Source organism: Rhinichthys klamathensis, unplaced genomic scaffold (genome assembly GCF_029890125.1).
Source record: "Rhinichthys klamathensis goyatoka isolate OS25496 unplaced genomic scaffold, OSU_Roscu_1.1 h1tg000256l_1, whole genome shotgun sequence".
In the NCBI taxonomy this organism is placed as follows: domain Eukaryota; kingdom Metazoa; phylum Chordata; class Actinopteri; order Cypriniformes; family Leuciscidae; genus Rhinichthys; species Rhinichthys klamathensis.
In genome coordinates, this window is record NW_026606778.1 from 1,215,373 (window position 1) to 1,356,381 (window position 141,009).

Consider the following 141,009-nt stretch of genomic DNA (forward strand, 5'->3'; position numbering starts at 1 on the left):
GCTGCGCTTTCCGGCGTCTATATCCTTTACTCTGCTGAGAGTGTTTGTTCGCCACTGCAACTCACACTTCTCCCAAACTCTAAAAGAGCTAGCGTCTTTTTCAAGATACCTTCCTGTGGCTCGTGCCAAGCCCAACTCAGCGACGGGGACCGCCATGTCATCTGCGTTTCCTGCCTGGGTGAAGATCACGCGGCTCTCGCGCTCGCCGACGGCGGATGCCCTCACTGCGAGCCTGCCCATGGTGACTCTGAGGACTCGCCTGGCATCCTTCTCAGAGCCTGCACTTCTGCCCGCTGTGGTACCGCGCCGCAAGAAGCACTGTGCTCAGCGCGCACCCGAGCTCTCTCCTGCCCGCCAAAGCTCGCTGGTTTGCCCGCCAGCTTCGCCGGCATCGCTCGAGTCGCTCACGGATGGACAACGGCCGCCGTCTGCCGCCGCGTCCGCCCTTGAGCTCGACGAACCTACCGAGGCATGTCCTCTCCTGGCATCGGATAGTGAGGATTGGGCGAGCTATGTGGACCTCCCCCCCGCTACCCGCCAGCCCTCTGGGAGACGAGTCGGCATTGAAGCTGAGCTGATGCGTCTGCTCTCTCAAGCCGTGGATACCATCGGCCTCGACTGGGAGCCGCCCGCGCCACCACCGCGCAACAGACTTGACGGTCGCTTTCTCAGAAAGGACCAAGCCCCGTCACAGCCGAGATCCGCGCCCTTCCTCCCTGAACTTTACGAGGAAGTCGCGAAATCGTGGAACGCCCCCTTCTCCGCCAGGCTGCGTACCTCTATCTCTGCTGCATTCTCCACTGTGGACGGTGCGAAAGATAGAGGATACCTTTCCATTCCTCCTGTGGAAGCAGCTGTAGCGTCTCATCTTTGCCCGCCCTCCGCTGGACGGCGCACTCAGACTGCGCGCTCAGACGGCGCTACCATCCAAAGCCTGCCGAGCGACGTCAGCCATGCACGGACGTGCTTACACTGCCGCCGGGCAAGCAGTTTCAGCGCTGCACACAATGGCTGTCCTGCAGATCTTCCAAACCGACCTTCTCCAAAAATTGGACGAGGAAGGACCGGGAGCGATCTGCGTGGCGGACTTAAGAAGCGCTACAGACCTCGCTCTACGCGCTGCAAAAGCCGCCGCACAGGCCGTTGGGCGGAATATGGCCTCTCTCACCGTGGCTGAGAGACATTTGTGGCTGACGCTGTCCGAGATGACGGAAGCTGAGCGCTCCGTGTTCCTCGACGCACCCATTTCGCCAGCGGGCCTTTTCGGATCTGCCGTCAAAGATTTCGCGGACAGATTCGTCGAGGTGCAGAAAACATCGCAGGCTATGAAGCACTTCCTGCCGAAGCGCTCGAGCTCCGCTACGGGCCGCCCGAAACAACCGTCTGCCCGAAGCTCTCAGCCGCAGCCTGCACCACCCGCCGCCGCCGCTTCATAGCGCCGCCAGGCCCGAGACCAAAGACCGCGCTCGAGCTCTGCTAGACGCCGCCCCCCTTAGCGCGGGCCCCGGCCGAGGATTGAGATCAAGACCGAGGTCTCAAAGCCTTCCTAGCCTCTCTAGGAAAGCGACGGTGTTCAAATCCCGCTGCGGCCGGTTTTCCATCAAAACTTCTCGCTCGTTCAGTTCCAAGCAATGTGACTGTTCCAGTGTATTTTGCAGTGAGCAAGCCAGCTCCAGAGCCCGCTTGCCTGCACACAAAGGCCGTTTTTACGGCTACCCACATAAATCCAATAAAGAGTGCATTTTCTGGTGTTCCGCCACGGCCGATGGTGTTATGAGTGTTGTAAGAATGCCCACGTCCCAGTGCCCATTCCCACACCCAGACACAGCCCATCAGGGTGCAGGGCTAGCACAAATACAATCGACTCATGTCGATTGAGCAAACAATGTAGTGAACACGCCCATATCACAGTGCCCGCTTACACTACACGACGCGTGTCCCTGGGTTTCTGTAAAAACGAAACTAACACACATTCAGTCGGCGCGAGCCAACAGTGTTCTCAGTGCAGTAAATGTGCCCGCCATCCCGCGCCCACATTCTCTCACAGACACGCCGAATCCCACGGGGTTCGCCCCGCTCGCTTTCTCTGCACTACCAGTCATAGAGAAGCTGAGCGCGGCCAGGCTGCCCGCTGTGATCAGTGCGCCCCCCGCCTCGCACGCTGTAAACACAGCGTTGAGTTCTCAGCACACCGAGGCTCTCGAGCCGCCGTCATGCCGCGGCCAGAGCCCAGATTTCATTCTACCTCTAGCTATTCACGCAGATGCGTGGTCAAAGCTCCCCGGGGTATCAGAATGGGTGCTGAACACTATAAAGAGAGGCTATTCGCTACAATTAGCTCGACGTCCCCGCCGTTATACGGTGCGTGTCGAAACGACGGTGAAAAACAAAGTATCTCATCTACTTCGAGCCGAGATAGCGAAACTACTGAGCAAAGGTGCTATAGAACCTTTATCTCAGGCTCAGAGCGAAGGGGGCCTATACAGCAGATATTTTCTGGTACCGAAAAAAGATGGGGGTCTCAGACCCATTTTAGATCTGCGACAGCTGAACAGAGCGCTTGTGAAGCGCCAGTTCAAAATGCTCCCAACCAGGAAAATCCTCGCGCAAGTTTGCCAAGAGGACTGGTTTATGTCAATAGATCTGAAAGACGCCTATTTCCAGATACAAATAGCATCCCATCACAGGCGATTCTTGAGATTCGCCTTCGAGGGCCAGGCACATCAATACACAGTCCTGCCGCTCGGCCTGTCCCTAGCACCCCGTACATTCACGAAGTGCATGGATGCGGCTCTCGCACCCCTAAGACTCCGGGGCATGCGAGTTTTGAACTACTTGGACGATTGGCTGATTCTAGCTCGATCTCACTCAGAGCTCATAGAACACAGGGCCACATTACTCGAGCACCTCGAGAATCTGGGCCTCACAGTCAATTGGGCGAAGAGCTCACTGTCCCCCAGTCAGAAAATTTATTTTCTGGGAACAGTGCTGGACTCGCTATCCATGACAGCACGCCTGTCACCGGAGCGCGGACTAGACATTCAGCGCATCGCGAAATCCTTCCGCCACGGCTCTATAGTCCCGCTCAAAAGGTTTCAGAAAATGCTGGGCCTGATGGCCTCAGCAGCCTCTGTACTCCAGCTGGGCCTGCTTCGCATGCGCCCACTGCAGATGTGGTTGAAAGCGCGAGTTCCGCCCCGGGCATGGACCGCTGGTCTGTTTCGCCTCAGGGTCGATCTAAAGTGCGTTTCAGCTCTGGAACCTTGGAAAGTAACCGACTGGTATCAGTCAGGTGTGAGTCTGGGGATCTCCTCGAGGGTACAGGTGGTGTCTAGGGACGCCTCCACCTCGGGATGGGGAGCGCTGCTCAAGGGCAGACCGTTCGCTGGCCTGTGGTCAGAACGGGAAAAGCTCCTTCACATAAACTGCTTGGAAATGATAGCAGTCGACAAAGCGCTACGGTGCTTCTGGCCCCAGATAAAAGGTCACCACGTCCTGGTCCGGTCGGACAACATGTCAGTGGTGGCATACATAAATCGCCAGGGCATCATCAGGTCCCGAAACATTTACAGGTTGACGGAACGCCTTCTGGTCTGGGCTCAGCACAACCTCGCTGAGAGCAGCGCATGTGCCTGGTCACCTGAATGTGGGACCAGACAGACTGTCCAGAAACAATGTCCCAGCAGGGGAATGGTCGCTGCACCCGCAGACGATCCAACTGCTGTGGAAAACGTTCGGCAGAGCGCAGGTGGACCTGTTCGCATCCCACGAAAACTCTCATTGTCCGAACTTTTTCTCGAAGAGCAAGGACGCACTGGCCCACGTCTAGCCCCGCGTTCCCTTATATGCTTTTCCCCCTGTCTCGCTCCTGCCTCAAGTGTTGGAACGAATCAGGGAAAACGGATGCCCAGTGCTGCTCGTGGCTCCGCTCTGGACAAACCAGACCTGGTTCCCAGTCCTGATGCAGCTGGCCAGCACTGCCCCGTGGCCTGTACCACTGAGGAGAGACTTCCTCTCTCAGGCAGGGGGCTCGATTTGGCATCCTCGCCCGGATCTGTGGTCCCTGCACGCATGGGCCATCAACGGGTACTCGCAACGGTGTTTCTTATGGCTCTCGCTTCAATGAAGCGCGTAGGGGACTTACAAGCGCTTTCGGTAAGCGCGTCATGTATGGAGTTTGGGCCTAATGACTCAAAGGTCATACTCAAACCTAGGCACGGGTACGTGCCGAAATCCCTCAACACACCGTTTAGGGCCCAGGTGATTTCCCTGTCCGCCCTTCCGGTTCTCAATGGGGAGAAGGACGCGAGTCTCCTTTGCCCTGTCAGGGCACTAAGAGCTTATGTGTCCCGCTCGTCTGGTTTTAGACAGACTGAGCAGCTTTTCGTTTTGTTTGGCGGACGTGCTAAGGGACTTGCCGCATCAAAACAGAGCCTATCCAGATGGATAGTCGATGCCATAGCGCTGGCTTACACCTCTAAGGGCCTGCGGTGTCCCTTGGGTGTCAGAGCGCACTCCACGAGAGGCGTGGCCTCTTCGTGGGCATGGTCTAGCGGGATTACCCTGCAAGATATTTGTACGGCCGCGGGCTGGGCCTTGCCGTCTACATTTATAAAATACTATAACCTGGAGGTCCCCGCCTTACAAGCTACGCTTTTGGCGGTCTAGAATTCACTGCTATCTGCCCCGCTGTGCCGGCCCAGATGCTGAGTTTGGCCTGCGTATCGCTCACTGACCGATACAGCAGCTCCACGAGTGTTGACACATGTATGGCTCTGGATCCAGAGTGGGGCTGGCGATGTCCTTCTCAGCGGGGTAGATACTTTGATGCTTTGTTCACCAGCACCCACTTCACAAAAGCAGCGAAATTTCCCTGAAGACCATCACCGGGCAGACGTGCCTTGGATCTGGGTAGTGGGTGAATCACGGTATGTCTAAAAATTTCCTTGTGTGGCCATCAAGGGTTTGCTCTTCCTGCTCCAAGCAGAAACTCAGGAGATTAAAACTACGTTCAACATAGACAAGACTGAACAAGTAACTGAGAGGAACTAAGGGCTTAAGTACACAGAGTGAGGTAATTAACGAGATGGTCCTCACTGCAGAACACGGAATCCAGGGGGAGGAGTTGGATCCAGATTGGATCCAGGTTATACCAACCTACCCCCTGAACCCCATCTCCACCCCCTGATCCCTAACCCCACCCCTAATCCTACCAATCTCCACCCCTGATCCCTAACCCCACCCCTAATCCTACCAATCTCCACCCCCTGATCCCTAACCCCACCCCTAATCCTACCCATCTCCACCCCTTAGATCTGGATCCAACTCCGCCCCCTGGATCTCGTGTACTGCAATGAGGTGCTACTGTAATTAACTGGAACAGAAACAGGTGCTTGAACGGACTCAGGAACTTCTTTCACTGGAACGGACTCAGGAACATTACTCACTGGAGCGGACTCAGGAAGATCACTAACTGGAAGCATTGTGACCATTGGAATTGGCAATGCTGTAATCCTTGGAGTGAGAATTTCTCTCACTAGAACAGACTCCGGAACATTACTCACTGGAACGGACTCAGGAAGAATACTCACTGGAGCAGATTCTGGGATTTCACTCGCTGGAGCGGATTCAAGGTTTGCTGGAGTGTCCAGACGTATTCAGGATGGTCCTGGATGATCCTGGGAGAAATCCTCATTCACTTCAACAATGAAGTCAGAACCGTATAGCCAGAGGACATAGTTGGTATAAACACTGCATTTAACGGGAGACAGGAATCTATATAATTCATCATCCAGTCCCATCTGAAAACAGGCCTTGAGTGTATGTGTGCTCCAGCTCACCAGGTGGTAACATTGTAAAATTCTTCTACATACTGCTCGAGTGGCCAACAGTCTTGCAGAGTGTGAGTAGGAGATGATTTTCTGCCCGTTTTCTTCCCCAAGCCAGATCCACCTTTCTCCTTCTTTTTTTGGTCCTATATTCTGTCACGGTAGGTAAACAGGCAAACAAAGGAGCAAACAAGATAATTAACGAGGTGATTAACAGGTCAAAGGTGAATGGGATGAATGAAAGAAACTCATGGGGAAAACTGGGTCAAAAAGGAAAACTAATGTTGGGGCCACACCTAAAGATATTTAAAAAGATTTTCAAAATGTGAGATAACACAAACATGAGGACAAAAAATCCTAGTTCTCTTACGAGAGTATCTCTCATACTGCGTAATATCTTACGCTATGGGGAAAACCTCTTTTCCACGAGATATTGAAGCCAAAAATTATACTTAATTTTTAATCAATGTAAAACGCTTTGCGGCAGCATGCAGACATAGGCGAGGCAGCTCGCGCGCCTATTGGCTGCCCTGCGGCAAAAGCAGCAGCCTATCGAGAGCGGCTCTGCGTGACGTCATGACCAATGGGGGCACTTTGCGCCTACTTCGTCACGTCCCGCCAGAAAAGGCGTGGTCTCGCCCTATAAAAGCAGGTCGATAGGCTGATACAAACTGATTTTCATCTCTTCAGCGAAGCTTACGCATCGCTGGATCCAGAGTGAGAAGCCACGCTGTCGACGCAAGCCTTCAGCGGGACGAGCCCTCGAGTCTGAAGTCGCTTGCCTTCACCTCGCCGCCTTCAGCCGCCGTACCTGCTGCGCTTTCCGGCGTCTATATCCTTTACTCTGCTGAGAGTGTTTGTTCGCCACTGCAACTCACACTTCTCCCAAACTCTAAAAGAGCTAGCGTCTTTTTCAAGATACCTTCCTGTGGCTCGTGCCAAGCCCAACTCAGCGACGGGGACCGCCATGTCATCTGCGTTTCCTGCCTGGGTGAAGATCACGCGGCTCTCGCGCTCGCCGACGGCGGATGCCCTCACTGCGAGCCTGCCCATGGTGACTCTGAGGACTCGCCTGGCATCCTTCTCAGAGCCTGCACTTCTGCCCGCTGTGGTACCGCGCCGCAAGAAGCACTGTGCTCAGCGCGCACCCGAGCTCTCTCCTGCCCGCCAAAGCTCGCTGGTTCGCCCGCCAGCTTCGCCGGCATCGCTCGAGTCGCTCACGGATGGACAACGGCCGCCGTCTGCCGCCGCGTCCGCCCTTGAGCTCGACGAACCTACCGAGGCATGTCCTCTCCTGGCATCGGATAGTGAGGATTGGGCGAGCTATGTGGACCTCCCCCCCGCTACCCGCCAGCCCTCTGGGAGACGAGTCGGCATTGAAGCTGAGCTGATGCGTCTGCTCTCTCAAGCCGTGGATACCATCGGCCTCGACTGGGAGCCGCCCGCGCCACCACCGCGCAACAGACTTGACGGTCGCTTTCTCAGAAAGGACGAAGCCCCGTCACAGCCGAGATCCGCGCCCTTCCTCCCTGAACTTCACGAGGAAGTCGCGAAATCGTGGAACGCCCCCTTCTCCGCCAGGCTGCGTACCTCTATCTCTGCTGCATTCTCCACTGTGGACGGTGCGAAAGATAGAGGATACCTTTCCATTCCTCCTGTGGAAGCAGCTGTAGCGTCTCATCTTTGCCCGCCCTCCGCTGGACGGCGCACTCAGACTGCGCGCTCAGACGGCGCTACCATCCAAAGCCTGCCGAGCGACGTCAGCCATGCACGGACGTGCTTACACTGCCGCCGGGCAAGCAGTTTCAGCGCTGCACACAATGGCTGTCCTGCAGATCTTCCAAACCGACCTTCTCCAAAAATTGGACGAGGAAGGACCGGGAGCGATCTGCGTGGCGGACTTAAGAAGCGCTACAGACCTCGCTCTACGCGCTGCAAAAGCCGCCGCACAGGCCGTTGGGCGGAATATGGCCTCTCTCACCGTGGCTGAGAGACATTTGTGGCTGACGCTGTCCGAGATGACGGAAGCTGAGCGCTCCGTGTTCCTCGACGCACCCATTTCGCCAGCGGGCCTTTTCGGATCTGCCGTCAAAGATTTCGCGGACAGATTCGTCGAGGTGCAGAAAACATCGCAGGCTATGAAGCACTTCCTGCCGAAGCGCTCGAGCTCCGCTACGGGCCGCCCGAAACAACCGTCTGCCCGAAGCTCTCAGCCGCAGCCTGCACCACCCGCCGCCGCCGCTTCATAGCGCCGCCAGGCCCGAGACCAAAGACCGCGCTCGAGCTCTGCTAGACGCCGCCCCCCTTAGCGCGGGCCCCGGCCGAGGATTGAGATCAAGACCGAGGTCTCAAAGCCTTCCTAGCCTCTCTAGGAAAGCGACGGTGTTCAAATCCCGCTGCGGCCGGTTTTCCATCAAAACTTCTCGCTCGTTCAGTTCCAAGCAATGTGACTGTTCCAGTGTATTTTGCAGTGAGCAAGCCAGCTCCAGAGCCCGCTTGCCTGCACACAAAGGCCGTTTTTACGGCTACCCACATAAATCCAATAAAGAGTGCATTTTCTGGTGTTCCGCCACGGCCGATGGTGTTATGAGTGTTGTAAGAATGCCCACGTCCCAGTGCCCATTCCCACACCCAGACACAGCCCATCAGGGTGCAGGGCTAGCACAAATACAATCGACTCATGTCGATTGAGCAAACAATGTAGTGAACACGCCCATATCACAGTGCCCGCTTACACTACACGACGCGTGTCCCTGGGTTTCTGTAAAAACGAAACTAACACACATTCAGTCGGCGCGAGCCAACAGTGTTCTCAGTGCAGTAAATGTGCCCGCCATCCCGCGCCCACATTCTCTCACAGACACGCCGAATCCCACGGGGTTCGCCCCGCTCGCTTTCTCTGCACTACCAGTCATAGAGAAGCTGAGCGCGGCCAGGCTGCCCGCTGTGATCAGTGCGCCCCCCGCCTCGCACGCTGTAAACACAGCGTTGAGTTCTCAGCACACCGAGGCTCTCGAGCCGCCGTCATGCCGCGGCCAGAGCCCAGATTTCATTCTACCTCTAGCTATTCACGCAGATGCGTGGTCAAAGCTCCCCGGGGTATCAGAATGGGTGCTGAACACTATAAAGAGAGGCTATTCGCTACAATTAGCTCGACGTCCCCGCCGTTATACGGTGCGTGTCGAAACGACGGTGAAAAACAAAGTATCTCATCTACTTCGAGCCGAGATAGCGAAACTACTGAGCAAAGGTGCTATAGAACCTTTATCTCAGGCTCAGAGCGAAGGGGGCCTATACAGCAGATATTTTCTGGTACCGAAAAAAGATGGGGGTCTCAGACCCATTTTAGATCTGCGACAGCTGAACAGAGCGCTTGTGAAGCGCCAGTTCAAAATGCTCCCAACCAGGAAAATCCTCGCGCAAGTTTGCCAAGAGGACTGGTTTATGTCAATAGATCTGAAAGACGCCTATTTCCAGATACAAATAGCATCCCATCACAGGCGATTCTTGAGATTCGCCTTCGAGGGCCAGGCACATCAATACACAGTCCTGCCGCTCGGCCTGTCCCTAGCACCCCGTACATTCACGAAGTGCATGGATGCGGCTCTCGCACCCCTAAGACTCCGGGGCATGCGAGTTTTGAACTACTTGGACGATTGGCTGATTCTAGCTCGATCTCACTCAGAGCTCATAGAACACAGGGCCACATTACTCGAGCACCTCGAGAATCTGGGCCTCACAGTCAATTGGGCGAAGAGCTCACTGTCCCCCAGTCAGAAAATTTATTTTCTGGGAACAGTGCTGGACTCGCTATCCATGACAGCACGCCTGTCACCGGAGCGCGGACTAGACATTCAGCGCATCGCGAAATCCTTCCGCCACGGCTCTATAGTCCCGCTCAAAAGGTTTCAGAAAATGCTGGGCCTGATGGCCTCAGCAGCCTCTGTACTCCAGCTGGGCCTGCTTCGCATGCGCCCACTGCAGATGTGGTTGAAAGCGCGAGTTCCGCCCCGGGCATGGACCGCTGGTCTGTTTCGCCTCAGGGTCGATCTAAAGTGCGTTTCAGCTCTGGAACCTTGGAAAGTAACCGACTGGTATCAGTCAGGTGTGAGTCTGGGGATCTCCTCGAGGGTACAGGTGGTGTCTAGGGACGCCTCCACCTCGGGATGGGGAGCGCTGCTCAAGGGCAGACCGTTCGCTGGCCTGTGGTCAGAACGGGAAAAGCTCCTTCACATAAACTGCTTGGAAATGATAGCAGTCGACAAAGCGCTACGGTGCTTCTGGCCCCAGATAAAAGGTCACCACGTCCTGGTCCGGTCGGACAACATGTCAGTGGTGGCATACATAAATCGCCAGGGCATCATCAGGTCCCGAAACATTTACAGGTTGACGGAACGCCTTCTGGTCTGGGCTCAGCACAACCTCGCTGAGAGCAGCGCATGTGCCTGGTCACCTGAATGTGGGACCAGACAGACTGTCCAGAAACAATGTCCCAGCAGGGGAATGGTCGCTGCACCCGCAGACGATCCAACTGCTGTGGGAAACGTTCGGCAGAGCGCAGGTGGGCCTGTTCGCATCCCACGAAAACTCTCATTGTCCGAACTTTTTCTCGAAGAGCAAGGACGCACTGGCCCACGTCTAGCCCCGCGTTCCCTTATATGCTTTTCCCCCTGTCTCGCTCCTGCCTCAAGTGTTGGAACGAATCAGGGAAAACGGATGCCCAGTGCTGCTCGTGGCTCCGCTCTGGACAAACCAGACCTGGTTCCCAGTCCTGATGCAGCTGGCCAGCACTGCCCCGTGGCCTGTACCACTGAGGAGAGACTTCCTCTCTCAGGCAGGGGGCTCGATTTGGCATCCTCGCCCGGATCTGTGGTCCCTGCACGCATGGGCCATCAACGGGTACTCGCTAACCTCCCGGAGGGAGTGTTAAACACGATCACGCAGGCTAGAGCTCCGTCTACTACGGCTCTACTCCTCGAAATGGTCTGTGTTCTCTACTTGGTGTCAAGCTCAGGGCTTTTCACCCGTAGACTGCGGGGTTACGGAAGTGCTTTCCTTCCTTCAAGAACTGCTGGATAAGGGCAGAACCCCATCCACGCTCAAAGTGTACGTGGCGGCCATAGCAACATTTGCAAAACCGGTGTCTGGCCAGTCACTGGGGAAGAACGACTTAGTCGTGCGTTTCCTCAGGGGAGCTCGGAGATTGAACCCTCCCAGGCCTCCTTCAGTCCCGATGTGGGACCTTTCCACGGTTTTGGAAGCCATGAAAGGTGCCCCATTCGAGCCAATCCATTTGTCAGACATGAAACATCTGTCTTTCAAAACGGTGTTTCTTATGGCTCTCGCTTCAATGAAGCGCGTAGGGGACTTACAAGCGCTTTCGGTAAGCGCGTCATGTATGGAGTTTGGGCCTAATGACTCAAAGGTCATACTCAAACCTAGGCACGGGTACGTGCCGAAATCCCTCAACACACCGTTTAGGGCCCAGGTGATTTCCCTGTCCGCCCTTCCGGTTCTCAATGGGGAGAAGGACGCGAGTCTCCTTTGCCCTGTCAGGGCACTAAGAGCTTATGTGTCCCGCTCGTCTGGTTTTAGACAGACTGAGCAGCTTTTCGTTTTGTTTGGCGGACGTGCTAAGGGACTTGCCGCATCAAAACAGAGCCTATCCAGATGGATAGTCGATGCCATAGCGCTGGCTTACACCTCTAAGGGCCTGCGGTGTCCCTTGGGTGTCAGAGCGCACTCCACGAGAGGCGTGGCCTCTTCGTGGGCATGGTCTAGCGGGATTACCCTGCAAGATATTTGTACGGCCGCGGGCTGGGCCTTGCCGTCTACATTTATAAAATACTATAACCTGGAGGTCCCCGCCTTACAAGCTACGCTTTTGGCGGTCTAGAATTCACTGCTATCTGCCCCGCTGTGCCGGCCCAGATGCTGAGTTTGGCCTGCGTATCGCTCACTGACCGATACAGCAGCTCCACGAGTGTTGACACATGTATGGCCACCCAGTTTAGGCTGAAAGCTTTCACCCTGGCTGTGTGGTATAATGTTTATGTGATTAGCTCCTCTGGATGCTACTTTATAAGGAATTACGCTTCTAGCCCCTCTTCCTTCACTCTCTGTGAGTCTATGGTGATTATGCACTACATGCGCCCTGGGTTTCTGCCCTTGGGACTTTGGTGTTGGATCCCTGTATGCACGGTGTGTTACACTGTGTTCCCCATAGCGTAAGATATTACGCAGTACGAGAGATACTCTCATAAGAGAACGTACCCGGTTACTAACGTAACCTCTGTTCTCTCTAGAGAGGGAACGAGTACTCCGTATCTTGCCGTGCTTATAATACGCTCTGGTTCGCTTCGGCGAAGAAAACCAGTTTGTATCAGCCTATCGACCTGCTTTTATAGGGCGAGACCACGCCTTTTCTGGCGGGACGTGACGAAGTGGGCGCGAAGTGCCCCCATTGGTCATGACGTCACGCAGAGCCGCTCTCAATAGGCTGCTGCTTTTGCCGCAGGGCAGCCAATAGGGGCGCGAGCTGCCTCGCCTATGTCTGCATGCTGCCGCAAAGCGTTTTACATTGATTAAAAATTAAGGATAATTTTTGGCTTCAATATCTCATGGAAAAGAGGTTTTCCCCATAGCGTAAGATATTACGCAGTACTCATTCCCTCTCTAGAGAGAACAGAGGTTACGTTAGTAACCGAGTACGATTTAACAGTTTTGCTACTTATAGTGTGTGGTGTGTCTTCTCCACATCACGACACACCACACACTGTAGTATACAGAGTCCCTGTTCGTGTGATTTTCACACACGAACAGAGTCCCGACTGTGAACATGGGAAATCTTGCAAAATCTCTCGATACTTCAGAATAAACATGGCTGACGATAGGCAGGAAGAAATTGCTTGGAAATTGTGAACTCTCTTGTGGTATGTTTTACAGGATATGTTATAAACACTAGACAAGTGACAAAATCGACAAGCTGATGGATAGCTTATGGATAGCTGATGGATAGCTGAATTTTGTGTTATTTAATCATGTAACTGACCAAATATTGTAGTGTACTTTTGGAGAAGCCTGAAGCAATCATCTAGCTAAAGCAAACATTTATTTTGTTTATGAATTCATAATAAATATGCCTTCTCATGATTCTCCAGAAATAATTACTGGGCCTTAAATTTCATGGGTAGTTTTCATTGAATTGTGGCAACAATGCTTCAGATGGTATTGTGTAAAATCTGCTTGGTGATCTACATTATTTATCTGTTTGTGGATTTTGTTGATCAGATCTTTAAATATCACAGTGCAGAATAGAATTTAATGCCTAAGCTCAGTCCTATATGGATTTACACTCTGATTATATTCTTGTCCTCTGCATGCATGCGCACGCACACACACACACACACACACACGCACACACACACACACACAACATGCAAAGAAACATACACATTCCTTCAAAGTAATACAGAAATATGTAGTAACTGGATTAACTTTGCCATTTCATCTGGCATACAGCCTGAACAACTGCGTGACCTATTGTTTTGAATGCCAGAGTATAAACACAGAGAGGTCACAACAACAGCGAGGGATTTGATGGCCAGCACACCAAACTGCGCCTGTGGTGTCATCATTCAGTGTAAAGTGGATTTGGTGGGCTATTTTTACCAGTCTGAGATATGTTTCTGAAAAAGCATGTTGCTGTTTGACTAATGCGGGTGGTGAAATTCTGTAGGCTTGCAGCTGTTTTTTCAATGCAGTCGCTTAAAGAAACAGTTCACAATTTTTTGTCATATCATTTTTTCAGTTTACTATATCAGTTTGCTATAATTTTATTTCAGTGGAATCCTAAACATAGTATTTTTGTAGAATCTTTTTGTAGAATGACTGTTTATAGTGAACATGTCAGTCAATGTTCTAAAGTGGCGGAGACTCGCCAAATCTTAATATTGAATAACAAATAGTTTTAAAGGCTCGTTCACACCAAAAACAAAAACTATAAAGATCACTATAACAATAACTATATCAGCATCCAACGCACAATATCATTCGGGAGTGTGTTTCCCAAAGCCAACTATGGTTGCAAGTTCAATGGAAATTGCAATCATAGTTGTCCAACGATGCTTTTGGGAAACTCACCCCTGGTTATTATAAGCACAGTGCACTGCAGTTATGTCGTCTGCCGCTTTAAATGCTTGATCTCTTTTAAGCAGGATGGATTCTGATTGGCTGTTAATGATGTTATCATTCATCCACTATCATTCAAAAAATAATTCTGAAAGTGATTCCAATGATATTGTTCCTCTGTGTCATTATCGCTACAGTTATGATGTAGACGAACTATATCTTTATCATAATCATCCTATCATCAATAGGTCATAATTTGATATTTTTTATTATTAATTATAAAATGTATGATTAATTATAAATTATTTATTATATGTATTTAGTATGAATAAAACCTAGAATATAATGTTTAATTGTTCCCTTTTTGAATAGTTGAAATCAGTGAAGTTGAAATAAGTTAAACATAATTTCGGGAGGAGAGAACCCATCTAATCTTTCAGTCAACTGCCGGGGCATATAAGCAGCCACTCAACTTGCTCAGCATCAGCTGTTTTGGCATCTGGATGTTCCATCACCAAAACCTGTCAGATCTCCTGGAAATCCAGCTATTCCCGCTCAACGACAAATTCTCCAGCGTCCCAGAGACGCCTGCCATCTTACCTCAACCAAGACCAGATCATTCCACCTTGAAATGTAATTCACTGCCAGAGCGCCCAGGTCATCAGCTCCAGCACTTGTACAAGCCACGTTTAAGAAGACTGCTCTCTCCTCCTCCATCAAGACTGATAGCTTCCTCCATCTACCTTTCTCCTTCTCCTCAGACTTCGCCTCTACCTACTTACCTAGACTCTTCATCAATCCCCCCTATTTCAAAATGGTTCGTAAACAGCCTCCGTCAAGCACTCTTTACATCTGGAATCCATTTTTCTCTCAGATCCTCAAAAACCCAATATATGATCTTCTGGTAGTTCTCAAAACACTCTCACTCCCCCAAAAAATCCCTATAAGCACAATTTAACACCCCTCAGCTCCTTGATCTTCCCTGCTGCAGCAGAATAGTTGCTACTACTCTAAGTGTGCTGATCTCAAAGCAGCCAATCGTGCTTCCTCGACTGCTCCCATCTAGTCTTGGCCAGCGACTGTAACCACCTTCCATAGCCGATCCCACTCTCAATAACCCACATGCTCCTCTTCCAGGCATGAGACAGAAATCCCATCTCACTCAACTTTTTTCCTTCTGTTTGTACTTTTCATCTTTATTCTTACAAAGGGGCATATTTCAGAGTGAGGCTGCCTCCATTGAACCCCCTCAAACTTTTCCCTCTTCTTCTGGTGAAGATTAAAGCGTGAGAATGAATCCCACCTTTTTCTTTTCTTCCTATTTCCCACTCTCTTCTTTCTGCAAACTGTATTGGTCAGGAAGCAGATACTTCAGCAAGGACACCTCCATTCCAGCCACCCTCTCACCCAACCCAGCAAGCAATTTTGCGTTTAAAAGACGTCTATTAGCCGTCCAAAAACATCCCAGACGTCTAAAACAAGGCAAAATGTGGGCTGTCAGTGAAAATTCTCCCTGCATTACCATGACATAAACCAAGCATTCAATCTCATTAAAAATGCCGGCGACGGAGCCTGGCTCGCAAAGGTTGACATCAGTTGGCAGTTGTTCAGCTTTTGCTGGCACGAACTATTTTACTTTGTAGTCCGTTTAGCGTTCCAATGCAAAAGCAGTCCGAAAATATCCGACGCCCTATCAGAAGCACTCTGCTGAATCCTGCAAAACAATTATGCCATCCCTTACCTCATTCTTCTTATCGAAGATTTTCTCATAATTTCCCCCAGCCATTTCCCCCCAGCAGATATCCATCGGCAAAAAGGTCTTCTCACTGTTAGGAGTCCCCCACTTCTCAGAGAAAGGGCCGGAAAATCTCTGGAATTTCTTGGAATCAATCTTGATTCTGTTAAATTCCAGGCCTCTCTCCCCAAGGAAATAATAGACAGAATAATCGCCATCTCTTCAAACTTGCCAGAAGTCCCCCATTGTAGTAAGCATGATTTGCTCTTTCTACTATGCCATACGCATAATTCCTCAAGGCCCGCCTTTCATTTTGCACCTGACTCTTGCTACTGCAGCTCTTCTAGGTCTAGATGATCTTGTTAAACTGAACCACCCCTGCCGATCAGATCTCAATCTTTGTACCACATTCTTAAAACAATGAAATGGGCCCACCTTCTTTTACCACAATATTTTGTACCAAGTGAACGACTTTACCCTATTCACTGGTGCCGCCCCCTGTATAGGTTTCGTAGAATACCAAAGGTCATTGGTTTGCCTCAACTTGACCACCCAAGCTCCCTTTTTCCACTCATTCTGACGAATCAATTGCCTTGTTCCAGCTATATCCCATCATAGTAGCAACCAATTTACGGGACTCGGACTGGTAAACAAAAAACCCTTTCCTTCTCTTGTGATAACCAAACAACAGTCCGTTGCATCAAAAAAGGCCGTTCTCATTTTCCAAAAATCATGCCCCTGCTGATTGGCCTGTAGCCAATTCATTGTGAAAGCCAAACATATTCCGGGCCATAAAAACCAAATCGTTTGCGCTCGTTCTCGCTTTCTTTTTCAGATATTCAGAACATTGGCTCCAGAAGCAGACTCCAACCTGACCCCAGTTCCTCCCTATTCAGATCTATTAATCCAGTAGACCACCCACTGTTAGTCATCTTCACGCCGTATCCATGAAATCAATATTGCAAGCTGTTTCTCCCATAACCCTACATCCAGATGCAGCCCAGGCTCTCTTGTTCGAATCACAGTGTGGGCCCTACGTTCAACTGAAGTGAGTTTTCTTTTCTAATATATATATCATGGGCTCCCCCATTCAAAATGCAGTGTGGGTTCTACCGTTCAAATCGCAGCGTGAGCCCTTTGTTTGGGTACAGTGAGAGCTCTCACTTTCCATTTCTACCAGAAAGACTCGGGAGATAAAATTATGTAACGAAGCATTCATTTATTGGCAGCCCAGCAAGCAATTATTTGTAAAATTCTTTGGCGTAGGCCCCGTCCATAGATCGTAATCCGAGGGTAGCGGATCAGCATCTCCTGCCTGAAGACGAAGGCAGGGGCGCAGCCGACCCCCCAGGAAAGAATAGACGGGACCATCCTGGTGGTGGTGGGGAGGGTGGAGGGTGTTGTCGCATCGGCATCTGCGAACTCAAACATGTGTAAGTACCAATCTTTTATACGATAAGAGTAAGGGCGTGATTGGATAAACTTGAAGGTAACAAGTGACGCAGTAATTAAGTCTTCCTGGCAGAACTTATGCTAAAGCTTTCATATCTCAGTTGGATCCTTTATCTCCTAGTCCAGGGGTTCCCAATTCCAGTCCTCGCGCCTTCCCGCTCTACACAGATTGTATGTCTCTCTTATCAGCTCATTAGAGGAGAAATCAGGTTTGTCCCGATTGACAGGGTCCCTATGCAGTGTTCACTGCTCCCTACTCCCTGAGCACGGCATATCTGTTGAAGTTCACTTCACTTAACAAAATTAGTTCATTTGCAAACACCCTGATATGTCTTCAAACACAGACAAAACTCAAGTTGTGCATATGAAACAAAACTGGAAATTTTTGGCCCTGTAGATCAGCGGTATGTCTGGAGGAAGAAGAATGAAGCATATGCTGAAAAGAACACTCTGCCTACAGTTAAGCATGGTGCCTCTGTGATGCTCTGGGGCTGCTTTGCATCCTCTGGCACTGGAAACCTGCAGCGTGTGGAAGGCAAGATGGATTCATTGAAGTATCAGGAAATCCTAGGAAAAACGAAATGCCTTCAGCGAGAAAGCTAAAGCTTGAGCTTCATTGGACTTTCCAACAGGACAATGATCCCAAGAATACCTTCTGCTTGGTTGCAGAAGAAGTCCTGGAAGATTCTACAGTGGCCATCACAGTCACCTGACTTGAACCCCATAGAAAATCTCTGGTGGGTTTTGAAGAAGGCGGTTGCATCAAGCAAACCCAAGAATATTACTGAATTGGAGGCCATTGCTCATGAGGAATGGGCTAAGATTCATCAGAAACGCTGCCAGAAGCTGGTGTCTGGTTATACATCTTGTTTACAGCAGGTCATAACAGCAAAAGGTGTTCTACTAAATACTAAAGATGCTTGCCATTAAGGCGTTGAATAATTTTAAGCCTGCAGAAGTCATTAAAAGTTGCATTTTCAGTTGAATTTGGGAAAACCATTTGAAACATTTTTGTTGAGCTATTTCAATTAATTTTGTTTGATTTGTTCATTGCAAACAGCTGAAAGTCTGTCAATTTTGCCAATAAACCTGATTTGCAATGGGGGTTGAATAATTTTGATTACAACTATGGGCAAATCAACTCGTGACTTAATTTTCAGTTTTATACACAGATTTTAGAGCTTCAGCTAAAAGATTATCAAAAAATAACAACTTCATTTTGGTCTGTTCCTTGCCCAAATTTATCATAAGACTATATGTCACTTTATAAGCCATCAGATCAGACTACCTTTATGGTATTTTATTGTTTGTTAGCTTGACAGATGTGGTCACAATTAACCTTTTGGAAAAATATAAGGCATACAACAATTGTTTTCAACAATATATGGGTGAGTAAATAATTTTTGGTTGAACTATTTGTATAATTTTTTTCACGCTTGAAATCAGAATGGGAAGCTAAATGTTCTGTGAACTTAATTTTATTTCGGTCTCTTTATTTTACTAACAGACATCTACAGTAAATCATTTGGCAAATAACAATGTTTTGGCAATTAACGTTGCAAAGAACAGTTCTATACACCCTCGAGTTCCTCAGCACAATAGGAATGTGGGTCATTTCGCATTCGAGTCCATAATGCATAGAGGAGATATCATACTCCATGCCGGCGTCAGTGAGACCAGCCTACATGTGTGAGTCAGCCGGAGCTCTGAGTCAGACACCGCTAACACACTCATAATGCAAAGGCTGTTTTAAAGGGTACCAAGAGCTCACAGCCAGCACTTGTGCACGGGAGATAAAGATAGAGAGAGAGAGAGAGAGAGAGAGAGAGAGAGAGAGAGAGAGAGAGAGAGAGAGAGAGAGAGAGAGAGAGAGAGAGAGAGAGAGAGAGAGAGAGAGAGAGAGAGAGAGAGAGAGAGAGACCACAAATCAATACAAGTCAGTAACTATGGTCAGTAAGTAAATAAAATAAGCAATCTCTGATTCACTTTGTACACCATGATGAAACCATAAACATGTCTTTCTTATTTCACATTTCACATTTTTAGTCACAATACATCTTTGTACTATCATCGTTTCAATAAATCACACACTTGAGAATGAGAGAAACTTTTAGCTAAAGTTTTCCAGTCCAACAGTGTTCAAAGGACTAGTTCCCAATCCCAAAAAAACGATATGGATGTTCAATGTGAAAACCGCTTTAGAGACAGAAAATGGCCTCTCCATAACACTGTCATCTTTGTCTTCAGCAGGAGACTTTTCTTCCTTGGTGCAAAGGCTCAGAAAGAGCTTACTTTGTCTGTCTCATTTCAGCGCTTCATCCTCAGGCATTCGCTACAGGTTTGAGATCGTCCAACAATCCGGCTATTTACAATGCATAAAGAGCATTCACGGCAAACCAATTATCTTCGACAAACGTTGATCTGAGATGTGTAATATTGTCTTGGTTACTACACATCGTCTCAGTTTTCCTCAGAGTTCATATAAAAAAAAAGTCTGGCGCATTAAAGTGTGCACATTTGAGTAATATACAGATGGACATTGTTAATAGCACACTTTTTAAAAAACAAACAAAAACTGATGGTACTTCATGAATACAAAAGTAAAAAAAACAGGCATGGAATATTTGATGATGCTGTTACTGTTCATGTTCAATTGGACACAAACTGCAACACAACAGCAACCATAACCCACAACCATGTGTGCTTCAGACATAAAAAAAAACAAGAATGTAAGTGATTCAAAATGTGTGAGTAATCGGGCATCCTTTTATATCTATTAAAGTGTGCTTTTTCATATAAGCAGTTCAAAAATCAATTTCCTAACCACTTTTTTGTCTTATTTCCCAGTAAAAATCCTTAAAAACATTCTGTTTTCACAGAATATATAGTTTATTATCTGCCAAATGCATTCCAGAAGCTCAAACAGTGAAGCATGGCACTTGCAACACCAAGGCCAGAGGTTCGATACCTTGGATAAAACTTATACCTTGCTTTCGATAAAAGCATCTGGCAAATGTGTATATGAAAATAAATGTACCTTTTTTGCTTTAAGAATCTAGCAAAATTGACAGAAGTTTATGGTTAAAATGAGAAGAAAAAAAATATGTTGGCACATTGTTTCTTGTTTTAAGTGGATATAAAAAAAAAAAAAAAAAAAGGTGAATAAATCAAACATTATTTTGTGAGGATTATGTTTTAAGGGATAGTTCATTGAAAAATTCATAATTTCATGTCAGAATTATTCGATGAACTATCCCTTCAAACATAAAAACAGTAAATTAAATATTTCTCTCAGAGAAAAATATTTAGTTTTAAGCAGTTTAGATTTTATTTTACTAGAAATAAGACAAAATAGCATTTGAGTACATGATTTTTTTTTGCAGTGACAGTATAAGCAGCACAGTCTGTGATCCACAGTTGAAAATGTTCTCATTGATCAATAATAGAGTTCGTTTACCCTCATCTAATATTAGACTGACTACATGCATGTAAGCACATCAAAAACAGTCCTTCACCATGAAATGAAAGCCGATCTGAGAAATGCGATGACTTAAATCCCAGAGATAAAAGATCAGAAGCATCTCTGAAAGAAAACTTTGGCAACAAACAAATCCTCTAAGCATACAACTAAAGCAACTTCAGAATTAGAAAAGTGAGTCATTATGCTTCTCACATTATGATTTCGTTTGTCTCGTACATCAAGTGCGTCTACTCATTTGGCAACACTTGGAAAAAGGTCTTCTCATTTCTGTGAATATGGCACCACCCACACATGACTTTATGTATATTAGCCTCCTGCTCTCAATTCAGCACTTCACTTTAAACAAAAGTAACATTGAAATATTTTAAAACCAAAACTTTACAGTACACATTGATACATAACAGTATCACATATCGAAGCCATGTAAGCTACTTAACAGTGATATTATCAGCAGTTATTCAGTACAGTAAGACATTATCAGCAATAACGCACTCCTGGCATGTTTGTTTTTCAGTAGCAAGTGCATGATGGTCACTATGGTGTCCAACATAGCATGTAAAATATGAGTGCGCAAAACAACGTCCAAAACCATGGAAATAAAAGGCAGGTTGTCTTAAAACACATACTATAGCCTACACATTACATTTACAGTACATAGACATTTTGCACAACATAAGTTCTGTAAACACTGCATAGATGTCTCTAGCACTAACATTTACACAATAACCAATGATATAAAAGAAGCATAAAAATCTCAGTTTCAGAAAGTGCTCCGCTCTCATTAAATAAACAGATTTCCTATTTGATGTCATGTATGAAAACAGCAAAAATTTAAAGGGATAGTTCACTTAAAAATTAAAATTCCCTCATCAACACGAAAGAAGATACTTTGGAAAAATAACTTTAGTGTGTGTTGTTTTGGACCCCACTGACTTTCAATGTATAGGCAAAAACACTCAACAAGATATCTCCTTATGTGTTCCACATTAAAAAGAAAGTCATACAGGTTTGGAACAACAATAGGTTGATTAAATGATGGCATTTAAATGGATTTTGTACATTTTGGTCAACATAAATGTTCCTTTTCATATAAATCAGTAATTATTCAACTCTAAAATGCATGATTTGCATCATGATTGAGTGAACTATCCCTTTAAGTGCAATTTGGTCAAAATTAGCTTTCTAAATAAACGTATTTATTCAACTCTAAAATGCATGATTTGCATACAAATATCACTTAGGTAATATCTTCTTTTGTGAAGAGAGAAAGTCATACAAGCTTGGAACGACAAGTAGGTGACATTTAAATGGATTTTGTGCATTTGTTCAAAATAAATATGTTTCTTTTCAAATAAATACTAACTTAGTCAACTGCACGATTTCCATCATTTTTGGGCGAACTATCCATTCAAATGTATTTTGTGAATTTTGGTCAAAATCTGCTTTCCTAATAAATATGTACTCATTAAACTCTAAAATGCATGATTTGCATCCAGGTTAATAAACGCATGAAACTGAACACGAAGTAAATGTACAACTACTTTGGGACAGTTTACAAAAATAAAAGTCTGTAATTGCTCACAACAGACCCTCATTTGAATTAAGTTACACGAAGCTCTTATTGTCAAGCAACTTTCATTAAGCTGGTCCAGTGGTTTAGGTGCAGATTAACCCCAATACCATTTGTCAAGATTGTTAATTGCCTTGTACTCATTGTGCCTTCTGACGTAATCGCAGGCCAGACACGTGTGCTCGGCCCAGAAGTATGCCTTTTTCACCTTAAAGTGTTTACGCCAGTCAAAGTACTTCAGGTAAAGCTCCTCGTTTTTGTCAAGAAACAGGAGGTAATCAGCCAGCTCCTTCGGAGACGGAAAGTCGTCGACGTGGATGAAAGCGTTTCCCTGCACGAAGTTCTGATAGTTCTCCCTTGGTGGCCCGAGCACCACAGGTACGGTGCCGACGGAAAGTGGGTTGTACAATTTCTCAGTGATGTAGTCTTTGTGAATCGAGTTCTCGAATGCCAAATAAAATTTACAGCTGGCAATTGTGGGGAAATAGTCCTGGTCGGAAATGTACTCACCAAAAGCCTGTCCGTATGCATGAACCTCGATGTGCTTGTACAATTCATTGTAGTATTTCACTCTGACGTGATCTGGGTTCCAATTGCTGACGATCCAGCAAATGAGCTTGTTCTTGCTTGGCGGCACAAAGTCCTCCTCTCCTTGGGCTGCGACAATCGATCCATAAGGCACTTCTATATCGGCATCCTGCCGATAGTTTAGAGTTATATTAAACAAGTTTTCAATTCCAGGTAACTGAGATGAATGTGACGGTGACTCGAAGTTCATCCAAATCCATCTCTGCAACGTGGGCCGATACGCCGGCGGCATGTTGGAGAGGTCGCTGGTGATGTCCCTGTGATGTATGACGACCGCGTCGGATTTGTTGTAAAGGTTTCGGTCGGCGGTGATGAAGCATCCATCGATACTGAACAAAGAGCTGCAGACGTTCAGGTCGTAGGTTTCTCCAAAAGGCCAAAGCCAGACCAGGATGGTGGTCTGGTTCTGATCACTTCTGCTGGAAAGGAGGCTTTTGACTCGGGCTGTGGATGTTTCCGACTCGACGGGGCCTGACAACCAGCTCGTAGATGGTTTGATGTACATTAAAAACAGAGTCACAAAGCATCCCAATAAAAAGATACCAAGCAGGAGGGGTCGTAGGATTCTGTAAGTTGGTGTAGATGGCATACTCTGGCCTTTAAACAGGAAACGGGTAATGGTGGGAAGGCAAAAAAAAAAGAAAAGAAAAGGTTATGGGTCATTATATGAGACAGCAGTCTAGTTTGATTTTAAAGTCATTTCTTTTAGATTCAGCACATTCTATCAGACAAATAAAGCGTTAATGAACTGCATTGTGCCGTCTCGAGCTAAATTAATACATTTGAATATCCTGAGACTGCTGTTAAATATTTTCTAACTCTAAAACTGTCAGCAACCGGTAGTGTTCCAGCAACCTATTAGTATTCCCGTCCACCACTGGCAGACGATTCTTTGACCTAAAGTGACCCCGCGTGCAAAGCATTAGTCCCACAGGATATATTTCTGTAAATTAATTATTACTTTGCACGATTGGTTTGACAACTGCACCCTGCCAAAACAGGTGATTGGTAACAAAAAATATATATCCTATTCCTGTATGTGAATAATAATGTAGAATATATAAATATTAATATATTGCATTATAATTCAAGGTCCTATACCATGCATTATCTTGCTCGGAGCAACAGTATAAATGCTTGGAAACAGCCAGTGTTATTTCTCTGAATAATGTGAAGCTATTATTAGTATTATATTATATTATATATACTAAATTGTCTGGCTTTTTTTTTACTACTAACTAAGCCAGTTTGCATAGGAATTAAGTGTTTTTAGACATATTGACTTCCAATTTTCCCAGCATTTAAGTTGTTATATTAACTGCTTTCAATACATGCTGCATGTTAACTCTTTACAAAATGGAAAAATATCATGTACAGTAAGTTACTGTAGCCTACTAATAAAAATATGATCTAACACATAACAATTACATAACTACACTGAATGACTGTACAAGGTGAATTAATTTGCGCATACTTTAAAAAAGCATTTAAATCTATTCATATTTCAGAACGAGAACTTTGACATTTGCAATACATATGTTGTGCCTTGTCTGTCAGCTGATCATATGTATGCTACTGTAATGAAGACATAATTCATAAGCAAGAAACATCCTCTACTAAATAAGCACTTAAATGTCTAGGACGTTTGCGTTGTAAAACTGTACAAGGACACTTCAGATATTAAAATACTGTCTGGTTTACTCACTAGAATGTGTGGGGATCCACTTTAAGACTTACGGAACAGTTCCATAATAGTTCATGAAATAGTCAATTACGTTGGAAAGAAAATACATGATTAATATATATTTATCATCATGACAAAGTCAGCTAATTACAAGCACTGAAAAATATATATTCAAAGTAAATAATCTTAAAAATTCACCTGACAGATTCGCTGATATCCAGTAGGTAAAATGATTATGTTGTTATATTATGTTCCAGGCTCTTCTTTTTACTACCAGAAGAATGTCAGTCTTAAAACCATAGGTCTTCTCATGAGGGAAAAAGACAGAAAATGGATTACATCACTATACAATCAAAACACTTGGTATAGAAGTGGTGTAACCAAACATTGTATATTAGGGGAACCAAATGTGAAAGTTTAAGAATAGGAAACTCTATATTTATTGACCACTGTTCAAAATGCAGGTGGTACTGTGGCCCTGTACCAATCCAATCCTCAAAAATAATTCTGGATTATTACAAAGAACATCCAGACAATACGTTTTACACATGGGAACACTGCCATCTTCAGGATGTCAAGAGATAATAGAACCAAAAGGCCTATTTACACAAAATATTGACAGTAGCAGGATGTTAAAATAAGCTAACAGTTTTAGGATCTGGAAACACTAGATTTTGTTTACAGAAATCATAATTATTCTTTTTTTTATTTTTTTTCCAATGTCCTACATTCCCATACTGCTAAAGGTGTTCCTTAAAACTGCCCAGTACATTTTACATTGCACATTCTTCAAAAATGAACCAACGTCTTCAACTCAAGGGTATTTAAAACCAGTAGTATCAGAATACACAATTAAAAGCGAATTAACATTCAATTAACTTAAGTCAGTAAACTTCAATGAACAGAATAAACAACTCAATTAGCTGTAATTTCACAAGGGCTGTGAAATCTGCCAATAAACAAATCTTCACGCTTCCACTAATAGCATCCTGTTCTATTTAACTTGTGTCAGATCTTTTTAAAATCTCTAACATAATTAAAGAAATCAATGAACGAACTGATGAGTCACATATCTGACTATTAACTTAGACTATTAACAATGAAAATGACATTTTATAATAAAATGATTTAGGATTCTTATATATGTCAGTGTCCAGTTCGTGAGACATTTCCTATATCTAACACATATTTCTACTCAATGCATTTCAGCTGTGGGGTTTTACACTAGACTATATACTGCGGTTGAGAAATGAGCTTCGATTCATCTCTGCAGTGTCCATTTACCATAAATCCACATGTGGACATAACAGCTGTTTAAAAGGTTTATCAGTGCATTTGTGACTCAATCATATTATATCACAGCAAAAGCAAAAGGCTGCAGGGAGATTATACACGTGTCACATCCAGTTCATAACAGAATGTAATTATTGCTAATGCATGATATATTTCTAAAGGTTAAAAAAAACATTGGGCAATAATCAGCTGTTTAAAGACCCTTGGGGGGGGGGGGGGGGGGGGGGGGGGGTTAATTAACAAAGTGTTTGGCATATTTCCTAACTGCTAACTATTACACATTTACATATTTTTGGCCAACAATACACATATGCTGCATGATCCTGTTAAAGTAAACATAGAGCAACGAGGTTGCATGTTTGTGTTTCTCTGGGAGTCTTTGAAAAAGAAAGGCATTCGTTTTAAATGTATTGTGATGTATTTGGGACACAGAGTTGCACGCTGGTATAGGCTTGAGTGTTCACGTCTAATAAATAGAAAATGTGGATGAAGGACATGAAGATGCGAAACCATTAAATATAAACCGTTAGTGTATAGTTTATTTAGTAGGATTTGGGAATTCGTGTCTATCCCATCAGTGACATGATGTTATACAGGCTATTTAATGAACACTCATCTAAAATCGTGCTTCTGCTGTTCATAACAACATAAATGAATGTGTTACCGTGCAAGGTGATGTGCTTTATTCACCAGTGATGCTGAAGGTCATCTTAAAGCAGACTGTCACATCTGACATATTACTACACGAAATATGGCTATTCTTTAAATGTGACACGCGCTCTCTCTCTCTCTCTCTCTCTCTCTCTAGCATCTCGAGTTCTTTGTCTATTTTAAGCAAACCCGCATCCAAAAAGGACGTATGAAGCATCCCATGAGCATGAATGTCCCTGCGCTCGTGCCTTGTTTAATTATTATAATTCAAAATCCCCAAAGAGATGAATGAAAAAATGATGGTGCACGCAGTGCGTGATATTTAAAGCATCTACTCGTGTCGTGCAATATATGCAAAGCAAACAGGTAACCTTCATATCGGCAAAATCGTTTGTCTCACCTCTCCATCAGCAATCATCCTCGAGGGAAAGCCACATCATGCGCTTCTTTTATTTACATCCCACGCGCTTCGCATATCGGAATGGTGCTGAAAAATCTCCGATGAAGGCAATATTTGGATACGATGCACCTGAACCCATAGCCTTCGCGTCAGTGCATCACTGCATATTGCAATGTGTCCGCAATGATGACAGACTCTAATCAGCGCGTGCGAGACAAAACACGTTCGATCCTATGGGTCACAAACGGAGAGTGCGAGCAAGTGCGTCGCTGGAAAAGACGCCATGTAACGCCGTGTGATGTGATGTAGAATAATGTCGCCCTCCCCACATGCACATACCTTTCCAGTGTCCGTGCTGTTCATATGCATGCATGCAATTATAGATTTAGAGTGTGTGCATGTGCACGCGCGTGCATGCGCGTGCATGTGGAGTTAATACATGCTAATGCAGGAATGCAAAGAAATTAGATGGGAAATGAAATATGCAACAGTGGCGTTAGACTGGATGATTTATGTAGTCAAGAATTATTCCTTTGTTCATCATTGCCGTATTCCAATCAGCAGTGTTTTAGCCAATAAATAAATGCATTTGCATTTAATCATTTAAAAACTTTTAAAAACACGTGGATCGACTTAATTTAATATTGTATTGTCTTAAAAACAGGTTCATTTGATTAATAGCATTGATAGATAGATAAAGCAATTACACGATCAATTAATTGAGCAAAGGATGTCCACAGGCAATTCATTTATTTAAAGCTTTCAGTCAGATTATCTCTAAATGGAATTTGATGAGTTTAATAAATCAGGTTTTCATAAAGGAGTAAAAAGGCATGTGTTACACCCAGAGACGTTGAGGGTGAGTTATCCACTTTTTTACAAGTTTGTTTTATTGTTGTCAAAGAACTGTGATAACTGGGGTCCATTCCTCTCAGATGTGGTAAGAGGAATGGACCCCATCACAGTTCTTTGACAACAATAATACAAACTTGTAAAAAAGTCGATAACTCACCCGCAACGTCTCTGGATGTAACAATCGTGTCTTCTAATCATTTGCGTCTTCTAATCGTGATAACTGATCTCTAGCTAATTTGGTTCTTCAAACGAATTTGCGGATTTGATTAAAATATCTGGATTAAGTTGTCTGAAGCTGCATCCCAATTCAGAGGCTGCATCCTTCGATGGCCGCATTCAAAGGTCGATTGCGTCACCGCGGCACGATGAAGGCTGTCCCAATTCGAAGGCTGCTTTAAATGCGGCCTCCCTATACGTTCTTCGTTGCCCGTAAAATGAAGGGTACAACAGGTAGATCCATCGCGGCCTTGCCTATACCCCAGAATTCATTGTGCGCCAGTGTCAACAGGATTTCTTTGATAGAAATTGCCGAATTACACTTTTAAATGCAAGTATTGGGTTTCAACTTACTCAAATTTCTAATAAAAAAAAACTTAAAGTGGTTCAAATGTTGACAGATCTTACTAAGATGCGATTATATATAGTTTATACTCTTTATTATACAGAAATGGACCATGGTGAACATATTTAGACAGTTTGTGAACCAGCTGTTTTGTTTTCAGACAGTTAAATATAACTTTTAATTAAATAAGTCAAAGACAAACGTTACTGTCCCTCAGTAGCTGGGTTTCCATCCAAACGTGAAGAGAATCTTTTTAAAGTTCGCAAAAAAAAAAAAAAAAACGAATTAGGTGCGTTTCCATTTGTTCGAGCAGTGGTATTGGTAACCTAGTTACCAACAGTAAATAAAATATCATCAGCGGAAAATGCATGGAGTGTGTGTGGTCGAGCAGTGTGGCGAAAAGATCATCCTTAATATCTGGTCAGAAAACAAAGCCTTATTAGCCTACTGAGCTGAGCCAAATGATCCGGTTCGGCTCCCTAAAGAGAGCCGGAATTCCTATCGTGAGGAAACAGCCGATCAGTCAAGTGGGTTTAATGTTCACTATACGTCAGAATTTATTTGGCAAATGTGTTTCCATCTCCCATTATTCGCATTTACTGTGTCAAAAACCACTTCAAGTGAGCTTGAAAACTTTTTTTATTTTATTTTATTTCTTTACTTTTTTGCAGAATTTTTTTTTTACAAAATGTGCCGTTTCCATCACTCGTTTCTGATGTGCTACTTCAAAATGCGCAAAAAAAACAGCTGTCACAGTTGGCGACAAGAAAAGTTTATTTATTTTAAGGTGTGGCCTTCGAAGGATGCAGCCTCTGAATTGTATCAGTCAGACCTTCGCAGCCTGAGATTACAGCGCTTTCTTGTGTTCATTGGAAAGGGCAGATATATCGATATTCGAGATCAGCAATGCTGCAACATAATGACATATTAAAAAAGAACATCACACTCCAGACAAAAAACATTTCTAGGCTTTTATAAGTCGCCAAGCAACGAAAAAAACATAAAAGTTATAATAGATTGATAAAATGTTTGCTACATGATTCCCGATTATTTCTATTATTTCACGATTATTTGTACAGGATTTACACTTTTTATTTCAGTGTTGTAATTAGCAATTCATTTAATTTTACCCGTGAAGCAGATTTGTTACTTGACAGCGTTAATTAAAGTTACTTATGGGTCATTTTTCTATATGGCACAGCAGACAGGATGCTTTTATTAAGTTCTCTGCATCTCCTGCGCTGCGTCAAGCCACTAGTAGTTGTCACTGTTTAAATTAATGCACGGCTTAGACTAACTGTACATCATGTGTGTAAGACTCCAATACAATTATTAGGTATTTATTCCCTCAAAAATTAATTTCTCAGTGAATAAAACTGTGTCTATATTATGATAGACTACACAACATTATAAAATTATTTTAAAATTAGTTTTAAAATGATTATCATTATTATTATTTTAAATAATTTTTGTTCCTGGTTCAATAAGGTACTTTTGTAAGAAAGTAGCAGTGGCTGCGACAGACTTTAAGTATCACCTCCACTTAAAAAGATGCAATCTGATCCTGCTTACATGAATTAAGCCAGCTCAAGAACCGGGTTGAGCTTAAAGACCTGTTGCTATGACAGCAACTCCGGGATGAGCTTTGAAGAACCTAACAATCCTGGATCATGTCAAATCGTCAACAGTAAAATCTGTAAAATAACAATTAAGTTTGTGTATATTTTACACGTAGTAAAATACTATATGTGCTGCTTATAAACACCAGACAGATAATGATTTATGAAACAGATGCTCTTTACTCATCTCACTTGCACAAAATAAATGCAGTAATAGAAAGCATAGAAACGCACAGGTGAAATACACTGAAAATGATATGCATTTAAATTACATACTAAAATACAAACAGTTAGCAATAATAATGTTACCAAATAAAGTTACTAAAGGATACACCCATAGTCCAAATAATATTATTCCCATGCTTATTTATGTCTCTGATGAGGATTGATACTTCGTTTGACAATAGTAAACAGATCTTGATGAGGGTCGAGTGTTGTTCCGAGAAGGCAGTTTTTAACCACCAATTAGTCCACCAGCAATCGGAAACAAAATTGTAAAGCAAATTAAAAAGAAAATAGCACAAGATTAAAATAGTACAACTCTGTACCGTTGAAGTGGAGGCTCTGAGAGACATTAAGCTGAAAATGCTTGAGTTTGAAGCTAAGTCTCTTTGCACAGAAAGCCTCCAGAACTACCATGTTCTAGAGCTCCCTCTTTACCTATGTTTGGTGACACACAGTCACAATCTAGCACTGTTAACTTTGAACCGTAAGTGATAACCAGCCTATCTTTGTTACAAAATATATAAAACTTGTTCCGCCCTTTAGAGAGGCTGAGACAGACTCACACTTTGAACGCATCGCTGCTAAATTAGGGTGGCCGAAGGACATGTGGGCGCTGCTCCTACAATGTCATTTTCATGGTAAGGCGCAAGAGGTGTGTTCTGCACTTCCAACTGAAGAGTCTCTTGATTATGAGATCTTCAAAGCGGCAGTGTTGAGAGCTTACGAATCATTGCCTGAAGCTTATCACCAATGCTTTCGAATGCTTTAATGAATGCTTTAATGAAAGCAGCCAATCAAACGTACGTAGTTTGCTCAAGAGGAGAAAACATGTTTTGAGAAGTGGTGTCTCTCTATGGGGTCACAAGCCTTGAGCAGTTGCAAGAGCTCATCTTACTAGAAAAGTTTGAAAATGTGCACCTGAGAACATACAGTAGCTGTTCATTTGAATGAGCAAAAGGTAAACATACTCTCTGAAGCTGCAGTGATGGCAGATGAGTTTGTACTTACCCACAAAACAGTTTTCGCATCTTCATGTGAGTCTAAACATCAGTCTGCAGGCATAGAAAGTCAGAAAGGGAAGTTTGCTCCTTTTGAAAAGAACAGATAGTAAGTCTGTTGCCAGAGTTTGTTTCTATACTGCTTGGATTCAGGTCACCCAATTTCAGACTGTAAAGCTTGGAAACGAATTATGGCTGCAAAGTAGGCCTAAATGGCTTTTCCTCAGGTTGTCTCTTTCCCTGAAATTTCATCCATTCTAAGAGTTCTGGGTATGAACCATTTATCTTCAATTTATATTTTGCCCCTGTCGTACATCTTAGCAGGGTTGTTTACTGTGCGTGTTCTTTTGAAGCACAAATCGGTTGTAAGTAAAGACCAAGTGTCCAAAGTGCATTTCAAGAACCCTGCTGTGAGTCGTTATGGTACTACTATGCTCATTTGTCTATACATTGGTCTTTGGTTACCTGAGTTGGCCTACAGCCTTGACAGCCAGCATACCAAGGGAAGGGTACTCCAAAATGTGTTAAAAGTGAGTATACTGTAGTAAGTGGTTTAAGTTTGTTGTTAACCCATGTTGTTGAAATCTAATTTGTGACTTAACAAACATTTTTAGGGGTCATGTTTGTAACTTATGGGAGGGGGTGTTACTTCCAGAGACGTTTTTTTGTTGTTGTTATTGTTGTTATTGTTGCAGGTGAGTTATTTACTTAGTTCTTTGACAACAATACAAACTTGTGACAGTGTTAACTGAATGGTGTACTGTGGTATGTTTTCTTCCATTTGTTGTTGTTTTGTGTCTCCTGCTTTTCCAGGAACCCTGATTGCTGCCCCAGCTTCACCTGCTTGCCAACCACGAGGGAAGCAACATAAAAACAGGGCAGAACTCTGTCAAAGAGAAACCTTTTCTTGAGTATGATCTGTGCTCTGCACAGCCCAGTTTGTTTAAGCTATTGTGCACTCCTGTGGTTGTGTATGACTGTTTGCATTACTCTATTATCTAAAAGCACTATTGCTTTACTGTTTGCATTTTGGTAATGCTTTCGCCTTTTAAGCAGTTGCCCTCTTGATTGTTTGTTTCATTTTCCTTCGTTTTGGAAGCTTTGAAATGGGGGCCATTTTTGTTGCATCTCTCTGTTTTCTTCTGGTTTGTGGCTAGGGAGTAAGAGTACATGTCTGTTGTTGATTTGTTTTTCTTTGAGATGCTTAGTTATGGTTTACTTCCAAGGCAGAACCATTTTTGTTTATTTTGGCATTATCCCCTCCTGAAGCCATTGCCTAGTTGTTGTGTGTAAACTTTCATTTGTCACAAGCTGAAATAAAACTCTTAAAAGTGAACTGGTTGTTTGTGATGCTGTGGCAGGGCTCAGACTAGCTCTTTAAATGGGTCTGCTCAAGTCCCCTAGATTTGTGTAGGACGTAACACAATAAGTCAAACAAATGCTTAAACTAAACTAATTGTGGCCCAATTAGGCACTAAGTATTGAGGCAGCAATTGTTCAAGAGAAACAATTCAGTAAATATATTTTATATTCCTCGTTACTGTTTGAATCCATATCAATGCACAGAAAAATCTTAAAACTACTGATAAATATATGCATATGTTGTATGAAAATGAGCAACACTGATTTTATTTGAAATAATTTATTGTTCATTTAATAACTTTCATTAATATAACAATAAATTAATCCATTAATTGTCATTCCATGACAACCACAGGCAATTATTTTGGTCACGCTTTATATTAGGTGCGTTTAATGCACTTACGTTAAAATGTAAAGCATTTGACAGTGTACACACACTTATTGGGTTGTTCTGAGAAAGACGGTCACAGAACTCCAGTTTAAAATGCATATTTCCAAATAAATGTAATCCATTTCAATTTTAAGCTGAGTACAGAGTGGTTAAAAACGTCTAGTATAAAGCAGGACTGTTATTTACAGCCTCCAGGCAGAACATCTCTGATTGCAATTTTTCATTAATATTTGATGAGTTTAATCAGTCAAGTTGTCATATAGAGTGGTAAAAGGCATGCAAAGAAAAACAAACTGTAAAACTCAAACAAAATTAATTCAAAAAAATTAATCAAACCATGGCCTTAGTAAGCACTACTTAGGGCAATATTTGCTTTTTCAGGATTAACTATGAAGTAAATAACTTCTCTTTACTCCAGCCATTTTTTCTGCTCCTCGCTGAATTTTTTTGCCCATTTTTGTGTTAACTCTAAATAAACTGTAGGTTTATGAGGAAGGTAGTCAAGATATACAGTTTTACCCCATGTCTTGGGGATGGCCTTTTCAATTTGAGTTCCTTCATGCCATTCATTGAAAGAAGTTATAGAGATCATCTGTGGCCTTGCCTCCACAGCCGCATTAAAAGCGTTCTCATAATACTTCCCATTAATGCGGTTCCTTGTATTCTGGGAGTTCCAAGGCCTTATGCTGGTGTCGATATAACCTGGCCCTATACTTGGAATGAATACCAAGTCATTATAATCACAGAAGGTTTTGATGGATCTCCAGTTGTGATGTGAGGAACCATACGTAAAGCCATTGGTTGCAAAATACGTGTAGAGTCCATCAAATCCAGCAGTCTGTATGTCCTTCTTATGCTTTTCTTCCACAAGAAGAGCAATGAAGATGCCATCAAACGGTGTGTCCCTAATGGTCGATATGCCATTCGGCTTAAGCAGTTCTGCCCAAACATCTGGAGTTTGTAAGTAGGAGTCATATATATAATACAGTGGAAGAAATTTGCCAGTGCTTGTTTTGTATCTATAAAAAGCAGGATGGTTTCCATACCTGTAAAATGCAATATATACGTGTTATTAAACACAAATCTGTACATTGATCATTCATCAATGATAGCAAAAAACAATCGTTCTACTTTAAAGTCAGCATGCGATGGAAGTTGTGATTGCCTTTTCTTCCTTATTGTGATGTATATTTGAGTGAAATGGCTTTATGAAAAAGAAAAATTGTAGAGTGTGACTCCATCGGGAATTGATTGGGTCATTGAATGGTTGTGGTTTGCTATTGCTGTGATGTTATATGAGTGACAGGTTGTCCCACCCTTGCCTTGCACCAAAAAAGTCGTAGATTGAAAACTCAGCATGACACAGGGAGCGCATTAAAAATGATCCAGCTACAAGAGAAGCATATCTTGCAACTACAGTGTTTCATTAAAGTTGCTTTACATTTAATGTTTTAAACATTTTGATGAATGCATTTTTATATTTTAATTTATAATTCTCAACTGACTTGTATCAATATAAAACAATCTATTGCACTGTAGCCTATTCCAGTTCTTACTTTCCGAACGTCATGTCACATATTTATTCTGTTTTTGATCAATTTACTAATTTTACTTCAAAGGTGACTTTAGATTAAAACATTTGTATTTGTATTTTACTTTTAATATGTAACTGAAATGAAAAAAAATCCAGTATTCAGCATATTCCCTGTGAATAACTGATATAGTACATCAGGTGTTACAACTAAACCAACAAATTACAGGTCAAATTGAACAAAGGGCTCAAAACAAGATTGTGAATAGTTATTGTACTGAATGCATTTACTGATATCCTTGTATGATTATTTGTCTAAATATAGTAAATACCTGGCCACTAGTATCCAATAATAATAAATTAATAAATAAAATACACAACTACAAGATAATAATGTGTTAGGCAGTGCAACCACTCTAATGAGTTTTTTTTTGTTGCTAAGATTTCATTCATAAAATTAGGAATATATTTACAAATATATGGTTTTACCACCTGACAAAAAAGTCAAAAAATGAATTTAAACACTTTGAAATGTTATTTTACACTTAAAACTTGTTTAAACACATTGTTCCCAACTCAAATATACACATTACATCAATTTTGATATAATATGTTTTAATGAATCACACATTTTTTAAGCTTTATTTGTCATTGACCCAAATGTAAACATTTATATTAACCTAGATTTATAAATGTTACTAAAGTATTTTCATTGTAAGCTGATACTCAACACATTTAACTAATGTTAAGAAATTAAAAATGTTCTTTTTATTAATGTTTTTTTAAGTAAATGAATAGTGAGAGCTGTATAAAAGACATCAAACGTACCTCTCCACAATATATTTAATATTTTCACGCATATTAGCATCATCTCGTCCTTTATATGGTTCAATGTGAAAAACAACCTGTTAGGGACACACACAAAAAAGCATTAGACACAAAAGCAAAAGCAAGACTATGAATCTCAAACCTTCATCTGTATCTACAACACCTTCAACTGATATTTGTCAGCTGCATCCAGAATCAAAGGCAGCAAGGTATCAATTTCTTCACCATTGTCGTCGTTCATACTACGTGGATACCACGAAACCGCTAGAACACCTGAAATAAGCAAAGCATATTCAGTAGATGGATGGAGCAACTGTAATAAGTAATCATAATACATATTTCAAAGAGGCTTCTCACCAACAGCAGCTGTTCGGAGCTGTCGCATGTGTTCCTCTAAAACTGATGGGTCTCTGGAGCTGTATGGACCCAGTGCAGGGTAGAAATTTGCCCCGATGTCATTTGGAGGCTGGTGTTGTCCTGTGGGATAACCTGAGGCCACTTTGGGGTCCCAGTGTGGTAAGAGTTGATGATCCCAGTGAACATACTTTCCATCAAACTGAGGGTTCCCATACCATACATAGTAGAAAGCGTGCACATTGTAATTTGGTTCAGGGAAATCTTGCACATTGTAATTTGGTTCAGGGAAATCTTGCATTTTGTTCTCCAGGCTATCGGGTTTCTCTGCCTGTATCATCTGCGCAGGTTTAGCGGATACAACAACATTGGTATCTTTTTCCATTTCTCTTGGAGGTGGAATAAGTCTTAATGTAAACTGACTGCCAAAATTGTTATCCTCAGGGCTCAGAGACTTTAAGATAACTGTTATTATAAACACGACCAAGGCTAAAGCGATAAGTGCACAACATGATTTACGCCTAAACCGTGCCATTACCCTGGAGGTCGGTTAAAGTCCATTCCCCCGAAGATGTTCAGTCAATGGTGGAACAAATATGTTAAGCGAAACTTTCAAGGTTCATTCTTCATCTTTAAGCTTCTGCTGAAAACAGGGGGGGGGGGGGGGGGGGGGCGGGGGGAATAAAAAGATCATATGTTTTTAATTATTTATATAATTATAAATAAATAATGAAATACAATTATTATATTAATTAATAAATAAATAACTTTAAATGAAACTCATTCTTTCATTAAATGAAACTATTCATTATTCATTCATTCATTCATTCTGCAATAAGGCAGTAGGTCATATCAAGGCATCTTGTACACTTAATTGCACAACTTCCTTTGACTATACTATAATCATTAACTTTTTAACCTATGCAGATAGACGGGGAATGTTTTGTCTATTAATGTATAGGTCATTCCTACATTGATTTCATGTAACAGCATTTGTGAAAATCACTGTATTAATTTAAACATACTACAGACAATATTAGTATGCTGAAAATGCATGGACATTGTTGCTTTTAAATGGTTAACCTACCAAAATAATCAACATAACACGTTTTCCATAATTAAAAGAAATCAACAATTTGTTTCGTTACAAACAATTAATATTTTTAGACCTAAAACTGCAACCAGTGAAGACAAAAAATATAATAGACAGCATTTATTTCACCCTGGCACATGTGTAACTAAGACTGAAACACACAATCACATGTTTTATAATAATTACATTTTGAAAATATGCAGCGTCATACCTCTCTTGACAGACATCAAATGACACATCTTGTGAACAGAGCATATCTAACGCTTTAATCTAATACGGAAGTATCAGTGAACAGTATTTTCTTCTGTCCTGTTTATTCGGCAAATGTAGATACAAGCGAGTTATACTGCAATCTACTGGACGGGAGATGATTTTTTTTACAGTCTATGCTCCTACTATGGAGAAGACTAAACTCATGAATAATAATTAGCTAGCGTTCACGTTCCTTGGCGAAAGGCCAGTCACGATGCCTGATTAATATTCATGAGCTAAGTCTTCTCCATAGTAGCATTCGTAAATTCGTTGGACGGAGAGCGGTGAAAATCAACCCGGATTGCAATGGCAGCTGTCAGACGAAGGTTGATAGAAATTCATCGTCTCACTCACTCGCTTGTCTGTTTCAGTTTGGATCAGCTAAGTTCACATTTCCTTTCCTCTACCGGTGTTTCGCGTTTTCAAAATAAAAATGTGCCAAATAAGTCCTTTTGAAACTTAAAGGTAGGCTAATATGAAATGTATTATTCAAGTAGTGAATGTGGTTTTAGCCCTAAACAGAAGATTTTTTTAAAATTGATATTTTGGTTTGAAATTTCGAGCTAATCGCATTTTCAATCGTAGCCATGAGGGGGCGCTGTTTGCATTAAAATAAAGTGGGTAAACTGAAGTAACAACGAGGCTGCATTTAAAGGGATAGTTCACCCAAAAATTAATATTCTGTCCTCGTTTACTCACCCTCAAGTTGTTTCAAACCTGTATGAATTTCTTTCTTTTGTTGTTAAGAAATGGCTTAACGCCAACTGTCTGGTTACCAACATTCTTTACAATATCTCTTAAACTCACAGGTTTGGATGAGGATGAGTAAATGCTGACAGAAATTTCTTTTTCTGGTGAACTATCCCTTTAAGCTCATTGTGTTTGTTCAGTTAGCCTATCTGATTGTTTGGATGAAAATTGATTTGTTCATAATGTACACATAGACATCATAATGTGTAAATGCACTATCTTCTTGTGAATTTTCACAAGATTGCTTCAATTAAATTAAATAAAATGTGGCTAACAATTAAAAAGATAGAGGCACAATTAAAGGCACAATACATTCATTCACAATTTACACTTTTAAATCTAGCTTATTGGATGTAGATTTTAGACTGTATATACTCCAACATCAATACTGAGCTGCTGTAGAAATCACAATCAATCCCTGGTGTTTGAAATTACTTCAGTGACTCAAACAAAGCAATCATTTCCCAAGTGCACCATGCACACTTTGACAGGTTCCACTGATGCTTTGTGAGGATGGATGCAGAGCTGAGGCATGTTTAGCATCTTAAGGTCTCCATTTTCTGACTTTGATGTCAGTGCCACTCTGCGCCTTTGAGAATCTGTCACAGTTTTTTTTAACCTAACAGTGAAATTATGGCTCGTTTGGATCAGAATCAAAGGAGAAGCAAGAGCCCTCTGCAACAACCCGATAATTCATATAATTGCTTGCCAGCTCCTTTGGGGTACAGTGAGATTAAATGCTGTTATGCTTACTCTTGCTCTAATCTAAATACAACCACCATACAAATTGAATATTTAAATAACTTGAACTGTGGTTGCAATTCAACTTTCACATTTTTTGTTACCATATAGGCTTTTACAATTGTACTTTCTTTAAAAACGTGAATACAATGTTATTGTCTCAGACTGAGTGCATGTGGTTCAACACATACAGGTAATAATGATTTATCAGGCTACTGCGACAGTTTTACTTTCTTGCAAAAGGTGGAAAATGGATTTAAATGAATTAGATTAATTTAAAAATTACAAATAAAATAAAATGAATAATTAAAATAAGGATGATAATAACAATAAAACTAATTATTACTGTTAATAATTAATTGTGACGAATAATTATAATGAGTGATAATTATAATGTAATAAACAATAGGTTGCAAAATACAGTTTTGTTTTTTAAAGGAAGTCACAATGCAATGTGTTCTAGAGTGTTTTAAGTCAATGCTGCCTGCATGAGGTGTCAAAATCCCATTATCTGTGAAATCATTAGCTCGCCGAATGCGTTATACACATATCCGCAGTATATGTGCCACTTCAGAGGGTGATTAATTTACAGGTATGGTGAAGATGTTAGTTAGATTCACAAATTGTAGAACAACTGAATGGCTCGTGCTATATTTTATCTCTTTACTATGGGCGCATTGCCATGACGTCATCGCCCCAATGTCAACAATGTAGCAATTTAGAGGAGGCGCGCTGGAAATGCCACAATCAGCAAAGAGCAAAGCAAAAGCACGCGGTCTCGAATGTAATCCAACATAGACTGAGACACTGAACACACCATTCCTCCTGCTTCAAATAAACCGTGCACGCTCGCTCCTTCAGCTGTTAACGAAGCGTGAAGAAAGAGACCATGTGAACGCGTCTCGCAGAATATCTTCGTGCAGGAACGACTGAAAGTTTAGGTAAGTGAACCTGCTCTTTACAGTTTGTGTCTGTTTTGGTGTGAGCGTCTTGTCGATAAGAGTGAGTTGATTATGGTACCAGAAGAGGAGGCAATGTCTCAGCACAGTGAGAAAGCTTACGTCAACGTTTTCGGACCGTACAGTCAGTCAGAGGAGCTGCACTGACATTATTAGGTCTGGAGGTTCGTGCTGCATTTAGTCACCAGTAGATGGATGGCAGCAGGCACAATTATGGGTTGGACCGACTGCACTCTGACTGACTGAGACAAAAGGAAACAGTGATTCAGCAAGACCACATTTAATGCCATTCTGTGTGTTGACTGTGTTCACATCTATCTATCTATCTATCTATCTATCTATCTATCTATCTATCTATCTATCTATCTATCTATCTATCTATCTATCTATCTATCTATCTATCTATCTATCTATCTATCTATCTATCTATCTATGCAGTCATGCAAAGGCAAAATTTTGTATTTATCACAGCCAGGGTTATTATAGTTAACTAAAACCATAAAAAAATAAAATGCAATATAAAAATATATCATATTTAATTTCAGCTAGTTTCCAAGGCAAGACTTCTCATTTTCATTTTGTTTAACTTGATGTACTAAAACAACTAAAACTGAAGGAAAAACTAATACAGGTATATAGACATTTAAAAAAACCCGAATAAAAATGACATAAATACAATAACAGTACATTAACTAAAATTACTACAGAATGTATATATAAAAAAAATTAAAATATAAATAAAAACTATAATAGTATCTATAGATCTATTCTATTTATCTAACTGAAATCATAATCTTAGACTAAAAACATTCTCAAAATTAGGGAAACAGATTGAAAAATGTATACCAGGTAAATCAAAATTAAGTCATAGAACTGTTTTGCACAGTGTTTGTTTACTCCGTTTTAGCTGTATTTAAAATTGGACTAATGTTGACGTTTCTCAAACCATAAAATTATCTTTAAATAGAGGTGTTATGACTTTGGGGGAAGTAAAGATCAACTGATAACCAAGTCATTCAAATGCGAAAGTAAATCAAGAAATTATAGATTTGATTGTTTCTTATAATTTATCATTTATAGACAACTTATACTTATAGTTTAACTTATAATAATTTTTATTATTCTTTTATTTTTTAATTGTGGGGGATGATAAAACATACATTTAAAAAAAATCGAGGTATTGCATCACTATGTTGTACTTGTACTGAAAGAAGAAGTGTGAGAGGGCATTGGTTGGTGGCTTTATGAAACTATCAGCCTGCCGAAACAAACCTGTGTTTGTTGCTTTCTTATTACTATATTTTGCCTGCACCAGTTTTAAAACCCGTATGCTACAGAATCTCTTCTGAAATATCATCTTTATCTCATACATTAGACCATTATTACTGCATATGAAACCAATTGCGTTGCACCACATAGACCCAGATTTGATTAGTTTTTGATTAAGCAGGGAGGGTATGAGATTCGGTTATGGGTGGATGAAGTGTTTGTGGGTTTATGGTTTACATCCTGTGAGATGAGATGTTCACAGGTCTTTGTGGCGAAGAAAAGAGAGTAGCTGATTTCCTGTGTTCGTTGTGGAACTTTTCACCAGATTCTAGAAATATTCAGATTCATTATATGGATAGATTTAACACCTTTACCTTTTAACTTAGATTTGCATAGGAAAGCACTTTCTCTGACACTTACCTACATCTTTATTTAGAGCTGTGAGCTTAGTGTGGTAATGATGAGGAATCTTGGTCTTAATGTGATAATGAGATGCTACTACACATCAGAACCAATTATCACTGATGCTCAGTGCTCTCAGGATATTTATCACAGCAAAGATCTGGCTTATAGCCTAGGCCTTGAATCTATTTTAGTGTTCTTCCTGATTTTTTTCCTCCAAAACCTTTGTACTTTCCATTTACAATCTATGCAAAAAGTGTTTAGACATATAATATCAATGGCCACAGCCTAATCAATCATGCCTCGTCTTCACTTTTGACAATGCAGAAACATCTCCTTAGTCATGTAACAGCGGTTTGTTCTTCTGATGAAAGCACCTGTTTTGTCAGCAGTTGCGGGTTTGTCGCTTATCACCGGTTGAGAAACAGATGTTATGTCTTCTGTTTGTGTTTGCAACATAGCCTAACAGATGTTTCTTCATTGACTGACTGAAAACTGCTACTGTAATAGTCTGATAAAGCTAACAGAATTCCGATTCTGTGTCATGAAGTGCTTGGGTCACCATATACGTGAGTGACCTTTAATATTCAGCAGTGAAAGCTGCAATATTTCTCAATGTAAGAGCTGCACACTGTACACAGATCAGCATCTCAGATGCAACATATTTAGTTTTGAGATGAAATAATCATACCGGAAATGACTTGCTATACAGTTACAGGTGTTCTCAGTGTTTTTTGTGCATTGTATGTGGCTGCTATAGGGTTTCTGAGTGGTTGTTTTATGGTTGGTTAGCCCAATTCAAAACCGCCCTCTTTCAATGTCTGTGAGAATTTTTAGCCCGTTTTGTCTGATCGCTTTGAATGAACAAACACTACTATGTGTGCATGTCAATTTTATTCAATATGCACCATCAAATCACTGAATGATGTGTTCAGAGTTTTGGTTTTGCTCATTTAGTTTCAGTTCGGCTGACTGCATGTGTAATTTTCACCACAATATTGCTAAGTCATTTGTAAGCCCCTTCTGTACCCAAACATATTGTGATTAAAGCAGTTCACACAGCTAATAATGAAGTGCCAGGTCATGATATGATAATACCAATGCCTCTAATGCTCATATGGAGCAAATGGTGAAAGAAACAGAGCTGGAATGCACTTGGCCACAGCTGTCATTTATTAACTGTGTGGACTTGTTGAACTCTTTGAGTACTGATTAACTTCCTGTTGGACAGCTAGAGTAGTGTTAGTCTGAGAGATCGACTCAATCCAAGAGAATACAAACACAGCTAATGGGGTCATTAGGAGATTCCCTTTGTGGTCAAGTAATAATATGGGAAACGTTGTTACTGATACTGAACCGTCAAAATGTCACACTTCCACTTTCAAAACTCAGAAGTATTCCGGCCCCAAATTTTTTGTTAAAAATATTTTTTATTTTTTATTACTTAAAGCAACACTTAAGTAAGAATTTTTACCTTAAAATAATGTTTTCAAAATTGTTTCAGTGGTTCATCAAGTCGTGACATGGTGAAATGCACTTATGCCACCGCTTTGCGGTCCTTTATCTGATATATCCACGCTATGTAAGATTGCCAGATCGGGTCGCGTTTCTGTAGTCCGAATGAGACATAAGAAAACTACAAATTTGACTTGCTTTACGGCAAGCGTTACATCATACTTTCATAAAATCATGCATCATACTCTACCTTGTCTGTGGCCATTGTTGATTCCAAAGCTGGTGCTGGATAAACAGAGAGCATGTGCGTGCGCGTGCGACAGTAGGATGCGGTAGGCTAAATTATTTACGACAGCAGTAATGGACAATTCCGCTTCCAACCTGTAGGGCGACCGCAGAGGAAAAGTTGCTTGTTGTTGCATTAAATGCAAATGTTGGGGAGACTTGTTGGGATGTTTGTATTTTGTCTCGAGCATCAGGTTGCGCAATCAGTTCGCTCGCAACATAAGTGATGGATTAGAATAGCGCTACCGCAGAAATAGGTTAAATTAAAACGGTGTTTACAAAGTGAAGCACTAAATATAAAGGCAGTTAATAACAGCAGCAGTAAAATATTGTTTTTTAGTCACTGTACTCAGTGGTTTTCAGGGAATGCTTGTGCACTAATGCATCATTTTTCCTGTCCTTTTAATCAAGCCTGTTAGCTTGCTGCGTACCTCCATTCCGTTCTCTTTTTTTATAGCATTTGTCTACTATGTAAGGGTTAATGCCCGACGAGGTGTCCATTGTCAGGTATTAATGGACGACGGCGAGGCGTGAGCGCGTCGGACGGTTGCCTCCGCCGAGGTCCATTAATACCTAGACAATGGATACCTCGAAGGGCATTAACCCACTTATACCATGGTCACTTGCCAAATGACACATTTTTAAAACATTAGTAGTTTATATTTTAATTAGGTTTACAACCGAAATCTAAAGTTTTTACAAACAATAACTTGGTTTCCCTGGTTACGCCAGAACTCCTTGACTAGGTGTCCTCTATCACTTTTTAATGGACACTCTGCAGCCAATCAGAATCGAGTATTCACCCAGACCATGGTATAATAAGTTTTAATTGTTTTTCAAACGTTGTTCATACTGCGGCTCTACGTTCACACGCTTGTTTTCAGTCTTTCTATATTTATTTGATCAATTTATCCTTATAATTCAATTAATTTTAAATATAAACTAAAAACATCTAAAATATATAGTTCATTTAATTTTTATCTTCACATCTGAACAACATGTCTGTGTAAATTTGTTTTAACAAAAATTGTGTTAAAACATATGTTGGATAAATTATTTATTTTTTTCATTAATCATGGTTTTCAACTTGCCATCAGCAAATCATTAAAAACAATGCAAATATTGATATTAGTAAAACTCAATGTGTGGCTTTTGCACTTTTTCACTTTTACACATAAATACCCTGATTTAGGGTTTTATTTAGTTATAATAATAAACAAAAAATCTAATTGAAAGTTTTATCCGATTAATCGATTAATCTTATTGTAAGCCTACAATATGCTGGATTTTTGCAGTAAAATATCCAAAAACCACTAGGCCAATATTATATATTTAGTTTAGTTGATTAATTACAATATCCCAAATGTTTCCAACTATTTGTAAATCGTGAGAAAATTGCGATTTTAACCAAGGAAACGGGGCGTGTGAGCAGGGGTGAGGATTCGCCAATCAATGGACGCTCACGCTGTTGTTGTTTTGTTCAAACATTATGGACCATGGCAAGCAGACTTTGAGACAAAAAGAGGACTAAAACGAAGATCAACATCTTTCGAGATGCCGAGAGCTCCACGTCCGCGACTAACTTTGACTTGACAGAGACGCGAGTGTTGCATGTTACTTTATTAGACAGGTGAGCAAATGTACATAAAACTAATCAATATGATGACAAGTTAGAATATGATCTGTATGTTATTCTCTAATGTTAATCTAGCTTAGTCTCATACAGCCAACAAACAACCTAACTAACAACATTCCACCCACAAATGCCGTTTAGTGTGATAGTGTAACTGTTAGAGCAAGTGAAACAGCGCTGCGTTACCTCAAGTTTAATTCCTCTAATAAACTGACCTGTGTGAGTATTAATTCAGCACTTGCGTGTAGTTCGGTAGAATGAAATGTCCTTATTCCTTTCTATCCGCGGGACTCGCGTTGCGTGTGGCGCTGGTATACGTCTAACAATCGCGCCCTGCTTCATACCAGTCATGTTAAAAACATCAATGTATTCACTTATCCATAAAAGATCCATCAGCTTGACGACAAGATCCATAATTCCGCGAATACGTCATTAATATAGGCCTTTGTTATTGTAAGAGGCTAGCGACCCCTGGTGGCGGAAAATCCTGCATATTGTACCTTTAATCGATTATCAAATCGATTAAAGGTACAATATCTACACTGTTACACACCTCGGGTCATTAGCGACCCTATACAATTTGTTTTAAAAAATGAATGGGATAACAGGCATTCTTTTCTATTTTTCTTGTTTTTTTTTTTCTTGTTATAATGTTTAATGAATTGATTGAGGAATAGAGGGCTCGAATTCCGGCGCGGGTATTGCACATAATTCTAATAACATTAGGGAGGGGGGTTAGAGGGGGGTTAGTTATGAAGAAAAATGTATAATATTTGATACATTTGTCTTTAAAAGTACAAATAAAATGCAAAAAAACTTGACAAATCTTGACAAAATTTGAATATTTAAATGATACAAAACAGACGTGTGTTCACTTGCAACATATTATATAAATATACTTTATATTTAATATTGAGTGATTTAATGGAATGTGGAGTATATTAATTTTCTTATAATAGTGCAAGAGTGACATTTTAGTGGTGCAGAATAATCTTTAGTAACATTTCTTTACGAGACGTTTTTGCATATTTGACAAAAGATTTTTGTATCTCAGCCATTACAGCTTCTGTCTGCAAATCCAAATGTATAGCCTCCAGATGCATTCATGCTGAAGTAGCATACACAAATCTCCAGCTACACCCCCATCTCATCTCTATTATTCCTTTGAATATAAGTGTCACAATGCTTACCGCTGCATTTTTTTTATTTTTATTTTTACCGGAATCTTCCGCTTTGACAGACAGATGAAAACGGAGTTGTGACTCTTATCCTCTGTTTGAAGTAGGTCAGCTGACTAGGTAAAAGTAACACAGCTGAATATGAATGCAGGAAACCAGCTGCGTAGTAAGCAGTAAACAACACGCATGGGTTTCAGTAATGACATGTGGGTTGCACTTAACCTCATAAACTCTTTGGGTCGTGCTCTCTATGACATGTCCGGTTCATACCGTTCTTATAGTCTTTATTCAGTTAAGGTACAAGATGCTAAACTGTATTGTGAATGTAGTCACAGCTAAAGAACATCATTATGTGCAGCACATTGTACAGCTGTATTGAAAAATCAACTTCCAGGACCAGAACTATCCATTTCATAATGTGTAATTTGATCATGAATATCCTAGATTTCACTGAATTTTGTTACCTCTTTTGTTGCTTTATTTTGCTTTGACTGACTTAAAGTGAGTGGTCCAGTTATGCTCTTGTTGCAGACTGAGATGTACCGCAGGCGATATGTGATGTCAGTGGTTCAGCTGAAATAAGAGAGGAGATGACGACATCCTAGAAAATGAAGTGACAGGAAAGAAAGGTCATTCCCAGTGGATTGATATACTTGTGCTTTATTTAGGAAAGATCTATTGAAATGACAACAGTGGACTTCAGCTCAACTTCAGGGCGGTGATTCTAAATGTCATTGTAATTTGGTTCTGCAGTTTAAGGAGCATAATTGAGTCCTGGAAACAGGAATGCTTCTGAGATTGTAATTACAACAGGGAATTTCTCATGAATTAAGGCCTTAATTAATCAAATAGTTTTGCCCAAGTAGTGACCAAGGGATGACAATACAAAAAAAGAAAAGGAAATAAATCAAAACACCATTTCAGGACACTACTTAACATGGTTCATGATATCGTTCTTGCAAGCATTTTGCCTCGTCACGTCATTAATTAGTACAGAAACTGATTTTATCTAAAAAAAAAAAAATTAATTAAAATATCTCAACGTTTGTTGTCTTGACATGCCTTTGTTGTCTTGGTTGTCTTACATGGATAAAAAGTAGTAAACTGTCTTCAAATGTGTGTTTGTTCCTCGTCAAATTTGTAGAGCATGAGAAAATTTTAATGAGCGCTCAAACCTTTCAGCGTTTGTTTTTTCCCCCCAATTCCTCCTTTTTGATGTTTCATGATCAGTTTGTGAGATCACAGCCAAATTAAATCTTCAAAGCTTTTCAATGTTTATAGATTGTTAATCATTTGTTTTGAGCTATTTGAAGCCATAGTACTTGTGTGATATTCTTCTGAAATGTATGATATTTTCCTGTAGTGAGCAAATCAGGTGCAACCTGCTGTCTGAACCATCAGTCACCCTCAGATGGGTACTGCCTCCCATGCTGGCCTCAATTACCATCTGTTTAGAAAGGATGTCCAGGACTTGGTCATGCTGACATGTCATCTATACTATATGCGAGTGACATGACGTGACAAAACTAGCATGCTCCAGTTACAATCAAGTCAAACTGCAAAAGCGCAGTCTAGGCAGCTGTGTTCATTACAGTGTATCGGTAGTTTTGTTGTGTTGTCAAGCATTGCTCATAGTGTAGATAAGTTCCTATAGGCAACAAGAGAAAAACGTTCAGCTTTCTTTATCTCTTCACTTCATAAGCTAATAATTAAGCCACATTGTCAATATTGCAATGTATTTAATGTCTTTTTGTGTATTTTGCTATTAAGTTTGCATAGTGTATTTTGCTATTAACCTCATTTACAATAAGATTCCATTTGTTAACTGTATTAGTAAACATGAACTTACAATGATACTTAACAATATATGAATGAACTAACAATAGATGATACTTGATCATATATTAACCTTAGTTAATGTTAATTTTAACATTTACTTATACATTATTCAAATCAAAAGCTGTATAATAGTGTGTTATGGACCTGAGCTAACATGTTTTAGTGCCTTTTAAATTAATTTAAACTTCAATTGCAAAAATGTAATTTTAGTTCACTTTGATTCATTACGGTCGCTCCAAAATATTTACAGAAGATTCTGTTTGACAATTTTCATGTTTTAAAGATTCAAAAGATTGGGATTGGTAAAACTTCCAATATATAAAAAAAAAGTATAATTACTTTTTTTATTACTAAATGGATAAAAAAAAATAATGCTGTATTTTAGAATTTTCTATTAAAGGTACAATATGTAAGAATTTTGTAATAAAATATCCAAAAATCACTTGCACAGTGTGATATGTTTCCTGCAGTTGTGTACTTACAATATCCCAAAAGTCTCCAAAGATTTTTTATTTCAGAGAAATTCCAATTTTAAATAAGTGGCTGTCCCGGAAAGAAAACCGCTATCCTCGGTTTCCGTTCATACTGCCATAGCCATGACGTAACCATGGCGACAGACTTGGACAACTGCGTAGTGCGTAGTGCGTAACGTTTAGCGGCATGCAGTTCTTGTTTCTTTCAAACATAGACCATGGCAAGCAGACTTTGGGACAAACAAGGAGAACTAAAATGAGGATCAACTAAAATGAGGATCAACATCAGCGTGCCGTTTTTGAGATGCCGAGAGCTCCACGTCCGCGACTAACTTGGACTCGACAGAGCGTCACGAGTCACGACTTGACAGCTTTATTAGACAGGTGAGCAAATGTACATAAAACAAATCAATGTTATATAACGTTAGCTCAACATGATGAAATGTTAGAATATGGTCATTATGTTATTCTAATGTTGATCTAGCTTACTGCTAGTTTCGTATAGTAAACGAACTAACACGTAACATTATAACTTTCAACACATTTAAATGCCGTTTAGTGTGATAGTGTAATGTTAGACCAAGTGAAGCAGCGCTGCGTTACCTCACAAGTTTAATTTGTCTAATAAACTGACCTGTGTGAGTAATCCAGCACTTGCGAGTAGTTCGGTAGAATTAAATGTCCTTATTCCTTTATATCCGCGGGACTCGCGTGTGATATCTGTCTCTTTAGCAATCGCGACCTGCTTCATACCACTGTAATGTTAAAAAACATGAATGTTTGCACTCATCCATAAACATTATTAGATCCATCAGCTTGACAGCAAGTCCCATCATTCAGCTCATCACTGCGTCATCAACCTACGCCTTTGTTATTGTTGGAAACTGCGCCCTCTTTTGGCGAAATAATCTTACATATTGTGCCTTTAATCATTCTTTAAAAAATGTATGGGTGTTGACGCAAAAATATTGAGCAGCACAACTGTTTTGATGTTAAGAAATACCTACATTTTAAATACAATATATTAACATTGATCAAATAAATGCAGCCTTGGTGAGCATACTTATTTTTATGAAAACATTTTCAAAAACATAAAATCTCTGAACGAAAGTTTATATATCTATATACTGTAATTAAATGGAGTACTTTTTAACTGGAGTTTTTATTGTATTTAACATTGCATTTAGACATTTTCAATATACTTTGCTTGGAATGTTTTTTTTGTGTGTTTTTTTTGGTTGGATGTTTTTTTTGGATGGTTGAAGTGATTATGATGGCATTAAATAACCCTTTATGCCATTTAATAGCACATAAATTGATATTGAATATTGACTAAGTTCTTAAAGGGTTAGTTCACCCAAAAATGAAAATTATGTCATTAATGACTCACCCTCATGTCGTTCCAAGCCCGTAAGACCTCCGTTCATCTTCGGGACACAGTTTAAGATATTTTAGATTTAGTCCGAGAGCTTTCTGTCCCTCCATTGAAAATGTATGTACGGTTTACTGTCCTTGTCCAGAAAGGAAATAGAGACATCATCAAAGTAGTCCATGTGACATCAGTGGGTTAGTTAGAATGTTTTGAAGCATCGAAAATACATTTTGGTCCAAAAATAACAAAAACTACGACTTTATTCAGCATTGTATTCTCTTCCGGTTCTGTTGTCAAGCCGCGTTCACGAGTCCGCAGTGACGCTGCTGACGTGTTATCTGGTGCGTCTGTGTATTCGGGTTCAAATAAATATGGCTGGGCAAAAAAATGCAAGTCTTCCTCTGTGTCGAAATACTTAGACATGTTTGCGAAGATTGTTTTGTTTACAGCGTGTGTCTCCCTCAGACTGTAAACGAAGCTCGAGTGCACTGATAACACGTCAGCAGCATCTTACGTCATCAGCGTCACTGCGGACTCGTGAACGCGGGTTGACAACAGAACCGGAAGCGAATACAATGCTGAATAAAGTCGTAGTTTTTGTTATTTTTGGACCAAAATGTATTTTCGATGCTTCAAAACATTCTAACTAACCCACTGATGTCACATGGACTACTTTGATGATGTCTCATTTCCTTTCTGGACAAGGACAGTAAACCGTACATACATTTCCAATGGAGAAGAAAACTCTCGGACTAAATCTAAAATATCTTAAACTGTGTTCCGAAGATGAACGGAGGTCTTACGGGCTTGGGACGACATGAGGGTGAGTCATTAATGACATAATTTTATTTTTTGGGTGAACTAACCCTTTAAATATTTTTATATATCTCTTTCTAAATAATTAGTTCTGACTCTGTTTTAATTGTATAAATCACATTTGAAGCCATTGTAAACTGTTAGCAGTTAATTTATGTGCCTAACAGCCCTTATTTATGGTAAGTTTATTGTAATGCACGCACTCATTACTTTAGTTTAAAATAATGTTTTAATGCCTAGCTCATGACCATCTGCTAATTGTATAATGTACTGCTTGTACTGAATTATGTTTATGCACCTCACTGAGCTCCTGTGTATATTTATAGTTTGCTTGCTGTGTTTTTGTGTCACGGTTGCCTCTGCCCATATTAAAGAGCGTTATGAGTCACTTCTCACTTCAGTCTGAGAAATCATGATTCATTCAAGCTCTGTTTCAGCAACCAGTGCCCAAAATACTCGGGCATTGAGTCACCCCCTATCTTTGCACTGGAAAGCCTGCTTAGGAATGCCCTGATTGACTTGAGGAGTGATATTTCAGCTGTTTAGCTAACACCTCTTTGCCTTTCAATGAACAACTATTTTGCATAACTTGTCATTTATTTAAATAGGCCTACGTGAACTGGCACAAGTGTATTTACTCCATATTGACTATAAGGACTTTTCATTGGCATTTTGTGTCCAACTTGCATTGGGACCTGAAGCAGGGTAGATGTGAACACAATTGTGAATGCATTGTGGGACATTTCCCACATCATTTGTTCACGTCCTTTATACAGGCTTGTGAATATGACAGTGACCCTCTGAAAGAGAGACGGCTAACCTTATTTTGAGCACAATAGTTCATTGTTAAAACTAATGATGTCATTGTTGAATCTCCTACTGGAAAATCCCCCCAAGATGAGCTCTTATCTGAGGTGTGTTGTGTCATTCTGCTTGGTTCTGTGTGGTTTTCTCTACTGACCTGCAGGTTTAAAAGCATCAGCCAGCAGGCTGCACTGCATTGCTGCTCCTGCTACCTGCCACGTCCTGCTACAGAAACCATGAGCTCATGGAATCTGCAGATAGCGGTTAGCCTATAAATTTTACGAGTATATGCTCAAGTATTCATCAATCTTTTCTCAGCACAAGAGCATCGGGCAGCCGTAGAGAATGCTATCCAATAACTGTCATGGAAATTCATTGGTCAAGTTGTACAGTAACTTGCTTTGGATACATGACGTTTCTAAAGAACAATTAATCATATTAAAGTTGTTGACCGATAGTTTCTCTTTTTTCCGCATGGTAAACTATCTCACCATCTCGTAAGCTTTTATTTTTACAAGACAGCACTCCTATTATTCTCAGAAAGCTCTTCGGTGGTTGGAAATGAAAGAAGAGCTGCTGTAATCAGGTCAGTATGAAATTAGGCCAGGCTTCTCTTGGTGGTCATAACGGCCATATTACCCCCTGAAGTAGGAGGGCTTGAATTATATGTACTTTTTAATTAATGTCTTGGTGTTTCTGTGGAAAATGGGGTCACCGCGTTTGTGTTGTGTAATCAATTATTTAATGTTTTTACATGTGGGATCTAATGGACTTCTTTTCTTGAACTTGATTTTTGTTGAGTTTAAATTAGAAACACTAAAACAAATGAACACTGAACACAGGACCACATGGAGATGCCAAAAAAAACCCTAAACCAACCGCATTGACCTGACTGCATTATATGCCTAGTACTATTGTACACGGATATTTTCAGAATTACTAAACACAGCAACATACACATAGATAAAAAACATTGTCCTGAATTTGTACATTGTAGAGAATATCACAGAGCTCGTGTTTTAAAGCTAAACACTCACTGGAATGAATAATTCACTGAAAACTGGACATCAAGTCACTGTTCTCTTATGAGAGGTTCTCTCGTACTGCGTAATATCTTACGCTAGGGGGAAAACCTCTTTTCCACTAGATATTGAAGCCAAAAATATCCTTAATTTTGAATTAATTTAAAACGCGTTGCGGCAGCATGCAGACATAGGCAAGGCGGCTTGCGTGCCTATTGGCTGTCCTGCGGCAACTGCGGCAGCCTATCGAGAGAGGCCCTTGGTGACGTCAGATCCAATGGGGGCGCTTCGCGCCCACTACGTCACCTCCCGCCCCAAAGTGGGCGTGGCCTGGGCCTTTAAATATAGCTCGATGGGCTGATATAATCTGGTTTTTCATCTCTTCAGCGAAGCTCACGCATCGCTGGATCCGGAGTGAAGAAGCCGCACCGTCTGAGAAAAGCTTTCTGCGGGACGAGCCTTTGCATCTGAAGCCGCTGGCCTTCATCTCGCCGCCTTCAGTCGCCGTACGTGCTACGCTTTCCGGCGTTTATATCCTTTTACTCTGCCGAGTGTGTGTTTGCCGCTGTGACTCACATTCTCTCTCTCTATCTAAAAGAGCAGCGTCTTTTTAAAGATGCCTCGTTCCTGTGGCTCGTGCCGAGCCGCACTCAGCGATAGGGACATGTCATCTGCGTTTCCTGCCTGGGTAAGGATCATGCAGCTCTCGCGCTCGCTAGCGGCAGCTGCCATCATTGCGAGCTATTGCCATGGTGACTCTGAGGACTCGCCTGGCATTTTTCTGCACTTCCGCCCACTATAGTGCCGCGCCGTAAAAAGCGGCGTAGTCAGCGGGTCCCCGAGCCTTCTCCAGCCCGTGAAAGCTCGCCGGTTCGCCCGTGAGCTTCACCAGCTTCACTCGAGTCGCTCACCGACGGACAACGCGAGCCATCCACCGCCGCTTCCGCCATTAATGACGACGAGATAGCTGCATCTGTAGAGGAGGCCAGCTGCTCTATCCTGGCGTCGGACAGTGAGGATTGGGCGAGCTCTGTGGACCTCCCCCCTCTGCCCGCGAGTCGTCAGGGAAACGGGCCAGCATCGAATCCGAGCTGATGCGTCTGCTCTCACAGGCCGTGGCGAGCCTCGGCCTTGCGTGGGCAGCGCCCGCACAGAACCGACTGGATGGATGTTTCCTGCAAAGGGACCGCGTACCTCAGTCTCAGCAGGATTCTCCGTGGTGGACGGTGCTAAAGACAGAGGATAACACTCTCTTCCTCCAGTAGAAGAAGCTGTAGCAGCCCATCTTTGCCTGCCCTCAGCTGGACGGCGAGCTGAGACGGCGCTACATTCTAAAGCTTGCCGCACTACTTCCGCTATGCACAGCCGCGCTTATACCGCCGCTGGACAGGCTGTATCGGCATTACACTCGATGGCCGTACTGCAGATCTTCCAAACCGACCTTCCCCGAAAACTGGATGAGGAAGGACCTGAAGCTATCAGTGTGCCGGATTTGAGGAGCGCTACGGACCTGGCTCTTCGCGCCGCGAAATCTGCTGCACAGCCCATTGAGGCGGGAACATGGCTTTTCTCACCGTTGCTGAGAGACACCTATGGCTGACACCTATGGCCGCTCCGCGTTCCTCGACGCGCCCATCTCCCCAGCTGGCCTCTTTGGATCATCCGTCAAATATTTTGCGGATAGATTCGCTAAGGTTCAGAAGACGTCACAGGCTATGAAGCACTTCTTACCAAAGCGCTGTAGCTTCGCAGCAGATCGCCCAAAACAGCCGTCTGCTCGAAGCTCCCAGCCACAGCCTCCGCCCGCCGCCGCTTCACAGCGCCGTTAAGCCCGGGACCAGAGACCACGCTCTGCCGGCCGCTGCCCCCCCTCCGCGTGGGCCCCGGCAAAAGATTGAGATAAAGCCTGAGGCCTCAAAGTCTTCCTAGCCCTCCTAGGAAAACAACAGTGTTTAAGTCTCGCCACGGCCAAACTTCCACCGAAACTTTTCGCTCATTCAGTTCCAGAAAATGCGACTGTTCCAGTGTATTTTGCAGTAAACAAGCTGGTACCACGGCCCGCTTGCCTGCATACAAATGCCGTTTCCACGGCGACCCAGATAAATCACATAAACAGTGTAATTTCTGGTATTCCGGCCACAGCTAATGGTGTTATGAGTGTAATAAAAATTCCCACAGCCCAGTGTTCATTTCTACACTCAAACACAGCCCGCCACAGTACAGGGCTCGCACAAATAAAATCGACTCATGTCAATTGTGCATTAAATGTAGTGAATGTGCCCACAACCCAGTGCCCACAAACACTACACACTGCATGTCCCACGGTTTCTGTAAAAACGAAACCAACACACATACAGTCAGCTCAGGCTCACATACACCAAAGCTCTCCTGTCGCCACTATGTTGCGGCCAGAGCCCAGATCTCATTCTACCCCTAGCTATTCATGCAAATGCGTGGGCAAAGCTTCCCGGGGTATCAGAATGGGTGCTGAACATTATAAAAAGAGGCTATTCGCTGCAGTTCGCTCGACATCCCCGCCACTACACGGCGCGGGTTGAAACTACAGTAAAAACCGAAGTAGCCCATCTACTTCGAGCCGAAATAGCGAAACTATTGAGCAAAGGGGCAATAGAGCCTTTATCTCAAGCTCAGAGCAAAGGAGGCCTATACAGCAGATATTTTCTGGTACCGAAAAAAGACGGGGGTCTCAGACCCATTCTAGATCTAAGACAGCTGAACAAAGTGCTTGTGAAACGCCAGTTCAGAATGCTCACAACCAGGAAAATCCTCGTGCAGATTTGCCAAGGGGACTGGTTTATGTCAATAGATCTGAAGGACGCGTATTTCCAAATACAAATAGCGTCACGTCACAGGCGATTTTTGAGATTCGCCTTCGAGGGTCAGGCATATCAATACACAGTCTTACCATTCGGCCTGTCCCTTGCACCCCTTACATTTACGATGTGCATGGACGCGGCGCTCGCGCCTCTGAGACTTCAGGGCATGCGAGTCTTGAACTATTTGGGCAATTGGCTGATTCTAGCTCAATCTCGTTCAGAGCTCATAGAACACAGGACCATGCTACTCAAACACCTCGAGAATCTTGGTCTCACAGTCAACTGGGTGAAGAGTTCGCTGTTCCCCAGCCAGGAAATATCCTTTCTGGGCACAGAGCTGAAATCGCTGTCAATGACAGCGCAACTATCGCCAGAGTGCAGACTGAACATTCAGCGCTTTGCGAAATCCTTCCGATGCGGCACTATAGTCCCGCTCAGGAGGTTTCAGAAAATGCTGGGCCTCATGGCCTCAGCGTCATCAACACTCCAGCTGGGTCTGCTTCGCATGTGCCCACTGCAATGGTGGCTGAAAGCACGAGTGCCGCCTCGAGCTTGGGCCTCCGGTCAGTTTCGCCTCTGGGTCAATCAGGAATGCGTCTCAGCCCTGAAACCTTGGGGGGCGAACGACTGGTACCAGTCAGGTGTAAACCTGGGGACTTCCTTGAGTGTGCAGGTAGTGTCCACGGACACCTCCACCTCGGGATGGGGAGCGCTGCTCGAGGGCAGACCGTTCTTCGGCCAGTGGTCAGAACGGGAGAAGCTCCTACACATAAACTGTCTAGAAATGATGGCAGTTAATCTCGCGCTGAGGCGCTTCTGTCCCCGAATAAAAGGCCATCACGTCTTAGTCCGCTCAGACAACATGTCAGTGGTGGCCTACATAAATCGCCAGGGCGGTGTCAGATCCCGAAACCTTTGCAGGTTAACGGAACGCCTCCTGGTATGGGCCCAGCACAATTTGCGCTCACTGAGAGCAGCACATGTGCCTGGTCACCTGAACTTGGGACCGGACAGATTGAATGAATGAATGAGCCATTTATATAGCGCTTTCATATGTACTACTGTACACCGAAAGCGCTTTACAATCATATAAGGGGTTCTCTCCTCAACCAGCACCAGTGTGCAGCATCCACTTGGATGATGCGACGGCAGCCACAGTACAACGGCGCCAGTGCGCTCACCACACACCAGCTATAGTTGGAGAGGAGAGAGGGTGATAGAGCCAATTCAGTGGATGGGGATTATTAGGAGGCCATGATTGGCAGGGGCCAATGGGTGGAATGTGGCCAGGACACCGCGGTTACACCCCTACTCTTTTACGAGAAGTGCCATGGGATTTTTAATGACCACAGAGAGTCAGGGCCTCGGTTTAACGTCTCATCTGAAGGACGGTGCTCTTTGACAGTATAGTGTCCCCGTCACTATACTGGGGCGTTAGGACCCACACAGACCACAGGGTGAGCACCCCCTGCTGGCCTCACTAACACCTCTTCCAGCAGCAACCTGGTTTTCTCAGGAGGTCTCCCATCCAGGTACTAACCAGGCTCAGCCCTGCTTAGCTTCAGTGGGCAACCAGTCTTGGGCTACAGGGTGATATGGCTGCTGGCTTTTGAAGATTGTCCAGGAACAATGTTCCAGCAGGGGAATGGTCTCTGCACCCACAGACGATCCTTCTGCTATGGGAGACATTCGGCAGAGCGCAGATAGACCTGTTCGCGTCTCAAGAGAACGCTCAATGCCCGAAGTTTTTCTCCAAGAGCAGGGATGCACTGGCCCACGTCTGGCCCCGCTGCCCACTCTATGCTTTCCCCCCCCGTCTCGCTCCTGCCTCAGGTATTGGAACGAATCAGGGAAAACGGATGCTCAGTGCTACTTGTGGTTCCGCTCTGGAAAAAACAGGCTTGGTTCCCAGTTCTGATGCAGCTTACAAGCACTGCCCCATGGCCAATACCAACGAGGAAAGACCTCCTCTCTCAGGCCAAGGGCTCGATTTGGCATTCCTCGCTCGCTCGGTCCCTGCACACATGGGCCATCAACGGGTACCCGCAAACCTCCCGGAGGGAGTGTTAAACACGATCACGCAGGCTAGACCGCCGTCTACTAGATGGCTCTATTCCTCTAAATGGTCTGTGTTTTCTGGCTGGTGCAAAGCCCGAGGCTTTTCAACCCTAGACTGCGGGGTTACGGTAGTTCTCTCCTTCCTTCAAGAGCTACTGGATAAGGGCAGAACCCCATCCACGCTCAAAGTTTATGTGGCGGCCATAGCAGCGTTTACAAAACCCGCGACTGGCCAGTCACTGGGGAAGAACGATCTGGTCATCCGCTTCATTTAAGGAGCTAAGAGGCTGAATCCTCCCAGACCCCCCTCCATCCCCATATGGGACCTTTCCACGGTTTTGGAAGCCATGAAAGGTGCCCCATTCGAGCCAATCCACTTGTCGGACATGAAACATCTGTCATTCAAGACAGTGTTTCTTATGGCTCTTGCTTCAGTGAAGCGCATAGGGGATTTACAAGCGCTCTCAGTAAGCGCGACGTGTATGGAATTTGGGCCAAATGACTCGAAAGTCATACTCAAACCAAGACATGGATACGTGCCTAAATCCCTCAACACACCGTTCAGGGCTCAGGTTATTTCCCTGTCTGCCCTGCCGGTTTACAACGAGGAAAAGGACGCAAGCTTCGATTGCCCAGTCAGGGCATTAAGAGCTTATGTGTCTTGCTCGTCTGTTTTCAGACAGACTGAGCAGCTCTTCATTTCATTCAGCGGACGTGCTAAGGGACTAGCCGCATCGAAACAGCCTATCCAGATGGATAGTTGATGCCATAGCGCTGGAATACACGTCTAAAGGCTTGAAGTGTCCTTTAGGTGTTAGAGCGCACTCCACAAGAGGCATGACCTCGTCGTGGGCTTGGTCTAGCGGGATTACCTTGCAGGATATCTGTAAGGCGGCAGGCTGGGCCTCCCCGTCTACATGTATAAGGTTTTATAACCTAGAGGTTCCCACCTTACAGGCTAAACTACTTTCGGTCTAAAATCAGTATTTTCTGCCCCTTTGCTTCGGCTCAGAATACTACAACCGCTTGAGCACCGCTCGCTGATCGATAAAATTACTCCATGGGCAAAAGTAAGACCCATACTGTTACACAGTTAAGGCCGAACATTTTCACCCTGACTGTGTGGAACACTTATTGGGAATGACGCTTATAGTCTCTCTTCTCAGACTCTTTGTGAGTCCCTGGTGATTATGCATTATATGAGCCCCGGCACCTGCCCTTGGGACTTTGGTGTTGGATCCCAGCACGCACGGCGTTTTACACTGTGTTCCCCTAGCGTAAGATATTACGCAGTACGAGAGAACCTCTCGTAAGAGAACGTACTCAGTTACTAACGTAACCTCGGTTCTCTCTAGAAGAGGGAACGAGAACTGCGTATCTTTGCCGTGCCTGCAACACGCTCTGGTTCGCTTTGGCGATGAAAAAACAGATTATATATCAGCCCAATATATATTTATAGGCCCCGGCCACGCCCGCTTTGGTGGGAGGTGACGTGGTGGGCGCGAAGCGCCCCCATTGAATCTGAAGGGCCTCTCTCGATAGGCTGCTGCAGTTGCCGCAGGACAGCCAATAGGCACGCGAGCCGCCTTGCCTATGTCTGCATGCTGCCGCAACGCGTTTTACATTAATTCAAAATTAAGGATAATTTTTGGCATCAATATCTCGTGGAAAAGAGGTTTCCCCCCTAGCGTAAGATATTACTTCTAGAGAGAACCGAGGTTACGTTAGTAACCGAGTACGTTTTCTCTGCCATCTCTGATGAAATAAGCCTGGTTTTCTTTAAATTAGTGCTGTTTTGGACTGATTATTTGAATGCATTTGCTTACTGGATAATTGTACTAAAAACACCACTTTTGAATAAGAAACAATATCAAGTATATAAAACTTGCCAAAAGTCCACGAAACACAAGTGTATCGGTGAGAACGCTCATTTAAACAGCATAGCTACACACACCCGTACATTTGACTGCACATCACATTTTTGTGTTGTCACTAGGCAAATCACCCTGTAGCCCAAGACTGGTTGCCCACTGAAGCTAAGCAGGGTTGACCCTGGTCAGTACCTGGATGAGAGACCTCCTGGGAAAACTAGGTTGCTGCTGGAAGAGGTGTTAGTGAGGCCAGCAGGGGGTGCTCACCCTGAGGTCTGTGTGGGTCCTAACACCCCAGTATAGTGATGGGGACACCATACTGTCAAAGAGCACCGTCCTTCGGATGAGACGTTAAACCGAGGCCTTGACTCTCTGTGGTGATTAAAAATCCCAGGATGTCCTTCGGAAAAAAGAGTAGGGGTTTAACCCCGGCATCCTGGCCAAATTTGCCCATTGGCCCTGTCCATCATGGCCTCCTAATCGTCCCCATACACACTGATTGGCTTCATCACTGTCTCCTCTCCACCAATAAGCTGGTGTGTGGTGGGCGTTCTGGCACAATATGGCTGCCGTCGCATCATCCAGGTGGATGCTGCATATTGGTGGTGGTTGAGGAGATTCCCCCTTCTATGTAAAACGCTTTGAGTACCCAGAAAAGCGCTATTTAAACTAAGGGACATAAACTAAGCCTTTAAATAAAAGGGTTATTGAGCTGTTTACACTGTCATATACAATAAAAGAGCCTGCACAGCAACAAGAAATAGAAATGAACACAAAAAAACCTGCCTAGTGCCTACCTTACACAACACTGACGGTGGACTTGCGCTCAGGAGTAGTGCGGACATATTCTTTCACACACAATATGATGTCACACTGTAAACATAATTTAACATATGAATAACATTTTTTTAATAGCCCACATAAAGTGTTTATTGCAAATAAATTACTAAATGCTAAAAATGAATAAATGTAAATTAAATTCGCGTTGCAATTACAATTCAGTGCTACCGCACCCCCAGCATCCCTACTTCCCGCGCCCCCGATTTTATATACATTTTATCTAATTACTGATTGTTCCTAGTGTACATGCTCATGACAGTATTTTCCATCAAAGAAATTATTACTCCATAATATAAAGCCATATTGGTTTTGGCAGTGGATCTAGGTCGGGGAATTGGGGGCTGTGTAAATTAGGGAGACTGCAGACCTTCAGTCTGGAGGATTAGAAAGGGAATAGGCTAGTTCTGTAGTAGACACAATAGTATGTTTCCACTGCGACCATTACGCCTAGTTTTGCACTTGAATGAGTTTACAGTGGATCACTTTTCTAAGAGTAATTTGTCTTTTGATAACATATTTCATTGTACTGTTTGTGCAGCAATAACAATGCACCATACTTTGAGCTCCATTGTGAAGACGCTCATCTGCATTATGGTCATGGTTGTCTGACATAGTCATGCATCAATGTCGATGATGAAACATGCTGTAATTCCCTGTGTTTATTTGCATGGTATTTTTCCCTTTCAGAGCGGCATCTCTGAATGAATTGACATGGTGTTGATATCGCACTAGTGTGGGCAGAGCAAGCGAATGACAGCTGCTAACAGACATTTTTTTCTCTGTATGTGGCTCTGTATGTGATTTATTGGGAAATGTGTAAATGATTCACAAGCTGATGTTGAGATTACCAAAGCCAAGATGCAGAAATATGCTGTGAAATATGCTGTGTTAGAGTGAGCAAATGCTATTCAACAGCTCATCTTCACTGGTACAAAATAATTGGAATATCCCCCTTTCTAGTTCCTCCTTTCAACTTTTCAATACCAGGAATGAACTGAATAAAGTAGAATAACAGAGAGAAACCATATCTAGTTTTGTAGAATCGCTAAATAAATCTTTATCAGGTCTTCTATCATCCTCAATAGGTTTATTTTGCATTAAAAGGCTGACTGTAAATTTTCTCACTCATGACATGACTGCTTATCAAATAATGTTGTTGAAATTCGCGTACACTGTAAAAAAATATATATTTTCATGATTTATCACAACATTTTTTTCTTTTGTCAAATCAGCGTAGATAATTTATGTGGCTCAGATAACAATATTTTGAGTTTATGTTGATTAAACCAATCTCCATTGTACTAACTAAATTTTTTTTATTTCAATTTCAAATTTGATGGAAACCAGGTTACTTGGCTAAACCACTAATATTTTTTTACAGTGTTTTATCTTACTTATAAATTAGCTTTCGCTTAGAAAATAAAATAAATAGTACAATATAATTTCACAATATACATTTATATGTATTAATCTGCAATCCAAGTTTATTCTTTGGATTAGTTTAACATATTTAACTAATGTAACATTCTTTACATGTAATTTTAATGTAACAAAAATGTTGTCTTATCCATGTTTTCTTTTTGGGGTTCTAACCATCATCAAAAGGTTTATGCTCACCATAATCATAATTAATATTGAAAGTATTATATATATATTAGGGGTGGAACGGTAGGCTACATGTATTCGTATTGAACCGAAACGGTACGGGCGTCACGGTTTGGGGCACGAATTTACACGGAGAATACACGGTATAAAAATAAATAAAACTCGCGTGCAAATTAATTAATGTAATGCGGAACTACTATTAGATACGCGGGTTCTTTAGGGACACATAAGATCTAAGGTGTACCATCGCCTTAGATCTGAACGCGCGTTCACTTCAAACGTTTATGGCAAGCCAAGAGGGTCAGAAATACGCCATAGATTAATCGCGTTTAAAGCCAAACTCCGTCAAATACGGCGTTTTAAACCGTATTGGACGCCGTAAAATACGGCGTTGTAATTACAAAACGCCGTAAAAGACGCGCGAAATACGTCAATGACGCCGTATTTGACGGCGTTTTAGTGTACATGGAAAGCACCGCTTTTTACGCCGCTCATCTCGCCATATGACGCCGTAAAAAACGCCGTTTTGGTTGCACAGAGGGCGCGTTTATTTACGGCGTTTTGCTTGTATTATAATGTGCCACGCCCACTGATTTCCACAGCCACTAAGTTTAAACTGGTTTCTCCCAATCAATGATGAACTGAGTCAGACCAGACCAGACCAATTCAGCACGGATCATTTGTGGTAATCCAATGCTCCTAAGGAGTTATCGACATTAAAACAAAGAAAATAATCCAGTTCACTAAAGATGGACAGAAGAAGCTTCATTTTGCGCTGCAAGCGAACATTAAATGACTGCTCTCTTCAGCTAACACAGGATGCTGGACCCAATGTTCAGTCAACTTTAGTGAGATAAGGATTGCTTTCAAACATAAAGCAAATATAGCGTAAAATATTTTACGCTGCTTGTATCAATGCATTGCCCAATACTACGAGATTGTTGTGATTTACACAACATTGCATCCGAGAAAAAAATGCTACTTTTTTTAAATATAGTAATATAAATAATAAAAGACTAGACAAAAATGCTTAGTTCCTATTATGCAAGGTCTAGTAGTGCATTGTTGCCTCATGCAACAAATAAAAAGGAAAAGTTGGCTACACTGCCCAGTGCCCACATGTCTCCTCTGTCTGTGCACTCTCCTGTAGGCCTTTAGATGTGGAATCCTGCAACTCATATTGCAGTCAGAAAGCACAGGTATAATTTAAGTAAAGTTATTTATGCACTTGCAGGTAGGCTAGTTCCTCCAAAGGACAGTCATCTGAGAGGGTTTATTCACTGTCCAGTGCAATGGAAACAAATGGGTATTACAAAGTCTTATACTTTCTTTCTTTTTGAAAGTTAGAAAATGTCCACTTACTGCACATATTTTTATCCCTATTTTTTCGTTGTTTTGAATTAAAAAGTGGGATGCATTTTGGAGAGTAGACCTTTACATTGAAATGTATGCTTTTGTTTCTTGGATTTGTCTGAACCACACAGGGTATGAAAGTTAAGTACTGCGGTTCATTTTTCTCATTTTTACATGAACAGTCCTTTTGCATTTAATTTGACCCTTTCCTCTCTGGTGTACTGATTGCAAAAACAAGTTTAAAACATGATTATTGAGTGTTTTAGCTTTCAAATTATGCATAGTTTATGATAGTCAGTTGAATATTTGTTATAAAACAACGCTTAAAAAAAGTAATAAAAGTATAGCCACGCCTCGGCCTCGACGGCCCAATTGATGTATTTTGTGAATTTATGTTGTGTTTTAGTGTATAATGGTTCTATAGGAGTAATTTAGTGTATAATGGTTCAATAGTTTTTTGGTTCTATTACGCCTTTTGTGTGTCACAGTAAATAAACTAAATATTACAAAAATGGTTAAACACTGTCTAATTCGAAACGAGTTTGCAGCAGAAGGCACGAACAGAGCGAAATGTTATTATGTATGAGTATTATATAAGATAAGACAATTGAATGCAAGAATCAAAACATTAATGCCACGATTTAAATATGCATAGGAATACGTACAAATGTGTTGGTCGGTAGAGTTGTACGTAGGCTAAATAAATTACGTTTTTGTGCTGTCAATACGTAAATGTTTTGCGTTTTAGTGCTGTAAATACGTCAGTATTATATGTTTCTGTGGGTATAAAACGTAAGTAAATTTTGGCTAGCCTACGTGTGGTAGAACTACACTTTACGTAACAATACACAAGTATTTTCATGAAATCACGCCAAGAAGGCGACAAGGGTAAGGAAATGCAGAAGACAAAGGGTAGGTAAAATAAAAAGTCCCAGAAACGCCCAAAAGTCCCATAGATTTCCCTAAAAGTCCCTTAAATTTAAAAACTTTAAATTAAAAACGTTATAGGCTACAATCACTGTTTAACCTAATAAAAATTACTGAAATACTGTTATATTATCTGTGAGTATAGATAATATAGATTTTAATAGCTTGATGCGTTGTTGCATTGTAAAAAGTTTCGGTGAACGGACCGATCCACGATCGCTCTCCATGGTTCTGACCAAAGAATAGCGCTTTGGAATCTCCCTACACATCATACGCATCTTACCTGGCGTTGTCTCTTAGTGCGCTACGAAGACACAAGGTATAAAGGTATGCTACCACTAAAGGTATACCATTGCTAGGCGTCTTCAGGGCTATCATCCACTCGCGAGGCAGAGGCGCTGGCGCCCTCCTAGCAACGGCGCTGTTCGCCGAGAAAGATATGACATGGAGTGGTAGACATGATTTTGACCACTTCATTGAGTTTTTTTATTTTTTAGAAATACTCTTTTTAAAAGATTTTCGTTTTGTATAAATTGTATCTTAATTTTGATCAATGTTTTTATCAACCAATTACCTGTATTTAATGAATAAGAAGCAAATATAGGCCTATAGCAGACAATGTAAGGCGGCGGCAGAATCACTTGCATTGCGGTGAACTGAAGGGCGCCGAAACTCAGCTTGTGCCTCACAGATTTGAGAAATGTAGGCTATCTATTATAGAAAGCTTGAAATGTCTACTTTTAAACAAAAATATTCAAAACCAAAAGAAATAGGCTAGGCTACTCTCTGATTATGAAATCCATATGAAATGTGCATTTTGTCTCTGGCGTTCATGGCGAGACCGCATCGTCAACTTCATCTTTGCAGCGGGCGACACAGAAAATTAAATGTCTCCTTGCTATTTTAGACACATTCATAATCATTACTTTTACCGATTCTTTGCAAGCTTTATGCGTGCGGTCGTGCGCTTGAGTGAGTGCGGCTATATTACGTAAACGCTCATTATCCTGTGTAGGCTATAAAGACTATTTAAGTAATTAAAATAAGATAGCCTACTATTTGTCCACGAATGGCTTTATATGAAAAACTACTAGTCGACTAGAAAAAAAAAATTAGTCGGAGGCAGCCCTTATTCGGGCTGCCGTGGCTCTTGGGGCGGCAGTGGCTCAGTGGTTCATGTAGGTTGTCTGCAAACCGAAAGGTTGGTGGTTCAATCCCCGGTTCCACCTGACCAAGTGTCGAGGTGTCCATGAGCAAGACACCTAACCCCAGCTGCTCCCGACGAGCTGGATGGCGCCTTGCATGGCAGACACCGCCGTCGGTGTATGAATGAGTGTGTGAATGGGTGAATGTGAGGCAAATGTAAAGCGCTTTGGTGGCCATTGGGTCTGTGAAAGCGCTATATAAATGCAGTCCATTTACCATTTATTCCACATATTTTCGAACCAGCAGGCCATTCTGTGCTGAGCGAGCGACCCTGCGGAATAAACGAGCGGAGCGTAATATTCAGAAATGGGCTCTCCGCTCACGAGCTCTGATCGGAACAAACCCCAATTCACTGTCTGCTGAACTTGTGCAGAAACATCAAAATAGACATAACCAGCTTTTTAAAATTGTTTTTAAAATAAACATTTAGACTATTTTAGCACAAATGATGAGCTTATTGCCGATTTTTTATAATTCTTGACAAAATAAGAATAGGCTAGCCTATATTAAAAGTTGTTTTTCTTTTTGAAGAAAAATTTTGGTTGGGCCTAGGCCCGCCATAACGCCGTGCCTGGGATATCTAAAGGTTAACATTTTTACCCTATTCATTCACGTAAGAAAAATAATGTTTGGCTATAGCCTATTTGGGTCTTTTTCGGAACTTTCCCCCAATGGGATTCTTCGGGGCTTTTTTTTCCTTACTCAGGACATATTGAGGATACAAAATCAGTTGAGTTTGATTCTGTTGCAATTTGTTCACGATTGACCCCTATTTTGGCTTAAAACGCCTGGACTATAGGTTATTAAAGCTAGATGACAAAAAACAAACAAAAACAAAAACAGGCGAAACATTGTTCCATTTAAGAACAAACCAGTTAGAAGACATTTCACTCCACAACTTATGAATTAACTAGTAAAACAAACTTTTTTTGCCTGTATGTTCATATTAAAAATGCTGTTATATTAATAGGCTATAGCTAGTCATGTATAAATGTATTAAATTTAATGCAGTAATGTTTTTTATTAGAAGTTATTTCAGTTTATTTATTTAGCATTTATATTTAGCCATACCATATTTTTGGGCTACTGTTTTTGATAACACATAGGCCTACAATAGGTTTATAGAGAACACAAACATAGCTAATTCAATATATATTTTCATATTTTTTCAGGAGTTTTCGCATATGATGGTGAAAAAAAAGTTAAAAGTAAAAAATCACCACCATGTTATAGCCTATGTATAATAAATATTTTTGAGTATTAAAAAAGTGGCCCTTCTAGATTATTTTATCCCTTGAGGTAGCCCTCGTACACAATACACTTGGTGACCCCTGCTCTGGACATATTGAGGATACAAAATCAGTTGAGTTTGCTTCTGTTAATTGCAATTTGTTTAACCTTTTTTCATAAAATGACTGGACTAGAATTATTTAGTGTTCCGATTTTTTTTTGTGTTAAATCTATGTTTTATTATTTAGCTTCGTTATTTCCAATATATTTTGTAATTATGAAGATTACAATATTTTGCCCTTTTCGATCATCAGTTCATAGCCTATAAATAAAAATCCCACCGAGGTTTACGAGTTCACACTTACATCAATTAAACAGAGTAAAGATTATGCGTATTTGGCGTGCTGTCCGGGGGGAGGGCTCCGAGCTCGGAATTTTGCCCGAACCCAGAGTACTCCCCCCGTTGTTGTAAGAGTATTAGGACTATAAGTGAGGAGATGGGGTGGTGGAGGGATGCTGTTAAACTGTCAATGAACGGAGGTAAGTTTGCTGTATATATACACAGCGCTTAACTCGTTGATTAAGCACCACTCGTGTCTAATTAGGTTTGATTATCTGAATGTGCTCCACGTGTGTTTAATTAGGTTTAATTATCTGAACGTGCTCCTCCCGAACTTTGTTAATAAAACATCATTTAGAGAGGTTTGGTTCAGTAGCCATGTGTCTTTTTATTCGAATTTTGAAAGAATTACCGTCATTTTAGAAGGATAAAACATAAGGGAGCAAATAAATCAATAAAAATAACATTGTTATTTGCCTACTTTCCCAACATTTGAGTCATTATTATTAAAATGTACATTTTGTTTGCAACAAAAGCTGTAAGTTTATTGGGCTGGATGAGACTCCCGGCCTGAAATTGTTTCCTAGACCGGCATTAAGTAGGCTAATTCGTGTATATTTCTAAATATTTGTGTCTTAAGAGAGCAAAATGTAGGCTACAGTTCTGTGGATGTTTTAGCCAGCAGGGTTAACTAAAACTATTAAAAACTTCTATGCCTATCGACGTAAACATTGAAATAAAGGTTGTTGTTTACTTTTATTTAAAAATTTGGGGTTTTTTTTTCAACCGACAAGATTAGGCTGTGCTGTGTTAAGTGACCCATTAAAAACACACAACATTTTTTCCCCCAGGGGTTTAGTTTAAGCCTGCATGCACAAATAGCTGCATAAAGAACAGAATCATCATCGTATAGGCTAGATGCACCTGTAGTACTTCTGTGGGAAAAAAGGCTACACGAAATTTCTTTCGGTTCATGGTCAAAATGATCGCTTTTGAGAAGCAAGTTCACGGAAAGGAAAGCTGTTTGTTTTCTTCATTATAGGCTACAATGTTTTGTTTTTATTGTGAGTGTAGGTATAGGCTACACACACACACACACACACACGCGCACACACACACAACAACAAAAAACATTCACAGATTCGAATGATCCTTTGCTATAATGATCCGTGCTGAATTGGTCTGGTCTGACTCAGTTCATCATTGATTGGGAGAGACCAGTTCAAACTTAGTGGCTGTGGAAATCAGTGTGCGTGGCTCATTATAATACAAGCAAAACGCCGTAAAATAACGCGCGCTCTGTGCAACCAAAACGGCGTTTTTTACGGCGTCATATGGCGAGATGAGTGGCGTAAAAAGCGGCGCTTTCCATGTACACTAAAACGCCGTCAAATACGGCGTCATTGACGTATTTCGCACGTCTTTAAAACGCCTTATTTGACGGAGTTTGGCTTTAAACGCGATTAATCTATGGCGTATTTCTGACCCTCTTGGCTTGCCATAGGACTAGCGTCGAACTAGACGCGATAGACGCAAATTTGATGCTCTATTTGCGTTTGGTGTGACCGCAGAATGAACAGGCTGCGATGTCAAGATTGCAATGCTGTGTGTGTGTGTATCAGGGCTGCCAACTCTCACGCATTCACCGTGAGACTCACGCAATTGAGCCAATTCTCACGCTCTCACGCCACACCCCCGATTTCTCACGCTGAAGTGTCAACCCGGTCGGTCAAATGCCTGAAAGATAAGTTTATCTATAGATCTACCAGTTGAGCCATTCGTGATCGACTAGTTTTACCGCAAATTAGTTAAAATATCCTGTAATCTATAGCGAGCGAGCGTGCATGCGAGACAGATGTGTTGAGCTCCTAACGGCGTGCTCCTAACCGCGCACGGCGAAGCAAGCTTGCGTGTCTTTCGCAACACAACCCAGTGGACAGTTACACTGTATTGAGACAGTTGAGAAATAATAATATTTTTACCGTTTTCAACAATAATTGTCATTGTTGAACCCTTGCTCTTATTATATTTCTGATTTCTCAGTTTTGTCATTATTTTAGCAAATCATTTATTTTATATGTTTTGAGACAGTTTGTTTTAAGAAGTTTTAAAGAGTTAGTAAAAGAGTAAAGTAAAAGTTAAAACTTTTTTATTTAAGTAGGCATCTATTTTTTATTAAGTAGGCCTATTTATTTTGTATTAATACATAACCTTACTGTATTCATTCATAGTGTATCATTATTGCGTGACATTTGTGTCAATAATCGTCAAGCACAGGGGACTTCGCGTAGTGGGAGGGGGCCCCCAAATCAAATTCTGCTTAGGGCCCCCAAAAGGCTCGGACCGGCTCTGGAGACCAGACAGACAGTGTGAGTTTTTTGTGACAATTGTGAGGGAAATACACAATTTATTCCCATAAACTGTGTAGTCAGCCGTTCTCCCTCCCATCTGCACCGTGTGAATTGTTGGTGCGTTCACGTGCTATGGAAAATATGATATTTTCCACTTGTGAACTGGTATTTACCAGTGTGTTGCGTTCAAGTGCTTTTGTTGTCGTAATGTGGTAAAAAGATGGAGATCCAGACCTGTTATTTAGCTAAAACTATTTTAGATTGCTTAAGTCATCTGCTACAGCAAGAAAATGATTTATCAAAACTCAAACGTAAATAATATATGCTGTATATTTTCTAGATCATGAATAGTACATATTTTTACCATTCACAACTCTTGCGTTTCTCTCTGCCATTTTGAAAAGGTCAAAGGTAATCTCATCTCGGCAACTCGTGCATCAAAATATTCTACGAGTTGCCCAGTGGAAAATACCACATGAGGGGGTGTTCATGTGCATTTTCCATGTCGGCTTTTGGTATTTACCATAATTACCATAGCACGTGAACGCACCATGTGAACGCAGGCAGGTCAGTGAGTTACAGGGCGCTCCTTGTCTCCATCCAGTTTAGGCTGGTAATAGGCCTGTTATATAGTTTATATAGAATTAAGTTAGCAATAGCAGAGTTGTTTGTTTTGCAGCACTGAGCAGTTATTTTACATAACTTTATCATAAAAACAGTACAAAAGCATTTCCAGATGACAAATATGGACATGCCTAGTAGTTAATGTTAATTATTGTTTTCTAAGAACAGAATGTCAATTAAAATGTTAAATGTAAAATTAAATGTAATGTAAATCTCCCAAGAAATTCTGTACAGATACCAAATACTTTGACAATCAATATATACTTAATACACTTCTGCTAATGCAAGGATTTTGTGTTTGTATTTTTCCCCACACCAAGCCACGCCCCTCAATAAGCCCCTCCCCCATAACCCAAGCCCCCCCCCCCCCAAAATCTCACTCTAAGCTGAACTCAAAAGTTGGCAGCCCTGGTGTATGTGTGCGCGAGAGAGAGAGAGATAGAGGCGCGGGCGCGATCGAACTGTGAGTGTGTGAGAGAGACGCCAGCGATCGAACAGTGGAAACATAAAAACATAGGCTACTCCGTCATTTTGTTCATACAGATCATTAAACCTGCAAAGTGTTTACTTATATTTGTGTACACTCGCAATTAAAACACAGCATTGTGCTTTTGTCACACTGTAAGCTCTTGTCAAACTGTAACCTACAACTGTCACCCAACCAAAATCACACACACACACACACACACTGTTTTAAAAGCAAAACATATTTATCCAACTCCATTTCAAAACAGTCTGTGGGTCCCATCTTTTGGACATTCGTCATATTGCTTTGGTTTCCATTTCTTGTCCTCGGAGCGCTAATCTTACACATTCTACATTGATTAAAAAAGAAAATCGAATGTGTTTTTAATGGTAGTAGTATTTTACAGAAATCAATTATTTATAATTCAGATGAGAATAATGTTACATGGTTAATTAATAATGTTAATTAAAATTAAGGAAAACAAATATATTGATCTGAAATATAGCAAATTTATTTTAAATTAATTCCGGTACAATTACCAAACATATTGCAAGGTCTTTTTGTCTTTTTATAAATTTAATTAATAAACTAATTATAATAAACTATTGTCAGTGCACTACAAATAAACTGGTTATATGCCTTTATTAATAAAACTTATTTAAAAAATACAATGCCTTCTGCATTTTTGTTTTGCTTTTCCCTCCATTGTACCGAAATCGTACCGAACCGTGATGTCTGAACCGAGGTATGAACCGAACCGCGACTTCTGTGTACCGTTCCACCCTTAATATATATATATATATATATATATATATATAGACTACCATTCAAAAGTTTTGGGACAGTAAGATTTCTTTGTTATTGGTTTTGAAAGAAATACACACTTGTTTAGAAAAAGTGTCAGTAAAGATTTTTATGTTGATACATAAAATTTCTATTTTCTACTCTTCAAAATTTCCCATAAATGAATTTCACTTAATGATGTTTGGATCTAATTATTTTGGAGGCCACATGCAGGAGACATTTGACTTCAAGTTGGTGTGAATGAAACTCTTTTCTTTTTTAAGCAATGGCATTGTTATCATCTTAAAAATGGAACCAGCAGGAATAGTGCAACAGAGGCTACCACTATTGCAACCTGGTCTTGCGAAATAGGCTCATATGCTTTTGCCATTATATGGCCATGCAGAGCCATCATTAGACTCCCTTAAGATGGCTACCCATATACCCTATTATACACTTAAAGTTTTTACAGTTGGCAACACATTTTTGGTTTTCTATATGTAGCAACTGGCCTGTAAAGTAATCATCTATCCTTATTTATGAGCTTCAGTGTGCTTGTTTGACACATTCTGTCATTATTTTTCAGACCATTGCCCTTGTTAAAAGATTTGCTGTTTATGTGCAACTACTGCCTCTTTGAAACTCTACTTGCTGTCTTGTTACTTTGGGAATTCACATATCAAAGTTCTAATTATCAGTCCACTTTTGGAGCTGACACATGCTGCTAATTGGTCATCAGCTTGAATTGAGACACATCTGTGCACTTGCATCAGCAATTGTGATATAATTATTTACTTTCGTCAAACTTGCAATTATTAATTTTTGAAACCACGTTTCAAAACGCAAAGAAGTCGTGTAACCCGTTTTGTCGATTTGCTTTCGTCCCCAGGCTCTGAGCAAGGAATGACTACGGAGAAGCCTGACGCTCCCATGTATGTGTATGAGTCGACGGTGCATTGTGCCAACATCCTCCTGTGCCTGAATGAACAGCGGAAGCAGGACGTCCTGTGTGATGTGACAGTACTGGTGGAGGGGAGGGAGATCCGTGCCCACAAGGCAGTGCTGGCAGCTTGTAGCCAGTATTTCTCCCTGCTGCTCAGGGGCCAGACGGAACATGAGCCGGTCATCAACCTGCCACAGAAGGTGAGTGTCCTCATTTGGCAGAGGTACAAAATCAGAATACATTAACAGCCGGTAAGGATACACCTAAATGACCTGCGCTGAAAACCTCACAAACCTCACATTTTTTATTTTTTTAAAGAAATTAATTCTTTCATCCAGCAAGGACACGTTAAATAGATAAAAAAGAAAAGCCAGTAAAGACATTTATAATGTTACAAGTGTTTAAAAAAAAATACTATTCTTATGAACTTTCTATTCATCAAAGAATCTTGAAAAAAAAAATCCCACAAGAATATTAAGCATAGTAATATTCTTATGAATAGTAATAGAAATATTCTTATGAACACCAAATCAGCATATTAGAATGATTTCTGAAGGATAATTTGATACTAGAGACTGGAGTAATGATTGCTGAAAATTCAGCTTTGCATCGCAGGATTAAATTACATTTCAAATATATTAAAATAATAAATGTAATAATATTTCACAATATTACTGTTTTTCCTGTAATTGTGATCAAAAGATTTCTCTTTTAGGAATGTTGTGTTTCAACAACAAGTGTTTTATTGTACTGATAGATAGAGTAGTTTGGAAGGAATGTGTCAGTGGAGAAAACATGTTTCATCATCTGCAGCTTTGAGTTGATATAATTGCTTTTGTTGTTGTGTTTGCCAGGAGTGTTAGCAGAGTTCCCTCTCAGAACTTCACAGTGCTTGATGAAGTATGATTTATTCATGGTTGATTCTCTGTGTTGTATACTTTAGGTGCTTTGCGATTTCAAAAGCTCAAACTTGTATTACAATATCCCAGATATGTCAGAAGGCTCCCCATTTGCCTCTACTTATATATTAATTATCGTTCATCTTCAAAACACTTAATGTCAAATTGTATTCTGTAATGACCAGGAAATTGGTTTCATATCTCATTCTCTCCTCCTCAGAGCCATGCTGAGCTGCTGCTCTCTTGGTTTATAGTGTGGAGTCTTGGTTTTCTGTGTGTGTGTGTGCATGCGTCCCTGCCTGCTGCCCTCATTAGGATTGCTGGTTATAACATTAAAGGAGTCTCATATGGCGCTTGGCTTCCATAAAGACATGCTTCTGCAGGCGGCAGCTGCTGATGCCAGCTGAAAATAGATCTACAGAATGCTCAGCATTTTCCCCCCCAAGCTTTTCTATTTATTAGTAGCTCTGGGAGGACTGACTGAATGTCTGGGGGAGCTGTATTTTCAGCAGGATGACTTTCTATTTTAAAGATGATGTTCTTGATGTAGTATCGCTGCCCCGAGCATTCGTGGATACCTGCGAGAGCGATAGTGTGATTGAAAGTGATGAGATGGGCGATTTATTTTGGTTCCTGACACTATGCGGTTCACTTCATTTTATTACATGACATAAAGCTTGTAAGACCTTGATAGGAAGCTCACAAACTTTATAGACACAGTTGCTATTTTTAAAATCTTGATTTGAGGATAAGCATTTTTGGTCATTTGTGGTCGAAACATGCCTTTTGACTGTGTAGCCTTTTCTAAAGAAGATATCATGGGGTTCATAGAAGGGGTTTCCTTCCTTACACTTTTTGAAATGCAGGTTTCAGTTGCAAAGAGGTTACAAAAATCTGTTTTTTTTTTTGTCATTTATATTTTTCCGTTCAAAAGTTTGGGGTCAGTACGATATTTTTTTTATTATTTATAATGAAAAGTTACACAGGAATTAATTAAATTTTGATATATAAAAAATAGAAAACATTTATTTTAAATTGTAATAATAATTCACAATACCACTTTTTTACTGTATTTTTCATCAAATAAATGCATCCATGAGACTTACCGACCTCACACTTTTCTGTGGTTGTCTATAAATATCAATCGATATTAATTAATTTGTGTATGCTCATTTCCTTATTTTTTTACATTACACTTGTCATCATCCAACACTCACTTAATTGTTCAAAATGATAATAATTTAATAACAGTTAAATGTAATCTCAAAATAAACTTCTATTTTTCATACTGTACATTAGAATGGTATGATTACGAAGTTCATGTTTGCATTTAAAATCATTTTAGATTTTTGTGTTCTTTTTAAATGTATTTATTTAGACAATGTAGTATTAAAAATATGTCTGCCATTAATTAGAAATATCATTGCATCACTATTACTTTAAGGTCTTAAAGGTACAGTAGTAAAACAGCATTTTGTAATTCTAGGGATCATAAAGAGGGTAACGGATGTATGGAAATTTTGGCAGGAAACCTTGAGTAACAATATAAGTGGTCTTTGGGGAACAAATAAAATGTTACAAAAGTGGCTCTTTTAAATAAAATACTACTGATGACCATGAAATATTGTATTGTTTTCTTTCTATAGATCACGGAGAAAGGCTTTGCCCCGCTGTTGCAGTTTGCTTACACAGCCAAGCTGCTACTCAACAGGGACAACATCCAGGATGTCATGTGCTGTGCAGAATTCCTAGGGATGCACAACCTCGAAGACTCCTGCTTCCACTTCCTACAGGCCCAGATGAAAGGTGAGGTTGATGGCATGCACACCAGCCAGAGTCACCCATTAGAGGACGGAAACGTGCGACCGAGTGACTCCAAACCTCCACTGTTCGGATCAAGGCTGCACCCTGAAACTGAGCAATTGAAAGTCACAGACAACCTCCATCTTCCAACCTTCGACCTCCCTCGTTATCCCAAATATAGAAAGTACCATCAGGTTCATGCTAAGCACAACTCAACCACCTCCTCATACAGCAGTACCTCAAGCTTTCTTGGCTCCTTGCAGGATACCGTCACCAGCAGCAATGCCCGGGGCCTGGAACTTTCAAAGGTGAAAGCAGAGCCAGCCAGTGGAGAAGTTTGTGTACCACTAGAATTGTCTGAGTTGGAGCAGGATGGTCTGGGTAGGGGTAAAGGTTGTGAGATAGAGATGGACATGGAAATGGAGTTTGAAGGAAGGCAACCTAGTTCAACACCAACTGAATTGCCTGTGAGCAAAAGTTCACCAGTGTGCCTGCGCTCCCTTGTTAAAAAGGAAGTCACTTCTTCTAATCATTATCTTACCACTGATCTGCAACCCGCCAACAAAACCTCTCCGTTTCGAGAACAACAAGTTGCTCCGGGTGACTTCCAAAAGAATTATCAGGCTTTTGTTGGGGGACTTGATGTGATGTCTTCAAAGAAGGCTGGGAAATTAACTGATGGGGTGTCGTTTTCCTTTGAGAGGGTCTGTTCGCAGGAAGCTGAACAGGAGAGCGACCGAAAAAGCGTCATCTTTTCCTCTCGGACCTCCCACCATCTTGCGGCACCTGCGCACTCTTATCCGGGTGAGAGCTGTTTGGGACAGGAAACCCCGGAAGACCTATGGGCAGGTTCCAGCCAGTCATTCCCCTGCTCCCAAACACTGTCCCCTACTTCTGTCTCCCAAGAGCCCCCATTCCCCTACCTCCGGCACCTAAAGAGCAGCTGTCCTGTGCCCATTAAAATGTGTCCCCGCTCGTCTCGTGCCGAAATTCACATCAGAACCTCCAGCTCTTGCTCTTCCTACTCCTACGCTGAGGATGGCAGTGGAGGATCTCCTTCCAGCCTGCCCCAGTTTGAGCTCTCTACCTCTCCTTGTTCCACCATGGCGCGATGCCTGGCACTCGAACACCGGGAGCATAGCACGTCGGGGACACCAAAGATCAAGTGCGAGAAGTCATATGACACTAACTCCAGTGATGAATCTGGATCTTTTTCTGATGGAGATAGCGAATTGTTTCCCACCAAAGAGCGCAGTCAAGAGGTTGGTATACACTTTGGAAAAATTTGTTTCTCTTCATTGATTCTTTTTTTATATATAACATATTTTTATTGGAAAACTTGGAGGCTAACAAGAAAATATCCAAAGAAAATAAATAGTATATTTTAACTACTCTCCCCACCCACCCTCAGCATCCAAACAATCAATTACACAGGTAAAGAAGTTATTATACAAAGGCTAAGACAGACAATCCACATATTTTCAAATACAAAAGCACAACATACAGGTCCTTCTAAAAATGAGCATATTGTGATAAAGTTCATTATTTTCCATAATGTAATGATAAAAATTAAACTTTCATATATTTTAGATTCATTGCACACCAACTGAAATATTTCAGGTCTTTTATTGTTTTAATACTGATGATTTTGGCATACAGCTCATGAAAACCCAAAATTCCTGTCTCAAAAAATTAGCATATTTCATCCGACCAATAAAAGAAGTGTTTTTAATACAAAAAAAAGTCAACCTTCAAATAATTATGTTCAGTTATGCACTCAATAGTCAATACTTGGTCGGGAATCAGCCTGTGGCACTGCTGAGGTGTTATGGAGGCCCAGGATGCTTCGATAGCGGCCTTAAGCTCATCCAGAGTGTTGGGTCTTGCGTCTCTCAACTTTCTCTTCACAATATTCCACAGATTCTCTATGGGGTTCAGGTCAGGAGAGTTGGCAGGCCAATTGAGCACAGTAATACCATGGTCAGTAAACCATTTACCAGTGGTTTTGGCACTGTGAGCAGGTGCCAGGTCGTGGTGAAAAATGAAATCTTCATCTCCATAAAGCTTTTCAGCAGATGGAAGCATGAAGTGCTCCAAAATCTCCTGATAGCTATAGCTGCATTGACCCTGCCCTTGATAAAACACAGTGCACTAACACCAGCAGCTGACATGGCACCCCAGACCATCACTGACTGTGGGTACTTGACACTGGACTTCAGGCATTTTGGCATTTCCTTCTCCCCAGTCTTCCTCCAGACTCTGGCACCTTGATTTCCGAATGACATGCAAAACTGAGCAACAGTCCAGGTGCTGCTTCTCTGTAGGCGCTTCTGCCGCTGTTTCTGGTTCAAAAGTGGCTTGACCTGGGGAATGCTGCACCTGTAGCCCATTTCCTGCACACGCCTGTGCACGGTGGCTCTGGATGTTTCTACTCCAGACTCAGTCCACTGCTTCCGCAGGTCCCCCAAGGTCTGGAATCGGTCCTTCTCCACAATCTTCCTCAGGGTCCGGTCACCTTTCTCGTTGTGCAGCGTTTTTTTGCCACACTTTTTCCTTCCCACAGACTTCCCACTGAGGTGCCTTGATACAGCACTCTGGGAACAGCCTATTTGTTCAGAAATTTCTTTCTGTCTTACCCTCTTGCTTGAGGGTGTCAATGATGGCCTTCTGGACAGCAGTCAGGTCGGCAGTCTTACCCATGATTGCGGTTTTGAGTAATGAAACAGGCTGGGAGTTTTTAAAAGCCTCAGGAATCTTTTGCAGGTGTTTAGAGTTAATTAGTTGATTCAGATGATTAGGTTAATAGCTCGTTTAGAGACCCTTTTCATGATATGCTAATTTTTTGAGACAGGAATTTGGGGTTTTCATGAGCTGTATGCCAAAATCATCAGTATTAAAACAATAAAAGACCTGAAATATTTCAGTTGGTGTGCAATGAATCTAAAATATATGAAAGTTTAATTTTTATCATTACATTATGGAAAATAATGAACTTTATCACAATATGCTAATTTTTTGAGAAGGACCTGTATATACACATATCAATCAGTGGAGTGAGAGGTATCTAATATTGCCTGTGTAGATTGTATGTAAAATAAGATCCCACATTTTATGATAGTCTTTTAGTTTTCCCTTTATACGGTAGGTTATTCTTTCCAAAGCAATATAACATGACAGATCTTTCAACCATTGATCAATGGATGGACATTCTATGTTCTTCCAGTAAAATGCTACTTAACGTCTTACAAGAACTAGACAAATGCCAATAATTTTAGTGTGATAACCTGATAATGATAAACTTACAGGAACCCAAAGCACATATTTCAGGGGTCATTGGAATTGGTTTTGAGATAGAGGAAATTAGTGGCGTCACTTTTGCCAGAATCCCTTTGTCGATTCTGTATTCCAAATAATGAACAATAAGAAGAAATTAAAACTTGCAGTGTTGTAGCACAATTAATCAAAATAAAACAAAATTTTGCAAAACACAATTTTTATCAGAAATATCGCAATTCGATTTTTTTTTTCATTCCCCAAAATTATGCAACCTTGTTCCAGTGGTTAGCGCACTTGCTGTCAAAATTTGAGCTTTTGATAGGCACAAATGCAAATCTAATACTTAATCCCATTAAAAAGCAAAATCTTCATGAATACATACGAAAAATGTAATCATTACAAAACATTCCCACATGATTCCCCACCATGAAATTGAGAATAAAACTGCAGGAACTTGGCAAACACTGGAGGGTTGCCATGGCAATAAGCTCTGAGCCATTCTTGTTCCTGATGTCTCAATGACATAATTGTTCCTCCTCCTCACAACACTGACACATTGCCAGTTCAAGAATCTGTGTATGATAATTTGCTGTCTCATTCAAATCTTGTTTGATTTTTGATGACCCAATTGAGGAGTTGTTGTCAGTTTACAAGTGACTACACAGATAATGCATTTTTATGGGTTTCTCAGATATATCCCAGATATTTACACAGCAGCATTATGAAACTGATAGCTTCAGATTCTACAATCTTATTGGATGACCTTTCTAAGCCACTGTGAAATGGCTGATATATTCACAGCTGTGACTAAAAATTAGTTCTATATTATTGTGCCAAGTTTCTGCATTCCCAAAAATCTATAAAACAAGATAAATTTACTTAAAGCCAAACTCAATAAGATATACTGCAAGTTAAGAAGTACTGCAAGTTACGTAATCAGATTACTGATTTCAAGGAATTAATAAAGTAATTAAATCTCACCGATGTGATTAGAACGTTCAGTACATCAAACAGACTATATAAAATGGCAATGTCTTTTATTCATATCAGATACACATTGAGTAGGTATTAGGTAACTATAAAATTGACTATTTCTTCTCCCACTTTATTTTGATGGCTGCAACAGACTCCAAAAAAGTTGGGACAGAGGCACGTTTACTGCCGTGTCACATCACCTTTCCTTTAATTAAACACTTCTTGAATGTTTATCAATTGAGAATACTAATTGTTGCAGTTTTGCATGTGGGATTTTTGCCCAATCTTGCCTGATATAAGACAGCTGCTCAACAGTCCGTGGTCATTGTTGTCCGATTCTCCTTTTCATGATGGGCCATACATTTTCAATAGGAGACAGATCTGGACTGCAGGCAGGCAGTCAAGCACATCCCTTCTAGGGTGAAGAGTGTCTAGAAACCTAGAAACCACTCTGTTGTAGCACTGCACGTGCTACAACAGAGTGGTTTCTAGACACTCTTCACCCTAGACGGGATGTGCTTGACTGCCTGCCTGCAGTCCAGACCTGTCTCCTGGTGAATGAGGCCTGGCATTGTCTTGCTTCCCAGGAAAGATGTCCTCTTGATGGTAGTATATGTCTCTGTACAATCCCAGTATACAGTATGTCTCCACATCAGTGTTACCTTCCCACATATGCAAGTCTCACATACCGTTTACACTGATGCATCCCCATATAATGACAGATGTTTGCCTTTGCACCTGTCGCTGATGAAAGTCTGGTTGCTCCCTTTCATCTTTGGGACTGAGAACTTGATGTCTGTTTTTTTTTTTTTTCAAAAACAAGCTGAAACTTGGACTCATCTGACCACAGCACACATTTCCACTGTCTTTTAGACCATCTGAGATGAGCTCGGGCCCAGAGAACTTGGCAGCATCTCTGCATTGAACAGATGTATAGCTTTCTCCTTGCGTAACAGAGATTTTTGAGTTGCATTTCTTGATGCAGCGGCAGACTGTGTTCAGTGACAACAGTTTTCCAAAGTACTCCAAGCACGTGGCTTTATTTGACATAGCAGCATGATGGTTTCTCATGTAATGTGCATGATTCTGAGGTCACGCACATTCAAAGGGGCTTCCTGCCTTTCCCTATACGGACTGAGATTCCTCTGGATTCCATTAATCTTTTCACAGTATTATGTGGTAGATGGTGAAAGACCTAAATACTGTGCAATCTTGCATTGAGAAATGTGATTTTTAAATTGTTTGGCAATTTTCTCTTGATATCTGGCACAAAGTGGTGAGCCATGACCCATCTTTGCATGCAAAGACTGAGTCTTTGGTGGATGCTAATTTTATACCAAAACACGTTACCCTCACCTATTTCCAGTTTTTCTGCTAATTGTGGACCGTTTCAAAACGGCTTAACTTGGATATTCTATAATCTTTTTACTGTTATTTGACCTCTGTTGGAGTGTTGTACAAAATACAATTAAATTGGCCAGTGAAAACATTGGAATTTTTTTTTCTTTTGTCAGTTAAATAAAGGTTAAAGAGAATCAACAAATCGCAGATTCTTGATTTTATTACATTTTACAGATATAAATAAATTACTGCACTTGCAGATAGATTATTTTCATGTTTGTAACTTTTTTGTAGAGGGAATGGAAAGGCGTAGCACCAAACACTAGTCCCAAACAGATGAATGAACAAACTTCTTGCGCTGTGTGTAGATCCAAAAAAAAAACAAAAAAATCTGAAAAAAGATCCGCACACAAAAATTTGCCAAAAAGTTCACAAGATTTTATTGTCCAGAGGCCACAAATAAAGTGCAAGGTGCACAAAACGTTTTCAGGTTCAACCCTTCATCAGTGCCATATTTCAAACATACGTCTGCGGTCATTTACAAGCTTATTACCGTAATCCATATAATATTGAATCTGACTTTATCCCATATAAAAATAATTACATGAATAGCCTACATAATCATACATATACTGTACATTATAACAACTCCATCTACTCACTGTATTCAAAACTTTGAAAATTCTAAAGACATGACCATAAATATTCTTGTTTTCATTGAAGAAAGTACCGTTATTATATGAATACACAAGTCACATAATAGGACACTGAAATGCATAACGGTTACATGATTTGTATTATATATCTCACCGTGTAAATCGACAGATGCACATTGCAACATTTACAGAAAACAATTGAGAGATAATTCCTCATTCATGCCCAAAGTATATATGGGGTAAAGTCAGATTCCGGTATATTATATTGATTATGGTAATAAGCTTGTAAATGACCGCAGGTGTATGCTTGGAAACACATGACACTGATGAAGGTTTGAACCCGAAAACGTTTTGTGCACTTTTGCACTTTATTTGTGGCCTCTGAACAATAAAATATTGTGAGCTTTTTGGACAATTTTCTGATTTTTAACTTTTTTGTAAAAAAAAATTAAAAATCTGCAAGTAGGACAAAATAAAGATATATTCTCTGAAAACAAGTCTTAATGTCTTAAGGAGTGTTGCTTCTTAAGTAAATTTATCAAGTTTGGGGTGTTATTAGATTTTTTTTAACTGGGAAATTATTTATTATAATTTCCAATAATAATAAATATGAACTATTCAACTATTGTAAGATAACAAAACACTGGTAATACCGTGCTACTATTTGATGTTTTTTTTTAATAGTCACAAATAAAAGGAAAATGAGGTTAAAACAAAATGCAAAATTTTAGCCCAGTATAGTGTAGAAATCTCTGCTGAATCAATCTTTCTATAGCCGTCTTTATTCTGCCCTTCACTCAAAGCTCCCAGCTGCAGGTCCCCAGACAGAAGTGGGGCAGCGGCCCCCAGGCTCCCATCTGATGATGGGCCGCTTCACCTCACTGGCTAACAGATGAGCCCTACTTCACAGTATGAGTGTCTTCTCCCAGAAATGACCTGACTTCAGAGAGAAGGAGAGGAGAAAACATGCCTGTGCTGCTGGAAGCCTAATCTGTCATTCTAGCCTTATTACAGAGCTCTCTGTAGTAGAGTGGTTAAATATAGACCTCCATTTTACACAGACTGAGCAGTGGCACAAGGTCACAGCAGAGAGAGGGAGTATTCGTCATGGTGAACACACTATGACAGACTCCCTCTGCTGAGTTTAAGTCAGGTGTCATATCTGTCATTGCACTGAAACAAGAATACAGGTTGCTCTATTTACAGAATTTTAATTGAACCGTAATGTGTCCTGTGCGTATCTTCATTTGCATGACATTTGTGGAGCTGTACTGTGATTGGCTGAACAATCTAAAGCCAGTCAAATGAAGCTCATTAAAAATACATTAACAACTGTTTATATATATATATATATATATATACACTCACCGGCCACTTTATTAGGTACCCCATGCTAGTAACGGGTTGGACCCCCTTTTGCCTTCAGAACTGCCTCAATTCTTCGTGGCATAGATTCAACAAGGTGCTGGAAGCATTCCTCAGGGACTTTGGTCCATATTGACATGATGGCATCACACAGTTGCCGCAGATTTGTCGGCTGCACATCCATGATGCGAATCTCCCGTTCCACCACATCCCAAAGATGCTCTATTGGGTTGAGATCTGGTGACTGTGGAGGCCATTTTAGTACAGTGAACTCATTGTCATGTTCAAGAAACCAATTTGAAATGATTAGAGCTTTGTGGCATGGTGGAAGTAGCCATCAGAGGATGGGTACATGGTGGCCATAAAGGGATGGACATGGTCAGAAACAATGCTCAGGTAGGCCGTGGCATTTAAACGATGCCCAATTGGCACTAAGGGGCCTAAAGTGTGCCAGGAAAACATCCCCCACACCATTACACCACCACCACCAGCCTGCACAGTGGTAACAAGGCATGATGGTTCCATGTTCTCATTCTGTTTACGCCAAATTCTGACTCTAACATCTGAATGTCTCAACAGAAATCGAGACTCATCAGACCAGGCAACATTTTTCCAGTCTTCAACTGTTCAATTTTGGTGAGCTCTTGCAAATTGTAGCCTCTTTTTCCTATTTGTAGTGGAGATGAGTGGTACCCGGTGGAGTCTTCTGCTGTTGTAGCCCATCCGCCTCAAGGTTGTGCGTGTTGTGGCTTCACAAATGCTTTGCTGCATACCTCGGTTGTAACGAGTGGTTATTTCAGTCACTGTTGCCCTTCTATCAGCTCGAACCAGTCTGGCCATTCTCCTCTGACCTCTGGCATCAACAAGGCATTTCCGCCCACAGAACTGCCGCTCACTGGATGTTTTTTCTTTTTCGGACCATTCTCTGTAAACCCTAGAGATGGTTGTGCGTGAAAATCCCAGTAGATTAGCAGTTTCTGAAATACTCAGACCAGCCCTTCTGGCACCAACAATCATGCCACGTTCAAAGTCACTCAAATCAACTTTCTTCCCCATACTGATGCTCGGTTTGAACTGCAGGAGATTGTCTTGACCATGTCTACATGCCTAAATGCACTGAGTTGCCGCCATGTGATTGGCTGCTTAGAAATTAAGTGTTAACGAGCAGTTGGACAGGTGTACCTAATAAAGTGGCCGGTGAGTGTATATATATATATATATTATTAAATATATTATAGCAATTTTAAATTGCTGCTGTTTTCTATTTTAATATATTTGTAAATGTATTTATTTATTCCTGTGATGGTTAAGCTGCATTTTCAGCATCATTACTCCAGTCTTGTGTCACATGATCCTCCAGAAATCATTCTAATATGCGGACATTCCTTCTTATTATCAGTGCTGAAAATAGTCGCGCTACTTAATATTTTTGTGGAAACCGTGATACTTTTTTCAGGATTCTTTGATGAATAGAATGTTCAAAGGAACAGCATTTATTTGAAAGAGAACTTTTGTAACAATCTGACTCTCAATTGATCAATTTAATGTGTTCATGCTGAATAAAAGTGATCTTAATCCAAAAAATCTTACTGACCCCAAAACCTTTAGTGTACCTAAAATCCGTTATTATGTGTAAAAGACCAAATATTTTGACACAAAGACTCATCTGATATTGAATAATTTTATTGTCATATAGCATTCATGTGAAAATCTTTCAAGAATTTTACTAATAACTAATATATATTCTGATATTGTTCAAACTCTGATAATTTCTTCCTAAACTTTTGTTTGAGAGTTTAAGCTTATTTAGCCGACGAGGCCTTTACTATCAGTGTTCTGAACACAAATAAAAAAACACTTCATACAAGTTAGATGGCAGTGTCATCTAGTGGTGAAGCACCATATATTCTGTAAAGGATGTGTGAAATTTTCCAAATTAACTTATTATAATTGTTTTGTAATTTGTTTATATTTGCTTTTTCCTGCAACAAATGCATCTAACTATGCTCTGTACACTTGCAGGTGAAACTGCCTTTCTCAGTCGACCAGATCACAGAGCTTCCACGCAACGACTTTCAGCTGATGATAAAGATGCATAAACTGACCACGGATCAGCTAGACTTCATCCATGACATGAGACGCCGAGGTAAAAACCGAGTCGCAGCTCAGCGCTGCAGGAAAAGAAAGCTGGACTGCATCCAGAACCTGGAGCGTGAGATTCACAAACTGGTAGGCAACACCCAAAACAACCCTACAGTGTTTGCCTGCGCACACCACCAGAATCTCGATTTTTCTGTCCACCTTCATTACTGTGTGTGCTTCTCCTCCATTAGGTCTGCGAGAGACAGAAGCTCCTAACGGAACGCAGCCATTTGAAAACCTGCATGGGGGAGCTGTGGGAAAACTTCTCCTTTCTGTCTCAGGAGGTCTGCAGGGAGGAACAACTGAGTCCGGATCAGTCTCTATCTCTGTATAATCTACAACAAGACCCAGTTTTATCCGGTTCAACCGGTACAGACCTTAGAATCTCTCCCAGTCCCACCAGTATAGACATCACCCTCACCTCACATGGCAACGTAGTGTCGTCCCCTGACTGTCACACCATAGCTGAACCTTCACACCCACACGTTAGAGTGGACCGAGAGGCTGTGCCGCCCCAGGACACTGTCACCTCTGTGAGGTCAGAGCCCTCCCAGACGGGCAGCTCAAGTGTGACATTTGATTTTTGCCAAGAAATGACTGTGAAGTGTACGACAGAAGAGCTCATTGAGAGGAACTGAGTCTGGTAAACTGCATTTTTATCTTTTAACATGAGTATTGGGTCAATACGTGTAAATGTTACTTTTTTTTATTTTATTGTTTTGCTAATGTTGTTTTATATTTTATTTTATTTTTTTCATTTTAGGGAACTGTTCTGTTTACATGGTGCACCTTATGTGTTTTTGCATGTGTGTGGACATGGATGTGTTCTCATACATACTGTATAGGATGCTAAAATAATTTCTTTTTTGAATATTACTTTCCTTTCATTCATATATATAGTTCTCAGATTTATCTCAGGAATTTCAAACTTAGTTTTGGTGGCAAGGCAACTTCAAATCAAGCAGAATATGCAAATACCGGTATAATATTGAGTGTTTGAAAGTTGTTTTGTACCTATTGTGCATTCAAGCATTCCTAATGTGCATAAAGAAAAAACTAAATTGAATAACAAAGAAACTAAACAGCTTCTCACCTGAATTTGCAAGAAGCCAAGCAATCTGTTTTTCAGCACTGAGAAATGAACATCTGATCTTTCTTTCTCTGCAAAATGTCAGAATAGATCATAAAGCAATCCAGTCAGGATTGACGGTTAGCTGCCTATATATGATTGTCCCCTCAAATATTTTGTGATGAAGCACCATTTGATACAGTCCAGATTTTTTCTACAGATTTTTTCGAAGCTCAGTTTTCTAGACTGTTAATATGTTTGATCAGGGATGTCTGTTGTATATAAAACTCTCCAAGCAAACATTAGTAAATGAATCATTCTGACCTTGTACATTTTGGCAGCTCACATTTTGATCTCTCTGATCTGTTTTGATTCCTTCAGGGTGTTAGGCACATTATCATTTGACTGTTGTCAGATATCAAAGCAAATCAATATTAATTTTCTCTCTTATGTTTGGGTTATATATTTTTAGTGGGGTGGACCTTTATCATTTTTTAAATGTTAAAAAACTTGTACACTTAACCACACTCCACTTCCGGGGTTCAATTATTGAATGTTTTCACCGGTAAAAGATTCCCATACAGTCCCTCCTTTAAATCAGTGTAATTATAACACTTTTACATGTTTGATTTAATAACATGAGGTGAAAGTTCAAGCCTTAAGGTGACAACAGTTGGAAAAATCTCATTGCTGCGTTACATTGTTGTTGCTTTAAGTGACTCGCGTCTATATCGTCACAATATTATAGTTCAATGGTGAGATGGGGTATATGTTTTAATTAAGTCTATTTACTTCAAATTATTGTGAACTGCATGACTTTAATGAGAGATAAGACGTGATTTAAAGCTGATTTTTTTTAATATTTTGTTTGTACCAAAACTTTTGGGATTCTGATCGAACATGTCACATGTTAGCTTAAGTCTGTATTGGGCAAAAATCAAATAGATTTGGCCTTTAAAAAAATCTCATATTGTCATGTGGGTTCATTTGTGCACCATAAACGATGACACTCAAATAATTGACTATCAAGAATTCAAATATGACTTCATAATGTTTACAAATTACCAGATTAAATTCTTAAGAAATCTGTGCATATTCAGATTTTTTTATTATTTTATATATATATATATATATATATATATATATATATATATATATATATATATATATATATATATATATCATGACCTTTGAATTTGGATAAAGCATTTTATCATGGCCTTGTTATATGATGCATCACAGTTGAATATTTGTGATAAGGGCAAATATGAATATTCATTATTAGTTTACATGCAGTAGGGAGAGTTTGAACATTCACAGATCTACCTATAAAATCGATATACCTCTCGTCTCGCAGAACTGGTTTACAACCTTTTTAAAAGACGTTTTACAATCATTTATTTTATGTATATTTTGTATGTATTGTACATATTCTGTTTATAGTTACACAGTTTTTGTGGGATTCTTTGAAAATGATTTTTTTGCTTTCTCTTGTTAATCAAATCTTGAAAAGTTGTGACCTCAATGTTCATAATCTGTATTTGTTACATTCTTGAATGTGTCCACATTGAATTTGTCTACCAGGATATTAAATAAATTGCCAAGCATGTTTTATGCAGATTGAATGCGTGTTGCATCATTTGCTTTGAGGAGTATAAAATTTGCATGATCTGTATTCACCCTGAATTCAAACACAAACACTTTTGGAAATAAGAAAACTTTTATTTTCTTCGTAATTTTTTGTAAGAATCCATCAGCTTGCATCACATTTTATGGATGTAAGCTAAATGATTTAAAAAAATCTTTTTTTTCCAGCTGTCTGAAGGTCTGAAGCTTTTTGAAACATGCACAGATGTCTTTTGGCTTCCATAATTAGACATGGAAAATAATTACACCACGCTTTACTGGTAAATTAAGGTGCTTGCAATAAAAAAAAAATGAACGGTACAAAACAGCACTGTTTATACCACAATAAAGCTGCGTTAAACCAGTGCTTTCCAAGCAGAGCAGATCAGAGTTAAACCATTTGTCGCTGATATCTCCATTCATTTCTGCTCATGAACGGCCTGTTACATTCCTGTTTTCCTTCTCACTTTCACTTTTTCATGATGGAAGAGATATCCAAGAATACACTCTATAAAAAAAGGACATTTTTTTATATCAGTAAACAAATTAGGCACACATTTGAAAAATAATGTACATTATATTATCATTATTATTGTTTTTTAATTAATATATATTAATACAAATAAAATAAAATTTCTTGAATGTAGATGGCAGTCGATGTTTTTTTTTAGAATTTACACAATTTCTTAATAGTTTTAACAAATTTCTTTGGTTAATAACCACAAAATCAATTCATTTTACTGTTACAAAATAAATACGTAAATGGGATACATATATACGCAAAAAGTCATTTTGGATAAGAAAGCTTTTATATGCCTCTATATGACCAGCAGAGTGGTTGTGTGTCATTTGCGTCTACTTGCCATAGACATCCGTCGTCCACCCCCTGGTGGTGGGTTCATGGGCAGGTCGTTGAGGGAGCCGAGCTCGGACTCCGAACTTCTAGTGGAAGGACAGGACGGACTGCCTGACATGCTGTCCGAGGGCATACGGGCCATGAAACTGGCTTTTCTGTTTGGTGGACAAAAGTCACTCTCGGAGGACTCTAAAGCATCACCCCCCAGGTCCGGCAAGCGGCTGGGCCTGTGCACAGTGTTTCGAAGGCAGGCTGGTATTTCGGTATGACCCAAGTTAAAAGGCCTAACGTCCCTCTCTGAGCCGTTACAGCTCTCTAGATGCTGGTTTCGGTTTTCCTGGTCCTCTAGCATCTCCATGGATGCCTGGGAGTGCAGTTCATGGATCATTCCCTGGCTGGGCTGGCGCATTTGGCGGGGCTGTTGGGTTATGCAGGACACCGGGAGAGTGGCCGCGGCGAAACTGTTGTGCCGCATTATATCGCTGCTCGAACCGACGCAAGCGCTGTTTAAGAACAGCGGTGGGTCCATTTGCCCCTGCGGGATAAAAGTTTTCAACTGCGGGTTTTTGTGAGGCGACAAGTCCGTCATCACACACAGTTGCTGAATAGTCGAATGCTTGGGTTTGTAAAGACTGTCGTCCTCGACAAACTGGAGACCGCTTAGAGTCTGTTTAATTTTTTTCACCCCCAGGTGGGATATTTCCAAAAGGTTCAGGAACAACGAACCCCCTGCAATGACAATCATGAAAACCATGAAGATGGTCTTCTCCGTCGGCCTGGAGACGTAACAGTCCACGCTGTTCGGGCAAGGCACCCTCTCGCACTTGTACAAAGGATCCAGTCCTATGCCATATAAGATATACTGCCCCACAATGAACGCCACTTCCACCACTGATCTGGTAAGGATATGAATAATATATGTGCGTAGCAAGGAGCCCCTCAGAGGAGCCTTCTTCATTTTCTTCTGCTCTTCTAGCTTCCTTAGTTCCTTCTCCAACTTCTTGTGCTCCTCCAAGAGGGGTGCCATCTCTTCCAGCTCGGCTCTTAGCTGGATTTTCCTCCTGTGTCGTTCTTTCTCCAAAGCCCTTAACCGGTACAGAGCATGTCCCATGTACACCAGCGAAGGCGAGGAAACGAAAATGATCTGCAGTACCCAAAAGCGAATAAGCGATATCGGGAAAGCCTGGTCGTAGCAGACGTTCTTGCATCCCGGCTGATCCGTGTTGCAGATGAATTCGCTTTGCTCGTCCACCCAGACGTCCTCGGCCGCCACGCCGAGAACCAACATCCGGAATATGAACAGGATGGTCAGCCAGATTTTACCCACGATGGTGGAGTGAATATGAACCTCCTCTAAAATGCTCCCCAACAAGTTCCAGTCCCCCATCTTCACCGCAACATGTTCGTGCTTAGTTTAAGACAAAAAAATATGAGGTTAGCCCTACTGTTCAAGTTGGTCTATTCTTTATTTTTCTGCATTTATGCATTAGCCGTCATGCAGGAGGCTTTTTGCATGGATCCGACATACAAAGGAAGGATGTTTGACATAAATCACAAGTCTAAAAGACATGCACATGCAACAGCAAACTGATCGTATTTAATTTAGCACAAAGTGATAGTTCATAGACACAAACAAAATTACATAACTAAGCGAATCAAAGCATTATCCGAAAAACCAAACTAAAATGCACTTACATTTCAGTGGGATTTGCGGTCTAGTTTCCTTGGTATATAAACAAGCATGTTTTCCCCAACGAGGAAAATCATTCCTTCATTTTACAGCCATGGAGTTTGCACATTAAAACACAGCCAGTCTCTCCGCATAATGTCGGCTACAGTGAATGTTCCCCACAGTTGTTGCATGCAGCGAGTTCACAGGATTTAGAAATTGATCAGAAACTGACAGGACAATGCCCCATGGCTGATCTTATCAAGCAATTGCTGAAAACAGCACCCCCACACGCATAAAAAGTTGCCAACCAACCGAATGTCCCTCATGCAGTCAGTCAATACAATGTTCTGCCTCACAAAATATCATGATATTGCTCTCTAGTGAGCCGTATTCATGCAATCTCACTCATTTTAGCTCAACTACCGGGTTGACTCGAACAACAAAATGGGTCTCAAACTTTAGTAAGCATGCATATTCATCCTATTTATCCATTAATCTTATGTGTTATAATAGTCAAGCCCAGTTTTAATAGCAAACTGTGTTTATTGTGCATGTCTGTCGTATGGAATTTCCAAAAGGTGATCTTTTTATCTGACCCAGCACCTATAGCACAAAACGATACATGTGGAATGTATCAACTCTATTTTACCATTTTTCTTTGTTTTCCCCTTTGAGTTTAGGCCGAAGCTTTCCATGTTGTTTACGTTTGCGAGCACTCAATGTCAAATGAAAGACCTTGCACTCGATTGCATCAGGCCCCCCCACCCCACCCCACCCCCTCCTAAACTCAATCCATCAATACTGCAGTGATTTGTTTAGCGTGTTATTTTTTCTGGTTTTATGTGCCACAAATCTCATTAAAAGCATATTTGCACAATATTGTGCATCTACCCTTTAAATCCAATAGCAATTGATTCAAAACAAAACAAAACATGGGTTTATATTGGAACAACAGGGGGGAACGTGACAAGCCGTGATCCACCAATCAGCATGTGCACGTGATTTTGTTATCCTGATTCGTCCCTGTCCGAACCTCTCAGCTACTGCACAACTGGATCATCTCGCCGATCACACTACATGCTTCATAAAATGACCAGCCATCCCTCAGGGCCTTTAATTAGCTTTCCATCACATGCTGACAGAGTCAATGGGGGATTGATTTGATTTTCCCTTGCAGAAGCTTGAACTGCAAACGCCAGAAGTCACATCAGGGACGTTGCATTACATAATGAGTTCATACGGTACCAAGCGAACGGCGGAACACCATCTATTGGTCTTTGTTCTGTGGTGCTTCATTTGATCTAATTGCCTTGATTGGGGCCAAAATGTGCACAGTGAATTATATGCATTTTTTGAGGAACTGTTTGTAGGATATTTCAATTAGGGGAAATTGTACTTAAAGTGCAAATGTGCAGAAATAGTCATATGTGCTGAAACCATATGTCAGCTTGTCATCCTAAAATAAACCCTGACAGTCTTGCTCCATTGTGAAGGTGTGGCTGTCTGTTAATTGTTTCACTTATTAAGTAATAAAATTACACTCACCAAAAAAAAAAAAAAAAAATCTGTCCCTGGAGTGCCTATTAAATGGTACAACAAGGCTAAAGGCACACCTTAAGAAAATTGTGCTTTTTACTACATCCATAATGTACAATTGCAGAAAAAGTATGTTTTTGTTAAAGATTGATGGAGCAACATATTTTGTGAGAAAATAAATCATAAAAGTGGTTTGTTTGTTTAAAAATCTTGAGGTGGCAAGGTGGGCCTTTTACCCCACACACAGGGTAAAAGGCACAAAGTATTACAAATACTTTAGCTAAAGTAATATGTTTTTAATAATGTCTAAGTTAACACTTGTTCAAAATAATCACTTTAGCAAAGTTTGTACTATTTTCTGTTTATTCTGATAAATAAAAGAATTAATTTTTGTTCGATAAATCATCACATCACCGGGCGGGCTTTTTAGGCGCGACAATATTTCTCCACAGTCCTCTTTCTTTTGACATGCTGGTCAGCTCTTCGTGTAGTTGTTCTTTATCTAGGTCTAGATGTTCGTAGGGCCGATAGACCTAATCCCTGTATGACATTCTTGGTCTACCCCGCCGGTTTGATGCGACTTCCGACTTGTAAAGAACATATATCTGCGTGGTTCATTGTTTCCCATGCGAAGGCAGTGTCCGATGAACTGGTGCTGCCTTCTCCTGATGATGTCACTAATTAGCTGTTGACCTGTCGTGCTGTACAGTTTTTCATATGTCATATGAGATTCTGCTTGGTTGATTCCCAGCATGATTCGGTAGCACTTTCTAGCAAAGATGTTTAGTTTCTCTTCAAAGGCTTGAGTGAGCGCCCATGCCCATGATCCCAAATACTTAAACTCGTCCGCGATTGCGATCGGCTTTCCATCAATTGACAGATTGTTCTTTATTTGGGATTTATCGTTTAGTTGGACTTGAACGGTTTTTTCAATGCTTATCTCGAGACCGACGGCAGAGGCATTTTGCTGCATTACTGTTAGCTGTTGTTGTGCTCGGGTTGGATCGTTCTCGAGAAGCACTATGTTGTCTGCGAATGTGAGGTCGTTGAGTTTTCGTTCGATTGTTGTCTCTTTTCTCTTTTTGGCACAAGATTGTTGTGGCCGTGTGTTTTCCGATCGGGCTGGGGTACCCTTGTGTGTTAGGTAACCGAAATCTCCTGCTGATTGCTTTGAAACATAGTCGATGACAATTATGAATAGGTACGGTGCAAGGACGTCTCCTTGTAGAACTCCTGTTGTGATTGCAAAGGACTTCGAACGCTCTCCTCCAACGTATACTTGGCTTGTCGACTTGTCATACATGATTCTGATTGCGTTTACAATATCCGATGGAATTCCGTAATGACGTAGGATGGCAAACATCATCTCTCGATCAATTGAATCAAACGCTTTCTTGAAGTCGATAAAGGTAGTATACATTGGGATGTCTTGTGTGCACGCTCCATCCATGATCCTACGAAGGATGTGGATCTGTTGAGCACATCCCCGGCCTGTTCTGAAACCTGCTTGGTTGTTTCTAAGCAGTTTGTCGACCGGGCCTCTTATGCGATTGAGAATTACTCTGTTGTAAACTTTGGCTGCTATGGACATTAGGCTGATTCCTCGATAGTTTGTCATGAGCTGTGGGTTACCTTTCTTCGGCATTGGCTTTATCAAGCTTGATGTCCATTGTGTCGGTGCTGTGAGATGTTCGAAGACCAACTGAGATGTTGCGAAGTTGATTTACCACGAATTCACCTCCGTCTTTTAATACTTCGGCTGTCATGGCATAATCTGTGCCGGGTGTTTTGTTACGGTTGAGTGTAGTGATGGCGTCGTCAACTTCTGCTCTTGTTATTTTACCCAATTTTATACCTCGGACGTCCGCTGTTGGAAGTGGGTGGTTGTTCGGGTTGATTTTGGAACTCTTGTTGTTCAGGAGTGTTGAGAAGTAGTTGGCCCATTCTTTTAAAAGATCTTCGTTTGAGCTTGGGATGTCGCCATTGAGCATTCTGACTTTGCTAGAGGAAGCATCTTTGGGCTTTTCACTGATGTCATGGATAAGCTTCCAAACTTTGCGATGTTCATGTTTGTTGACTGCTCGCTCTAGGGCATCGAGTTTAGAGTTGATATGTGCCTCATTGTCCATATCGAATGCTTTAGAAACCTCTTTTTGCTTTTCACGCCATTCTTCTTAGTCTTTTTAATTTTGTGTGCGGTTGTATCTTGCCTTGAGATCTCCTTCTTCGTTGATTAGCTTGATGGTGTTCAGGCTAATCCAGCTTGGTTGTTTGGATTTCGGCCTTTTCTCCAGAATTTTCTCACAGGCTCCGACAAGAGCAGAGTCTAATGCGTTGGTTCGCTGTTTTATGGATTCCGGTGGGTCTAGGCGTGTTGTTTCATCGAAGAGTGCTTCAAATCGATTTCCACACCTCCATATTGAACGCGTTTTTCAGTTCTGGGTCTTTCAGTTTTTCAACGTTGAAAGCGCATCTCTTGTCTAGTTTGATTTTCGATTTTCATAGGCAGAGCTCGAACTTGGCGCACACAATTTTATGTGCACGGACGCGCAGCTGATCGTCAGATGACGAGGCGGAAGGAAATGCCACAAGAGACTGCTGTTCCATTCTGGCGTCGGACAGTGAGGAGTGGTCGGGTTCTCATCACTCCGCCTCCTCCTCGATCCAGGAATCCGGCCGGACCCGTGCTGGAGTGGACGCTGAGCTGATGCGCCTCCTTTCCCAGGCCGTCGACCGACTCGGCCTTGAGTGGTCACCGCCGAAGGAGCCCGCACCTAACAGACTCGACGGCTGCTTTCTTCATCGCCGCCGTCAAGCGCCCGCATCCAGGTCTGCGCCTTTCCTGCCAGAACTCCACACGGAGCTTGCTAAATCCTGGAATGCACCTTTCTCCGCGAGGCTCCACTCTCACGTCTCACGAGAAGGGATACACCTCTATCCCCCCTGTGGAGGAAGCGGTTGCAGTGCACCTTTGTCCGCCCTCTGCGAGATGGTGCTCAAAGTCTGCTCTCCCGTCAAAAGCCTGCAGGACCACGTCTGCCTTTGTCGGCCGCGTATATGCCGCCGCCGGACAGGCCGCGTCCGCCCTGCACTCGATGGCTATACTACAGATCCTCCAAGCCGATCTCCTCCGTGAGTGGGATGAGAAAGGCCTGGATCCAGCTGCCGTCACGGACCTGAGAAGTGCGACGGATCTTTCCCTTCGTGCTACCAAGTCTGCAGCTCAGGCAGGGAGGTGGATGGCCGCGCTAACCGTCACAGAGAGGCACCTCTGGTTGACGCTTGCTGACATGAGGGAGTCTGAGCGCGCTGCGGTTCTCAACGCGCTCTCCCCTACTGGTCTCTTCAGCCCAGCGGTGAACGGGATCGTCGACCGCTTCTCCGAGGTACAGAAGACCACGCAGGCCATGAACCTGTTCCTGCCATGACGCTCTAGTTCCTCTGCAGGTCGCCCACGTGACCAGCCGCCTGCACGAGCCACTACACAGCGCCCAGCACAGCCTAGCAAGCCTTCGCAGCGACGACAGGACGGCCGCCCTAGGTCGCGCTCGGCCAGCCGTCACAGGCCGCCTACCCCACGGGGGCCTCGGCCGAAGATCGCGTTGAAGCCCGAGCACGCGAAGCCCTCCTAGGGGCAGCAAGAGGGAAAAGACGGGTGAGTCCCGCCGCGGCCGGACCACCGTCAAAGCTCCTCTCCCTGTCAGTCCCCTTCGAACAGGCTACTGCAGTGGTACATTCCGCAGCCAACGAGCCAGTAATACGACCCGCTCACCTGCACACAACCGCCGTTTTCACGGCGACCCAGAGAAATCTCATAAAGAGTATAATGTCTGGTTATCCGGCTCACGCCGATGGTGTTTTAAGTGTAGAAAAAGTGCCCACATCTCAGTGTTCACCCCTACACACAAGCACAACACTTCCCGTGTCACGAGCGCTCACGCCCTAACACACACCTCTCCCCAGGCGTCGCTCGTGCTTCTCAGAGTTGTCACAAAAGGTTCCCCATCCAAAGCGATCGGGGCGTCACATATGAATGTATGTCCCGTGCCCGCTCACGAGCGTTCACGCTTACTAATAAACACTTCGCCCAAGCCGCTGCTCGCGCATCACAAAGTGATCACAAAACGCTCCCCATTCACAGCAATCGGGGCGTCACATATGAAACAGCCTGCCTGTCAGCGAACCGCCAAATTCAAGCACCAAGGGCGTGCGCGCTGCGCCCATACCTCCGGTTCAGTTTCTCGAGCCCACGCAGTGCGGCGATCAGAACCCGGAGGCCATTCTCCCCCTAGCTGCACATATAAAATCATGGGAAGCGATTCCAGGAGTATCAGAATGGGTGCTAAGCACGATAAGGCAGGGCTATTCGTTACATTTCGATCGCCGTCCCCCGCGCTTTCGAGCACGGACCGCGACGGCAGTGAATGTGGAAGTAGCACATCTACTCTGCGCAGAAATAGTGAAGCTGCTGAGCAAAGGGGCCATAGAACTGGTACCGCCTTCTCTGAGTGAGTCAGGCTTTTACAGCCGTTTTTTCTCGTACCCAAGAAGGATGGAGCCCTCAGACCTATTTTAGATATGAGACATTTGAACAAAGTTCTTGTGAAAAGACAGTTCAAAATGCTTACGACCAGAAAAATCCTCGCGCACGTTCGCCCGAGGGACTGGTTTATATCTCTCGATCTGAAAGATGCCTATTTTCAGATTCAGATAATACCCCGTCACAGGCCATTCTTGAAATTTGCCTTCGACGGTCAGGTATATCAATACACCGTCCTGTTGTTCGGCCTGTCTTTAGCACCCCGTACATTCACAAAGTGCATGGACGCGGCTCTCGCCCTCTTGAGAAATCAGGGCTTGCGAATTATGAACTATCTGGATGATTGGCTGATTCTGGCACAGTCAGAGATAGAACTTTTATCTCACAGAGCAGTGCTCCTCAGTCATCTGGAAAGCCTGGGTCTCACGGTCAACTGGACCAAGAGCTCATTACTGCCCAGCCAGTCAATCGCTCCTCTAAAGACATTTCAGAGGATGCTGGGCTGTATGGCCTCAGGGCCTCCGGCTTGGGCCTCCGGCTGCGAACGAATCAGAGTGACTCAGAGCTGCATTACGGCTCTGCAGCCCTGGTTAGCGTCCGACTGGTATCAGCGGGGAGTGATGATGGGAGCTGTCTCGTATTGAAAGGTCATCTCGACGGATGCGTCTAACTCAGGTTGGGGCGCTCTCTCTTCGAGGGCAATGAAATGATAGCGGTCGAGAACGCGCTGAAGCCCTTCCTCCCGTTCATACAGGACCACCATGTTCTAGTCCATTCGGACAACATGTCTGTGGTGTCCTACGTGAACCGTCAAGGCGGTGTCAGATCCAGGAACCTCTGCGATCTAACAGAACGCCTCCTCGTTTGGTCTCAGCACCATCTGCGCTCGCTGAGAGCTGCGCATGTGCCAGGCCACCTGAACGACGGTCCAGACAAACTATCTAGGGACAATGTTCCCCCGGGGGAATGGTCTCTGCATCCCCAAACAGTCCAGTCGCTATGGCGCCTTTTCGGCAAAGCGGAAGTCGACCTCTTTGCGTCAAAAGACAACGCTCACTGCCAAATGTTCTTTTCAAAGAACGAGGACGCGCTGGCCCAAATCTGGCCCAGCCGCCCGCTGTATGCTTTCCCTCCGGTCTCACTGTTGCCACAGGTAATCAAGAGAATCACGGAAATGCGCTACTCGGTGCTCCTTATAGCCCCGCGATGGGAGAACCAAACTTGGTTCCCGGAGCTGACGCGGCTGTCACAAACAGCCCCGTGGCTGATTCCGGTGAGGACAGATCTCTCTCAAGCTCGCGCCTCGATCTGGCATCCCCATCAAGAGCGTTGATCTCTGCACGCATGGTTGATCAATGATGCCAGAAGGAGTGATGAACACGATTACGCAGTCTAGAGCTCCCTCTACTAGAAAGCTTTACGCGTCTAAATGGTCTGTGTTCTCCAAATGGTGCACAGAGAAAAATCTGGACCCACGAACGTGTGGGATCTCGCGGTTGCTTAGTTTCCTTCAAGAGCTGTTGGATAAGGGGAGGTCCCCCTCCACGCTTAAAGTCTATGTGGCGGCCGTTGCAGCGTTCGCAGAGTCGACGCGCAGCCGATCACTAGGAAGGAACGAGCTTGTCATCCGCTTCCTTAGAGGAGCCAGGAGGATGAATCCCCCGCGCCCCCCGTCGGTTCCTATGTGGGATCTTTCTTTGGTCCTCGAGGCCCTGAAAGCATATCCCTTTGAACCATTAGATTCCGTGGATCTAAAGTACCTATCATTCAAAACCGTTTTTCCGACTGCTCTATCATCAGTCAAACGTGTAGGGGACTTACACGCGCTGTCTGTCAGCGCTGCGTGTCTTGAGTTCGGACCGAATGACTCTAAAGTCATCCTCAAACCTAGACATGGCTATGTCCCTAAAGTGATTGGCACTCCTTTCAGAGCGCAGGTCATTTCTCATGTGTATTTTGGTGACAGTTAACATATTGTTAATACATTTTGTATACTGTTTACAAAGTTGTATATCATAAACCTGTCATCTCTGACGTTTTGCCATCTTTATAAATAATAATAAGACCATATTGGGGATATTGATGTAGGGATTTTCATGACTCAAGTCATGTTTTTCTGTGTTATTATTAGTAGTAGTTAAGGTGATTGAGTGCTGTATTTCAGTTTTTTACTTCTTTGTGTATATATATTTTAATAAAGCCCCTGTTATTCTCAGTCCTTCATATAGCCCGTGAGTTTTTTTTGTTTTGTTTTTTTTTTTGGGGGGGGGGGGGGGGGGGGCTTTTTTCAGGTCAGAGCAACTGCCCCTCAAATTTCCTGTGCAACATCTCATAATGTACCTCAAACTGAGTAGAGTATCACTGAGAAACGTCCTGCTCAAGTCATCCTTGCAATGGAGGTTTGTGTTGAATAACTAGTTCTTCCAATGTTTCATCATCGGACTCGTGCTCGGATTGATTTGGTAAAATCGACGTCATTGTTACTGTCTTTACAGTGTGTACAATCACTGAGCTTTAGGAAGATTCCGGAGCTGAAATTCAGTCATGGTAATGTCCGTTTAGCTTCCGAAAAGCGCTGTAAGCGGTAGACCAATCGTAACAGACTGGACCGTCTGGCCAATCAGAGCAGAGCAGACTCTCGGAAAGGAGAGATTTAGAGAGACTCATCCAATAAGTCGTTTCAGAATCATTGAAAAATGTGGTAATGTGCAATGTATATTATGAGAAAATGAAAGTGTTTTTTGACCTTAGTTGCATGTAAACATGCAAAACAAAATTGGGAACCTTTAAAATAGCATAATAGTGGCACTTTAACTCAATACTTTACTAGTACTTTTAATGTTGAGCTTCTTCACGTCACCCCTGCCGAGCCTGAGCTTCTTCACGTCACCCCTGCCGAGCCTGAGCTTCTTCACGTCACCCCTGCCGAGCCTGAGCTTCTTCACGTCACCCCTGCCGAGCCTGAGCTTCTTCACGTCACCCCTGTCGAGCCTGAGTTTCTTCACGTCACCCCTGCCGAGCCTGAGCTTCTTCACGTCACCCCTGTCGAGCCTGAGTTTCTGCACGTCACCCCTGCCGAGCCTGAGCTTCTTCACGTCACCCCTGCCGAGCCTGAGCTTCTTCACGTCACGCCTGCCGAGCCTGAGCTTCTTCACGTCCACCCTGCCGAGCCTGAGCTTCTTCACGTCACCCCTGCCGAGCCTGAGCTTCTTCACGTCCCCCCTGCCGAGCCTGAGCTTCTTCACGTCACGCCTGCCGATCTTGAGCTTCTTCACGTCACGCCTGCCGAGCCTGAGCTTCTTCACGTCACCCCTGCCGAGCCTGAGCTTCTTCACGTCACGCCTGCCGAGCCTGAGCTTCTTCACGTCACCCCTGCCGAGCCTGAGCTTCTTCACGTCACCCCTGCCGAGCCTGAGCTTCTTCACGTCACCCCTGTCGAGCCTGAGTTTCTTCACGTCACCCCTGCCGAGCCTGAGCTTCTTCACGTCACCCCTGTCGAGCCTGAGTTTCTTCACGTCACCCCTGCCGAGCCTGAGCTTCTTCACGTCACCCCTGCCGAGCCTGAGCTTCTTCACGTCACGCCTGCCGAGCCTGAGCTTCTTCACGTCCACCCTACCGAGCCTGAGCTTCTTCACGTCACCCCTGCCGAGCCTGAGCTTCTTCGCGTCACCCACGTCACGTCACCCCTCCCGAGCCTGAGATTCTTCACGTCACGCCTGCCGATCCTGAGCTTCTTCACGTCACCCACGTCACGTCACCCCTCCCGAGCCTGAGCTTCTTCACGTCACCCCTGCCGAGCCTGAGCTTCTTCACGTCACCCCTGCCGAGCCTGAGCTTCTTCACGTCACGCCTGCCGAGCCTGAGCTTCTTCACGGCCACCCTGCCGAGCCTGAGCTTCTTCACGTCACCCCTGCCGAGCCTGAGCTTCTTCACGTCACCCACGTCACGTCACCCCTCCCGAGCCTGAGATTCTTCACGTCACGCCTCCCGAGCCTGAGATTCTTCACGTCACGCCTGCCGATCCTGAGCTTCTTCACGTCACCCACGTCACGTCACCCCTCCCGAGCCTGAGCTTCTTCACGTCACGCCTGCCGAGCCTGAGCTTCTTCACGTCACCCCTGCCGAGCCTGAGCTTCTTAACGTCACGCCTGCCGAGCCTGAGCTTCTTCACGTCACGCCTGCCGAGCCTGAGCTTCTTCACGTCACGCCTGCCGATCCTGAGCTTCTTCACGTCACGCCTGCCGATCCTGAGCTTCTTCACGTCACGCCTGCCGATCCTGAGCTTCTTCAAGTCACGCCTGCCAAGCCTGAGCTTCTTCACGTCACGTCACGTCTGCCGAGCCTGAACTTCTTCACGTCACACCTGCCGAACTTGAGCTTCTTCACGTCACGTCACGTCACGTCTGCCGAGCCTGAGCTTCTTCACGTCACACCTGCCGAGCTTGAGCTTCTTCACATCACGCCTGCCGAGCCTGTCAAACCTCTAACGCTTGAGTCTCGTCCCGTCATGGCCGTCCTTCCAGAGTCTCGTCCCATCATGGCCTCCGTACCAGAGCCCTCTGGCAAGATGGCCGACGTTCCAGTGCCTCGTCCCAAAGATGGCCGCCACGCCTGAGTCCTCTGCCAAGATGACCGCCATGCCAGAGCCCTCTACCAAGATGGCTGCCACGCCTGAGTCAGCTCCGGACGTTGCAGCACTGATCATCTTGGCCACGGCTATTTTGTGTGTGTGGGCAGCACACACATCGGCTCCAGCCTGTGAGCCCGCCAAGCCAGGGTTTAGGAATGTAGTGTGAAACGGCAGTTTATGAATTTATGAATTAAACCCAGGGGGAAATTGTGAAACTTGAATCAAGATAGCCCAAGATTCCGTTTACCCGGGGTTTAGAATGACCCAGGGCTAACTATTTAAAGTGTGACCATTAATTAAAAAATAAAATTTTATTGTATATATATATTCCTTTATTTATATTTTTACTGCCAATTTAAATATTCAAAAATACAAATATTTAAATTTGGAACAATGTAACAGCCTTTTGTTTTTGTTGTAGTGTAAAAGCATTTTGTTGTTGGGGCGGGAGTTTGAAATGGATGGCGGCAGTTAGATGGACGTCCACCATGCTGATAGATTACTTCTCTCTGATTCATTTCATTCAATCAATACAGACTCGTGCAGCCCTGATCTGACTGTTTGGAGATAATGAGATTCCAGCACGCCTGCGGATATTTACCGAGGAGAGATTTTGGGTGTGAACGAGGTAAGGAACAGAGCAGTGAATAGCTTTCCCTTTAAAACATCTAAAAATAACATTAGACTTGGAGGATCGTATTTTTTTAGTAGCCTATAGTCACATTTAATCATTTAGCCTAGCGCTTTACACAATCCTTCGATGCAGCTTAGATAACAGGAAAATTATGCATTTTGGCCGTTGTTCAGCTGAAGTCAGTTAAATGTTGTTTCAGTTGTAAAGATCATCAATTATTAAATTAGTTCATTTTCATCTATAAAGCAGTTCTGCTAAAAAAAGATGTACTAATCGTCCTGCGTTTCCCAAAAGCAATCGTAAAAACGATCGTACGACTGATCTTAATATTAGGCTGTTTCCCAAAAGCATCGTAATTTAAGTAGCCAGAGCCGGTGTTCTGACGATTCATGCTACCCATCGAGATTTGCTACTTAATGGTTATGCGCATGTGCAGACGCACAGTTTTTTTTAACAAAAGGTACATTTTCATGTGTTATATTGTAATTTCCCTTTAAAAATGCTAACTAGCATATGAATATGTGTACGGTCAGCCAGCTGAACAATAATAACTGAAAGTTTCATTTACTAAGGAAAAGTGTGCTTTGATCAAGTCAAAGATGAATATTTGATGATAATTTTTAATTTTCACACCGTTTTAAAAATAAAAACAGTAGTCTACAGTATACAGTAGCTACTCATAACTTAGAATTGTATTATAATTGTATTTCATATAATATTAATCGACATTCTGTGATCGATTCGCGTTACGGTAGCATTTTTCGACAAGGCAGCACAAATCGTCACCGTTGCAATTGCAAAGGGCCCCGTGGCCAGCAGAGGGCCCCCTAGAGTCACTGCTAGCTAGTGGGGGGGGAAATCGCACAACAAAAGTAACATAAAATAAATAAATAAAAAGAAATGGACCTACAGCGCTCTTTATCAGGCATCATGATAAGCACAGAGTTGTTATTTATTTAGTTCTGTATTATGGCAAATCAACCGGGAGCTCCCGGCCGCGAAGGCGCGCGCGCGTCTTGATCCCGACTGCCCCTATGATGTCACTCGTTGTCACTTGGTCAGTCAGTTAGCGACTCCGACGAATCGACGATGTCTGACAAGAAACGAAAATATCTTTCTGGCCAAGAAAAACGACAAAAAAATAGCCTGGAAGAAGAGAAGAAGCAAGAAGATAAAGGTACGTAAATCTGTAGGCTTAACTTAATTTTCCGATTTCTGTAATATGGATAATCTGCACTAAAAGTCTTATATTAACATTAGCCTAAATCGTGCTTGTATTAATTTTCTACAGTTGTTTAACTTACATGCTAATAACATGCTGCATACAATTGGTTTAGTATTAGGCCTATACCATTTGCTGTGGTGTTACTGTTAAAGCATTTTACAGAACAAGAACAATATAAACCCAGTTTGGATTAAAGGGCTAACATTAGTTTACTCCTTATGTCCCCTTAGGAGCACTATTTAAAGTATATGCTGCCAGTAAGCAAAGCTCCAGCTGTTGGTGAGTATAAAGGGGCTGTAAAATGATAACCTTCTGCATTTTAAAAATTAAGTCTAACTTTATGTATAATTATTTTCTTTATTTGGATTGGATTTTAATAGTTATATTGAAATGTTACCTTATTCTTAATATTGTTACTATTGATCTTCTTTGTGGTGTTTTAGATGTTATTGTTAATTTTGTTTATTTGAAAAATCTATTATTTTATATAATATTATAGGCCTATTTAAATGTTATTCTATTTGCTCTATTTTATTTAAATTATATATATATATATATATATATATGTGTGTGTGCTGTAGTTTGTGACTCTTAAACTCTGGTGTCAATAAAAATGTATCTTTGTTCAGTGAAAATCACTTTATCTGTCTTTTTATTCAGCAAGTTAATCAGTGTGTGTGTGTGTGTGTGTGTGTGTGTGTGTGTGTGTGTGTGTGTGTGTGTGTGTGTGTCTTGCACTGCCATTCAGCTCAGTGGTATCATAATTTTCCTGTTAGACATCAAATATAGTATATACAGTATAATATAGTTATATAGTATGGTATAGTTATAAGGTAGTCATTGCTTTTCTTTAGGCCTTAAAACGGTCAAAGGGGCCTCCAACCAAATTTTGCTTAGGGCCCCCAAAGGTCTAGGGCCGGCTCTGTAAGTAGCACTTGAATCGTAGATCTACGAGTGCTCTGGAGTAATCGTAAATCCCTAAGTGCATCGTAAGAAGTTATGAGGTCACCTGCAGGACAACCGGCAGATTACACATTTATTCAAGTGCAATATGTGATTATAAGGTTTTGATTGTAATTTGTACTTTAAGTTTATTGTACACTTTATTACTCGTTTTTTGTTTAAATGAATTTCTAAATTAATTAATTAAAAAGGACAGAAAACAAAAAAATAGAAATAATTTAATCTAATAATTTTAATCTAAATTAAATGAATGAACAAAAAAATTATAAAATATGTAATATGCTTCAAAGACTGGGAAAAATGGGGATGAACTAAAAAAATCTGTCAATGACTTGTATTGGGCATTTTTTGGTTGGCCATCATGTGGTCCCATCATGCCATATTTGTCCTCTTCATCTTCCTCCACCACCTCTTCATCTTCCTCCCTGTTAAGTAAGGACACTCTCATATGTCCTGACTACAACTACAAAGATTCTCAAACTGCTGAGGTGTTGTGGCTGCAGTCTGGACAACAGAAGATGGAGGCTGAGGCCTGGGAGGGTTGTTTGGAGGACTAAGATGTGTTGGGAGATGGCAGATGAAACTGATAGTTCCTCTGAGCACGAAGGACCTGACTCAGGCTCAGGTTGAGTTACCACTACTCCTCCATGGATGTCAATACCACCACAAATGCCATCTAAAGCACTTGTCCCAAGTATTGACAAGGCCTTTTCTTCCTCTGCTGTGAGAAGGGAGGACTCATTGGGCCCACCATCAGTTTTATTAAATGTTGTCCTCTGCAGTGCCCTTTTCCTTTTAGCAAGGCTGGCAAAGTCTTCCCACTTCTTCCTGACCTCATTCCCTGATCCTTTAATGCCCCTAGTTGCAGTCAGTTTTCTAGCAATAGATTTTTTGTTTTTGTTTATTTGTTTGACTGCCCTTAAACCTGCTGAAAATAATGTTTGTATAGCTCCACCTCCTTTAAAATGACATTAATCTCCTCTTTTTGAAAAATGTCTTTTCTTTGTTTTGTTTTGGTTGGTTCAGCCATCTTGCTGGTGTCTCCACCCGTAGGTTTGTGCTTTTTATAGATTTAAAAATACAAGCGTGTGCTACAATTACGAGCCATTCTACAAGCTGACATTTCAGCACTTGACACAGACAGCGACTCTTAAGTAGCACTTAAAGCACAGCTGCGTGCGTTTTTGTGCAACTCACGTGAAATAAACACGAACGTTCGTAAAGTCGCTCGTAGAAAATCCTCGTAAGTGCTAAGATCCATCGTTATCTGGAAACGCAGCCCTGCTCAGTTCAGTTCTCATTCAACAGCGTTCAACATTAAACTAACTTTTTTTTTAAAAACAGTTAAATCATGTATAACTTATAAAAAGTTGCTAATTTATTTTGATGAGTTAAAAAACACGCATGTTGTCATAACTTATCGATCATATATTTTTTTTATTCAGATCATAAATATTCTTGAATATTAAGTGTCCCCAACTAAGCAAGCCAGAGGAGACAATTCGCAAGGAACCCAAACTCCATCAGGTGACAAAATGGAGAACAAAAATCTTGGGAGAAACCAGGCTCAGTCGGCGGTCCAGTCCTCCTCTGGTCAACGAACAAACACGGGATTATGATTCAGGCTGCATCACAAGTCAGAATTCAGATCAGGATCGGTAGCATTCAAATATTCATCCATATTGTCTTGTCCTTGAGTTCAAAGTATTAAATAGTTTTCAACCTCAGATTTATTATGGACACAATCATTAATCATTTAGTGGAAAAGATATAAATTCTTAATGAAAAGTAGGCTATGAAACGATGAGATACACTGATGAAATTCTATACTATATAGGATGATTATGCATACGACTTGTTAGACCCCTGCAAAACAGAAATGTGGTGCTGAGGTCATGACCTGTGTGTTATACAACATTTGACTCAACAAACTTTTAATAACTTTCACATGTATCATCAATCATGACCAAAAAAACTGCATTCTTTGCAAACATTTCTCTTTATTCTCAAGTTAAACTGATATCAATGCAATTTAATTACAACATTTTAATTTAATTTTGTCTGTACAGGTACACAGACTGAAGAACTGAACAAGATGTCATACTTACAACAAGTAGCAACTTATAGTAATTCTACCTATAGGGTAAAAAAAAATCATCTGGCCATTACTAATTGATTGACTGAAAAAAAACATATTTCTATTTACTAATTCACAATATTGCAATCCATAAGCTATAACTCCATATTGTTGGAGTGAAGATAATTTAGTCATATTTAAAGTAATAGAATATGTAATATGTAGTAATACAAATACCTTTTTACGCACCCTGATGCGGTGCAGTATAATATATATATATATATATATATATATATATATATATATATATATTATACACACACACACACACACACAGAAACACACGATACTGTTTAGGGTCGGTAAATGTATGGGGGAAAAAGTAGGCTATTTTATGGTCATCCAGGCTGCATTTTCAGAAATACTGTACAAACAGTAATATTGTGAAGTATTATTATGATTTAAAATAACTTTTCTATTTTTCTAAATTTTAAAATATAATTAATAAATAGATAATAAAAATGTGTTACTGTGATGCAAAGCTGAATTTTCAGCATCATTACTCCATTCTTTAGTGTCACATGATCCTTCAGAAATCACTCTAATATGTTGATTTAGTGCTCAATATTTATTACTTATATTAATTATATTGTTATATTATTTGTATGTTTATATCTATGTATTTTTTTTTTTGATAGACCAGACCTTTTTTATTGTATAGAAAACTAAATTATGAAATGCCAGCTATATAAATTTGTATACACTTTATATATTTCTCCAGAGAGGAACATTTGTTTACCCAGAATGCATTACATGTGAACTTCATGTGGGATGTGGCCAATCCAATTCACATTCCAGCTCAGTGAAAGGAAGCCAATTTTTCAATTCTAAATCTTGATCAACCCTGTTTGAAAGATAGTGAGTAAATGATGAAAGGATTTTAGGTTACACTATATTAGATACACTGTATAAATACACTATATATACACTATATTAGATACACTGTACTAACTCAAATAAGTACTGAGTAATATTAATGAACTACATCTACTTACTCTATACTGTAGTTACAGTTAGGGTTTGGTTTAGGGTTAGTTACTTATAATTATTTTGTAATTATAAAAATTATTATGCATAATTTACTATAGTAAAGGAAAAATTAAAAAGGAGTCCTATACATTTAAAAGAGTTTTGCATCCCTGTGATTTACTATAGTACAATTCTACTTTGAAGTTCACTCTGCTACAGTTTACAAAGCTCCAATCTTGTTTATTGCCACGACTTTCCTATTAAGTGGAATCCAGGCATGTGGGCATTGTACCGTATGTGTCAAGAGTTGGTTTTAGTGTTAGTGCGAAGCCTCTGTAGCTCTTCCTCCAGGGTGATGATCTTCTCCATAAGACTGGCTCTATCCTGCAGAGCTTTCTGTTCCGACACCTTCTGCGCTTCCAGGATCTTCCTCTCATACCAGCGCTCCAGCTGCGTGGAGACCGTCTCAAAGAAACGCTGCGTCACCTCCATGGCGTGCAAGTTTGCCCGCTCTTGAGTGAAGCTGGCCTCTGCGGGCCGCTGGGAAAACACCTCCAGGGTCTTCATGGTGCCGTGCTGCTGCTGGGTTCGAGCGTGATGTGCTTTAATCCTATCCTTCAGGTGCCTGCCGTGTTTCCAGGCCGGGCCGAGCGCTGCTTCTGTGTCGCTGTCATTGAATCGCTTGCTGGATGTGGACAGGCTACTGCTGGCACCGCTGGCACAGAGGTCATCCCCCTTGTCTGACCTGGGCTTTGAGACCTCAACCTCCTGCAGTTCTGCTCCATGCCACCTGGGGTCAGCAGTCGCCAGCTTCCGTGAAAGAGGTTTGTGTTTGACCATGGAAGGAGCTGTCAGGTTAAGATAATCATCTGTGTGAATATGGAAAGATATTTCAGTCAAACAAATTATTAATTTATTTGGGCTCTTAATAAATTTGGCTGATTTAAACATCTTATTTTAAAATATCTTACTTTAGAGTACAGCATATTACAAAACACTGAAAAAATCATTTAAAATATTAAGTTTAAAGTTTAATGCTTAAAGTGAACATGAAATCAAAAATGAACCCTGTTTCTGGCCTTTATGAACGATTCATTATTTTCATCAAAAACAACTTGATGTCACCAATTCCTCTCATTTTTCAACCTCTCCCCTCTAACAACTTCTCAAACAATTTCTGATGGACAAAATCAAGTACCTTTACTATTTTTTATGTTTTTGAAAGAAGTCTCTTATGCTCATCAAGCCTGCATTTATTTGATCAAAACTGCAGAAAAAACCCCCAGTAATATTGTGAAATATTATTATTACAATTTAAAATAAGGGTTTTCTATCACCCTTATTTATATCAGAAATAAATAATATTTTAAAGTATATTAAAATAGAAAACCATTCTTTTTAATTGTAATAATATTTCACAATATAACTGTCGTTCCTGTATTTTTGATCAAATAAATGCAGGCTTGATGAGCATAAGAGACTTCTTTCAAAAACCAAAAAATAGTAATGTTTACAAACTTTATAAAGTTAATAATGTATAAAAACTTTAAACTTTTTTTCTCCGGCACTATGTATATATATATATATATATATACACACACAATTGACAAAAAATGCATTGTAGATACATTTTCTTTTATATGATCTTAATATCTTAATTTATACAATGCAATTCTTAGGTAAATGTACAACTTGTTTCAATGATGTTTAGATATTTTATTGGAGATAATGATACTGATTTTTTTCCAAAGCATTGATTTTAAACCTGAAGAACCATTCAGCTTCATCTCAAAGTATCTCCTCCCAAGCGTGTCCCCAAACTCCAGACTTTTCACATCGGTGTTAGGAGCTGGTCCTGGGCTGGGTAACACATTGACGTAGGTGGCCAGTGAGCTGGAGCTCTCCTCAGAGACGAGTGACAGCAGCGGGAGGCCCTCGGGGTCTGAGTCCACCAGAGAGTGATCCGCCGATGGAGAGCGCAGGAGTTTGTAGTACTGTGTGTCTGCAGGCATTCGCACCTCAAGATCCTGAATCTTAGACATGCACCAGCTTTTTACAGCGTTGGTAGCAGCTACCTGCTTGAAAGATAAAAACAGAGCAACATCCGCTTGATTAATCATGTCTAGACTGATGCGATGGTGTGGTCTTGCATCTCTTATCTAGAGCTGATGTACCTGTTTTCTCTCGCCCTCCATGCGTTCCAGTGTGGCCCTCTGATTGATTCGATAATGACACTCCGTCCTCTCAGCTGACACACGCTCCTGCGTGAGTTTCTCAAGCACTTTAATCTGAACAGGAAGAGATATGAGTCTCTAATACCCATGTTTTCAGTGGCATTGGTTTCAGAAGTGTTTTTCCAATTTATTTTGTCCATAGGGATTACAAAGAAATCTACAAAAAAATAGACATGCACCAAAACTGATCAAGTCTTCCTAAATCTAAATGGTACTACTTAAATTAAATGAATAAAAACATTAATAAATTTCAAACAATTCCAAGATTTTTTTTTTTTTAAAGACATTCATACTTCTATTCAGCAAAATTGATCAAAAGCGACGGTAAAGACATTTATAATGATACAAAAGATTTATATTTCAAATAAATGCTGTTCTTTTGAACTTTCTATTCATCAAAGAATCACAGTTTCCACAAGAATATTAAGCAGCACGAAATGTTAATAAGAAATATTAATATTCTTATTAATAAGTAATAAGAAATGTTTCTTGAGCAGCAAATTATCATATTAGAATGATTTCTGAAGGATCATGTGACACTGAAGACTGGAGTAATGATGCTGAAAATTCAGGAATAAATTACATTTTAAAATATATATATATATATAAAAAAAGTTATTTAAAATTTTAATAATATTTTTCACAATATTACAGTTTTTACTGAATGTTTGGAGCTTTGGTGAGTAAAAGAAAAGAAAAAATCTTACCAAAAGATAGCAGGGGAGTTATAAAGGAAAATGTACACAAAAAAGTTACAATACCACAGAAAAGACAAACCTGATGCTTGTGTTTTTGCTCTATTCTGCCGAGCCTGCAGTTCATCTCCTCTTGGACAGTGTGAATTTCTGACCTCATCTCCATCTTTGTGGCTTTCAGCTTATTCTCCAGCGTTTTAATCAGAGGCTTACAATGACAGTCCTTTGCAGGAGCCTGTTTGCACACAGTCACTGGTTAAGAGGTTTAAAACAAACATTGCACTATAGCTCTAATGTAGAGTTCACCTGCTTTATCTGTCCATCTCTATCTCTGTATAGTGTATAAAGCTGATAGGCTTTTCCCGGAGTTTGATCTTCTTCCTGAGAGCTGGGGCTGCTGTGTTTCACTCTCTCGGATGGAGATCCTCTCTCATGGAGCTGATACTCTCTCCGGGACACATGTTCCAACTTTTTTAATAGATAAAAAAATATTCATTATTAGAATTATTAAGATTCATTTTATTAATATTAAAATAACAGACCTTAAATCAATATTTCATGTTTATTTATTAAGTTATTAAGCCATCTAATGAACAGAATACTGTATAACCAGCATGTCAGCATTATTGCAAAATAAACCCACTTTATTACTACTTTACATCATCCCTTACATGGTATATGAAATATTATACTATTCAATATTATAATAGGTATTACTGTAATTAATAATAAAATGAATTTAATATCACTACCTTCCTTCTTGGACTCCTGATCTTTCTCCTCGTGCAAGGGCTCAGAGTTGCCGTTTTCCGTTCAGGTTGTATCCTGTGAAATACTTGATCACTGTTGTTTGTGTCTTCAGCCACTTCGGTACAGTCCTGCACAATGATGGCAGTGCTCAGCGTGAGAGGGATTTTTAGGCGAAATAATCACATGACCTCCTGATCTCTTCTAGAGTTATGGAAGCTTAGTAACTCAAGTGACATTTTCTTTTCACTGGCCTCTAGACCCCAATCGTATTACAAATGATGAATCTGCGGCAGGGCAGATGTCATTCTAGATGGGTGAATCTTATGTGAATGCTCCACCTTCTCTCGGGACGTTTGAGCTCTGGGGAGGGACTGAGTTCTCCTCTGGGCCCGCAACACATCTCTTGTTTTTCTCACTGTCTTTCCACGAGCAAACCTCTGGACCTGAACAGGGAGACACAATTTAAGTTAGAGAAGCTATTGATAGAACAGGGTGTTTGGATGGTTTAAGATAGTTCAGTTAGCTCCTGCTGGTAGATGGAGTAACTACACCATTTGAAGGCACAAAGCGTCTTTTTCCATTGATGGCCATTCAAAAGTAAGCGTGTATTCTGACTAAATAAAGATGATTCACAAGCTAAGGGTACATTTACACGACAACGATATGCTTAAAACAGAGAAGTTTTTCCTTTGAGTTTTCCGCGTAGAGACGACACCATTGCCAAAACGATCCCCATTCACACGGATCCCCGAAAACGACAAAAAAAACGCTGTATTCTGCTGCCAGGCCATTAGGTGACGATGAAACACTATAGACTGGACACATAATATGCATGTGCATGACGTCATCAACCTCAGTTATCAACCTTTTGTTGTTTACACAGAGAATTTTTTTAAAAACGTGCACTTTGAAACCCGTTTTCAAAAGTTTGTGTTTTCAGGCACCCGAAACGCTGTTGTTGTGTAAACGAACGGCCAAAACGCATAAAAAGTTGTACGTTTTTAGTTGAAAACGGTGTTGTGTAAACAGCCCCTTAATCTGTCACATGTATGTGTTTTGGTTCTGTTTTCCCTGTGCCTGTGATTTGACCCAGTTTGTTTGATTAATCATCCCGTTCACCTGTGATCTCATTAATTATCTTGTTATCTCTTTTGTTTGCCTTGTGTATTTAAGCCCTCAGTTAATGAAAATAGGAGAACAAAATTGAGTCAAAACTACAAACAATAACAGACAGGGAACTAACTCAATAGTCCCCTGTCTCGTATTGTTTGTAGTTTTGACTCAATTTCTCCTACGTGTTCTCCTATTTTGCAGCATCTCGGGCATGAGACGTTTTTTTTAAAACACAGCGCTCGAGATAAAAGAAGTTTAACTTTTAAATAAGACCAGTTCAAACCTTGCGCAGTATAATGATAAAAAAAAGGATCATGTTTTTCAACGCAAATACGCCCATATGGTTTACATCCTTATAAGCTACCAATAGTGCAGCGTTCATGGTATGCCGTAATTACTGTAATTTCGACATGACAACACGTGACTTTCTATTATTATTCTATTATAAATGAATCTGCAATAATCAGGTGGTACAGCGGCCATGTGGTACAAAAATTCCCAGCTTACAAATTATAATTACGAGCTCTATGAGGACGTGAACGCTTTTTACAAGTTGAAATCTCATAGTTATGGGAATTACGACATGGTGTGAACGCACCTTAGGTGGCGGCGTGTGACTGTGTTTATGAGTGAGTCATTTGAATCATTAGTCAACACAATTTGTCCTTTAAGAGTCATTGAATTCATTAAATGGATTTGTTCAATAGCGCTGATTTATTCAGGAGCGAATCAAGTGTTCATGTAACGCTTCGCTAAAATGAGTATGTCCAATGGGACAATGAACTGGTTCTAAATGGAAAATCTTTAAATGTAAATAACATTGCTTACCTGGCTGGATTTTGCGAGAAGAATAGCCAAATCTCGGTTGTTATGGTCTTGGGCTTTATCAAGAGCAGTGTGGCCTGTCTGTTGATAGATTTAGCATGTAAATTGTCATTTAACAGATACTGTCATCCAAAGCAATTTACAGTCGGCTAAATGCCATGGTCAAGGGCAAAATATTGATAGTTAAGCTGTAGAATAGAATTATTCAGCCCCAAACACCCCTATTACAACTAACTTTAATAATGACCCTACAATATTCAGGCATATCATGAGATTACATGACTTACATTGTTTCTGATGTTTGTGTCAGCTCCTGCTTCCAGTAACAGATTTACAGCTTTCTTGTGATTTAGAGAAGCAGCGACATGGAGCGCAGTGTCTCCTATCTGTAAAATATGTCGTTTTTCCCTAAAGATTATGACCAAACACATCTGTAACCGTATATGGAATTAACAGGAGAAAACTGCTGTAATCTAAACCACAATCTTGGAGTTTAACACAGACAAAGACCATTTCATTGTTTGTTCATTTGTCTCAGAATTTTTCAATATGTGCCAATTTTCTTATGGTTTGTCGAAGTATAATATGTGACCCTGGACCACAAAACCCAGTCATAAGTCGCACGGGTATATTTGTGGCAATAGCCAACAAAACATTGTATGGGTCAAAATTAGTGATTTTTCTTTTATGCCAAAAATCATTAGAATATTAAGCAAAGATCATGATCTATGAAGATATTTTGTACATTTCCTACCTTAAATATATCAAAAAATAATTTTTGTGAGTGGATGCAGCAAAATCACCAACAGAAATGGACAACTTTAAAGGCGATTTTCTCAATATTTCGATTTTTTTGCACCCTCAGATTCCATATCTTCAAATATTTTCAAATAGTTGTATCTCACACCATACATCAACGGAAAGCTTATTTATTCAGTGATGTATAAATCTCAATTTTAAACTGGTTTTATGGTCCAGGGTCACATATAATACATCATCCATAAATCATTATGTAGTTCTAGTTTTGTTATCTTTTGACAGCTTATAGAATAATTGCCTATTAACTTAATAGAAAAAATATTTTTGAAACTAGGACATAACAAATGAACCACATTTGTGCTGGATCCAAAACAATCAGAATGAGGATCTGACCTGGTTTTTCTCAGCCACAGAGCAGAAAGAACCCAAGAGGATCTTAATCATGGCCAAGTGATTGTAGCGTGCAGAAATGTGTAAACATGTGTCACCTACCTAGAAGGAAAGAAATGATTCCTCTTCTTATTCAGTTTTTAAAAATGTTTACTTTCACATTGCAATTTATATATAATCGTAAACATTTTTTTAAATGATTTTAAAAGAGTGCACATGCATTGTTCTTGCTGTCAGGCAAAGCTCCACCAAGCAGTAGCACTCGAGCGCTCTGGGAATGTCCATTCTGACAGGCTAGATGTAGAGGAGTGTTTCCTGCCTTAAAACGAAATAGTAATATAAAATAAATCATTGCATAGAAGTAGACTGCATAATGACCATTAATCAAAATTTTAACAGAACATCTCCGGTGTTCAAAATGTTGAGTTTTTGGTTAGATCATATCTGTTTACTTTCAGTTGATCTACAGTAAACTTTTAGTGGATACTGTATATGCATTATACAATTATTTTCCTGGAAAATAGACAGTGGCACGTTTTTGTTTTCTGTATTCTGAAGCACTTTGTAGAATGAGAATGTCCCTTTAAATATATATGTCATTTGTTATGTTATAAGTATGTTAGCAGAAGATTCTTTGGAACACTTTATTTTGGTGGCATAGTTACATGTTACTACATGTACTTACTATAGTAATAACAGTAAATTATGCATAATTACAAGTAACTAACCCTAACCCAAACCCTATCCGTAACTCTATAGTAAGTACATGTAGTTAATTAATATTACTCAGTACTTATTTGAGTAAGTACAATAACTACATAACCTTAAAATAAAGTGTAATAAAACTGATGAATATTTTTCAATGCACATGAATTCTACTTACTTTGTTCTTCACTTGGACATCGGCACCAGCTTTGACCAGTAGCTTTACACATGCACTGAAGCCATGCCATGATACCTCATGCAAAGCAGTGTTTCCTTCCTGATGAAAGAAAATCAGATTCTATAGCACGGATTTTACCACAAAAAAATCATTTTTCATGTAGGTTAAAGCAACTCCAGCACAATAACGTACTATAGTCGGGATTTTTACGTAGATCTGACAGGTTAATTTACATGCTAGCAAGATATCATTTAGAACAGTATGCCATAGTTCTGATATTACAATATTTATAATGCAACAATTTTTGGATTGCAAATGAACAGACCTTGTCTTGTAGATCAAGTGCACAGCCTCCATGGATGAGGGCAGAGATGGCGTCACGGTTTCCCACAACAGCTGCCCGGTGCAGGGCTGTTTGATGACCCTAGAAAAAAGAAAAACACATCCAGTTTGATCATGGTTAACATTTAGCACAGTTGTGTGGCCGACCGTATATTCCATCTGCTTAAAGGCCACCAGAGGCCCGATCAAACTTTGCTAGAAGACTGCAAATTGTGGCCTTAGCAAAAAAACAAATCTTAAGAATATGGGCTTAAGCAGTCTTATCATTCGCTCAAGGGAATAATGGTTGACACAGACACAAAAAGAGAAGCAAAAGAGATAGACCATGAGTTTACATCTTCCAGGCCGCCTTGGTAACCGCCGACCGCCCCCTGCGCTGCCTCCGGGGGACCGTTAAGTGAGATCAGGTGAGCTGGACAGCAAACGTCCTGTGGAAAACAAGTCACGCATGCTCACGTAAAAAGAAATCATACGCAGATGTGCCACAATCCCGCACGCAGGATTGAGAGTGTATGACCAGCTGGCTTTACTGACATTAAAAGAGTCACATGGGTAATCCCTTGCACAGGAACAGAGAGGGATTCATTGTAGTCTTTCCTTTAGGTCTTGCACAAGGGCAAGAGGGAATATTTCTGGATAAGCAAACTCTATGATTTCAGCTCTTGGTTTGATTTCAGGTCTGTCTCCGGAAATTCTGTGCGTGCCAATATGCAGAAATGTAGAAAATAGGCCTAAGTGTTTATAAACTGAGACTTCACTTATGTTAAAAAAATTAATAAATAAATCCCCGCAAAATTTTCCTTTCTGTTATTAAGTTCGTCAACACAGTAGGATAATAATGTGTATGGTCATGGAAAATATTTATAATAAATAATCAGCTAATGAAACTGATATCAACTCTTTGATAAATTAATCATCAGAAGGCTGACTTTGATATTACTAGAACTTTATAAATATAAAATTAACATAAATACTATATTAATATCTTTATACATTTCTGATAGCTTGATGCTATTTTGTTGTTATTGTTAACTAAAATGATTAAAAATCAGTTGCATTAATTGAAATAAAATTACAAATATAGGCTACATTTTATATGAAAAACTTGAAATTAAACTGAATTAAGTATAAGTACTATCATTAAGCTACATTTACACATTCACAATATAAATATGTATTAAAATATGAATAAATACTAAATAATAAGCACTAAAATACTGTTATTATCAATGATTTTCACAATATTAATAAATAACCATAATAAAACCATATATAATACTAAAATAACACTTTTCTGATTAATATCAAAATGAAAATGGGACATTTTTGACCCATGCCTCAAGAATAAGTATCTCTCGTAAAAGAGCATGTGATGATCTCATTCTCTCACTGAAAAGAGATCTGGATTGCACACAGTAACATTGCAGCATTAGAGAGATTTGCTCTGAAGTCTGGTGAAAACAGCTTAAAATATGCATTAAACAAAGGACACATTAAAAGCCTGGACCAAATGTGCAGTAAAAAAAAAAAAAGAAGAGAAAGATTTTAGTCTCAGACTCCTAGGAGCTACAGCTGGAGCATAGGACAGATGGAGAAGAGCTATATATATAATATAGCTATATATATATATATATAGTAGGACAGATGGAGAAGAGCTATATATATATATATATATATATATATATATATATATATATATATATATATATAACATAGAAATACTACTGTTGTATGCTGCTCAACAGTTCATGAAGTTCATGAATGCAACGACACTCACTCTTTTAGGCTATACTGTAGCTCATGAATTTTGATGTCACACTGCACTAAAACAAGCTTTGTTCGTAAAATTTTTAAATAATTTAGGTTATCAGGCTGGTCTTAAGTTGTTCATATTGGAAGTATAAGTCACACATGTTTAATTAATACATCACTTTTATAGTACACTTTTAATACTTTTTGCCCACATCCATACTGACAGAAGTCTCTACCTATTTCTTGAGCACAATCGATCCCTACCAACATTTTGTGCGTCTCGCCGTCAGTACTGTTTCTACTTGGATATATCATATTGAGACTAAAGGTGATGATACACAGGGCAACTTTTTGAGCAATGTTGCTGGGCAATCTTGCCGAGCGATTGTTGCTTGGGCACTTTCCCATTGAAAGTGACCAATACATTTCTATCTGGATAATTTAGATCGGTCTTGGGCCCTGTGTCTCATGTGGTTGTCCGTTGTCGACAACATTGCCCAGCAACATTGCTCAAAAAGTTGCCCTGTGTATCATCACCTTTATGCATGAACATTCAATATTTGTCAAATAAAATCATTTTCAAGCTAAGCAAAGTAGGTGTTTGAAGGAGATATGATATTGCATTCACATAAAACAAACAGATAAGTCTGGATGTCAAGGAGACAGAGATGTTAATGTCTCTCAACATCTAACAGATCTTAGAATAACTCAATCAGCTCTCAACACAGGACTTCTGTATTAATGACATTCTACTATGTTTCTCCTTTGAAGTCATCATGAAGTATGTAAAAGCAACATCTGCGTTTAAAGTGGGTTGCATGCAATACAGCGATTCTGGATTCGTGTGCTTTGCTCATGCAGTTTTTGTTGTTTTCAAGGCCGTACTCACGGTTTCATGAATATTGCATTACTCCGTCCACAGGGAAATTATACATATTAAGATAACACAAAGATTAAAAGTGTTTGCAGGGTATAGGGTGGATCAGTATTAGGTACTGTATCATACAATTATTAACAAGCAGATACAATCTCTGCTCATAGAATTTCCTTTGGCAACTTACACATTCAAGGAACACAACATAATTCTGCTTCAGGTAAAATCTATGTAAATCACGTAATGCTTCAGTATATATTGTGGTTCTTTTACAGTATAATATATTTTATATGGAAATTGAACGCAGAACAGATGTACAGCTCCTGTCATTGCAGTACCAGCCTTTCTGCTTATAGCCCGATCCTCGTGGATCATTTCTAAGCTGATCTTGTAAGGCTATATAATGATCAACTGACCTCGAAGCTTAAATTGAACCCCACTCTGCTATGAGCAAAACTATATAGCACATTCAAATCGGGCTGTTGAAATCACTCATCAACTGGCTGTCACTGTAAGCAACAACAGCATATTGTATGCATTAAATATCAATGTGTTAAATAAATTAGTTCCACCATGTAATAGCAGTGCAATATAGTTATGAAATAGATTGTTTAGCTTATGTCTACATATTCTAGGCATTACAATGTTTTAAATAAAGATTGATGACGAATGACCACACACATCCATGAAATTCTGATAATATAATTTTATTTTTTATTTTCAAACATTAGTTGAAAAGAAAACCCTTTGAGTTTACTTAAGATTGGATAATCAACATAAGTATTAACTAAAAAGGTAATTAAAGATGACTTAATAGTCATAATAAAATTAATAAATTACCTTTTTAGAGTTTCCGTTGGGTCAGAGCAGGACTGGTTCCACACACAGCATCAGTGTCTGAGAAAGCAGAGGCCAGAGTTCATATAGCCTACTTACAGCAGTGCACACACTAAACATCTGTACTACTACACCACCTCACACTCACCCGTCTGCTGTCCCAGAGGAAATTCCCAACATCAGCTGCAGTCTGCTGGCTTTGTGGCGGTACATCATGTGAGGCTATAAAAGCGAGCTTTCAAGAGATGATGGGCTGAAGTTCAATCTGGAGTCATTGTGCATACTACCTTATTGTGCAGCTATAAGAGTTTCCAGCTCTCTGATGCAATTGTCTTTATTCCGCATTATTCCGCATTAGGCAGTGCATTGAGTATTCCCTTTTTTGGTCGCAAAGCTCACATTGGAACATCAGGACAAAGGTGTAGGTCTACAATAATAAAGTTTGAGACTTTGAGAAGTTTTACTACAAACAGAAAGAGAGCTAAATTAGAAAGTTAACTAATCTTAATAACAATTATGGTATTAATTATTTAGATTTCCAATGGTGAACCTGAAGAGAGAATGAGACTCGATCGTCTCTCATAAACGTGTTTGAATATTCTCCATAGTTATTGAGCGCGACATCGCAGCGCCATCCAGCGGTTTGCACAGATGGACAGCTCAAAATCAAATGACAGGCCATTCTGTCCTTGGCTTTGAAATCCATATTTGGTTTCTGAAATAATAAAACAAGTAGATAATTTCGACTAGCATCTAGTTTAGAAATTAAATAAAATGACGATAGATAGATTAATAATATTAATATTATTATTATTATTCATATTTACTAATAGCATTTCATATAAATTAACGTAAACTATTTAATAATTTTTAATATTAATAATACTAAAATGCTAAATACATAAAAGTTCAAATGTCATCAACATTACATTTATATATACATAAATTATCATTGTTGTGTTTTTATACATTACATTATTATACATTATTGATATATTATTATCAATTGTTTTAATGATTTGCCATTTGGTGTACACTTTAGCATTTCTGTGTAATATAATAAAATAACAACAATAAACGAGAAAAATAAACTATTAGGCGAAGTTTACTAAACAAGTGTGGGGGGAAAACTACATCTCCCGAGATCCACAGTGACAGCCATCGTTGGAGTCCATGCATGGTCTGTTTGTTTGGGGAAGGGAGGCGTCTGTCCTCTCACTCTTCTCTCACTCAAGTTCTTCTGCACTGCAGCTCTTTCTTCATTCTGGGATGACTGTGATGAATAGTCACAATGTGCTGTGATTCCTCACGCAGGCGGGCTGTGTGTGTGTGTGTGTGTGAGGGAGAGGGGGAGGTGAAAGTTCACCATGGCTTGGCCATATCAGGTGACAATGTGGAAAAGTTAGGCTGCCTCCTCAGATTAAATTTCTCAAACTCAGAGAATGACAAGCGAAAGGAGCTACAATGAAGTGGACGGAGAAAACGAAGCGCTGTCGTTCGAATATTATGACGACGATGATGATTTCGACACATTCACTGACGGGGACGGAGACTGCGGCTGTGATGAAGGAGGTTAGGGGATAGATTTAATTTTGCACTCATAAATATGGGCTCATCTATATTTTACATGTTTCTAAACGGGCGCAAAGTGTGATTCCATTACAGAAAATGTTAACAGTAAAGTCCCTCTAAAATACAACAGTTAGTTTGTTGCTACAAGTCACAGAAGAACTGTGGTTACTTGATGTTATTAGCCACCAAATGTAAAAAAAAAAAGAAAAAAAAATGGGTCAATTTAATATTCTGTAAGCTTCTTACAATATTTGAGATTATATTTAAATGTATTATGTTTTAAAAGTAGGCCTACTAACAATAGTTTCAGCAACTAGTGTTTGTTGGAAACTTTGGTTGGTAACTTAATATTTTAAAAATCAATAAAATATTCTTCTTCTTACACTATTTGAGATCCTATGTATTATGGTTTTAAAAGGAATGCTAATAACTGGTTACTACTGTAAGGTGTTTTGGTGGGAACTGTGTTTTGGTAAATGTACATAAGAGATTTATTAAAAAGGGAGCTGTGTTACTAAATTAATAACTGTGGTGATTTGACATTAGCCACCAGTATCATAAAAAAAAATTAGCTACTTGAAACTGATATGGTTTTGAAAGTAGCAACAAACTAGTAACCTAATTAAATTGGTAGCCTACTACTAATTGGTGTAAATACTATGGTAAATATTTACAAGGGGTTTATTAATGAGAGTGCACACATTTCTTACCTTGCCTTACTTGTCTTACCTGGTTTTATTTAAAGACCATCTGTTATATAAGTTTGTGTATGGATTTGTGTGATTTAAGTATGTGATTTCAGTTTGGCTATTTGATCTTTATGGAAGCTTTGCGTCGGGCGGCTCCATGTCGTGCATTAAAATCGTTTAATGCACAGCTAGCCGTGGATTATCCTGTTTATACCATGGTAATTTGCCAGCATTGTCAAGTTAAAGCTGTCATTGGTATTTGCAGCGCTAAATTTGAATGAAAGGGCTAAAATGACGGTCACTGTTATTAACGTCAGCTATCACTCGTTAGTTCTAACATTCTGCCTGCTTTAAATCAGACACAGAGATAAAGTAATGCGGTAAGGTTATGTTTATTTGATTTAATTATAATATTTATTTGAATGAATTAGCCTATGGATAGAGAGAAAGAGAGAGAGCGAGCAAGAGAGAGAGATGTGTGTGTGAATTACCTGTGTCTGTGCAGCATCAGCAATGAAGCTGTGAGTTTAATTACTTCAAAAACAGCGACGCTACAACCTCCTTGCTGCGTAATATAATGTAGAGATTCAGTAGCAAAGTTAATTTATTAACAATAAATGTCGCAGGGCAGCGTTGACAACTAGTTTCAGTGCTCCTGTTTCTGTTTTTGCGCAGCGCTATCTTCAATCAGGGTTGCCAGGTCTGCATAACAAAACCAGCCCGATTGCTATTTAAAACAAGGAATCACAGCCAAAACTAGCTTACTTCAACCCGTGAAAACAGTGTGAAAGTAGCCCAATTCTGCGGGAAAACCACTGTCTCCGATCTCTGTCCGCGAGTATGTGCTTCAATAAAAACAGTGCATTAATATAGATAGTAATTAGACTTGGAACTACCCGTGCATTAAACTGTTTTACCAATCAGAGTCGAGTGTTCAGACAGACCATGGCATAATTTAGCTTCAAGCTTCAACTTACAAGATTTCTTAGAAAGCAATTAGATTTTTAAGCTAAGCATTTCTTATGGCTCATTCCATTGTTTCTACACACAACTTTAGATGCAAATGATAATTGTCAGCTCAGCTGAAGTTTTCCTGGACTTGCTTTTTTACAATTAGTTGTTTACCCGTTTAACAAACACCCAACACACTACTCCTCACTATGTGGTGCCCCTATTAGACACTTTGATAAACACTGCAGGCTGTATTTTGAGACTAGAAGTGTCCCTCAGTCTCACCAAATGCAGTTGACATTCCTCAGCTGAGAGCTAGCAAGGTCACAGTCATCAAATCATCTGCAGCATGTGATATGAAGGAGTGGAATGCCAGTGTAGGCTGTGCCCACAACTCCACCAGTCATTCTGCTGATATGATTTAAACTGATGGGATTAGTATGCCATTTCTCTTTTCACTTCTTAGCTATACATGGCTAATTGGGAGTGTATGAACTTGTCCCCAGCAGATGTTATTAACAGCAGTTTGTGGCAACGTTCATGCCTCTTTTAGATGTTAAAGTATTGTGCAATGATCCAGAATGATACTGTTTTGAAATTAAATAAATATGACAATTATTCTAATGCCGCCTTTAATCTTTTTATAATATGTTTTATATGTCAAAACATTCATGGTTTCGGCTACCTACAGAAAAAAAAAATGTTTAGCCATCATTTTTGTTATCCTTACATGCAGCTCTTTTTTTAGGTGTACTTTCATTTTGGACTAGTTATTATCATTTTGAATACATGACTTTCAATCAAATACTTTCTGTATAGGCTACAGTACACATAACCAATGTCAATCTTTTGTCAATCAATCTTGAGTGATGCCAGTAACCATAGTGACAAGATAATTGCAGACTTGGCAGTAAATATCAAGGCGTTGTATAGTTTTTTTGTAACTTTTTGAGTAATTCAATATACTCCAGCTGTTGTCATTCTTCAAATATTTGGTTATTTATGTGTCTCGCTCTATGAGCACAGATAACCCTAACATTAGTGATTGACAGCAAAATCTCATGCTTCAGGCCCTGTCCCAAATGGCGCACTTCATGCGGACTTTCGGTCTCGCGGACTTAAATTACGCGTGCTCGCCGAGTCTACGAGTCCGTAGGCCGTCCCATTTAGCATTTTAACGCTCTGAAGTGTGCTCAGCAGCGCCCCTTTGTACCCAGATGCAGGCTCCACGCACTTTAACTACCCAGGAATCCTTGCGAAAGGCCAATCAGACAACGGATGGGATTTCGCTCACGGACATTTGTTAACATGGCTGAGAAGAAAATATTTAAGTGTAATTATCATTTACGGTTTTTTTGACAAGTTTATACAAACATTATGATCATCGACCAGTGGTTGATGTCTCAAACATAGGCTAATAATAGCGAGCTGAATAATACGATCGCATTATGATTAATTAAATAAATAGAACAGAATGTCAGGGCTTTACTGAGTCATATGTAAACACAACAACAATAGGCAGCATATTTCCCCGAACCTGTAGCTCCTGTCCATAACAACAATCAGACCGTCTTCCTGTTTCCGGCGTGACGATCGAGTCTGTCCCAAAAATACCTCTCAATGCGCCCTCGCGGACTCGCGCTAAGGGCCCTATAGGTCTGCACTACATGACGTCACCGAAGTGTGGACTCTGAGGAAGTCCACAAGTCCGGAGTGTGCCATTTGGGACAGGGCCATAGGCGACATCAGTGACATGATAGACAATTAGCTGTTGAAGGGATAGTTCACCCAAAAATGAAACAAACACAAAAGAAGATATTTTAAAGAATGTTGGTAACAAGACAGTTTATGGTCCCCATTGACTTGCATAGTATTTCCTACTATGGAAGTCAATGGGTGCCTTTGTTTGATTACCAAAATTCTTTGAAATATCTTCCTTTGTGTTCACCAGAAGAAAGAAACTTGTACAGGTTTGGAACGACATGAGGGTGAGTATATGAAGGTGAGTCTGTTCATGCCATACCCAAAACCCAACTCACTCTCACATTTCCTGGAAATAAGGTTGTCACTCTTATTCCTATCAGAACGGTGTATAAAAAGGGACATAGCATTACAGAACAAAACCGACAATAGTGAATACTATAGTACTATGCATAGTGACAACATAAATTAGTAAACAAACGTATATTGCATTTACCAATAGAAATCTTTTGTAACAACGTAAAAGGCTGTACTGTCACTTTTGGTCAATTTCATGCATCCTTGCTAAATAAAGGTATTAAAATAAATAAATCTTACTGACCCCAAACCTTTGAACATTAGTTGCAGTATAGCTGTCAATAGCAGTTCATTTTGGCTCAGTTTAGTTGTTTGAATTCTGCCTTTGGTTTACCATTAACCAAAAATAGCCTGCGTGTTTATGCTGCATATTCTCAAGCAGTGTTCCTGTGTTTGGCTGTTGTACAGTGCTGGGGTTCAGTGATCCGTTCAGCAGCGAGGTGAAACCGCGGATCCTGCTCATGGGCCTGAGGCGAAGTGGCAAGTCTTCCATTCAGAAAGTTGTATTCCACAAGATGTCACCCAACGAGACTCTCTTTCTGGAAAGCACCAATAAGATTTGTCGAGAGGATGTTTCCAACAGTTCCTTTGTCAGCTTCCAAATCTGGGACTTTCCTGGTCAGATTGATTTCTTCGACCCCACATTCGACTATGAGATGATATTTCGTGGCACAGGGGCTCTCATCTTTGTCATAGACTCGCAGGTGAAATGTCTGTCTATCTATCTATCTATCTATCTATCTATCTATCTATCTATCTATCTATCTATCTATCTATCTATCTATCTATCTATCTATCTATCTATCTATCTATCTATCTATCTATCTATCTATCTATCTATCTATCTGTCTATCTATTCAAAATTGCTTTATTGGCAGGACTGTACATATACAATATTGCCAAAGCTTGGAATTAGGGCTGAAACGATTCATCGAGTTACTCGATTTACTCGATTACAAAAATGCCTCGAGGCAAAAACTCTGCCTCGAAGCCTCGTTAAATTCCTATGACGCGCACTATACGCGCAAGGATCTATATACTATAGCGCGTGATACAATTTGAATTTAGTTGGCAATTGCGGCAATGCATCACATAATGCTTAAACTTTTATGTGGCCACGCAACAATAATTTCAGCATGCCTTCACTGTATACACCGGGACGTGATGGAGGAACAAATATTGTATTGCAGTCTTTGCGAGACCTTGTTTGTATGTCACGTCTTCCAAATAGTTACAGACAACAACAAAAAATGAAATTCCCCAGCCTGCTTCTCCAAATCCACTCGTACTTTTGGGGAAGACATTTTAATCGGCTACCAAAGTAATTGAGCATAGAACATTGTTGGCACTTATACTAAATGGGTAAAAATTGCAATAAATAGGCTTAGTTTTGGAGCCAAATGTTGAAGTTGGAATAAATACCAGTTTTTTTTGTTTTTTGTTTTTAGAAATAAAAGCCAAATGCTTGATAATTTTACAGCCACATCATTTTCGTTATGCATTATTTGTTTTGGTTGTTTAAAAACACACACATTTTTTTTATCCGATTACTCGATTAATCGATCGATTAAGTGCTAGATTAATCGATTACAAAAAGAATCGATAGCTGCAGCCCTACTTGGAATACATAGGAATAATTGGAATAATTATAAAGACATCAAAATAATAAAATATTATAACATAACTTAAATTTAAATGTACAAATTAAATTAATTGTACAAATTAACAGTGTAACAAATTAAAATATGTGTGAACATTTGATACCATAGTGTTTTAACATATACGTGCCACCACCACTGTGCCAGTTAATAAAACAGAAAGATAAGGTCAATAGAGTAACCAGAGCAACTACCAGAGGGGACTGCATAGTTCAATATAGACAAAGTAGGATTGGAAACACAGCCTTTTCTGTCAGAGCTACAATTTTTTGGAATAGTCTGCCCAATGAGTTAAGGGAGTGTAATAGCCTCTCCTCTTTAAAAAAAAAAAACAGATTAAATCTTGGATTAGGGACAATTACAGTTGTAACCATGAACATTTCTTTGCTTTTTTTAATATACTGCATTTACTTTAAACTGTAATTATGTTGAGGGTTAGGTGAGGTGAGCAATATATTGTCTGTTTGAGGGTAGGCTCATATTGTTTTAAAATTCCTACTGTATTTATTACATTTCTACTGTATTTATTAAATTTATAGTGTATTTTTATTGACTTTTGTATTTTAGGGTGCCTGTTAAGATCTGGCTAGGGACAACAGATGGAAACTAGCACTTGTAGCTAACTCTGGCTTGTTTACAGCAAGGAACTTGTTTGTTGATCAATGAGCATTGTCCCTATCAATAAATAAATAAAAACACACTCACACATTACTGAGGGTCACTGTGGTAGACAGTAGGGAAACACACTGAGGTCAGACACACACTTCACACACACATTCACCTGCTGTCTCTCAGGCTGTGGCACACACACACATATCTAGCAGCCAGTGCTGCTGTCTGTCCCTCTCCTAGTATGATCTTTATATGATCTATTTCAGTCATGGCTGTAAAGTTTGTGAATTTGTTTATGTGGAGGTCTCTGATTGAACTGTAATTGTGACAGTGAAGGAGGAAGTGTCTGTCTCGATCTCTCTGTCTCGATCTCTCATGTCCTACAGTGAACACACACCCTTTGCTCTCGGGGTAACCAGCTCTTTCTGTGTCTGCCGGTCTCGATGGCTAGGCTGCTGTGTTTACTCAGCCCATACTTGCTCAGGGTCCGTCTCTGCTTTGTGTCTCTCACACTCTGGAGATATTCTTCCAATTCATAATTTGATTTCAGAGTTCGATAGAATTGTAATTTACTTTGCGTTTTAGTTTCCTGATCCCAATGTTCCAGATATGTATTTTTAGACTGTTCAATAATTTGGTTTATTTTGATGTTTGTGTGAGAAGCAGTGCTGGTCTGAGACTGGTTAGTGTTCGTAGAGTTAGTCAGGTTAGTAAGTCTCAGAACCAGGGGACTGAGGGGACTTTTTTCGGGGTTCAGTTCTTGAGTTTGTAGTGCTTTAAAATATTCTGTCTGTCTTAAGAACACACTATAATGTCTTCCTGTTCAGGATGATTATGTGGAGGCACTGAGTAGACTTCACCTCACTGTGACAAGAGCCTACAAGGTCAATCCAGATATCAACTTTGAGGTGTTCATCCACAAGGTGGATGGGCTGTCAGATGACCACAAGATTGAGAAACAGAGGGACATACACAAACGAGCCAATGATGATCTAGCCGATGCCGGTTTAGAAAGAATACACTTAAGGTATGTATTATAACTGCTCAGATATTGTGGCAGTTTTTACAGATGTTGGAATTGTGACGTGAAATGTATTATTTCTTTCAGTTTCTACTTGACGAGCATCTATGATCATTCAATCTTTGAGGCTTTCAGTAAAGTTGTGCAGAAACTCATCCCTCAACTTCCCACCCTTGAGAATCTGCTTAACATTTTTATATCTGTGAGTAGCTGAACATCTTTTAGTTCTCTGTGTGGCCTACCTCACTAGTTTTAATATCTTGGTTTCATAATCTTATCAGTGATGAATCTATTAGTGTTGAATTAGTTAGGTTCTTTCTCAATGACTGTTATTATCATTAAGACCTTAGAAATTTGTAGTAATTCATATATATATATATATATATATATATATATATATTTATTTTGTGCATGAACTGAGGTAGCAAGAATTGACCAATTATGACGTCATTGGTTGTAAATGATGATGGAAGTCTTATTTAGAATTAAAAGAGCGATACACTAATTATAACTTGCAAAGTGGTTTCAGTATCATGCAAGAACATGTCAAAAGAAATTATGTATTTGATGTTTTTTGCTAAACATTTTCACGTATAGACGCATAACCAGAAAGCATAATTTGCTATCTGTTGCGCATTAAATATGGTCACATTCATCCATTAGCATGGGTACATTTGCACTCCCCTGTGATTTGCTGCTTGAAGTTAAGTAAAATGGAAAAAATATTCAACATGATTATTACAAAACCCATTATTATTTATTATGATCTCTCTCAAACGTAATATAATTGCTTGGTGCTCGTGTTTTATTTTTATGTTGATCAAAAAAGCAATTACATTTAGCAGAACCATAAATACTTGAGCAGTTCGCCAGCTGGAGGCAGCAGAGGGTAAATTGACATTGTAAAAAGACAATGCTATACAAGTATGAAAGCTGAACAATTTATAGATTTGACATTATGTAGATTGAAATCTCTTAACCGTCTGCCAATGCATTGTGATATTAATCTGTTTTTTATGCATTGTCTGGTTTGATAGATTCGTGTTCTTGATCTCTGTCCCTACACTGTGAATATATTTAAATTAGATTATTTACATAGATTGTTGTCCAAAAGTTTGGGTCAGTAAGATTTTTTTTTAAAGAAGTTAATACTTTTATTCATCAAGGATGCATTGAATTGATTATTGATTTGAAAAGTGACAGTAAAGACATTTATAATATTTCAAAATGTTTTCTATATTAAATAAATGCTGTTCTTTTGAACTTTCTATTCATTAAATAATCCTGAAAGAAAAAACTGTTTTCAACATTGCTAATAATAATAAATATTTTTTAGCACCAAATCAGCATATTAGAATGATTTATTAGAACCATCATGTGACTGAAAACTGCTGAAAATTCAGCTAAATTGTACAAATGTTTTGCAATATTACAGTTTTGCTGTATTTTTGCTCAAGTAAATGCAGCCTCGGTGAGCATAAAAGAATTTACTTTTGAATGTTATGAACAATGTAGTTATTTAAAATATGATATAAATATATATATATTTTTATTTACAGTATTTAACTGCCATTTAAAACCTAATGTGATGCTTTTACAAACTTAAAAACATCAGTCCCAAAAGTCACATTTATCTTGGGAAGAGGATTTCTAGTCTTTCAACAGCTTTTATAGAGTTAGATGCTTTTTCTAACAACAGTACTTGCAATGCAGTTGATTACTTGGTTGCGTGATTCATTTCCACTTCAAAGTGTTCTAAGATATGATGTCCTGTTCCGCTGCATTTCTTCTTAAGAATAACTGCTGACCCCTAACCCGGCCCTGTGCTCTCATTGCAGAATTCAGGGATTGAAAAGGCTTTTCTCTTTGATGTGGTTAGTAAGATTTACATAGCAACCGACAGCAGCCCGGTGGACATGCAGACCTACGAGTTGTGTTGTGACATGATAGATGTGGTTATCGACATCTCGTGCATCTATGGGTGAGTGACACCTAGATTCCCCACCATCTCAATCCCATACAGTTCCCTCCACAGTCACAATACGCTATGTAACACGTTCTTATCCCATAGACATGAAGCAGCATGGCAAGCCTTGCGCCTTCCCTCACTATAATTATTTCTTGCCATGCATCTAAAAATACACAAAAACATTCTACATGCAACAACTTTGTTTCCCTATAGCCATTGCTGGCTGTGATTAAATCTTTTGTGGATTAGCAGCATATAACTCTGGGATATGTAAACACTGGCTTTAAACTTTGGAAGGGCAGAGAGTTGCACCTCCAGCACCGTCGACCCTATTTGTCCTGTAATTTGACGGGACACCGCGGTCTGAGTAGGTACAGGAACGCAGGCCTGACCCGGGGCAGCACAGCTGTCGGTTCGCAGTGGCTTGCAAGAGCAGATGGGCCACCTCAGCACTATCCCATGAATTGGGGAGCAGACAGTACTGTTAACCCTGCAAATTTTAGCCTTAGTCGGTAACTGAGAGGCCATTTTTGCATGCCTGCTTGTGGGCTAATTTGTAGAATACGACTTTTATTTATATTTGTACATTAGCCGAGCTGCTGTGAAATTAATTTCCGCAAGCCGGCTTGTTTATTACTCATTGAAATTAATAAGCTGCTTATTTTTTTCCCTATTCATCATGTTCGCATTGATCCGTGCTCTCAGTATCAGGAAGCTTCAAATTACACCCTTTATTATGTCGTCTCAATTTGATCATCATCATTTCTGTGCTTTCTTTTTTGTGTGAAAATATTTCTATATTTGTAATATCCATGCATAATAGCATAAATTTGTTTGGTTATAAAAGCAGGGGATTATGACAGGGCATCTGTTCATTTTGATAATTACGATATGAATCAACATCTGTTCCACACAGATACAATTTCACTTTTTTTTTTCAAATGTAGTCTGTTCTTTAGCTAAATTGGGAAAGGAAGCCGCCCGTCCTCGGAGGAAGCATCCCGTCAGGGAATGTGTTAATTACGGACTCATTATTGAAGGACAAGTGCAACAAAAAAAAAGCTTGTAATGTCTCTGGAACTGCTGAACGCAAGGAAGACATGATGAGAGGTGGTTTTGTTTTTGATTTGTTTTAATTGTTCTTTTAAATATATATATATATATATATATATATATATACACAGATTGACTGGAGATGAGGCAGGAACTCCATATGATAAAGAATCCATGGCCATAATCCACTTGAACAACACTACGGTCATGTACCTAAAAGAGGTCACCAAGTTTCTTGCCCTGGTGTGTTTCCTCAGGGAAGAGAGTTTTGAGAGGAAAGGTGAGCTTTCTGGACAACGAGGAAATATGTTTGGTGTAATATTATTGTTTAAATCTGCCATTTTCCATTTAGGGGAGACCAGGTAGTTGTCACATGGAGAAGTAGTCTACTTAGATGGCTACTTAGTGTTTCAGTAACATTGAGATTTTGAGTAGAAAAATAATTGTACTGTTTAAATGTAGCTGAAAAGCCTGTTTAATTGCTTAATGGCAGGTTTCCATTCTCATGATCATATATACTACGTTCAAAAGTTTTGGGTCTGTAAGATTTTTTTTATGTTTTTTAAGTCTCTTGTAATATTGTGAAATACTATTACAATTTATACAAAGTGTTTTCTATTTTAGTATATTTTATGTCATTTATTCATGTGATGACAAAGCTGATTTTTCATTAGCCATTACTCCAGTCTTTAGTGTCACATGATCTGTCAGAAATAATTCAGATGTGCTGATTTGGTGTCTGTTAATGTCTGTTATAACTGTCACATTTGATCAATTTAAAGCATCCATGCTGAGTAAAAATATTAATTTCTTTAAAATAAATTATCCCAAACTTTTAAACTTAAAAAAAAAATTGTCAAAAAACAGTTGATTCCTATTGTGACAAGATGCCACACATGTAGTGGTATTCTCCAATAGCAGTTAAAATGGATTTAATTGAACTGAGTATTTGCTTTCCTTAGCAATTATGGTAGAAATGTGATTTTATGTAGATGTTATGAAGCCAAGCACAAACTGGCTTTTAAAAAAGTAAAACAGAAATACTCACTGGAGTAAAAAGTGACAGCAAGCCCCTGTCTCCAGTTATCAATAGCTATTCTTTTTACTGCTCCACCAATATCCATTCTTTAAATTGATAGATAGGACCTGTATGAGTTTTTTTCTTCTTCTTTTGAACACAAAAGAAGATATTTTGAAGAATGTTGGTAATCAAACAGTTGATGGCAGACATTGACTTCCATAGCAGTTAAAAAATAATATGGAAGTCAATGGCTACCATCAATTGTCCGGTTACCAACATTCTTTTGTGAATGATTTGTGAACAAAGAAACTCATATGCTACAGGTTTGGCACAACTTGAGGGTGAGTAAATGATGATAAAATTTCAATTTTTGGGTAAACTATACATTTAATGTGAATAAACCATACTATAACCCTAATAAAATGTGACACAGCTGATAGAAAAACTAGCATGCGCCAAATATCTTTTAACAATTCCTTCATGCAGAACATATAGATTAAACTGAGACAACAGGAATAGCCTATAGATCAGCTTTTACTAAAAGCTGTTTTTAGCAATTACAGCTACAGTACATTTGTCTTAAATCAGTCAAAAAAAAAAGCTGCTGGTGTAAGCTGCATTCACAGAGAATGGGATAATTAGTGAAATCCTTGGGAGGCTAATGAAGTTTGAAATATTCATGCTAGGAAATACTAAGGAGGTTAGGGAGAGTATCATGAGAAATCATATTAGTCAGTGGGGAAAACAAGACATATTACATAGGCGTGGATTTGTTCAGAGGAAACCTACAGCACTGACTTCTTTGATGACATAACTTAGCGTTTAAAGAGAGTCATAGTAGTATATACATTATAATTATTTATTCACGCTAATAGATATTTAACTGAACTGATTAATTTTTGCCAGAGGCTATTTTACACTAATTTAAAACAGCAGTATTTTCTTTGCACTAAATGTAAATATTATTTAGATTTTATACTATACAAATAGTGGCAGATAATATTTGCACCTCAATGTATTGTAGTACATTATAAAACGGTATGTGATAATACCAAAATATTCAGTGTATATGATTATTAGAGCTGTCAAATCATTTAATCGAGATACATTTTATGTTAGATGAATTTTAATCGCATTAACACAAAAGTTTGTAAATGTTTATATATATGTGTGTGTGTGTATGTGTATGTATATATATCTATATAATGTGTGTGTGTGTGTGTATATAATATATATTTACAAACTTTTGTTTTAATTAGCCTACAATTAATACGATTATACATCGAATTGTACAATTAATCGAAATAATGATTGTAATCATTAAAATCATAAATGGATGCATCCTTGTTGGGACATTACTTAGGCATTGGGCTATTTGAACTTTATGTATATAGACACTCTGTTAATAAATAATGTTCAAGAGGAAAATCTCGGGAACTGGTCTATTTTTCTGTTCAAATCAAAGTTCCTTTAAGGCAAACTCGGCGCCGGCGGCCATCTTTGGAATGCCTCTCGGCTGCTATTTCAGTCATGCAAGTACAGCTGCCATCACTTTGAATGGGGAAACATCAAATTCTCCAAAGCTGTTCACCAGGCTTACGATTAAATTTCATATTTGAAATCACCAATGAAATCTGACAACAACTGTCTCATAATTTTGTTTTCTAAATGCTGAAATCATGACAAAAAAATCAGCATTTTTTTGCATGTGCAGTCATACGCGCGTGTCTCAGAACACTGCAGCTGTCTTTAAAAGCTCTTTTTGCTATAGAAACAGTGACAATGTCTTAACCAATTTTTAATGTAGACGCTGGGACTTATTCCGCCATATTGCACATTGCACTTTCTCCAATTCATAGGATGTGTCCCAATTCAAAGGGCTACATCCTTCGAAGGACTCGGACTTCAAAGGTCACGCCTTCGAAGGCCGTGAAGGTCAGCCTGAGCGTTATTAAATGGGACGGTCTAGCCTATGGACGACTATTCTTGTCGCCTAGCAACTGTGACATCTGCCATTGACTGACCCTAAAGTTTGTACTGGACTTTTTTGAAAGTTATATTAAACTGTCTGAAAACAAAACAGGGTTCACAAACTGTCTAAATATATTCACTATGATCCATTTCTGTATATAATAAAGAGTATAAACTAGATTGCATAATCACATCTTAGTAAGATATGTCAACATTTGAACCGCTTTAACATGCTTTTTTATTTTTATATTTATATTATTATATATTTGAGTAAGTTAAAACCCAATAATTGCATTTAAAAGTGTAATTCGCCAATTTCTCTCAGAAAATCCTGTCGTCACTGGAGCACAATAAATTATGGGGTAGGCAAGGCCACGAAGGATCCATCTGTTGTATCCTTCATTTCACGGGAAAACAAAGGACGCATTTGAAGGAGCCTTCGAATTGGGACAGCCACATCGAATGCCTCTTTCGAAAGATGCAGCCTCTGAATTTGGAATTAGCAATAGTAATGAGTATATGAATATGATAATGTAATATGTAAATATAATATGAATACCACCTTTGTATGTCTTAAGTCTTTGGTTAAACTGAATATTTCATAATTTGTGAGTTCATAAAGCCAGTTGGCACCCATCAAGTGGTACTGAATATTGTACACTAGCTTTCATATTATAGCTCCATGTAGGTGTTAGTAAATATTTAATGTAGATTTTTTTTTCAATCTCTGGATCAAAGCTAAATGACATCTCTTGTTATGTGTGTCACAGTCTTAATTCAAAGTGCATTTATGCAGTGGTCTAATTTGGGATTGGGCTTTCCTACCGCAGACTAGTTACACTTCTCTTTGCTCACACAGGACTTATCGACTACAATTTCCACTGTTTCAAGAAAGCCATAGAGGAGGTGTTTGACGTGCGCTTGAAAGTGCAGAGGAGTCGGAAGCTTCTGAGCCAGAGGAGGTGGAGCAGACAGACCGTGCCAAACGGGACTCAGGTGCATCCTCATTGAAGAGCATTGAAAGCCGTCCAGCCTGTTACAGTGACTCGAGTGTGAAGGATTCACACAGACTTTGCTTGAGCTCTGAGTCTTTTTCAGGGCCACTTACTGCTCTTCAGCAATCCAAAAGGGCCATACAGACTGATTTGTGCATTAAATATCTTGCACTTCTAACTTAGCCATCCATGTTTTACTTTTAACTGTTCGCAAAGAACCCTTTTTTTTTTTCAATAATATTTTTTACTGAAAAAAAGAATCAATTGTGCTACAGTTTCCCACAAAATACATGGTAAAAACCATTTCCAAAGTCACTAAAGCAAGATATTTATCGCATATGTACAGTAGGGCACAAACATGTCATTTAACTTCTATATGCACTATAAAAGAAGAAAGAAATTTAATTGCTCAATTAAAATAGAATTTCCCCCTTTTTATTCAGAATTATTTATATTTATCATTGCCCCTGCCGATGTTTTTTACTTTGTCATTTGTTCATGGTTAAACGGCTGTTCAGTTTCATAAATTATTTTGCTTTATTAACTTAAAATTGTAATTTATGTTTGTCAGAAACTTCTTTAGGGCCACTTACTGCTCTCCAGCAATCCAAAATGAAAATACAGAGTGTTGTGCATTAAATATCTTGGACGTCTAACTTAGCCATCCATGTTTTAACTGTTTGCAAATAATAATAATACATTTTATTTATAAGAATTCGACAATGCAACATTTTGTATTTACTGGCTTGTTATATTTATAATGTAATATAATAATAATAAAATTAAAAATTACTTTCCTATTTTAATTCATAATTATTTATTTGTATTCCCCCGCAGATGATTTTTGATCTGATTTAATCTTTTGTATTTTTTTGTTCATTTACTTGAAGTTGTAAAGTGCATCGGAAACTTTAAGTTAAAGAAGAAAATGATTGGTGGTTTTGTGTATATCAGTGGTTCTCAATTAAGGGGCCAGGACCCACTAGGGGGCCTCAGCAAATTTCCAAGGGGGCTGCAGGATGACTTAAAATAATATATATTAATATGTTATTATTAACACCATTAAAGTAACCATTCCTATTTTTTATGGGATATTCCAGTATTTATCCTTCTTGCAGCCACTTCTCTTCTCTGATGACGTGTTTTTCGGCGCAAGGGCGGGACAACCTGTCACTCACATGAGATCACAGCGAATCAATCTGCCCTATTTTCCCATATCGGCCATTTTGAATTTTGTAGTAAAATGCTTTATTTTACAGACGCATTGGCACATTGTTACGAAACTATGTATGTGTCTTCGCCACCATGCCCTGACAGTACTCAATGGAGCAGCGCCACCATGTGGTCAAAAGTTTCCAAAAATGCTAATAACTTTAGATTAAATTAGCATATTGTAATGAAACTGGTCTTAATAGATTATTTGGGTCATGCCGAGAACATACCAATTTTGCCATAATCTGCAGAATATCCTGTCTGCCATTTTGATTTTCGTTAAAAACCTACTTTTTCTAACTCCTTCAAGACTGTTGGTCAGATTTTCACCAAAATCGTATTGTTTCATCTGTAGACCATGCCGGCAAAAAGTTATGGATTTCATGTCGATAGACGAAACTGTTTTCGTATACCGCATCAACAAAGTTGATGGGTTAATGCCAAAATGACTCTGAGGCTCTGTGATGCTTTGACATATTGACACCAAACTTTGTGTGTCACTGTCACTTTACTCTGACCACACCACATGAATTGTTACAGCGCCACCTATTGGTCAAAATTGATAAACCATCCAATCATACTACTAGTGACTGCATATATGATTTTGCATCTATTTTACCTAAAATCATCTTAAAAAAATTATTTAATTGCTCGTTGTTGCAGTTGGTCTGACACTCTCAGCCTGTTGGCATGACTTACCGTGTTCTTTGTGCTTGGGCCCGGTAATTGCTGCTTGCAGCTATATTTGTTTCAGTTTGTTTCCCAGTTTATGTTTATAAAAAAATATTAAAAACAAGCAGCTTTGTCATAAATAAAACAGAAATACTGGATAAAATATTTTACTGTCACACTTTGCTGTGTATATAATCAAAAAGACTTGAGGAAATGAAAGCAAATTGCGTTTTAATGAACAGAGTAACACACTAGCTTACCATATCAACATCAACGCAAGACAAAGTACTGAAGAAACTAAGGGCTTAAATAGACAGGGATGGTAATCAACAGAACAACGAATAGGTGAGGACTAATCAGTAACCATAGTAACAAACAAGTGGCAGGAAAACTGATAACGAAGAAAACTAGGTCAAAGCAAAACACAGGGACAAGAAATCAAGCAAAACAAATCACACGTGACACTTACCTTATATGGACGGGCCTTCGAAAATTGTCGCACAATGGGGGGACCGTCCAGTCAAAAAGGTTGAGAACCACTGGCATATACAGTTGGCAGATTGTCTACATTTTAAAGTGAAAAAAAAGTGTAATAATTTGCAGAATATTCATTTATTTTGTTTAAAAAATAAAAAGTGCTTTTTTTTTCTTTTCTTTTTTTAAAGGCTCTTACTTTGTCATTCACAACTATGGTAAAATCATTTTTATTTCACTTTAAAATATATTGTTGCTAAAATGTTCTTATTCTGACAAATGCAAGAAGCGTTGTATCTTCTCTCTCAAACACTTTCCACTTCCCAGGCCATCCACTCTTAGCGTTTGCTCGCAAGGAACAATTAACTTCTTTGGCGTCACAGGAAGTACATGGTCCCGCCGCCTCCGCCCAGACGCTAATATCATGTAACTGATTTCAGAGGTTGGTGTGTGTTGTCAGGGTTTTAATGCCTACGCAGTGGAAGTGTCCCGCAGCGGGTTAGAGCGCCAGTGCTAATCCCAGGGGATACCTTTGCTTCGGCAATGAGGGCTGATGGGTAAATCTCATGAGGTCAGAGCCGCTTACGCAAGAGCTGCTCCACTCTGGATGGACACTAAATCATCTGTAGTGAAACTACAATGTGTTATGTAAGACAATTTCATGTTTGGTATTATAATCTTTATCAGCGGGCCAAACGCTATTTACTCGGCTAGAGCAAGGACGCATCTGTGACTGAGGGCTTTTCCTCTTGTGCTTGTGTATTGTTAAGGCACACAAGTGAGGTTGAAGTAAAAGTTGAAACTCTCCTAGTGTGAATATATTCGAATCTTGGAAAGACTCTTTCCTCGCAGCATTTTAAATAGCGTTGCTGTCAAACCGAGTGTTTTTTAAATCTATCAGCCATAGTGGTTATTATCAGTCACAACTAGTCAGCACAGCGACTCTAGTGAACGTACCAATCAGAAGCTGTCATAGAGGATTAGATTGCTTCGAGACTTAAGCTGTCGCTCCACATTAAGAAAAGGCTTTATGGGCTCTATACAAGGTCTTCATTGATTGGGTGAAAAGAGAGCAGTCTTCATGTAACTCGTGCTGTCAGACATGAAGTACACGTCAGACTCATGTCAAGTTATCCAGATACTTCCGCTGCCGTTCTTCCAAGTACAAACACTGTTGATGGATTTTCAATGTCTATTTAAGCTTCTTAGTTAATTTTTCTGCAAATTGCTTATTATTGTGCAACATTATGAGTGAAGCACATTAACTTTTAAAAAGAAAATCATTAGTAGGCCTTATGCTTTGATAATGAACATTAGGAAGTCGTTAAAACATATGGATTGGATAAATATTAATAAAAGTTGAATGACATTCTTAGTCTTTGAATGTACACTAACTTATGCTTTTACTATCAGCATATATAACTCAATAAGTGATGTCTGGCCTAGGAAAATTGACATCTTCAATAGAAAATATTTTCCTCTCAATCAAGATAGATAGATAGATAATCGAGTTGATTTCAATTTCTGATTTCAAATGAAAGTCAGTGAGGGTGTATATGGCTCAAGAGATGATTTAAAGTCCAGAGGAACTCTCTTCAGTTTTAACCTCTCTTAAAAGTAATCTTTGTTGTTGCATAACTATTGGCCCTGATCAACAGCCCCAGATTCTGTGACGATTGAGGACAGCCCAGCATCCAGCCTCCGTTTCTTTGACCTCGCCATTTCCCCGACGGAATGGAAAAGTTGGAGGAAAAACAGCAGATCTGACTTGTGAATTTACCTCCCGCTGACACATGAATATGCAGCCCGAATATTATTATTAACAATTCAGAAGTGCCTCATTAAAGATAACTTATAATTTAGACTCAGCATCCAGCAAATCTAAGAACCATTTCAATTTTCCAGAAACCGAGGCAAACATTCAATTTAATGATAAATTAACAATTTAATCTTTTTTTTTTTTTTTTTTTTTGAGTGACCCATTTTCAAATTTCATATGCCACAATTTGTTTGAAACCCCGCAAAAGGGAAATGAAGGTTGTGCTGAAAAATAGAGTTTAATATGCCTACGCAAATAAATAATTGAAAAATGAGATTATAAATGATTTAAAAACTTTTCAATTACATTTGTATGTGCCCTTGTTTTGGCAATGGTAACAACAGTCCTTATTTTCTCTTGTATTGACAGAGATTGCATGTGTTTTACGCCTTTAGGTTAAGGGTTAATGACGACAGATGTTTTAGTTTTTGTTCTTTGCAGTTATGCAGCATGTCACATGTTTCTCGAGTTTAGATTAAATGTCAGATCAGTAATCATACATGTGACAAAAAACAAGAGTACATGTGAGCTTTTCTTCAGTTAATTGTTACAAACTGCACATCCATATAAAAAAAATGCTTATAATTGTAACCTTCGGTACTGAGCATTTTTTTTTTTATGTTTATCACCTTGGAAACAGATTTCTAAGATCATACTGAAGATCATTCATAAAGCTGAAACATGAAACATTGCGCATGTTTCTCTTGTTGTATAGAGAGACACTGCATTGAAGTCACTTATGCCACATATATTTTCATCAAAACTATTAACTTGACAAAGGCTTTAATTATGAAGTCTGTCAAAAGCTCACATAAAAACTTATGTCCAGAATTTTTAACATAAAAGGTTCTCAGGGAAATAAAACAGGTCAGCATACAAAAAGTTTTTTTTTTTTTTTTTTTTTAGCACTGGTCCTAATACATTTTTATTAATACTTTATTAATACTCCAAAAATGTTTGAATACACTATGCACTATCTACAAATATCTACATTCTTTCATTACACTCATGTGAATTTAATCATAATAAATATAGAATCTCTAAAAATTCTCTGCGTGGGCCTTAAAGTACTTTTAAAATGTGTTTGCTACACTTGAGTTGGAAATGCTCATGAATTAATAATTATCCCATAGTATTCATTTATATAACTGGTTTATCTTTCTTCTTTGTTGGATTATGCTGAGATTGCGATCATTTCCCACATATTTAACATCTATTATCGCTTCAATATCTGATTTGTAATTAAAATTATCTTTGAGGCTAGGACCTTTTATGTTATGAGAGAAATCATAGCAAAATTAATATTGCAATAATTTACACTGCTCCCTAGAATACTTGATTTTGATTGGCCAGTCCTGGTGTTCAAATATTTTTGCATAATTTACTTATCCAAAGCAACTGAATTTCTAGCAATACTGTACAAAATTATTTTCATGATTTATCACAATTTTTTTTTCTTTTGTCAAATCAACTCGGATAATGTGGTTCAGATGACATAATATTTTGAGTTTCTGTTGATTAAACCAATCTCATTAATTGTATGAACTCAACATTTTAAGGCAACCATGTAACTTACTTTTTTTTTAAGCCAACAATATTTTTCACAGTGTGTAGTTATATCTTTCATCACTTTCATGGGATATCATGTCATTTTGTATGAGAAATCATAGCGAAATGAATATTACAATAAGTAACATGGCTTCATTTAGTTTTTTCAAACTTGATTCTGATTGACCAATTGTGTATTTTTGCATAATTGAGCCAGGCAACTACATATTTTCTACATAGTTTCTTATCTCTTGGCACCTTATGGTGTTCTTTCTCACATAATAAATGATTCCAACTTACATCAATATTTAATGTTATTTATTTAGTTATTTGCTTTGAAGCAATTTAATAAGCGGGACAACGCCTCGCTGTACATAATATCCATGTTATGATTTAAAGATTAACAGTCTGTATTTCATTACTGCACATACGTTTTGTGTAATTCTTCCATCATACAGTAGCTCCAGTGAAATGTATATCTCAGCGTGAGATCGTTTGCTCTAGTCTTGCAGTTCGCCAAACAATCATTAGATCAGTGCTGAACAAAATACAGTGGAAAAAGACACAACTTGTTGTCACTCTCCCTTTATTATCTAAATTTGTAAGAGCAATGCATGCAACATTACTCCACAATTTGATGTTCCCAGCAGTCTGAACTGCGAGAATGATTCCAGCACCCATCATAGGGAGGATATGAGCAAATTTAACGCAAAAGAGGCCCTGCAGTGCTTTGCTCCGCACTTCAAAAGAAGTCGCCTGTCTGCATGAGCGGTAACCTCCAATCAGAGTCACTCAGATTGACGATCTTTGTCACTTGGCTTTTAGCACAGAGGCAATGTGGCAGGCAGCGATCATTTGGACACAGTTAAGGTTGGATATCATGAGTCTGACATGGCGCGTTTGTAAAGCCTCCTACATGCCATCAAAAAAAGGTCCAAGGACAGCTTTGTTTATATTTCCAATTGAATTTCTCCATTTTGATTTGCAAACACTGCAACACAAAAGCACTGGCTGTGCAGGGGACAGATTTATCCCTTTAATATGAGAGGCCTGACAAAGTTTTACGTAACGGATCCTTTAGTGACACACTGGCGTTGCTCCAGCTCAGTGGCAGGCATCAAGTGGATACGGAGCTGGGGCGTGGCAGCGCTGAATTGCTGTGAAATCCCAGATAAGCTGAGTTTCAGTGGCAGTAGAGCCAGAGCTGAGTGAGTGGGAGGACAAATGCATGAAAAAAAAGAGCCTAACCATCTGCTGCTGTGACAGTGACAGAAAGGCAGACCTTCAGGCAAGCCCCTGGATGGAGACAACCCCACCCCCACCCCCCCCTTCTTCTTGTGAAATCTTCTTGAGATTGAAAAAAAATTCAAGATAGCAAAATAGCCTTTTTCTCAGAAATAACTTTACTTTTTGCAGTGACTTTGAAAGCAACTGGTGTCGATAATTTTTTGGAAACGTATGACATCAGTTTTCCTCGCAGTACAGGTGTTTTCAAATTCAAATTACAAAGTATTTTTGTCAAATGTTTTACTTGAGCTATGTTTCAAAGACATTTGCTTTTGATGTTTAATGAAATCAGATATTTGGGTAACACTTTACAATAAGGTTCCGTTTGTTAAAGTTGGCATTAAACAACAAGGAAAAATGCAGGACTTGGAAATAGGGCAAGACTTGATTTTGTTAATCGGGAATTGATTGGATTGTTGGATGGTTGTGGTTTGCTATTGCTGTGACCTAATGCGAGTGACAGGTTGTCCCGCCCTCAAGCCAGTAACAAGAGGGAGGGGACGCTATTTTGATTAAAGTTTATGAGGGCACATGAATTTAAAAAATATATACTGTATATATTGACATGCATGGATAAATCACTGATAATAAATACTAAACAAGAATTGTCCATATTGATTTTATTGTATAACTAACTTAGTTTACATGAGAATGAACAATGAAAAATGCTTTTAAATGATTTATTAATCTTAGTTGATGTTAATTTTATGGAGCCCCCTAAGGGGATGTGGTGATGGAAAAAATATTTGAAAAATTATGGAAAAATGCTGTTTGGATTTAAAGAGTTTATGATTGGATCATTATTGCTGTGATTATTATGTTTCTATCATGTTATATGTTTGGCAACAGTTCTTCTAACCCTAATTGATGGATTGTAGAGCTTTTCATTTCTTTTCATTGCATGTAGGAAGACACATCATGGCAATTTTCCAGGATGACAATGTCAAGATTCATCGGGCTCAAACTGGGAAAGAATGGTTGGGAGGGAGCATGAAGAATCATTTTCACATATGAATTGGCACCTCTGAGTCCAGACCTTAAATTCATTGAAATCCCTTGGGATGTGCTGGAGTAGACTTTACAGAGGGCTTGACTCTTGCATTGTCAATACAAGATCGTGACCAAAAATTGATGCACCTCTTGATGGAAATACATTTTGTGATGTTATTTCCATCAAGAGGTGCATTACTTTTTAAAAAAAATGAATAAATATGCCTATAACAAATGTAACATTCATTGTTAGTTAATGTTAGTTAATCCCTAACACGAAGTAATGGGACCTTATTGTAAAGTGTTACCGATATGTGTAATTGTATCACTCATTTATGTTTTCATATTATGCATG

General features: G+C 40.3%; 6 protein-coding genes and 1 pseudogene across 6 annotated transcripts; 2 read left to right on the forward strand and 5 right to left on the reverse strand.

Annotated features, from left to right (window-relative positions):
• Positions 1 to 22,022: 22,022 nt before the first annotated feature.
• Positions 22,023 to 27,202, reverse strand: fut9a (fucosyltransferase 9a). Its single transcript, XM_056267145.1, has 3 exons — positions 26,813 to 27,202; positions 24,667 to 24,772; positions 22,023 to 23,381 (listed from the first exon to the last, which is right to left on the reverse strand). Exon 3 carries the CDS (start codon positions 23,371 to 23,373, stop codon positions 22,294 to 22,296), a length of 1,080 nt encoding a protein of 359 aa, XP_056123120.1. The 5' UTR covers positions 23,374 to 23,381; positions 24,667 to 24,772; positions 26,813 to 27,202; the 3' UTR covers positions 22,023 to 22,293.
• A 6,011-nt stretch (positions 27,203 to 33,213) lies between these two features.
• manea (mannosidase, endo-alpha) lies at positions 33,214 to 36,199 on the reverse strand. The gene is made up of 4 exons (XM_056267144.1): positions 35,541 to 36,199; positions 35,347 to 35,456; positions 35,184 to 35,260; positions 33,214 to 33,870 (listed from the first exon to the last, which is right to left on the reverse strand). Exons 1-4 carry the CDS (start codon positions 36,070 to 36,072, stop codon positions 33,234 to 33,236), a joined length of 1,356 nt encoding a protein of 451 aa, XP_056123119.1. The 5' UTR covers positions 36,073 to 36,199; the 3' UTR covers positions 33,214 to 33,233.
• A 2,852-nt stretch (positions 36,200 to 39,051) lies between these two features.
• bach2a (BTB and CNC homology 1, basic leucine zipper transcription factor 2a) lies at positions 39,052 to 84,432 on the forward strand. Its single transcript, XM_056267177.1, has 5 exons — positions 39,052 to 39,314; positions 71,261 to 71,514; positions 73,860 to 75,278; positions 83,652 to 83,858; positions 83,963 to 84,432. Exons 2-5 carry the CDS (start codon positions 71,275 to 71,277, stop codon positions 84,407 to 84,409), a joined length of 2,313 nt encoding a protein of 770 aa, XP_056123152.1. The 5' UTR covers positions 39,052 to 39,314; positions 71,261 to 71,274; the 3' UTR covers positions 84,410 to 84,432.
• On the reverse strand, positions 56,208 to 56,324 carry LOC130101501 (5S ribosomal RNA; annotated as a pseudogene).
• Positions 84,433 to 87,311: 2,879 nt separating the features above from the next.
• Positions 87,312 to 89,399, reverse strand: gja10a (gap junction protein alpha 10 a). The gene is made up of 2 exons (XM_056267183.1): positions 89,018 to 89,399; positions 87,312 to 88,730 (listed from the first exon to the last, which is right to left on the reverse strand). The coding sequence occupies exon 2, from the start codon at positions 88,707 to 88,709 to the stop codon at positions 87,312 to 87,314; it is 1,398 nt and encodes a 465-aa protein (XP_056123158.1). The 5' UTR covers positions 88,710 to 88,730; positions 89,018 to 89,399.
• A 16,391-nt stretch (positions 89,400 to 105,790) lies between these two features.
• On the reverse strand, positions 105,791 to 114,290 carry ankrd6a (ankyrin repeat domain 6a). Its single transcript, XM_056267225.1, has 14 exons — positions 113,944 to 114,290; positions 113,603 to 113,701; positions 113,278 to 113,376; positions 112,611 to 112,713; positions 112,398 to 112,492; positions 111,533 to 111,631; positions 111,249 to 111,326; positions 109,646 to 109,750; positions 109,310 to 109,435; positions 108,864 to 109,025; positions 108,640 to 108,792; positions 107,803 to 107,916; positions 107,394 to 107,706; positions 105,791 to 106,497 (listed from the first exon to the last, which is right to left on the reverse strand). The coding sequence occupies exons 1-14, from the start codon at positions 113,944 to 113,946 to the stop codon at positions 105,929 to 105,931; spliced, it is 2,118 nt and encodes a 705-aa protein (XP_056123200.1). The 5' UTR covers positions 113,947 to 114,290; the 3' UTR covers positions 105,791 to 105,928.
• A 4,020-nt stretch (positions 114,291 to 118,310) lies between these two features.
• Positions 118,311 to 132,834, forward strand: rragd (ras-related GTP binding D). Its single transcript, XM_056267224.1, has 7 exons — positions 118,311 to 118,654; positions 122,761 to 123,056; positions 125,450 to 125,649; positions 125,731 to 125,845; positions 127,482 to 127,624; positions 128,797 to 128,945; positions 132,517 to 132,834. The coding sequence occupies exons 1-7, from the start codon at positions 118,525 to 118,527 to the stop codon at positions 132,666 to 132,668; spliced, it is 1,185 nt and encodes a 394-aa protein (XP_056123199.1). The 5' UTR covers positions 118,311 to 118,524; the 3' UTR covers positions 132,669 to 132,834.
• Positions 132,835 to 141,009: the final 8,175 nt, after the last annotated feature.

What these genes read in the sequence shown, in the direction of transcription:
- rragd (XM_056267224.1), top strand. Translation starts at nt 118,525, where the DNA reads ATGACAAGCGAAAGGAGCTACAATGAAGTGGACGGAGAAAACGAAGCG. An exon ending in TTAGAAAGAATACACTTAAG is followed by an intron (nt 125,650 to 125,730) that starts GTATGTATTATA and finishes TATTTCTTTCAG; the next exon opens with TTTCTACTTGACGAGCATCT. An exon ending in GACATCTCGTGCATCTATGG is followed by an intron (nt 127,625 to 128,796) that starts GTGAGTGACACC and finishes ATATATACACAG; the next exon opens with ATTGACTGGAGATGAGGCAG.
- manea (XM_056267144.1), bottom strand. Translation starts at nt 36,072, where the DNA reads ATGGCACGGTTTAGGCGTAAATCATGTTGTGCACTTATCGCTTTAGCC. An exon ending in GCTCCGAACAGCTGCTGTTG is followed by an intron (nt 35,457 to 35,540) that starts GTGAGAAGCCTC and finishes TGCTTATTTCAG; the next exon opens with GTGTTCTAGCGGTTTCGTGG. An exon ending in CTGACAAATATCAGTTGAAG is followed by an intron (nt 35,261 to 35,346) that starts GTGTTGTAGATA and finishes TGTCCCTAACAG; the next exon opens with GTTGTTTTTCACATTGAACC.
- bach2a (XM_056267177.1), top strand. Translation starts at nt 71,275, where the DNA reads ATGACTACGGAGAAGCCTGACGCTCCCATGTATGTGTATGAGTCGACG. An exon ending in TCATCAACCTGCCACAGAAG is followed by an intron (nt 71,515 to 73,859) that starts GTGAGTGTCCTC and finishes TTCTTTCTATAG; the next exon opens with ATCACGGAGAAAGGCTTTGC. An exon ending in AGCGTGAGATTCACAAACTG is followed by an intron (nt 83,859 to 83,962) that starts GTAGGCAACACC and finishes CTCCTCCATTAG; the next exon opens with GTCTGCGAGAGACAGAAGCT.
- gja10a (XM_056267183.1), bottom strand. Translation starts at nt 88,709, where the DNA reads ATGGGGGACTGGAACTTGTTGGGGAGCATTTTAGAGGAGGTTCATATT.
- ankrd6a (XM_056267225.1), bottom strand. An exon ending in TTCTCGCAAAATCCAGCCAG is followed by an intron (nt 109,751 to 111,248) that starts GTAAGCAATGTT and finishes CTCCCTGTTCAG; the next exon opens with GTCCAGAGGTTTGCTCGTGG. An exon ending in GAGATGGACAGATAAAGCAG is followed by an intron (nt 108,793 to 108,863) that starts GTGAACTCTACA and finishes GTGTGCAAACAG; the next exon opens with GCTCCTGCAAAGGACTGTCA.
- fut9a (XM_056267145.1), bottom strand. Translation starts at nt 23,373, where the DNA reads ATGCCATCTACACCAACTTACAGAATCCTACGACCCCTCCTGCTTGGT.